Source organism: Oryzias latipes, chromosome 1 (assembly GCF_053564925.1).
Source record: "Oryzias latipes strain Hd-rR chromosome 1, Olatipes_Hd-rR_3.1".
In the NCBI taxonomy this organism is placed as follows: Eukaryota; Metazoa; Chordata; class Actinopteri; order Beloniformes; family Adrianichthyidae; genus Oryzias; species Oryzias latipes.
Window position 1 is genome coordinate 6,558,543 of NC_136237.1, and position 122,246 is coordinate 6,680,788.

General features: G+C 41.0%; 4 protein-coding genes and 2 long non-coding RNA genes across 8 annotated transcripts; 4 read left to right on the forward strand and 2 right to left on the reverse strand.

Annotated features, from left to right (window-relative positions):
• The first annotated feature begins 3,375 nt into the window (after positions 1-3,375).
• On the forward strand, positions 3,376-9,339 carry LOC101163877 (uncharacterized). The gene is made up of 11 exons (XM_011480315.4): positions 3,376-3,791; positions 4,052-4,093; positions 4,473-4,523; positions 4,939-4,998; positions 5,110-5,175; positions 5,988-6,050; positions 7,271-7,333; positions 7,534-7,581; positions 8,465-8,589; positions 8,792-8,886; positions 8,978-9,339. Exons 1-11 carry the CDS (start codon positions 3,743-3,745, stop codon positions 9,120-9,122), a joined length of 807 nt encoding a protein of 268 aa, XP_011478617.1. The 5' UTR covers positions 3,376-3,742; the 3' UTR covers positions 9,123-9,339.
• Positions 9,340-22,016: 12,677 nt separating this feature from the next.
• Positions 22,017-26,999, reverse strand: LOC105354925 (uncharacterized). Of its 2 annotated transcripts, none has more exons than XR_013659386.1 (6): positions 24,492-26,999; positions 24,084-24,138; positions 23,859-23,903; positions 22,771-22,913; positions 22,477-22,571; positions 22,017-22,385 (listed from the first exon to the last, which is right to left on the reverse strand). It is a non-coding gene; the product is annotated as an uncharacterized LOC105354925 (long non-coding RNA). The 2 variants fall into 2 exon arrangements; XR_909441.4 differs by having other exon boundaries at positions 26,158-26,923.
• Positions 27,000-28,048: 1,049 nt separating this feature from the next.
• Positions 28,049-30,981, reverse strand: LOC111948308 (uncharacterized). Its single transcript, XR_002874276.2, has 3 exons — positions 30,943-30,981; positions 28,656-28,712; positions 28,049-28,267 (listed from the first exon to the last, which is right to left on the reverse strand). It is a non-coding gene; the product is annotated as an uncharacterized LOC111948308 (long non-coding RNA).
• Positions 30,982-40,675: 9,694 nt separating this feature from the next.
• LOC111946297 (uncharacterized) lies at positions 40,676-48,039 on the forward strand. The gene is made up of 13 exons (XM_023960635.2): positions 40,676-40,806; positions 41,042-41,086; positions 41,710-41,766; positions 42,202-42,261; positions 42,370-42,435; positions 43,422-43,484; positions 43,797-43,859; positions 44,050-44,112; positions 44,682-44,744; positions 46,200-46,247; positions 47,139-47,281; positions 47,489-47,583; positions 47,675-48,039. Exons 1-13 carry the CDS (start codon positions 40,758-40,760, stop codon positions 47,820-47,822), a joined length of 963 nt encoding a protein of 320 aa, XP_023816403.1. The 5' UTR covers positions 40,676-40,757; the 3' UTR covers positions 47,823-48,039.
• Positions 48,040-55,533: 7,494 nt separating this feature from the next.
• On the forward strand, positions 55,534-61,581 carry LOC111948304 (uncharacterized). Of its 2 annotated transcripts, XM_023960649.2 has the most exons (13): positions 55,534-55,666; positions 55,925-55,969; positions 56,770-56,814; positions 57,207-57,263; positions 57,703-57,762; positions 57,871-57,936; positions 58,948-59,010; positions 59,323-59,385; positions 59,579-59,641; positions 59,904-59,951; positions 60,687-60,829; positions 61,033-61,127; positions 61,219-61,581. In XM_023960649.2, exons 1-13 carry the CDS (start codon positions 55,618-55,620, stop codon positions 61,364-61,366), a joined length of 945 nt encoding a protein of 314 aa, XP_023816417.1. In that variant the 5' UTR covers positions 55,534-55,617; the 3' UTR covers positions 61,367-61,581. The 2 variants fall into 2 exon arrangements, with proteins under 2 accessions (XP_023816417.1, XP_078811579.1); XM_078955453.1 differs by lacking the exon at positions 56,770-56,814.
• Positions 61,582-102,452: 40,871 nt separating this feature from the next.
• LOC101163639 (uncharacterized) lies at positions 102,453-107,749 on the forward strand. Its single transcript, XM_004066270.5, has 12 exons — positions 102,453-102,612; positions 102,871-102,915; positions 103,344-103,388; positions 103,781-103,837; positions 104,262-104,321; positions 104,411-104,476; positions 105,296-105,358; positions 105,650-105,712; positions 105,909-105,971; positions 106,875-107,017; positions 107,212-107,306; positions 107,391-107,749. Exons 1-12 carry the CDS (start codon positions 102,564-102,566, stop codon positions 107,530-107,532), a joined length of 891 nt encoding a protein of 296 aa, XP_004066318.1. The 5' UTR covers positions 102,453-102,563; the 3' UTR covers positions 107,533-107,749.
• The last annotated feature ends 14,497 nt before the right edge of the window (positions 107,750-122,246 follow it).

Here is a 122,246-nt window from a genome sequence, read left to right on the forward strand (position 1 = left end):
CCATCTTTTTCTACCACAATTATCACAAAAATGCATGTGAGATTGTGGAGGGGCTGCAGATCATACAGACAGGATTTTTGTCAAGGTTAAAGTGTGCCGTGGCTCAAAAAGGTTGAAAAACACTGATCTGATGATATCTACTAGAATCTATAGTAGTATCTACTAAAAGTTAATGTTCTACAAAGTATCAGTAGGCATTTAACTTTCTGTTGGTTTTCTAAAGGTTGTTTTACTACGTTTAGTACAATGAATTTTAAAAATATGGGTCAGGGTTTTTGTTTGCCACCCCAAGATTTAATGTGGCCCCCTACCGGCCACCCCCATGAACAATTTCTGGAGGCGCCACTGCAAGTTGGAAAAAAAAAAAAAAACGAAAAAAAAAAAAACAGATTCCTGTCGATTTTTGAAAAAAAAAAAATTTCAGAATAGAAGATCGTTCAAATTTAGTCGTTTTTCCTCCCCTTACCAAACTTTATAACTCAAGTGATCATAGGTGCAACTGAGAGAATCCATCCAACCATCCATTCATCCATCCATCCATCCATCCGCAGCCGTTTAAAAAAAGATGTCCAGACTTCCATCTCTGGGGCTAAAAAGACCTTTTAAATAAAAGATTATTGAAACTTAAAAGAAATGAAAAATAACCAGGTATAATTAATTTTTTCTTCTGCGACCTGGTGCCAATTGATCCATGGGCCGGTACCGGTCCACAGCCCGGGGGTTGGACACCACTGCCCTAAGTGACTGTTAAAACATCTCAGCTACAAGTCATAATGGGTATACATGGGTATCCATGGGTTCCGGGTTATAGCACAGAGGCTGACGGCGGCTATACAACTATATTCAAATGACTTAAAACGTTGATTTTACTCCAAAAAAGAGAGCTGACCATGGCCCTGAAGAAAAACAAGGACTACGGAGACCTTAAAAAGATTCTTGATAGAGTTGAATCTTGTTGTCAATGCATTAAATTGGAAGGTCATTAATGAAAATTATAAATAAATGGGTACCAAGTGAGGAACCTTGTGTGTGGTGGAACGAGCAGTAGAAGGCAAGGACAGCAAACAATTTTATCAAAAATATTTACATTTATTTTTCAAAATGTGTAAATGGGCAAAAATGGGCCCTTAAAAGAGGTCAAAGTAACAAAATTAACTCAAGCTTTAAATGTGACAGAAGACAACTGAACAGACAAACCAACATAATTGAACTGACCTCCCTAATTGCAAACACAAGGGAACATATATAGTGGCTGATCAAACCAACTAGACACACAAGGGGGAACTAAAAAAGACTAAGACAAAATACAGAGAACAAACTAAACTAATGTCCAACATGGGATAAATTAACATACACAATGAATGAAACTGAGGACCAACAAAATTGGAACTAAAGTAAAGAAACACAAAAAGAGATCCTTGTCCACTGGGTGATGGTTCAGACCAATTAGCTGCCTGCTGAATATAAGGCCTCTGCTGACTGGCATGCGTTGTTGTGTCAGGCCTGACTTGATGGTTCCAGCAGCAGATGTCAGCAGCAGCAACAATGGTTCCCTTTAGCACTGGTAACTCAAAGCATAACATCAAATTAATAAAGCAAATTTTAATAAAGTAAACTGAAACATGTTAATAAATTTTATGATCAAATGTGTATTATTTTTGAAAAAGAAATGTTAAGTATATGCAAAAAAATAAAGTGAACAGATATATGTAGGGTGTGGTGCAGGAAGTTACTGCCCTGATGGTGTGGCAGCGTAGGCAGCGATTACATTGTGGAACAGATTTGTCTATCCTTGTAAAATTGGAATAGCTGCCTTTAAAAAACCCACACTGCTGAAGATAAAAAATGTATGAGTAGAACCAAAAGAGAGAGGATCTATCAAAGCGAATAGAATGAGGTTTTTCCAATAACAGATCAATCTACCATGTCAAAAGCTTTGGTAAGGTCAATAAATAAGACACCAGTAAACATGTCATCTAAATGAGAGAAAATATCAGACACTTTAACAAGGCTAAAGTAGTAGAAAAATGCTTTTTAAAACCACATTGGAATGGAGATAAAATATTAATTGACATCATAGACATCATAGAACTCATCATCACATAATAACCAGGTATAATTAATTATTTCTTCTGCGACCCGGTGCCAATTGATCCACGGGCCCGTACCGGTCCGCAGCTCGGGGGTTGGACACCATTACCCTAAATGACAGTTGAAACATCTAAGCTACAAGTCATAATGGGTATGCATGGGTATGCATGGGTTCCGGTTCCAGGTTACAGCATGGACCAGTTGGGCTGATGGCGGCTATACAACTATATTCAAATGACTTAAAAAGTTGATTTTTCTCCAAAAAAGACAGCTGACCATGGCCCCTAAGAAAAACCAGGACTACGAAGACCTTAAAAAGATTCTTGATGATATCAAAGCTACGTTGTATCCCTTTATGGAACAAGTGACCGCCAAGCTAACTGAGTGTGTTACTCAACACAATGCAAAGTCAATAAAAACGGAGACGATTCAGTTTGTTCTAATGTGTTACTAAATATTTGCTTCTGCTAGACAGAAGAACACGTGTGTGTTTGTTGAGTTTTTTGTTGCATCTCCTGACTTCTAGAATATTATGAGTTGGGAACTCGCAGTTAGAGAAAAGCAGCTGATAATTGTGGGTTAAATTTAACATTTCATTCTATTTAAATTTTTTAGAGCATAAAAATAAAAATATCTAAATATTTACCATAAATACATTACAGGTTTTTATTAAATATTTATTTAGATTTTTTTTTAAAGGAATTAAAATCTTACATTTCCTGCTCTTGTGGCAAAGACTTCTTATTACAGTGGAGAAACACCGAAGCAGAAGAAAACCTGCAGTTAGAAGTGGAAAAGCCCCAGAAAATGACAGCAGAGAATCATGGAGGACCCAAAAGAGACGGATATCTCCAGCTTGGACCTGGAACCGTGTTGTCAGAGACTGAAGAAAAAAGATCCCAAAAGCTAAATGTCAAGCAAGAAAGAAAATAAACCTGACCAAAGTCAAAATGTGGAACTCTCAAAGCTTCTAACCTGCTCACAGATGTCTGTTTAAGTTTGTTTGTTTCTTGTTCTCTCATTGCTGCAGTGATAAACTCATCTCTATGGTTGGATAACAGCTGTTAGACGATTTTAAATGTCTTATTTTCCTTTCAAAAGATGATTCCAGTACAAAGATTCAGGGCAGATCTGAAGACAAAAAGGGTCAACCTGGTATTACAACAGTGTTTGTAATAAAATGATAGATGAATGTCTTTAATACAAAATGTGTCTTTATTGCAGCATTAGTCTGCAATTTTTACTTTCTTAATCCAGAGTCATGACTAATATTTAATCATTTGTGTGCTTCCTTGTGGAGTTTTGTGTCAGAATACTTGAGGATATTTCTGTTTTATGTACTTAGGTTGTGTGTTTTTCCATTTAAAACGGTAATATGATCATCAGAATGTCCTGTAATATAAACTGGCTTCCATGACTTGAGGTCATTTTAATTTCTTCTGCTTTATTTGCTTCATTTGAGGATCCGGGTTCTGTCTTTTGGAAGAAAGCCAAAACTAAACCAAGGGGTTAGACACATGTTTATGCATATGCTGATGATGCCATCCTGTTTGTTCAGGTTTTGCATAAATAAGGCCCCATGATGAGCTCCTTCTGCACTTCTTCTTCTTGGTGTTTGTTGCTTTGCAGCATCAGGTGAACATCTGGGACCATGATTAAACCACGATGGATGATCCTCGTCTGCTTTTCCCTGATCTCAGGTACCACACAGCTGTTCATGGAGTCATTGATTCTCCTGAGTTAAAGAAAATAATTTAACTATTGATGAATATTTACAGTTGGAATGTATTTAACTTCTAACTATTGAAACATGCATTTAGGTTGAATTCCATGATTCTATTTTAAGTTATTTTTAAAGATATTCAGTTTCCTTGTTTATGTATTAATAATGTTAAATCTGCTAAATCTGTTCAATCACTTTCCTTCAAAGTTCACTAACTTGTTGTTTTTTGCTTCTTAGTCTTTGGGACAGGAGAGAGTTTGACAATTAAATCATCTAACAGTGAGTGTAACTGAATTCATGCTGGTCTAAATCTTCACTGCATCAACAGATGTCATAAATGATGTTTCTATTGATGATTCTATAGCTAGAAGGTTCAAATCTGGCAAAAGCAATAACTGAAGGACTTTTCTGAAGAACCAAACTGTCTCCACTAAGAAGGTTAACACACAGAGTCTGGTTCTCTAGTTTATATGTATAAAATTGTAAAACTACAAATGAAAAAAAATACTTTTATTGGTTGTTTTACTGTTTTCTGAGCTTTAGTTTAAGAAAATTCCTAAATTCTAGTTTGTAATAACTACGTTCAACAAACAAATAATTTCTTTAAGCTGTGAATGATGCTGTGCTTTAGAACTTATTCATATTTTATTTTCTACAGTTTTGGCACCAAGTTCTGCAGCAATTGCTGAGATGAACAAAGCGATCGCCAGTAAGTTGGAAGATTTTTTATTGTTTTTTTTTAATTGTTCACGTGATTCTCAATTGATCCTTTTTTTAATTTTGTCACTGCACACCAAATAAATATTATAGTTTTAAATGTGCTTAGTTTTAAAACTATCAATTCTTTGTAATCAATAAAACAGCTTTTTCCATTTTTATCACGAATTTCATGTAAAATAATTTATATATATTTATATTTTAGATTTTTAATTGTATTATTATATTACATATTTTCCAAAATAAAGTGAAAAAGCAAAGAATGTTAATATCGTTCAAGCAGGAATCATATCAGGGTTTTTTTCTTGATAATTGCTGCAGATGAAATAAAGAATGATGAAGAAAATCTGACTAAAAAGAAAAAATGAACACTTCATTGTTGTAATTATTATTATTTTTTTTTTCAGATCTGAATGCCACCTTTAAAAAGATCGTAGCTCAAAGAGGGAGAATCTCATGTCCCTGCAGTGAGTAGAAATAAGAAACTTAATTTAAATGTTATCAATTCCGCAATAAGAATAAGATCTGCTTTATTAAAGAAAAATAAAAAAATAAACAACTGACTGGTCTTTTTTCAGATGCGTATACCCTCCAAGCTTGTAACAACCAAAAAGATATTCTAAACCGAGGACTGATTTCATGTGGTAAGTATTAAACCATAACAATTTGTTAATTTAGTCAAAGTTTTGATGTTGATGGTTTGCTTTAATGAGCAAATGAGAACAATCCGAAGAGCCATGCTGCAAAAAAAATACGAAATACACATAATTTTATGTTAATTAGTTTTTGATCAAAAAAAAAAGTCCAGTGATTTTTTTTTTGGGTTATTCTTAACAAATTAATTGATCGGAATGCAACATTAGGTTATAACAAATAAAAGGCGGGTAAAGGCGGAGTTTAGCCTTGAGAGGTTGCAGCTCTGCTGTTGGGGAAAAATTAAATATTCCTTTTTTAGAATTCTATTTTGTGTCTTAACAGGAGCTTAAATTAAACAAAAACTGTAACACATGTCAACACTTGGAACACTTAAACTGCTAAACCAAATATTGGAGCATATTGAAAAAAACATGACTGGAAAAACATTGATTATGTAATACTCATCCAAAGCAAGAAGCAAAAGAAGCAAAACTGTCATTGCTTTTTACTATTCTACTATTGTATTGATATGATCAAAAGAAAAGGCAAAAATGTGTGCAGGCATCAGGAAAATGAAATAAATGATTCTTGAATGAACTGGGGATTCAACATTTCTCTGTAAATGAAAGTTAAAAAATATGAACGAACTGCTGCAGCCAAGAAAGAAAGGCTGTTTATTACAGCTTTTGGCAGAGCAAACATCTCTAGTGACCAGTTTTGTAGAAGTCTTCTTTTACTCTTTATTGTTCCTGAAACTCTTCCTTCAGATCAAAAACTATATTTACCTTTGTTAATAAAAATATTTTTCTTTTTCCCAAAGGTTCACAGCTGAGCTCAGCGAATGCCCAGAGAAGCTCACTGCAGCAACAAGTGAATGACCTCAGTAAGTATGAGAAAGTCAGGATCCTGTGTTCAGTGAATTGATAGATTTAGGCACAAACAGTAAAATGACTCTTTAATGAACTGCTATTTCAACATTTCCATGTAAATGCAGTTCAAAAATATGTGGGCCAACTGTTGCAGTTTTTTTTTTAAACTTATCCTGTCCAACAGCTGGGTAAACAGATGAGAGCTGAAGGCCTCTTGTGTTGGACATATTTTACTTTTACAACAGAGGTTATAAATATTCTGACAAATTAGAGGTATGTCTGAATAAACCCCTTTTGTAATCGAGGCCAAACTTTATTTATTAGAAAATCTTTGGTGTTGGACCGGACGGAAAAGGAAAGAAGGGAAGAAGAGAGAGGGGATGTTAGAGAGAGGGGGGGTAGGAGGGTGATTATAGAAGGGGGGGGGGGGTAAAACCATGAAGCAGCATAAAGCAACAAGTTTCTGGATGGTTATACTCATTTCGAGGAGGTGCAGATGTCATACAAGACTGAAAGGGGCTGGGCCTGTCCACACACACACTCAAATGTTATAAACGCACCTGTTGGCTCCACAGATGTTCACATGTCAGCATGTACACAATACAAATAATGTTCACACATGCATAACTATGCCTTCAAACCAACTAGTGTGAAATATTTCATTCAATCACGTAAAAAATTAGTGCAAAGGTGAGCTAACACCTGTGCTCTAGTGAGTGATGGAATGTAAAAAAGAAGGAGGGAGAGTGCCCAGTCATCCCCACAACAAGACCCCCGCCGCAGCGGCAGCCAGAACCCCCCCAATACCCGCAAGGCAGCAGATGGAGAACAACAGCCCCCAGGTGATCACATCCGCCACCCAGGCCAGGGCTAGCAGGGGGCCCCAGAAGTCAGGGAGACATGGGGGGGACAGAGAGTGCAAGCTAGGACCCCCTAAGGGTGACCCGCCCCACGCTCCAGGCAGCCACCCGTCTGGCCCCTGGTTGGTCCAGGAAGGAGCCAGGCAGGTGCCAGCCACCCCCGCCCAGGAGGAGGACACCCAGGGGAAGAGGGGGTCCACAAGAGGTGTTGTAAATGTGGCCCGACCAAGCAGCTTTTAGCAGAACAAACATCTCATGACCAGTTTTGGACAACAAAAAAACTCTTCTTTTACTCTTTATTGTTCTTAAAACTCTTCCTTCAGATCAAAAACGTATTTACTATTGTAATTGAAAATCTTTCAATTTTCCCACAGACTCACAGCTGAGGTCAGAGATTGCCCAGAGAAGCTCACTGCAGCATGAAGTGAATGTCCTCAGTAAGTGTGAGAAAGTCAGGATGAGTTCATATAATTGTATAGATTTTGGCAAAAACAGTAAAATAAATGAACAAATAATTGATTTGGTTAATGCATGGATTATTTAAAAACCTTGAAAAATGTTGTCATCTACAAACTTTAAATAAAAAAAAAGAATATCTTTGATCATCTAGACAAAACGTTTTTTTTTAACTCCACAGGGTCCCAGTGTCGTAGATCATGGGACGGGGGTCCACATTATCCTATTGGTAAGTGGGAGACAGTCGTTGAATAAAGCCATTGAAAATATTCAACTCTTTCAGTATAGCTTTTTAAACATTTTACTTTGAAAATAATTAAAAAAATATTACAATTGTTTATAGTCGTGAATATCATTAGATGTAAGCATTAAAGGAAAAATTAATATTCAAAATGATGATTTGGACTGTATCATGTCTCATAAGCTGTTAATAAAAATTCAGACAATCTGATTTAATTTCATTCAATTATTTAAAATGGAAGCGATCTCTAGATGTTTTCGTCTGGAATTGTGTTGTTCAAGTAAAGAGCTTGAACTGTCGTTAGTTCATTGATCATTTCCTGACTGATGTAGAATCAATATTTTCATAGGGAGACATTCATCCCAGCTGTCCTGCATGTTTTCCATGCTCTCCCTCCTTATGCACACCTGATGCATAATTTTTGCCTCATAAGCAGACGCCTGACAATGACAGTCATCAAAGGAAGTTGTATTTGATCAGGGTTGGATTAAAAAAAGCAGGACATGATGATGAATAGGGATTGGTGTTTTCTGCAGTATTGTTTGTTTTCATGTACAGCACCTCGAGCTGTTTTTTTTGTTTTTGTTTTTTTTTTACATGAAAGGTGCTATATAAATAAGATTTATTTGAATTTGATCCCGAGGACCAGGGTTGGAAAATATTGTTTTAGAGGAAATAAAGAAAACTACAGTAGAATCAAGAAGAAGTGGAGGATCTCATGATATGAAACTGACTGAGTGTTTTAAGATCTACAAGAAACTGTCCTAAAAGCTGGTAAATCTGACTTTTACTGTTGTTACTTTCTTGTTTGTTTTAATTCTTTTTTTGGCATAATTTGAGATTCTTTTTGAACTTGAAATCTTTCCTCCAGGATGGACATATTTCCGTGGAAGTATTTATTACGTCTCTACAACCACTGCTAACTGGCCGGCCAGCAGAAACTACTGTTTGTCAAAGGGAGCAGACCTGGTGGTCATCAATGATGCTGATGAAAACGTGAGAACACAAATGTTTGAGTTAGAACTCTGCTCACCATTTCCCTCTGATTTATATGGAAATACTTGATTACAAAATGCTTTTAATAAATGGAAGAAAACGAGATCCAACAAAAAACAGTAGTTTATAATGAAACACTGAAACTGAAACAACTCTGAAACTTTATTTCTAAACTAATAACTCAAATGTCTTCATAACAAAGAATTTCGTCAGAGGATTTAACCGCAAGGCCTGGATTGGTCTGTACAAATCAGGATACGCCTGGAGATGGGTGGATGGAAGTATCCTATCTCCTAGGTATATGCATTTTGATTATTTAAAATTGATCATTAAATACAAGAAATCAGTGTTTAAAAGAATCATATTTTGTTTGTGATTGTGTTTTCAGTGTCAGCTATTGGGCTCCAAGAGAACCTAACAATCTTAGAAACCGGGAAGATCGTGTGGAACTGAAGTTCTACAACCAAGTCAGGAGCTGGAATGATGAACCGTGGACCACTAGTAACTTCTGGATCTGTGAAAAGAAAGTTTAGTGGAAACACTGGAAACTTTCTGATCATTCAGTAACTATAGCTTGATGTTTGCTGAGGTTTAAACCTTGATGCAGATCATCTGCTGTCCTTTCTGCTTTACTTTTCAGACATAATGAAAACATATTAATCTGTGGGTATAATGGGGTTGATTAAGGAATTTAATCTTTTACTGCTACTGCATACTTTTCTGTGGCTCAATAAAGCATCGCAAAATGAATTCAGTGTGTTCTGAATATCTAATGTAATTATTACCTAATGAGCAGATTGTTAGAATCAGGGTCTATTGAGAGAACATCATCCAAAAACTCCCCGTCAGAATGGAAACTTGAATGAAAACAAAGTGGGTGTCAGAGATGAGATAGATGGAGTCTGCTTGTTGTCATCTTCAGTCACATGAAATCCTCTGTGACCCCAATGACCTTCATGTCAGCTCTTTAAGGCCATTTCACACTGCTGCTACGTACAATTTTAATATTTTCCACGTACAAAATTTCGGTCTTTTGTGATACATGCATGAAATACGTCATGAGTGTCAAACTCGATTTGGTTCAGGAGCCGCATTCAATCAGTCTGACCTCAACTGGGCTGTACCAGCAATGTAAAAGCAAAATAACCTATGGTTAGCTTTTTCTCTGTGGCTTTGATTTGTTTTGTTTTTCTCAATTGGAAAAATCGCCTCAACCAACATGGTAGCCTAGTCACTTATTATTACACATTCATTCACAGAGGCCAATGGATCGAGAGAAAAAAATTGGTTTATTCAATTTCATACAGACTGATTATTTTACATCTGACACTGAAGCAATCCTTATAACAGACTCAAGAGGGGCTACAGAAAAAAAATGGGTAACGCTTTCTTTTACAGTACAGTACTTACAGTGTACTTAAGTGGTATTTACATGGTACTTATAGTGTAACTACTGGGTACTTTCAGGGTACTTACATGGTACTTTTTGTGTCTACTCTGTACTTACATGGTACTTACTGTGTATTTATATGGTACTATTTGGTTCATACCTATGTGGTACATACTGGGTATTGATAATATTCTTACTGGGTATTTACATGTTGTGCAAAGGTGTCTTTTATGGTACTTACCACATGTAAGAACAAGGTAAGTACAAATAAAGTACCTTGACCTTTAGGTCTGCACTCACTGCATGTTTCATGGTATTTACCATGATTTACCACAGAAACTACCCCTTAAGTACACTGAAACTGTAACTGTAAAATAAAGTCAGCCCTATTTCCACTCAACTACATGGTACTTTCATTACTAAATACCGGGTATGTTCACTTGAATATTACTTGGTACTTACCCCTTAAGTACAATGAAACTGTAACTGTAAAAGAAAGTCAGCCCTATTTCCACTCTATTACATGGTACTTTCAGTAGTAAATGCTGGGTATGTACACGTATTACCTTCCCGTACAGTGTACATGAACACACTTGGTCTTCTGACCTCACCACATGAAACAATGCTAACTTGTTGGTAAGGGTAAAGTAACTACATTGTAAAAACATATTCTGGCCTGATTACTTCTTGTAACATGAGACAAGTTTAAAGAGAAACAAGACAGCAGTGAAAACAACAATCTTTAATATGATACGTGTCTGCAGCATACATAGTGTCATCACAATAAAATATGTTTTAAGTACAAAACAGTACAAAGGAGAATTCTAAAAAACACATTATTACCGTTATTATATTATAACGGTGCAGGACTTCTTCAGGGTTTGTAACTGCAAGAAAATTCACAATATGAGCTCAAATGAACATAAAAAGCATAACAACTTTAATGAAATACAAAATATATTTTACTTATTTAATCATTTCTGTAATGAGTTTGATAAATCTCTATGAATTTTGTATCGCTTTGACTGTAATGCTTGAAATTAATCAAGTATCCTCATTTAAAAACATGATAATAAATTATTCAAAACTTAACTTTTTTTAAATATTGTTCTAAAAATGAACTTGTTTTAATATATATTATACAATGTCAGGAAAATATGTAAAACAACAAGGCAAAATATTTACTTTTAATACTAAAAACACCCCAAGTATGTGTTTTTGTTAAGTAGGTCGGGGCAGGTAAAGTTGCAAATTCCCAGCGCACTTGAATGCAGCACAACTACCCCCAAAGTGAACGTGCAGATTAATCCAGAGAGCCTCGAGGCGCGCGCAACAGTTTGAATTTCTCTTCATCTGGCAGGTAAGCCAGTGTTTTTGTTTTTTTAAAATATTGGATAAATTACATGTAAATATTTAAACTGATCAAACTTTATAAAGAAGCTAACCTCGTGATTTCAAGCCACTATCTCTGTGTTTGAAACGTGACGTAAGAGCATGTCTACCTTACTGCAATAATTTCAGTTATTTCATGTATACATTTTCAAAGTTTGTAATGAAAATCTACTAATATTGTTGTTACTTACCAGGAGAGTGGCACCTGTAAAACAAGCACGTAGCCTAAATGATAAAGTCTGTGGTTCTGTGCTCGTTTGACTGAGAGCACGTCTTTCTGGGAAAATCAAAGAAAGGCGTTTATTTAAAATAATGATGACGTACTTCCATATTTTTACCGCTTTAGATCAGCTATGGTGAAGAAGACATCCCAGACGAATCCGTGAAGCCACAGGAGGGTAAGCAAAAGTAAGTTAAATCCTACAGGTGGACATATTATTTACATTAATGAAGAGTTTAACTGCCTTTTCCCCATTTTCTTTTCTTTCTGCGTTTTTATTTTATTTTTATTTATTTATTTATTATCAAATATGATAGAGACAACAATAACACCCAACAGTAAATGTAACTGTTTGCAAATTAAAACATATTTTTGTGAGTAACTGTGTTGAATTTGAAATTGCCTATTTATTTCTTTTTCCTTTTCTTTTACACTGCCATGTTTTTCATGCTAATGCAAATTGTAGGTGCGAATAATATTTATAAAGAAGAAATACACACAGCAATTGCCAATTAAAACATTGCTTTTGTCATTCTTTGTCTAAACAAATTAGATTTTCTTATGGCAATTTTGATTTTTTTTCTTTGATTTCTTTTTTGTTGTTCTTGTTTATGTAACTAAAATATAAAGTTGTGAATAATTTATTGTCATGTTCATAAATGAGGATAATTGATTAATTTCAAGCATTACAGTCAAAGTGATAAAGAATTCACAGAAATGTATCAAACTCATTACAGAAATGATTAAATAAGTAAAATATATTTTGTATTTCATCAAAGTCGTTATGCTTTTTATGTTCATTTGAGCTCATATTGTGAATTTTCTTGCAGTTACAAACCCTGAAGAAGTCCTGCACCGTTACCAAACTCTATGGAAGCGATTATGTAGCATAAATAAAAAGCAAAGTCAAAACCAGAAATGCTTTTTCATTTTCAAAATGAAAAAGCATTTTTTGACTCAAAAATATAATGAAAAAGCAATCCACCAAAATGCTTTTTCATTTCCTTCCTCAACACAGCTTATTCTATCACTTAATTAAAATTAAAATGAAAATGGTATTTGACATTTCATTTTCAAGACGTTCTCTGGTAAATGTGTAGCATAATTCATGTAGAAATGTCTAATTTGACATTCAAAATGGATTAATAGAAATGCTTTTTAATTTTCAAAATGAAGCTGCATTTTTTGACTCAATATTAAAAAGAAAAAGCAATACTTCAAAATGCTTTATCATTTTATACTTCAACCCAGCTTTTTCTGTCACTTAATTAAAATGATAAATAAAATGGTATTTGACATTTCATTTTCAAGACGTTCTCTGGTAAATGTGTACCAAAATTCATTTAGAAATGTCTAATTTGACAATTAAAATGGATTAACAGAAATGTTTTTTAATTTTCAAAATGTAGCTGCATTTTTTGACTCAAAATTAAAAAGAAAAAGCAATATTTCAAAATGCTTTTTCATTTTATACTTAAAACTGCTTATTCTGTGTCATAATTAAAACGAAAATGCAAAGAGGGGATTGCATTTGCATTTTAACATCCACCCCGCGCACCTTGTCGCAATATTCATTTCTTAAATGCAATAGCAGAGGGGAGGCGGGGCGATGACGTCACTGCTCTCTCCGTGTGTCCGGCTGCTGACCGACGCACACACACGCACCAGGAGCAGACTGTGTTAGCGGCAGAGAAGACGGCTTTGAGTTGGTTGTGAACTTCTGATGAGTTTCCACAGCTTCTCAGGACTAAGTAGCTTCATGTCCGCCTTCTGCGGTCCTCCTCCGGACGCACCGCGGACAAGCTTTGTTCTGCGGACCGCCAGCTGCCTTCGCACAGCGGAGCGCGAAGCTCCCGACATCGCTGAAGGCGGAAATGCTGCTGCGATCTGAGAAACCATCATATGAATTTGTGTTTCCAGTGGTGTCCAGAACAAAATAAAGACTCATGTAATTCCCACATATTTACACATTTATCTGCAACTTCGCGGTGAATTTACTGTTTGATGACAGCTGGAGCTCCATCAATAGACAGCAGATTTCTCCATGCTAAACGTTGCTGGTTGGACAAAAAACACTAACTCAGCGCGAAGCTGCAGGAGACTATCTTGATAATGTGCTTTTATTATTGTCATGATTATTATTAAGGGCCTGCTCTGTTCGATCATATGTTTTTAAATCCGTGCGGTCAGACGACGCTGAAGAAGTTGGGTTGCGATTCACAGCTTGAGCTTCTGATTCGCGAGGGAGATAAAGGAACATTCTGCTGCATTTTTCACATTAAGATTACGTAAAACCGGGTCCTGTTCAAAAACCGCTGGACCTGGCCTGCTCAAACCTGGATTCCTGGATCTTAATAAATCAAACAGCAAATTCACCGCGAAGCTGCAAATAAATGTGTAAATATGTGGGAATTACATGAGTCTTTATTTTGTTCTGGACACCACTGGAAACACAAATTCATATGATGGTTTCTCAGATCGCAGCAGCATTTCCGCCTTCAGCGATGTCGGGAGCTTAGCGCTCCGCTGTGCGAAGGCAGCTGGCGGTCTGCAGAACAAAGCTTGTCCGCGGTGCGTCCGGAGGAGGACCGCAGAAGGCAGACATGCAGCTATGTATTCCTGAGAAGCTGTGGAAACTCATCAGAAGTTCACAACCATCACAAAACTCTCGTCTCTGCCGCTAACACAGTATGCTCTTGGTGCGTGTGTGTGCGTCGGTCAGCAGCCGGACACACGGAGAAAGCAGTGACGTCATCGCCCCGCCTCCCCTCTGCTAATGCTTTTTCGAAATGAATATTGTGACTAGGTGCGCGGGGTGGATGTTAAAATGCAAATGCAATCCCCTCTTTGCATTTTCGTTTTAATTATGACACAGAATAAGCGGTTTTAGGTATAAAATGAAAAAGCATTTTGAAATATTGCTTTTTCTTTTTAATTTTGAGTCAAAAGATGCAGCTACATTTTGAAAATTAAAAAGCATTTCTGTTAATCCATTTTAATTGTCAAATTAGACATTTCTAAATGAATTTTGGTACACATTTACCATGGACCTTTTTGAAAATGAAATGTCAAATACCATTTTATTTATCATTTTAATTAAGTGACAGAATAAGCTGTGTTGAAGTATAAAATGATAAAGCATTTTGAAGTATTGCTTTTTCTTTTTAATTTTGAGTCAAAAAATGCAGCTTCATTTTGAAAATTAAAAAGCATTTCTATTAATCAATTTTAATTGTCAAATCAGACATTTCTAAATGAATTATGCTACATATTTACCAGAGAACGTCTTGAAAATGAAATGTCAAATACCATTTTCTTTTTAATTTTAATTAAGTGATAGAATAAGCTGTGTTGAGGAAGGAAATGAAAAAGCATTTTGGTGGATTGCTTTTTCATTATATTTTTGAGTCAAAAAATGCTTTTTCATTTTGAAAATGAAAAAGCATTTCTGGTTTTGACTTTGCTTTTTATTTATGCTACAGAATCGCTTCCATAAAACTCTGCTGAAAGAATTTTGATGGACAAAAAGCACGACCCTCAGGCCAATAGTGTGTTTTTTTAGAATTCTCCTTTGTACTGTTTTGTACTTAAAACCTATTTCATTGTGATGACACTTTTTATGCTGCAGACATGTTTCATATTAAAGATTGTTGTTTTCACTGCTGTCTTGTTTCTCTTTAAACTTGCCTCATGTTACAAGAAGTAATCAGGCCAGAATATGTTTTTACAATGTAGTTACTTTACCCTTACCAACAGGTTAGCATTGTCTCATTTGGTGAGGTCAGAAAGACCAAGTGTGTTCATGTACACTGTATAGGAAGGTAATACGTGTACATACCCAGCATTTACTACTGAAAGTACCATGTAATAGAGTGGAAATAGGGCTGACTTTCTTTTACAGTCCAGTTTCAGTGTACTTAAGGGGTAAGTACCAAGTAATATTCAAGTGAACATACCCAGTATTTAGTAATGAAAGTACCATGTACTTGAGTGGAAATAGGGCTGACTTTCTTTTACAGTACAGTTTCAGTGTACTTAAGGGGTAGTTTCTGTGGTAAATCATGGTAAATACCATGAAACGTGCAGCGAGTGCAGACCTAAAGGTCAAGGTACTTTATTTGTACTTACCTTGTTCTTACATGTGGTAAGTACCATAAAAGACACCTTTGCACAACATGTAAGTACCCAGTAAGAATATTATAAATACCCAGTATGTACCACATAGGTATGAACCAAATAGTACCATATAAATACACAGTAAGTACCATGTAAGTACAGAGTAGACACAAAAAGTACCATGTAAGTACCCAGTAAAGTCCCATAGAAAGTACCATGTAAACACACTGTAAGTACCCAGTAAATTCCATAAAAAGTACCATGTAAGTACCCTGAAAGTACCCAGTAGTTACACTATAAGTACTATGTAAATACCACTTAAGTACATTGTAAGTATTGTACTGTAAAAGAAAGTGTTACCTATTTTGGTTAAAGTCCTCAATAATGAGAAAAATGTTTGATCTTAAAAACATGATTTCCATTTATTAAAACTTTGTTGATAACGGTAGGATGAATAAATGTGGTCAGCCAAATCAGCCATAATTGTTTAGACCAGGGGTCTGCACCCTGAGGCTCCACAGCCACATGTGGCTCCTTGCCCCCTCCTCTGTGGTTCTCCGACAAAAAATAAAAATGTTTTCAATTCAAACAAATATCCTATTTTTGACGAATTTTTTTAAACCTGACAACGTACCACAAAAAATCAATTTGAGGTCAGTACTCACAATTTAGAGGTCCTATTTCATGACATCAACCTAGAGTCTGCAGCGTTTCTGCGTTTCTCCCATCCAAACTTTTGCAAAGATAGATGTGCATATTGTGCAATGAAAGCATTTTGCTGATCACCACTAGCTCCATTGAGAAAGTGGGCGTGTCTGTTAGCCTGGAGGCGGTTTTAGCTGCACAGGCTTTTCCTGGAAGACGCTGCTCCTCACTTATTATGACGTCACAATGTGAGGACCCTCTTATTGTGAATTGGGAGGGGCTGGTGCTCAGAGGGTTTCAGAGGAATGCTGAGAGATGCGTGAATGGATCAAAATACCGCTGTGGATTCGTTTTTTGTGAGGAATTAACATTATAATACACTTTAAAATTTTAAACCGTTAATATTGCATGATGTAGGCCCTTAAAGAAATACTGGCTGAGATGTACTTATATCGAACTACATAAATGCCAAAAATTGAAAGGGCGTAAAGACAACTAAGCGGGCGTATTTAGAAACTGAGTCAGTGAACCTTAAAGCCGTGATGGCGCAATTCTAACCAAGCGACCCCGTATTTTACAACTGAACGGCTGAAATCCTAACTGAGCGGTGTTCCTGCTCGGTCAATTCTCTTTTGCGCCCTCACCTGGATTTACGCTCAGTGTTAAGGGGGCGATTTTGTCACTTGGGGGCAGGAACCTTTCTGGTTGATCTGATTGGCTGAAATTTGCATGCCAAGCAGCGGGGCGGGACTTTAATTTTGGGGCTTTAATAGAAAAGGAACGGCGGCTGTAACGTGGATTAAAAGCATTAAAACGGTTAAAAAAATGCAGTTAATTTCACATGAGAAAACTTACAGCACAAAAAACCTGCTGCACTTCCTTACCTTAGTTTTGGGTCGTTGGTTAATGTTTTAATCCATGTTACATCAGCGGTTTTTTTTCTATGATTGCCTCCAACAGGGGGAGGCAAGTTTGACACAAAGAGCCGACATATCTAACTGTGATAGTCAACCACACCACACACTGACCTGCCAGACACACACAATTAAAGCCATGTTATTTCTCATAATCCTCTCCTCTCCTTACAAAACAACAGCACTGGATTAAACAGGGCCGTTTCAGTTTAGTGTTTTTTCTGTGTTTAACGTTAACACACATACCGGTGAAACGTGCATGCTGGTGTGTGTTTAAAAAAGGCAGCGAGCGCAAAACTGAGTTGGTTGTGATTTATTTTTTCAGTCAACCTTCAGCATTTATAATCCATCAAAGTCTTCATCTTCTGCATCTGGAACAGCTGGACTACATCTCTATCAGACACGCCGGCTTCCCTTTCCTCATCATCAGAGTCTGTCTCTTTGCTATGCGGCTCCTAAGAACAGTGACAGCAGACACCTCAGGCCAAGTTTAAGTCCTGCAGTCCCAAAGTGTGGCGTAACTCGCCGGTGCTGCATCCCGGTAAGGGGGGTGGATGGACAGCGTTTCATTGTCATCTGCTGGAAGTAGCAGCGCTGAGCCTCGAGTCGTTCTTCCAACAGGCCTTTCCTTTACCGCGGAAACACAGCAGCTGCTGCGTCTTCTTGTCGGAGTTGGTTTTCCAGCGTCCTCACTTCCGAACCATGGATTCATTATTTTAAATTCTCTGGCAGCTGAGGTTCGATAAGTTAGTAAGATCTCCACAGATTCAGACTTCCTGCTTCAAAAACTCTTCTGATCAACGTTCAAATATGTCAGCAAGTATCTAAACCCTTTCGTATTAACACAGAGAGTGAACCACAAATGCATTTCTGAAGAAAAAAGATCGTTTTTTGCCTTTTAATCAGAATTGTTCGCTTTAAGCTGTGAATGCAGACATACAGCAGCCAGCTGTCAAGGGACCGTCAACAAAGTGCAACCTCTGTGAACTGTGAAACACCACTGTGTAAAAATCAATAATCTTACAAAAAAAAAACATAAAATTATTATAAAGCATATTCTTGTTACAATACATATTTTGTAGGAAATTCCATCTTGATTTTATCTTGTTTCATATACTTTTTCAAATTTTAATAGATATGAATCATGACTAAAGTTATCAGTAACTTGACATGACCTTATTGTCATACTAAAATAAAGAATGTCAATAGTTCACTTTGTTTATTTAAAGGAATTTTTCATATTTACAAATGGATCAGATTTGGTCATAAATCCTGAATAGCTCTGAAGGTGCCAGAATTTTCTTTTGCATAATCTTTATTTTAGTAGGAAAATAAGGTCATGATTAGTCAGTACAGGAAGTTTTGTGTCAGTAACTACAGTATCTTCAAAGCTATTGAGCATTTTTGACCATATCTGATCAATATTTAAATATAAAAAATTCCTAACAATAAACAACATGAATTATGACATAATCTTTATTGCAGTAGGACAATAAGGTCATGATTAATCAGTACAGGAGGTTTGGTGACAGAAGCTTTAGTATCTTCAGAGCTATTGAGCATTTATTTTATGATTCATGTCTCTATTACATTTTTAAAACTATAGGCAATAAAATGGAGGTTTCTAACAAAATCTAGTATAATAAATAATAATGTAGCATGACTATGCTGACGAGTCTTCATTACCAGTTCATATAAATATAGACATTTATTCGCTTTTTGAAAGTTCACTGATTTTTACAGAATGGTGTTTCACAGAGGTGGCACGTTGTTGACGGTCCCTTGGCAGCCGGCTCGCTGCATGTGTGCATTTACACCTTGAGACGAACAATTCTGATTAAAAGGGAAAAAAAACGATCTTTTTTCTTCAGAAATTCGAAATGCGCACTTCATGTCAATTGGGGCAAATTGAAGGCTTAAAAGCCTGTTTACTTTAGATAATATATCCTATTTAAAACTGTATTGAGAATTACTACAGGAAACAGTGATGAAACGTTTTTAACAGATAAATTAGAGCACTTCATTGTAATACTATAATATATGAGATACGTCAAAAACATTGACAGTTAAAGAAAAAAAAAGAATATAATAGAGGCTGATATTTTATAAACTCCATCAAAACAATCGTTTCATCTCATTTATCATAATAGTTATAGGTTTTTTTTTATCACACACCATTAGACTTGTAGTTTAAATGAATTAAAATGCAAAAGAATATTAAATTAATAAATCTCAAAATCAATATATAGAACTCTTTGGTCCGTCCCTGAACTCAACATTTTTCCGGTTTGTTGTGTGATCGCCGCAACAGCGACACGGAACGGGAAAACCTATACACGGATCCAGAGAAATGTAAATAAAAGTAATCTAAAATCGCAACGTACCTTTTTACGAGATTTTCCACAGGAAAAAAAAGAGAAAGGCACGTCACGTGACCCACGTCAGCCCGCATATATGAATGGAAAAGATCAGACGCTTTCAGATCCTCTGAGGAAAAGTTGAACGTAACAAACAAACAAACAACTTCATGTCTGCAATATTATGAAAATAAAGGGGATATATACTGCTAGAAATGTTTTTAAAAATAAATTAGTCCCCATTCACCCATATTATAGCATTTTCTGCGGAAAAAAGAGAAACATATTAGTCACGTGACCCACGCGCACGTCTGCAGATATGAATGAAAGTTAACGTTATTCTCCAATGTAACAGAGCCTTTGAGAGAAAAAGTTAAACAAAACAAGCAAACTACAAACTGTATGTCCAAAGTGAAAGCATATTTTAAAAGAAAATTGTATATTTCTCACTAGAAATGTTGTCAAAATAAAAATTAGTCCTCAAAATATCTTGTTTTATGGGATATTCCACTGAAAAATGAACGAGCATCCGCCATGTTTTTTGTTCACGGCAGGCAAGACCTCCAAAGTCACGTGATCCCAAGAAGCCTCGTAGAAAATGAATAGGAAAATGAAACGTATCCGCCTCACAGTTTAGGGGGCGTTTTTGTAAAACTCTCACGCATTTCCATGTGGACAAATGTAGCTACTACACATTTTAGGATGTGACTGGGTTGGATTTAACATAATCAATAAATATACATACAGTATAAACTGAATATCTTTAGAAAGAACTTATAATACATTCATGGAATTCAACCCAAATTCAGGTTTCAATAGTTCAGGTTTACAAAAATTACAACACTTCCTAACTGTAAATGTTCAACAATAGTTTCATGATTTTCTTCAACTAAGGAGAAACAATGACTCCATGAACAGCTGTGTGGTACCTGAGATCAGGGAAAAGCAGAGGAGGATCATCCATCGTGGTGAAATCATGGTCCCAGATGTTCACCTGATGCTACAAAGCAACAAACACCAAGAAGAAGAAGTGCAGAAGGAGCTCATCATGGGGCCTTATTTATGCAAAACCTGAACAAACAGGATGGCATCATCAGCATGTGCATAAACATGTGTCTAACCCCTTTGTTTAGCTTTGGCTTTCTTCCAAAAGACAGAACCCGGATCCTAAAATGAATCAAATAAAGGAAAATCAATTATAATGACCTCAAGTCATGGAAGCCAGTTTATATCAGTACATCCTTATGATCATATTACCATTTTAGATAGAAAAACGCCCAATGTAAGTACATAAAAAAGAATTATCCTTAAATATTCTAACAGAAAACTCCACAAGGAAGCACACAAATGATTAAATATTAGTTATGTCTCTGGATTAGGAAAGTAAAAAGTGTAGACCAATGTTGCGCTAAAGACACGTGTTGTGATAACCCTCCCACGTCTCTTAGGCTGATTTGAGGATCAGGTAACTTTGCATGGGAAGTCTGCTGCTGCTCTCGGCCGCCGATTCTGCCGAGGACCATTTCAGCGAGGTAGATTCTCAGTCCTAAACCGGAGCCATTTTACCTCTTTATTTCATAAATGACTTTTTTTTTTTTTCCCCTCGCTGCCATTTTAGTTTTTCAAAAATCCAGTAAAATGACAGAAACCCAACTCGTCCCTCGCTCTCAGGCTGGAGAGATCGTGTAGGGGGGTGGGGGGGAGTTTGGGGTAGAGAAGAACGCAGAGCGTGGCGAGAGGGAACTCCCGGACTGCCTCGTCAACCTCTCAAAGTGGAAGTCGGAGCCTGATGTTCAGTCACTATCTGGACAGGTTGGTATCTGGCCGGACCCCCTCCCTACATGATCTCACAGCTGCAGCTTTGGGAGTGAGATTTCATCGGCTGTCTTCTCTACATTTTACGAATAGAGCTCCTGCATAGAGAGGATTTAGTTTTTTTTTCTTCTTCTTTTTTTTTCTCACCTAAGGAAATCGAAGAGCAATGCGAAGTCGGTGAACAGTGGCTGCCTCGCGGTTCTCACCAACCAGATAGCAAATTCAGCGGCAGCGGAGACGGTGGCGTGCTGCAGCTGCAGCATTTCAACAGTTTGCCTCCAGCACGAGGCCTTCAGCACAAGCCTTCTCTACAGAATCAACTTCTATTGTCTTTATTTTATTGTGAAGCCCTTTGGCTAATGAAATAGTCTCTTCAATTAAAAAAAACATCTTCAAAAGCTTCAAGAAGTTTAGGGGCAGGGATTTCCAGTTTAGCTTAGTCTGTTTAGTTTAGTTTTAGTCAGTCTGAGAAAAGTCCTGCGATAAACAAGGACCACTATAGTCTAAGTTCAACAGACCAATGAACTGCATTACTCTGTGAAAAGTAAACGGCTACTGCAGTAATGAAACACACTGAATTCATTTTGCGATGCTTTATTGAGACACAGAAAAGTATGCAGCAGCAGTAAAAGATTAAATTCCTTAATCAACCCCATTATACCCACAGATTAATATGTTTTCATTATGTCTGAAAAGTGAAGCAGAAAGGACAGCAGATGAATCGCCATCAAGGTTTTAACCTCAGCAAACATCAAGCTAATGTTATTCAATGATCAGAAAGTTCCCAGTGTTTCCACTAAACAGCTTTCTTTTCACAGATCCAGTAGTTAATAGTGGTCCCTGGTGTATCATTCCAGCTGTTGACACTGTTAGCAAAGAACCCTATTTCTGCTCGATCTTCCAGGTTTAATAGATTGTTAGGTTCTCCTGGACCCCAATAGCTGACACTGAAAACACAATCACAAACAAAATGTGATTCTTTTAAATTTTCATTTTTCATAACTAATGATCAATTTTAAACAGATAAACTGCTTATACTTAGGTGATATGATGCTTCCAGCCACCCATGTCCAGGTGGATCCTGATTTCTTCAGCCCCATCCAGGCTTGGCGGTTAAATCCTCTGGCAAAATTCTTTGTTATGAAGACATTTGAGTTATTAGTTTAGAAATAAACCACAGAGTTTTAGTTGTTTAGTTGTTTCAATTTCAGTGTTTTAAAATATACTACAGTTTTTTGTTGGATCTATTTTTTTATAATTTATTAAAAACATTTTGTTAGTATTTCCATTTAAATCAGAGGGAAATGGTTAGTAGATTAAAATTTGTCACACGTTTTCTTCATTGTCATTGATGACCACCAGGTCTGCTCCTTTGACAAACAGTCGTCTCTACTGGTCTGCCAGTCTGCAGTGGTTGTTGAGAGGTAATAAAAGGTGTCCATTGAAAGATTGCCATCTCTCATTTTGAGGCCCAGCTGTTGGAGGAAAGATTTCAAGTTCAAAAGATTCTCAAATTATGACTAAACAAGAATTGAAACAAACAAGAAAATAACAACAGTAAAAGTCAGATTTATCAGCTATTAGGACAGTTTCTTGTAGATCTTAAGACACTCAGTCAGTCTCATATCCACATTTATTCCACTTTCCTCTTGATTCTAGTTTTCTTTCTTTCCTCTAAAACAATGTTTCCCAACCCTGGTCCTTGGGGATCATTGTTCTGCTTTTTTAAATCCAACCCTTATCAAATACAACTTCCTTAGATGACTGTCATTGTCAGGCTTCTGCTAATGAGCTGCATATGGCGTGCATAAGGAGGGCAACATGGAAAACATGCAGGACAGTGTTCCACGAGGACCAGGATTAGGAAACACTGCTCTAAAGACAGATGTTCAGAAAGTCACTTTTAATTTAACCTGCCAAACCAATAAGGTGGCGAATTGATGAGGCCAAAACATGGTAAATAAAACAACAATGGGGAACTAGGTAAGCGGCCATGTTATTGTATTTTAGACTTTCTCTCCTTGTAGGAAGACTTTTTGAAAACATAACAGCTGGGATTAATGTCTCCCAAGAAAATCTTGATTCTACATTATTCAGGAAAGGCTCATTGAACTAATGATAGATAAGCAGAAGTTTCAGATGTTGAGATCAGATATCGTAATTGTTTCATTTATAATTCTGTGCACACATAAACCTTCTGAACCAAAACAAATGAAAAGTGTTTGCATGTCAGTGATCAAACTTTGTGAACTATAAACTTTGTGAGACGGTCTTTGCTCTTTGCTATAAACCATTGGAACATTTTTCTGCAAATTATTTTCAAATTAAAATGTTTAAAAAGCAAAACTGAAAAGGAGTTAAACATTTTCAATGGCTTTTTTCACCGACTGTCTTCCACTTACTAAAAACATTTATCTTACTCTGTAATGCGTCTCTCTGTTTAGTCACAGAAGTCAACTGGGAACCTGTGGAGTTAAAAAAATAAAATAAATAAAGTTTTTTAAGACAATCGAAGAAACAACATTTTTCACAGCTTTTAAATAATCCGTGCATTACCTAGATCAATTATTTGTTAATTTATTTTACTGTTTGTGCCAAAATCTAAAAATTCAATCAACAAAGGATCCTGACTTTCTTACACTTACTGAGGTCAGTCACTTGTTGCTGCAGTGAGCTTCTCTGAGCATTTGCTGAGCTAAGCTGTGGGAAAAATAGAAAGATTTGTTTTTTTACAAGAACCAGGACAAAACTGAAATTTTAGTTATTGATCCTGAAGCTAAGAGAGAGAAACAGTTTTTGAAACTAAAAGAACTTTCATTAAGGCATTCAGAAACAGTCACAAAACCTGGACGTTATTTTCTACTCTAAACTAACTTTTATCACCTTTGAAAAAGGTGGTTAGAAATGTTTTTTATAATCTTAGATATTTAGCTGGTGTCCACCCACTACTCTCTCTTGCTAATATGGAGATATGAATGCATGCTTTTATCTTGATTGAAATTGATTATTGTAACGCCCTGCTTGCTAGTCTTCCAAAAACTAACATTAAGAACCTTCAGCTCCTCCAGAACTCTGCTGCACCAGTTCTCACCAAGACCAATCCCTGCATTGTGTCAGGACTAGCTAGCCCTATGGCTGTCACTTCCTGTTTTATTCTGTAGTCCTGTCTTCTCCCTGTCTTCATTTCCAGTTCCTGCTGTGTGATCTGCCTCCTCCCTAATGTGTTCCAGCTGTGCCTCATTGTCTTCTCTATATAAGCAGTGGCTTCTTTTCGAGCCGCTGCCAGATTGTCTTTCTTTCACTGTGAGCAATCGCCTTCTCTCCAGAGTTCTTAGAGCTTTTGTTCCTGATTTATTCCTTTTTTTTTTTTTGGATGGCCTCCTGAACTTATATTAAAGACTCTGATTCTGCCACTCCCTGACTCCACCATTGTGTACGCCTGAGCTGCACCTGATACATTGGCCCCTCTGATATGCTTCAGGATTGATTTTAAGATACTTTTAACCATTTTTAAATGTCTTAACGGTCTGGCGCCTTCTTATTTATCAGATCTTTTATTAAAATATGAACCCCTATCGGAACCTGTGATCCTCTGGCTGTGGTCTACTGTATTAACCATTAAACCGGTAGAAACCAAAACCTACAGAGAGGCTGCTTTTTAACATTATGGCCCCGTTTGTGGAACAGACGGCATAGTGCTGCGGATAGCATTAATACTTTTGAGAAAAAGCTCAGAACACATATTTTTAACCTGACTTTTAGCTATTTTGACTACTTTTATTATTGAATTTATGCATTTTATCTTGTTTTGTGAAATTTAGGTAATCAATGATTTATTTTAATTGACCTTATTTCAATGTTTTATTGTTTATTGGTTTATTCCCTTTATCTGTATGTTTACTCTTTAATTCTCATTTTTATTTTCATTTTTATCTCCAGTGCTTCCTCAGCTGGAACCTCTACCTCTGGGCAGCTCTACATGGGGGCCTGCATCACCACTTAGCTGTGGTGGAGCGGTCCTCGCATGTGATGCTGCAATTGGCTGCAGCTGTTCACAGAGAGGGAGGTTCCAACTATTATTAGCATTTCCAATAACAAACATTCTGTTTTCGTGCTCAGACTATTTTCTCATTGTCTTTCCCCACCAGTTAGGAGTAGGGAGGTGTGAGAAGTGGGGGGTTGTGTGTAGGGAGGGGGCTCTTTTAATATTCGTTCTTATATTATTTATTTTATTTTTGTTTTAATCTAAATCCCTTTGTGTTATGCTTTTGTAGCCCCATCACTCAGCAATACTTTAACAAAATGGTAACCTACGGAGTCGTGATGGGGGGATTGGGTTCGTTGAGCTATGGTAGCTCCCAATCGGGTTACCTATTTAAATCTAAAGAGTTACAACGTCACAGAACTCACAGTAGACAAGTACGTCTTCCGAAAAAGTATGACACCAGACAACCATTTAAACTGAACACAGTTTCAGGTTTAATAAAATAAAGAGTTGACCCTCAAAACAAACAAAAATATTGGTCAATATATCTGGTTTTTATACTCTTCCTCTTAAACGGGAAAAAAATATATGAACCTTGAGTAAATGTAAATTTCACAACTTAACTGAACATTCATAAACTGGTTTTAAAAGTTCGTTTCAAAAGTTTGTTTCAAACACAGATATTGCAATACTTCACCACGTCATGAAAAATAACAAACTGGGCCCATACTCACTCACTCATTCACACAGTCAGTTATTACCCCCGGGGGAAAAAACCTTGTTGCAGGCCTGAAAAAAAAATCACCGACTTCCTTAGCCTTCCGTGCAAAGCCTTCCTGCGTTCTCCGTGCAGCTTTAGCCGTTGCTCCGCCCTTCCACAGCACCTGTCGTCCGTCGCGGGGAAAATCCAACGTCCTCAGCGCTGCAGCTCCGCTCCGTGGACTCCGGTTCACGCTCAAGTGAGAAACTCCAAAACGGGAAACTTTCCGTCACCTTTTCTGTCACGGGAAACCACTCTCAAGTTTTCCTACTGACTTTGGCCTGCAGAAAGTTTCTTTTTTCCCGTCTTCTTCTCCACCTCCCCGCGTGCTTCCACGTCCAGACCTTTTTTCTTTTTTCTCTCTTTTTTCTTCGATCCTCTCCTCAGCCAATCAGCTTAGTCCAATCAAAACCAAAGAACACTCCACAGAACACTCCGCATTTCTTCAAAATAAGATATAGTCCTGTGAACTGACGCTGATGAGGTTACATAATCCAAAACAAATCAATAAACAACAATAACATTGTTATTTACAGTAAACCCATAATCAACATCATTCAATAAACAACAATAACCTTGTTATTTACACTTAACCCATTTCCTTCTGGTTAAATCTGTGTCATCTTCTAGACTTATTCAAACATATTCCTTTTAGTAACTTTGTAATATCAATATTAATAATAATATTGATCATTTATGGGATTAATTTGTTTAATCCTCCTCTACACTTTCATAAGAAAAATGGTATATAAATAACGTTTTATTTGATTTGATTTGATTTAAAGCAACAGAGGATCCTGACTTTCTCACACTTACTGAGGACAGTCACTTCTTGCTGCAGTGAGCTTCTCTGGGCATTCGCTGAGCTCAGCTGTAAATCTGTAGGAAAAATAAAAAGTTTTCTTTTACAATTATAAATAAAGTTTTTATTCTGAAAGAAGACCTTTAAGAACAACAAAGGGTAAATGAAGAATTGTACAAAAACTGGTCATAAGAGATGTTTGCTCTGCCAAAATCTGCAATAAACAGCCTTTCTTTCTTGGCTGTAGTAGTTGGTCCACATGTTTGAACTGCATTTACAGGGAAATGTTGAATCAGCAGTTCTTTAAAGAATCATTTATTTCACTTCCCTGATGCCTGCAACGCAATTTTGCCTTTTCTTTTTATCACATCAATACAGCGTAAAAAGCAATGACAGTTTTGCTTCTTTTGCTTCTTGTTTGGATAAGTAACACACTATAAATGTTTTTTTCAATATGCTATTTGGTTTAGTAGTTTAAGTGTTTAAAGTGGTGACATGTTTTACAGTTGTTGCATGATTTAAGCTCCTGCTAAGACACAAAACAAAAATCTAAAAAAGGAATATTTAGTTTTGGCCCAGCAGCAGAGCGGCGACCTCTCAAGGCGGGACTCTGCCTTTACCCAACAGTATCCGGGATCACCTCTGTGACCCCGTGACCTCGAAAGACCTACAGCTGGTTAAGAAAATGAATGAATAGATGGAACGTTTATTTCTTTTAGTTTTTGATAGGAGGATGTTTTGTGTGAAAGCAAAATGAAAAAGATTTATTCTTCTTTTGTTTGTATGAAAATGGTCTAAAATAAAAAGTCTTGTCTTTCGTTAGTAATAACCAAATGTTACATTAGAATAAGTGTTTTTTTGGGTTATTCTTAAAAAATTAATCTGACATGTTTGTTTGATCATTAACTAATCAACATAAATTTATGTGTATTTCTTATTTTTTTTACAGCTTGGATCTGAAGATTGTTCTTATTTGTTCAGTAAAGCAAACCATCAACATCAATAACTTGGCTAAATTAAAAAGTAGTTATTTTTTCTTACTTACCACATGAAATCAGTCGTCGTTTCAGAAGATTTCTTTGGTTGTTACAAGCTTGGATCAAAGAAGCGTCTGAAAAAAGACCAGCCAGTTGTTTTTTTCTTTCTTTTTTTTTTAATAAAGCAGATCTTATTCTTACAGTAAAATTGATCACATTTAATTAAAATTTCTTATTTGTACTCACTGCAGGGACATGAGATCCCCTTTTTTGAGCCAAGAGTTTGTTGTAGCTGGCATTCAGATCTGAAAAAAAATTACATTATTAATAATAACAATGAAGTCTTCATTTTCTTTTTAGTCAGATTTTCTGCTTCATTCTTTCTGTATTAACATTTCCAGCTTTTTCACTTTATGTTGAAATATTTATTTCAAAACAATTTAATATTGTGTTAAAAATATGAAATGAAAAATATAGAAACTATTACGACTTACCATGAAATTCACACAAAAAATATGGAAAAAGCTGTATCATTTATTACAAACAATGAATAGTTTTAAAACAAAGCACACTTAAAACTAAAATAATTATGGGATCATAATGATTTGGTGTTTTGTGACTTAATAAAAAAGGATTTAATAATAATCACGTAAACAATTATAGAAAGCCAAATACAAAAATCTTCTAACTTACCAGCAATTGGTTTGCTCATCCCAGCAATGATTGCAGCCAGAGAACTTGGTGCCACAGCTGTAGAAAATAAAATATGAATAAGCTCTAAAGCACAGCGTCATTCTTCATCTAAACTACAGCTAACATAACAGCTTAAAGAAATGATTTGTTTGTTGAACGTAGTTATAACAAACTAGAATTTAGGGATTTTCTTAAACTAAAGCTCAGAAAACAGGAAAACAATCTTTAAAAGTCATTTTTTGTGAGTTGTAGTTTTGCAAATTCATACATATAAACTATAAAGCCAGACTCTGTGTGTAACCTTCTTAGTGGAGACAGTTTGGTTCTTCAGAAAAGTGCTTCAGTTATTGCTTTTGCCAGATTTGAACCTTCTAGCTATAGAATCATCAATAAAACATCATTTATGACATCTGTGGATGCGGTGAAAAAAAAGAAACTGGGAGATGTTCTTCTTACTGGTGCTGCACCAGCACACTGCTGCATAGAGGAGGGCACTCGCTACCACAGACTGATAAAACATGTTCAGCAGTTTGGAGCAGATGTTAAATGAGCACAGCCTACAGAGGAAGTGCAGCCTGGACTGGCTCTTCTTGTAAAGGTGGTCTGTATTGGTGGTCCAGTCCAGCTTGTTATTTTTTTTTATTTTTTTTTTTTTTATTTTTTTTTTTTTTTAACCTTGTCCTGTCCAACAGCTGGGCAAACAGATGAGAGCTGAGGGCCTCTTGTGTTGGACATATTTTACTTTAACAAGAGGGGTTATTAATCTTCAGACAAACCAAAGGTATGTCTGAATAAACCCCTTTTGTAATTGAGGCCAAACTTTATTAATTTCAAACATGTTTGAAGATCTTTGGTGTTGGACCGGACGGAAAAGGAAAGAGGGGAAGAAGAGAGAGGGACGTTAGAGAGAGGGGGGGAAGGAGGGTGATAGTAGGAGGGGAAGGGGGATAAGACCATGAAGCAGCATAAAGCAACAAGTTTACTGGTTGTTAATCACCATGGTAAGGCTCAAATGCAGTGCAAAAAGGGCGGAGCCTGTCCACACACACACCCAAGTGTCAAACACACCTGCTAGCTGCAAAAATGTCCATCTGTCGACATGTACACAAAACAGATAGTGCTCACACGCATACTTATGCCTTAAAACCAACTAGTGTGAAACATTTCAGTCATTCAGTCACGCAAACCGCCAGTGCAAAGGTGAGCCAACACCCGTGCTCAGGTGAGTGCTCATGTTCTTCTAAAATGGATGGTGGAATGTGTAAAGAAGGAGGGAGAGCGCCCAGCCATCCCCACCCCAAGACCCCCACCGCAGCAGCAGCGGCAGCCGGAATCCCCCCCACGCCACACGGAAACCGGCAGGAAACAACCGCCGCCCGGGCGACCAAGCCCGCCACCCAGGCCAGGGCCAGCAGGACCGCCGCAAGGCCCCCAGAGCCAGAGAGCAGGGAGGCACGGAGGGAAAGAGAGGGCCGCCCCAGCCCAACCAGGAGAACAGCCCCCCCGCCGCGCCGGGAGAACCCAACGCAGGGCCCCACCGGAGAGGGACGCCCACAGCCCCAGACGAGCACCCCACCACCACCCAGGAGTTCTGGGCATCCCCCCGCCCCAACCCCAGGTACGAGCCAGGACCCCCCAAGGGAGACCCGCTCCGCACTCCAGGCAGCCATCCGCCCGGTCCACGGTTGGTCCAGGGAGGAGCAAGGCAGGGGCCCGCCGCCCCCGCCCAGGAGGGGGGAACCCCGGGGAAAAAAGAGGGCCCACAAGGGGTGTTGTAAATATGGCCCGACCAGGCTCGGCCACAGTTGGAAATTTGGCGGGGCCCAGCGCTCAGGAGCAAGGACCAGAACCCACCCCCCAGGGACACCAACACCCCCCGGCTCAGATGTAATGTGAACCCCCCCACCGCGCGGAGAGAGCACCGCCGGGCCCAGGAAGCCGGCACCCCGGGGACACGGCCGCCGTTGCAAAGGGGCCCGTACCCCCCACCAGGGAAGAGGCAGGGGACAGATGGTCCTAGGTCCCACCTTCCTTGCAAAATGTGTGTGCGTGTATGTGTGTTTAAGAGGGTGTGTGTGTGCATGTGTGTGTGTTTATGTTGGGATGTATATATTGAGGGGGGAGGGGTGTGTGTACTAAGGGGGGTGCAGTTAAAATTGGCGGGTAGGGCATTAAGGGGACATCTCCTGATTACTCACAGTGATGTCCCCTAGTCCAGCTTGTTATTAAACACAACCCCCCAGTTATTTGTAGGGATTCAGACCAGCATTATTTCAGGTACACTCACTTATGGATGGTTTAGTTGTTGTCAAACTCTCTCCTGTCCCAAAAAATAAGAAGCCAAAACAAGAAGTTAGTGAACTCTAAAGGAAGGTGATTGCAGATGTAACATCATTAATACATAAACAAAGAAACTTAATATCTTTAAAAAGAACTTATAATAGAATCATGGAAATCAACCTAAATTCAGGTTTCAATAGTTCACGTTTACAAAAGTTACAACACCTCCCAACTGTAAATGTTCATCAATATTTTCATTATTTTCTTCAACTAAGGAGAAACAATGACTCCATGAACAGCTGTGTGGTACCTGAGATCAGGGAAAAGCAGACGAGGATCATCCATCGTGGTGAAGTCATGGTCCCAGATGTTCACCTGCTGCTACATACAAAGCAACAAACACCAAGAAAGAGTGCAGAGGGAGCTCATCATGGGGCCTTATTTATGCAAAACCTGAACAAAAAGGATGGCATCATCAGCATACGCACAAACATGTGTCTAACCCCTTTGTTTAGCTTCGGCTTTCTTCCAAAAGACTGAACCCGGATCCTAAAATGAAGCAAAAAGCAGAACAAATTATAATGACCTCAAGTCATAGAAGCCAGTTTATAATACAGTACATCCTGATGATCATATTACCGTTTATGGTGGAAAAACGCCCAACCTAAGTACATAAAACAGAAATATCCTCAAGTATTCTGACACAAAACTCCACAAGGAAGCACACAAATGATTAAATATTAGTTATGACTCTGGATTAAGAAAGTAAACAGTGCAGACCAATGCTGCAATAAAGACACATGTTGTGTTAAAGACACTCATCTATCACTTTATTACAAACACCGTTGTAATACCAGGTTGACCCTTTTTATCTTCAGATCTGCCCTGAATCGTAGTGGAATCATCTATTGAAATGAAAATAAGAAAAATGTAAAATCCTCTAACAGCTGTTATCAAATCAAAGAGTTAAGTTTATCAGGGCAGCAATTAGAGAACAAGAAGCAAGCAAACTCAAAAAGACATTTGTGGCCTGAACAGTTAAAAAGCTTTGAGAGTTCCACTTTTTGACTTTAGTCAGGTTTATTTTCTTTCCTGCTTGACATTTAGCTTTTGGGATCTTTTCTCTTCAGTCTCTGACAACACGGTTCCAGGTCCAAGCTGGAGATCTCCGTTTCTTTTGGTTCCTCCATGATTCTCTGCTGTCATCTTCTGGGGCTTTTCAATTGACTTCTAATGTTTTCTTCTGCTTCTGGTCAAAGCAATGGGTCCCTCCAGTGTCATGATAAGTCTTTGCCAGAAGAAGAGGAAATTTAAGATTTAAATTCCTTTTTAAAAAAAATCTAAATAAATACTTAATAGAACCTGTCATGTATTTATGGTAAATGTTTAGATATTTTTATGCTTTAAAAATATAAAATTGAAGGAAATGTTAGACTTCTCTAAAAAATGATCCGCTGCTTTTCTCTAACTGTGAGTTACCGACTCATAATTTCCTAGAAGTCAGGAGATGTAACAGAAAACTCAACAAACACACACGTGTTCTTCTTTCTGGCACAGGCAAATATTTAGTAACACATTAGAACAAACAGAATCATCACCGTTTTTATTGACTTTGCATTGTGTTTCTTTAATTTATGTGTGTCCGTTCTTCATTATGACTTGTAGCTGAGATGTTTTAACAATCATTTAGGGAATTTGCTCCTGAGCTTGAATCACAGTCATCAGGAATCACACTACTTACATAAACTTATGGATGTTGTTATTTACATCAGTGCTGTTCCTATTTGGACTGACATCTGAGGAAATATGTAAAAGTTCCCTTTGATATCACTAATAATAAATGAAAAGAAAACTACATTCATTATTTTAATATTTATTCCTTCAAAAATTAAGACAATAAAAAAGGTAGCACCAAAAAATAGAAAGGCCTTTTCAATTGATGACAATTAATTACCTCCTCTTGAACCCAGAAAAAACTGAGGTCATTATACTTGGTCCTAAAAACCTCAGAGATGCTCTGTCTGCTCAGATAGTCTCCATAGATGGCATAAGTATAGCCCCTAATTCCACAGTTAGAAACCTTGGGGTTTTATTGACCAGGATTCATCATTTAAGGCTCACATATCTCAGGCGTGTAGAACTGCCTTTTTTCACCTGCGGAATATTGCTAAGATCAGAAATATGCTTTCTAGGAGTGATGCTGAAAAACTCATCCATGCATTTGTTACGTCTAGACTGGATTACTGTAACTCCTTGTTAGCAGCGTGTCCTAAGAGTTCCTTAAGAAGTCTCCAGCTTGTTCAGATTGTTAGCAGGAACTAGCAGAAGAGATCACATCACTCCTGTGTTAGTTTTGCTCCATTCTTCTCTATGAGTTCTGGTAAATCGCCTGTCCGTCCTGGGGGAGGATCCCTCCTTCATGTGGACACCCCTGAGGTTTCTTCGTTTTTTCTGGAATCCGTTTTTTTTAGGAGTTTTTCCTTACTGCGAAGAGGGGTCTAAGGGCAGGGATGCCAGTATAGCTTAGTCAGTTTGTTAGTTCAATTTAACATTTTCCTATTGAATTCTATGTATTCATGATCCTTTTGATTTTATGTTTAACATTTTCAATCACCGATACGAAAGCCCATTGAGACTACTGTTGTTGTGAATTTGGGCTATACAAATAAAATTGAATTGAATTGAATTGAATAGCGGGTATTTCACCCATTTGCCGCAGTAACAGCTTGACAGAAACATGTCATGCTCCTCACTAGGAATGCAGATGAAACAGCATTCCATATCAGCTAAGGACAGTGTGTCGTAAAACCCCCTCATCATAGCTGGGGATGAGAAGCAGATGAAAAAACACAGAGCTGTTTCTAAAGAGGTAAAAAGGTCAATCTCAGTTAACATTTAAATCAATACATTTAAACAATGACAATAATAAAAAACAATTTCTTTCCTATCAAAAATGAATAAAAATAAAATACAAAACAAAACAAAAAAACAGCTATTTACAACTCAACTTTTAACTATCATTATTGAGCTGTTCTTCTTAATAAATGCACCGGTAAACAGAACAGAACCCAAACAGAACACTTCGCTCCCAAAATGCAGGACTGCTTGTGGTTCCTAGTAAAAGTACAGTTTTAGGTAGAGCCTTTAGCCACTTAGCGCCTGTTTTATGGAATAAACTCCCAGTTCATTCAAGAGAGGTCCACACAGTTTCGAAATTCAAAGTTAGGCTTAAAACATTCCTCTTTGGACGGGCTTATTGTCAGACTAGCTAGTGTTCAGAGATTATTCACCTTACTGTTAATTTGTTTAAATTAAATTTAACAATAACAATAAAGTTGTTAGTAGGCTGCTAGAAGTTTGTAGCTGGGGAAACTATGGTGCACTGGGGTTATGTCCTCTATTCTCATCTACTTCTACTCTCCTTCTGTCCTCCATTCTTGATCATTTATTTATCATTTAGTTCTCCATGCATCTGTTTGTTGCAGTGTGATTCATGTACTGTCGCTCTTTCCCACTCCCCAGGAGGGGAGTGGGAAAGAGCTAAAGGGAAAGAGTAGTTTTTCCTTACTGAGAAGGAGGATCTAAGGGCAGGGAGGCCCAGTTTAGTTTAGTCTGTTTAGTTAATTCAGTTAGTATTTTCCAATTGACATCTATGCGTTTATGATCCTTTTGATTTTTTTGTTAACTTTAAAATTACCATTACAAAGCCCATTGGGATGACTGTTATCGTGATTTTGGGCTATACAGATTAAATTGAATGGGATTGAAAGAATACGTGGATCCCCTCTCATAGACAGAAAGTTCCACAGAATGGCATATAATGCTGTTCTCTCTGAAACCTCCATTCTTCATCCAAGACTCAAGAAGCTGATCATTAATGACAACAGAAGGGTTGATGAAGCGCTTCAGAGAATAACTGCAGCAGCAGCAAGATCTGGAAAATTGGACAGTTTTGATGTTGACCTGGAGTAACATTGACTTATATCGGTGTTGCCTTCATTTTTTGAGCAGTGTTTATTCAAGCGTTTAAATCATCCTTCAACTTTGTATTATTCACAAAAGAAATCTTCATGCTTTTCACAGCTATTAGTGACAAAATTCAACATAAAAAGATATTTAATCTGACATTTTGAGAACTTTACCAAACTTACTTTCTGAGTTTAAGTCAATCTCTCTCCCAACAGACTGTAAAAAAATAGATTACTTTTTAATTTTAACTAATAGTGTAGCATTCATACGTAATCATTTAAAAACTAAGGTTACTTTTGGCTCAAAAAAACTAATTATAAATGTTAAAATGTAATTGTTTTTTTTTCTTTCTTTTCTTAATTGAGAGTTCAGGTTGTGATGTGGAGTTCTTATGTTCTATCATGCTGGATATGAATAAGTCTGGCAGAAGTCCAAAAACTCAAGATGGAGCATTAAAAAAGTTTAAATTGAATGTTAACTTGGTGTTGTCTGAACTCTTTATACCACAAACAAAACAATTATTTTAATAATTCCTTAAACACAGAGCTCCTGTGATCGAATTTCATTCAAATACTTTCAATCAGCAGCTTTGGAAAGTTTTGTGATATAGGCACAATAGTTAGAGTTTTCAGACAATCAAACTCTCGGGATAAAGCCGTCCAAAAGGCCCTAAGGCTTTCAGAACCATGGACAGCAGTCTTCCGCCCCGTCCTCCACCAGAACCACCTTCCTCATGTTGGTGGAAGATTCTCCACCTGGGCCGAAGGTCGACGGATCACAAACGAATTCAACCATCCATTTTCTGGACAGTGGGAGGAAACCGGATTACCTGGAGAAAACCCACGCATGCAGAGACCAGAGAGAGAACAGTATTCAACTTTTAGTTATAATGATGAAGAAAACCTCAACCAATCAGGGCCTACTTTTGCTGGATCGTCATTGTGTTCCGTTTTTCTAACATTTTGTTAAATCAAACATCCAGATTCATGAGTTTCCTCTCTGTTATTTTCTGATGACTGTGCTTCAAACTCAGGAGAAAATCCCCTTAATTATTGTTCAAACTTCTCAGGTACACGTCAAAAACAAACACAAGTAAATTGATCCAGTGTGTTCTAATTTGTTACTAAATATTTGCTTGTGCTGAAAAGAAGAACATGTGTGTGTTTGTTGAGTTTTCTGTTACATCCCCTGACTTCTACGAAATTATGAGTCGGTAACTCACAGTTAGAGAAAAGCAGTCGATTAAAACAGCAAAGTAATGTATTCAACATTTATAACGTTTCTTTCAGTTTTTACATTTCAAAGCTTATAAGCTAGTATGAAAAAATCTAAACATAATTATATTACTTTAGTTTTATAAAATACTGTATATATTTTGATTTGTTAAAAAAGGAATTAAAATCTTAAATTTCCTGTTCTTGTGGCAAAGACTTATGACAGTGGAGGGACACATTGATTTGACCAGGAAGCAGAAGAAAACATGCAGTTAGAAGTCAGTGGAAAAGCCCCAGAAGACGACAGCAGAGAATCATGGAGAACCCAGAAAAGAGACAGAGACAGAGATCTCCAGCTTGGACCTGGAACCGTGTTGTCATTGACTGAAGACAAAATATCCTCAGAGCAACATGTCAAGCAAGAAAGAAAGTAAAAAGAGGAGTAGATAAAAATAGACAATTGTATTTAATTTATAGTTAAGTTTTATTTCTTTAAATGCTTAGGTGGATGAGGTGCAACAGTCTGCAGAAGCAACACGTGGTCCAATCACTGCACGTTGTTACCTCAGAGACATTTCACATTCATTTGTTTGGAGGATAAGCCCCTTTGAGATGTGTCATCTCAGTGTCACGAGGGTCCTCAATAGACAACAAAACAAGCAAATACCGACAGGTACAGTTGAGCAAACATTTTGTAGCCTCGCAGAATTCTTAGATTTGGATTTGTGTGGAGACAGGACACCCAGGACCACAGTTCAACAGGGAGCACAAAGAAAAGTTTATTTAAGGGGGCCAATATTTGAGGAGTCTGTTGTTCTGTCCATCCGTTGGGGCCAGGACCCTGCGTCTATAATGTAAAAACCCCAAAAGTCCATAAAAAAAAGCTAAAACATCAGGCTCAATAAAACCCACTAAAAACACACACAATTAGTAAAAAAATAAATAGCATGCACTTATTAAAATGTGGCTCTGGCGACTATACAAAAGTCTTTCTTGGGTAATCCAAAAAAACATAAAACAGCAGAGGGGTACGGTTTGGCCCCTGGCTCAACTGCTCCTCCGGTGCCGGTCAGCGCTCGTCCATCCACAGGGGCGTCTCCTTCTGGACGTCTTCCACCGCCACTTCACCCGGAGATGCCTCACTCCAAGCGCAGTATTTTGCTGTCGGCCAGGCGCTGCTCCGGTGGCTCCGCTCGTCCACGTAAACAGGTGGAAGCCACACCCCCCGACGTCTCCTCGCTGTAGAGAGCTGCTCTCTTGCGTTCCAGCTGATCCTTAAATCCAGTGTCTTATCAGCACGCCCCCAGTGCACACCTGTGTCCATTTCTAGCAGCGTGAGCTGCCGCCTTCAGGGACCCTCCGGTTTTCACAAAGAATAAAAACACAATAAAAACAGTTCACCCTGTTACATTTACATATATGAAAAACATGATGAAGAACTTAAAATACATGAGACAACAAACACACACACACAGACATCCATTACAGCTCTTGGCAGTGTGTTCAAGGGTAAGGGAATACAAAGGCAGGTAATGTTATCAAATTCAATCAAAAACAGTTACATGAGTGTTGAAGATGTTCTAAACAGGCATTTTTAAATGCCAAGAATGAGGTTGAAGAGCGAATGGTTGGAGGAAGATTGTTCTAGTCAGAGGGTGCTTTGTAATAAAATGAATGCTTTCCGATTTCTTTTTTGACTCTTGGAACAAAAACAAAATTTGATCTGCATGGCACAAATTATAAGAAGACTGAAAAAGAATTAGATATTGTTTGAGATATCCTGAGAAACTGATGTTGATACACTTGAAGATGTATAATAGCCAGTGAGGTTGACGTCGGAAGGATGGGGGAAGCCAGGACAGTTGCTGATACATTAGACAGTGGTGAGTTCTAAACGACAACGGAGAATAAACCTACACAAACTGTTAAAATAACATTCAGTGGTTGGAGATTGGTGAGAGTGGGGGTTTGACATATGTTACCGTAGTCTCAAATCGGAATAATCAGTTGTGAGATAATTTTCTTCCTGACTGAGAAACTAAAACAACATTGATAGATAAAGTTATTTTAAATGATAAGAAATTGTATGGATCATGGACTTTTTATGAGCACTAAAGGACAGTGAGGAGTCAAGCCACAAACCAAGGAATTTCAAATTTTCTATTGCTGAAATAGGTGACATGTCCATATAAGTTACATTTATTTCATTAGCAGCTACAGGATGCAATATTTTTTTGAAAGAACATAAAATAGGGTTTTGATTTGTTGATTAAGAGCTTGTTAGATTGTAATCAAAATTGAACAGCATTAAAATCATGTTGAATTGAGTGCTGAATGTCAATAATATTAGATTTAGATAACTAAATGACAGTATCATCAGTATAGAGTTGAATCTTGTTGTCAATGCATTTAGTTGGAAGGTAATGAATGAAATTGAAAACGGAAGAGGCCCAAGTGAGGAACCTTGTGGAACACCTTTGTCTATGCTTAGAAAATTGGAATGGCTTCCTTTAAAAAACACACACTGCTGATGATGATAAAGGTACGAGTTGAACCAAAGGAGAGAAGATCTATCAAGGCCAATAGAATGAAGTTTGTCCAATAACAGATAGTGATCTACTATGTCTAAACTTTTGGTAAGGTCAATAAATAAGGCACCAGTTAACATGTTACTATTAAGATCAGAGAAAATATCATTGATACATTTTAACAAGGCTGAAATAGTAGAGAAATGCTTTTTACAACTGGATTTGAATCGAGATAAAATATTATTAATTGAAATCATAGACATCATAGAATCCATCATCATCCCCCAATTCCACCAGAACACCACCAACTTTCTATTGATGGTGGATAAAGCTCCACCACATCATGCAAAATGATCACAGCACGACTTCAGGAAGTGGGAGGGCTTCATATGGTATGGCCAGCAATGAACTCTGACCATTAACAATTTTAAATATTTTTCTTTTTCATAGGGACTACAGGTGAAAATTATCCTATAACCTGTCACAATAAATTTTTTAATCTTTCACATGATCAGTGTTTTTTGTGCATTGTCCCTTTTATTAATCATTCTTAAACTCTCTTAACTTGGAACCCCATAAAGCACATCTGGGACCAGCTGAAGAAGAGACTGGAGGATCATAACCCCACTCCAAGTGACCTCACAGAACTCCATGTAGCATTTCTGGAAGAGTGGAACACCTCAAAACCGCATCTTGAGTCTAGTGAGGAGCTTGAAATGTTTCATTCAAGCTGTTACTGTGGTAAATGTTTGAAATACCCGCTATGAAAAAGGCCTGTTTTTTAGTGCTACCTTTTTTATTGTCTTAATTTTCAAAATGATAAATATTAAAATAATGACTTAAGTTTTTTTCTCATTCATTATTACTGATATCAAATTAAACTTTTACATATTTCATCAAAGGTCTGTCCAAATAAGAAACAGCACTGATGTAAATAACAATATCTTTAACTTTTTGTAAGTACTGTAATTCCTGATGACTGTGCTTCAAACTCAGGAGAAAATTCCCTTAATGATTGTTCAAACTTCTCAGGTACACGTCAAAAACAAACACAAGTAAATTGATCCAGTGTGTTCTAATTTGTTACTAATTATTTGCTTGTGCTAAAAAGCAGAACACGTGTGTGTTTGTTGAGTTTTCTGTTACATCCCCTGACTTCTACGAAATTATGAGTCGGTGTTGTCATTGACTGAAGACAAAATATCCTCAGAGCAACATGTCAAGCAAGAAAGAAAATAAAAAGAGGAGTAGATAAAAATAGAAAATTGTATTTAATTTATAGTTAAGTTTTATTTCTTTAAATGCTTAAGTGGATGAGGTGCAACAGTCTGCAGAAGCAGAGATCTCCAGCTTGGACCTGACTGAAGAGAAAAGATCCCCAGAGCAAAATGCCAAGCAGGAAAGAAAATAACCTGACCAAAGTCAAAATGTGGAACTCTCAAAGCTTCTTAACTGTTCAGGCAATAAATTTCTTTTTGAGTTTGTTTGCTTCTTGTTCTCCCATTGCTGCATTAACAAACATAACTCTTTGATTTGATAACAGCTGGATTTAATTTTATTTTTATTTTTATTTTAATTGATAATTCCAGTACAATGATTGAGGGCAGATCTGAAGACAAAAAGGGTCAACCTGGTACTACAACGCTGTTTAGTAATAAAGCTATAGATAAGTGTCTTTAACACAACATGTGTCTGCACTTTTTACTTTCTTAATCCAGAGTCATAACTAATATTCAATCATTTGTGTGCTTCCTTGTGGAGTTTTCTGTCAGAATACTTGAGGATATTTCTGTTTTATGTACTTAGGTTGGGCGTTTTTCCACCATAAACGGTAATATGATCATCAGGATGTACTGTCATATAAACTGGCTTCCATGACTTGAGGTCATATTAATTTGTTCTGCTTTTTTGCTTCATTTTAGGATCCGGGTTCTGTCTTTTGGAAGAAAGCCAACACTAAACAAAGGGGTTAGACACATGTTTATGTATATGCTGATGATGCCATCCTGTTTGTTCAGGTTTTGCATAAATAAGGCCCCATGATGAGCTCCTTCTGCACTTCTTCTTCTTTGTGTTTGTTGCTTTGTAGCAGCAGGTGAACATCTGGGACCATGACTTCACTACGATGGATGATCCTCGTCTGCTTTTCCCTGATCTCAGGTACCACACAGCTGTTCATGGAGTCATTGTTTCTCCTATTGATGAAGATGGACTATTGAGAAAGTGTTGTAACTTTTGTAAACATGAACTATTGAAACCTGAATTTAGGTTGATTTCTATAATTCTATTTTAAGTTCTTTTTAAAGATATTCATATCTTTGTTTATGTATTAATGATGGTACATCTGCAATCGTTTACCTCAAAATTTCACTAACTTCTTGTTTTTACTTCCTAGTCATTGGGACAGGAGAGAGTTTGACACCAATTGAACCATCTAAAAGTGAGTGTACCTGAAATAATGCTGGTCTAAATCCCTACAATTACTGGGGGTTGTGTTTAATAACAAGCTGGACTGGACCATCAATACAGACCACCTTTCCAAGAAGAGCCAGTCCAGGTTGCACTTCCTCTGTAGGCTGTGCTCATTTAACATCTGCTCCAAACTGCTGAACATGTTTTATCAGTCTGTGGTAGGGAGTGTCCTCCTCTATGCAGCAGTGTGCTGGTGCAGCACCAGTAAGAAGAACATCTCCCAGCTTCTTCTTCTTCTTCACTGCATCAAATGATGTTTCTATTGATGATTCTATAGCTAGAAGGTTCAAATCTGGCAGAAGCAATAACTGAAGGACTTTTCTGAAGAACCAAACTGTCTCAGCTAATAAGGTTAACACACAGAATCTGGCTCTATAGTTTATATGTATGAATTTGTAAAACTACAACTCATAAAAAATGACTAATGTTGTTTTCCTGTTTTCTGAGCTTTAGTTTAAGAAAATCCCTAAATTTAGTTTTTTATAACTAAGTTCAACAAACAAATCATTTCTTTAAGCTGTTATGTTAGCTGTAGTTTAGATGAAGAATGACGCTGTGCTTTAGAGCTTATTCATATTTTATTTTCTACAGCTGTGGCACCAAGTTCTCTGGCTGCAATCATTGCTGGGATGAGCAAACCAATTGCTGGTAAGTTAGAAGATTTTTGTATTTGGCTTTCTATAATTGTTTACGTGATTATTATTTAATCCTTTTTTATTAAGTCACTGAACACCAAATCATTATGATCTCATAATTATTTTAGTTTTAAGGATGCTTAGTTTTAAAACTATTCATTGTTTGTAATAAATGAAACAGCTTTTTCCATATTTTTACTGTGAATTTCATGTTAAGTCGTAAGAGTTTCTATATATTTCATTTCAGATTTTTAACTTTCTTACACAATATTAAATTGTTTTGAAAAAAATGTTTCAAAATAAAGTGAAAAAGCTGGAAATGTTAATACAGTTCACGCAGGAATCATATCAGTTTTTTTCCTGATATTCGTTGCAGCTGAAAGAAAGAATGAAGCAGAAAATCTGACTAAAACACTTCATTGTTGTAATAATTTCTTTTTTTTTTCAGATCTGAATGCCAGCTACAACAAACTCTTGGCTCAAAAAAAGGGGATCTCATGTCCCTGCAGTGAGTAGAAATAAGAAACTTTATCTAAATTTGTTCAAATTCTGCACTAAAAATAAAATCCGAAATATTAAAGAAAATAAAAGAAACAACTGGCTGGTCTTTTTTCAGGCGCCTCTGTAATCCAAGCTTGTAACAACCAAAGAAATCTTCTGAACAGAGGACTGATTTCATGTGGTAAGTAGGAAATCATAACTACTTTTTAATTTAGTCACGTATTTGATGTTGATGGTTTGCTTTACTGAGCAAATAAGAACAATCTTAAGAGTCAAGCTCCAAAAAAAAAAAAAAAAACAGAAATACACATAATTTTATGTTAGTTACTTTTTGATCAAACAAAAATGTCAGATAAATTTGTTAAGAAAAACCCCAAAAAATCACTAATATTAATGCAACATTTGGTTATTAGAAATAAAGACAAGACTTTTTTTAGACCATTTTTACACAAACAAAAGAAGAATAAATCTTTTTCATTTTGCTTTCACACAAAACATCTCACTATCAAAAACTAAAAGAAATAAACGTTCCATCTATTCATTCATTTTTTTAACCAGCTGTATCTCTTTCGAGGTCACGGGGTCACAGAGGTGATCCCGGCTACTGTTGGGTAAAGGCAGAGTCCCGCCTTAAGAGGTCGCCGCTCTGCTGCTGGGCCAAAACTAAATATTCCTTTTTTAGATTTTTGTTTTGTGTCTCGACAAGAGCTTAAATCATGCAAAAACTGTAAAACATGTCACCACTTTGAAAACTTAAACTGCTAAACAAAATATTGGAGCATATTGAAAATGTATTGTGAAAATGTATTGTGTGTTACTCATCCAAAGCAAGAAGCAAAAGAAGCAAAACTGTCATTGCTTTATACTCTGTATTGATATGATAAAAAGAAAAGGCAAAAATGTGTGCAGGCATCAGGGAAATGAAATAAATTATTCTTGAATGAACTGCTGATTTAACATTTCCCTGTAAATGCAGTTCAAACATGTGGACCAACTGTCACAGACAAGAAAGAAAGGCTGTTTATTGCAGATTTTTGCAGAGCAAACATCTCGTATGACCACATTTTTACAATTCTTCATTTACCCTTTATTGTTCTTAAAGGTCGTCCTTCACAATAAAAACTTTATTTATTATTTTAAAAGAAAATCTTTCTTTTTTTCCCACAGGTTCACAGCTGAGCTCAGCGAATGCCCAGAGAAGCTCACTGCAGCAACAAGTGAATGTCCTCAGTAAGTGTGAGAAAGTCAGGATGCTGTGTTGATTTAATTGATAGATTTAGGTACAAACAGTAAAATGACATAAATGATTCTTTAATGAACTGCTGATTCAACATTTCCGTGTAAATGCAGTTCAAAAATGTGGACCAACTGTTACAGTCAAGAAAGAAAAGCTGTTTATTGCAGCTTTTAGCAGAGCAAACATCTCTTATGACCAGTTTTATACAAGTTTTCTTTTACTCTTTATTGTTCTTAAAACTCTTCCTTCAGATTTAGAAACCTTATTTACTATTCAAAGAGAAAATCTTTCTATTTTTCCCACAGATTCACAGCTGATTTCAGCGAATGTCCAGAGAAGCTCACTGCAGCAACAAGTGAATGTCCTCAGTAAGTGTGAGAAAGTCAGGATCCTGTGTTGATTAAATCAAATCAAACGTTATTTATATACCACTATAGATCTTTTATGACCAGTTTTGTGCAAGTCTTCTTTTTCCTCTTTATTGCACTTAAAAACTCTTCCTTCAGATCAAAAACTTTTGTATTCGTGTTAAAGAAAATCTTTCAATTTCTCCCACAGATTCACAGCTGAGGTCAGAGATTGCCCAGAAAACCTCACTGCAGCAACAAGTGAATGTCCTCAGTAAGTGTGAGAAAGTCAGGATCCTTTGTACTTAATTCTATCAATTAATACAAACAGTAAAAGGAAATAAATGATTCTTGAATAAACTGCTGATTCAACATTTCCTTGTAAATGCAGTTCAAACATATAGACCAATTGTTACAACCAAGAAAGAAATGCTGTTTATTGCAGCTTTTTGTAGAACAAACAGCTCTTATGACCAGTTTTATATAAACCTTCTTTGAATCTTTATTGTACTTAAAAGTCTTCCTTCAGATCGAAAACTTTTTTACTCTTGTTACGGATGGTCATGGAAGATAAACCCAGGAGCAGGAAGACTCAAACACGTCAGTCAGGTTTCCCAAAATTTTCTTGAGACATTTGTCCAGACAAATAACCCAGAACAGAAGATGCTCCAACACAAAACACAGAAAGGAGAGAAGCTAAATAGTAAACTAGATAATTGCAGGCAGCTGTGATCAATCAGGAAGAGACCACAGCCAACCTGTCAAAAAAAAGTAACTGGAATGAACACTAGAGGGCACCCATAACAACTCTTGTGAAAGAAAATCTTTCTATTTTTCCCACAGATTCCCAGCTGAGTTCAGCCAATGCCCAGATAAAGTCATTGCAGCAAGAAGTGACTGTCCTCAGTAAGTGTCAGAACGTCAGGATCCTGTGTTTATTTAATTGATTTAATTGAAGCACTAAAATGAATCAACAAATAATTGATTAGGGTAATGCATTAATTATTTAAAAACCTAGACAAATGTTGTTGTCTACAAACTTTGACTTTTAAATAAAGAAATTATTTGATCATCTAGATCGGGCATCGTCAAATGGCGGACCGCGGTCCGAGTCCGGACCGAGTGACGAGTCTGCCCGGACCGGATTTGATATTAAAAAAAATATTAATCATTTGTTCATGCGCAGCTAATCTAGTAATTGTGACAGGAGCGTCATCAATAGCAAAGCCAATCAAATCGATTGTTTACCTTTCAGTAACAGCGAGTTTGAGAGAGACATAGAGAGGAGATGAGAGAAAATGGTTTGCTCAAAAATGAGAAAAGTAAATGCTGAAAACCGAACTTTTAAAGATGAATGGACGGACAAATACATGTTTATTCTGCCTGCAGCCAGTTCTAAACCTTTGTGTCTCATCATATGCTTTGAAAATATAGCGTTAATCAAAGTGGCAACGTTAAGCGTCTATGAGACCAAACACGGGTGGTTTGAGGAAATGTACCCCGCAGAAGTCCATAGTGAGTGAGGGCAAGTAAAATCATCAAATTGAAAGCACAGTATGACAGGTCTACTCGTGTCATCACGCATGCATTTACCGCGCAGCAACGTGCAAATGAGTGTTCGTTAAAGATCGCGTGGATTTTGGCGCAACACAAGAAAGCATTCAGCGATGTGACAGTTGTAAAGGAGTGCTTTAATGCGGCTGCAGAAACTGCTGGCAGGACAGTTACATGGCCATTTCTCTCACTAGGAAAGAAAGATTGAAAGGGAGTAAGGAAAGTTTGAAAGGAGAGATGAAAAAGGGAGCTGCTCAAAGTTCTGCACTTTTTTTATTCAGTAAATTCTGCCCTGTTCTATTTTACTTAAAAAGTTTCCTGTGTTATTTTATTTAAAAAGTAGTTCATGTTTTTAAAAGGTGGGAGCTCAAATGTCTTTTTTAATTTTTTTCTTGAAGATTAAAAGCACTTTTATTTTATCCAAAAGATTCTGAATGTTTTACATTACTTGAAATAGGCCCTAAGTTCAGGCTGCTAAAAGCTGTGTTTGCACTTTTTATTTATTTTATTCAGAATAATTTCAGTGTTGTTTACCATTCAGTATTGTTTTCCATTCAAGTGCCATACAAGTTCAGACTTTTCGGTATGTTAAAAGCATATTACTTTGAAAACAGCTGAAATGTAACAATAAATTATATAGAAATGTATGTGCATTATTGATGTTATTAACATGAGGGTACATTATGTTAAGTGACAACATAAGATCCGGACCTTTGCTGGGAGAAAATTTTAGTAACTGGACCTTTTTGAATTTTAATTGAATACCCCTGATCTAGATAAAACGTTTTTTTTTTTTTAACTCCACAGGGTCCCAGTTGAGTAGCGGGAGAAAGTTACCACAGAACCCAATAATTGGTAAGTGGAAGACAGTCGGTGAAGAAAGCCATTAATAATGTTCAACTCTTTTTCACTTTTGCTTTTTAAACATTTTACTTTGAAAATTATTTGGAAAACAAATATTCCAATTGTTTATAATCGTGATTATCATTAAATGTAAGCATTAAAGGAAAAATTAATATTCAAAATGACGATTTGGACAATATCATGTCTCATAAGCTGTTAATAAAAAATCAGACAATCTCATTTAATTTCATTCAATGATTTGTAATGGAAATTATTTTCTAGATGTTTTTTTCTGGAATTGTGTTGTTCAAGTGAAGAGCTTGAACTGTCATTAGTTCAATGATCATTTCCTGACTGATGTAGAATCAATATTTTCATAGGGAGACATTCATCCCAGCTGTCCTGCATGTTTTCCATGCTCTCCCTCCTTATGCACACCTGATGCATAATTTTTGCCTCATAAGCAGACGCCTGACAATGACAGTCATCAAAGGAAGTTGTATTTGATCAGGGTTGGATAAAAAAAGCAGGACATGATGATGAATAGGGATTGGTGTTTTCTGCAGTATTGTTTGTTTTTATGTACAGCACCTCGAGCTGTTTTTTTTTTTTTTTTTACATGAAAGGTGCTATATAAATAAAATTTATTTGAATTTGATCCGAGGATCTGGGTTGGGAAATATTGTTTTAGAGGAAATAAAGAAAACTACAGTAGAATCAAGAAGAAAGTGGAATGTGGAGGATCTTATGAAATGAGACAGACTGAGTGTCTTAAGATCTATAAGAAACTGTCCTAATAGCTGATATATCTGACTTTTACTGTTGTTACTTTCTTGTTTGTTTCAACTCTTGTTTAGTCATAATTTGAGATTCTTTTTGAACGTGAAATCTTTCCTCCTACAGCTAAGTATCAAAATTTGGGATGGCCATATTTCCGTGGAAGTCTTTATTACGTCTCTACAACCACTGCAAACTGGCAGAACAGTAGAGATGACTGTTTGTCAAAGGGAGCAGACCTGGTGGTCATCAATGACGCTGCTGAAAACGTGAGTCAAATGTTTGAGTTAGAACCCTGCTAACCATTAACCTCTGATTTATATGGAAATACTTGATTAAAAAAATGATTTTAATAAATGGTAGAAAACGAGATCCAACAAAAAACAGTCGTTTATATTGAAACACTGAAACTGAAACAACTCTGAAACTCTGTGGTTTATTTCTAAACTAATAACTCAAATGTCTTCACAACAAAGAATTTCGTCAGAGGATTTCAACGCAAAGCCTGGGTCGGTCTGTACAAATCAGGATCCACCTGGATATGGGTGGATGGACGTATCCTATCACCTAGGTATAAGCAGTTTGATTATTTAAAATTGATCATTAATTATGAGAAATGAGTGTTTAAAAGAATCACGTTTTGTTTGTGATTGTGTTTTCAGTGTCAGCTATTGGGCTCCAAGAGAACCTAACAATGTTGGGAACCGGGAAGATCGTGTGGAACTACAGCGCTACAACGAATTCAACAGCTGGAATGATGAACCGTGGACCACTAATAACTACTGGATCTGTGAAAAGAAAGTTGTTTAGTGGAAACACTGGAAACTTTCTGATCATTCATTAACTATAGCTTGATATTTGCTGAGGTTAAAAACTTCATGCAGATCATCTGCTGTCCTTTCTGCTTTACTTTTCAGACATAATGAAAACATATTAATCTGTGGGTATAATGGGGTTGATTAAGGAATTTAATCTTTTACTGCTACTGCATACTTTTCTGTGGCTCAATAAAGCATCGCAAAATGAATTCAGTGTGTTCTGAATATCTAATCTAATCAATACCTATCAAGCAGATTGTTAAAATCAGGTCCTGTTCAGACAACATCATCCAAAAACTCCCCGTCAGAATGGAAACTTGAATGAAAACAAAGTGGGTGTCAGAGATGAGATAGATGGAGTCTGCTTGTTGTCATCTTCAGTCACATGAAATCCCCTGTGACCCCGATGACCTTCATGTCACCTCTTTAAGGCCGTGTCACACTGATGCTACGTACAATTTGCACATTTTCCACGTGAGAACTTTCGGTCTTTTGAGATACATGCATGAAATACATCAGGGTTGTCAAACTCATTTTGGTGTAGGAGCCAAATTTAATCCGTTTGATCTCAAGTGGGCCAGACCAGTAACTTAAAAGCAAAATAACCTATGGTCAGCTTGTTTTCCATTGCTTTGTTTTGTTTTGTTTTTCTCAATTGGAAAAATTGCCTCAACAAACATGCTAGCCTAATCACTTATTATTACACATTCATTCACAGAGGCCAATGGATCTCAACAAATAATCATTTTACTTTTTAAAAATATTTGGTTTATTCAATTTTATACAGACTGAATATTTTACATCTGACATTGAAGCAATCTCAATAATAAACTAAAGAGGGGCTATGGAGAAAAAATGGAACACCCTGTTTACAATGTAAGTGTGCAAATCAATGAGAAAAATTAAAATAAGTTAAACTTTCAAACTTTTGTGAACATAAGAGTTTGGAGTTAACCTCCATTCTCTCCTGAAAATTCAGGCAGCCATCGATTCAAATCCTGGGCAGCAGCACATTTTACTGTCATTCGAGTGTATAAGACACAATGAAATGTCCAATCATCTGTTCCTGGTTGCTGACTGAATTTTGTGGCATCACCTGCCTTCTTCCTGACCTTTGATGGGGCGCCATCAGTGACCAGACTGACATCACGTGACCAACATCATCCAGCGCATTACTAGGGAACTGACTATGTCATCAGCTGTTGTTCTGTCCATTAACTCCAGAAACTCCGCTGTGACGGTCTCTTCAGCACCTCTAATTAATATGTACAGCTGTCAAAAATCTGTGATATCAGTGCTTTTATCAATAGCAACCAAAAATGCAATAAATGACTGGATTCCTTCATTTGTCGTCCAAGTCTCCTCAGAGATGTTCTATCTGCAATAGTAATCCTTGACAGACTTGTGTAGGCAAAGGTCAACTGCTTTTTGGGGAGAAAGACTTCTGCAGCTTTCAGCATTTTTTCATGAGTTCACCATCCTCAAAGGGTTTGGATGTTTGCTCCAACTTTTTTGCAATAAGGTAGCTGTCACTGCTGTATCACTGACGTCACGCTGCAGTTAATGCTGATGGTTGTTTTTTCAGTTCAGCTAATAGCTGGTAAATCTTCTTTTCTCTTAACTGCAAATGGTGAAACTGTTTTTATGGTGAGTCTCATATGTGCTGAATGTTATATTCTATGAGCACTGCGACCTGATAACATTCCAAGCACGCAGTTTTTGCACTCAGCTGCGTGTTCATTTTTCCTGGAAAGCTCGGCACTCCACTTCAACCTTTTCTTCTTTTTGACAACATTTTGGTAATAAGTGTGTCACTACTGATCATTCTTATAGCAACATAACAGCAGTGAGGCTTGTGGGGAACCAAACTGCATCTTACTCAGATGCAGAGCTGTTAGGTATGGAAGCATTTGTGTAGCATAATTAAAAACAAAAGTCAAAACCAGAAATTCCGAAGGAGGCTGTGGTCCCAGAAGACGGAAATGTTGCTACGTAGTCCTGAGAAGCTGTGTACAATTATCAGGAGAGCACAGCCGTCACAAAGTCCTCTAAAAAGGTCGCTTACACAAAGCTCCACTGCTCCTAGCATGTCTGTGTCTCTTAGCAGCCGGACACACGGATATAGGACTGACGTCATCGCCCCACCTCCCCTCTGGAAATACTAAGTAGAATTGAACAGTGTTTGCAGGGTGGATGTAAAAATGAAAATGCAATCCCCTCTTTGCAGTTTCATTTTAATTATGACACAGAATAAGCGGTTATTAAGTAGAAAATAAAAAATCATTTTGAAGTATTGATTTTTCATTTTAATTTTGAGTCATTTGATGTAGCTTCATTTTGACAATAAAAAAGCATTTCTGTTAATCCATTTTAATTTTCAAATTAGACATTTCTAAATGAATTTTGCTACACATTTACCATTTTCTTTATTATTTGAATTAAATGACCGAATAAGCTGTGTTGGAGAAGAAAATGAAAAAGCATTTTGGCGGATTGTCTTTTGTTTTTAATTATGCTACACAAACGCTGCCATAGTTCCCATAGTTAGGTTTCACTTTTGGCATGTGCATATATGCCATTTCACTGCTTTTGCTTTTTCTTTGCTCCCCCTAGTGGCGGAATTGCATATTTTGGTTATTTCTTTAAAAAAATAATAAATTGTCCCAGGAATGGACTAGAAATCTGCTTTTTTTTAAACATCCTTAAATTTTATTCCTTATGAGAGGGCTGGATTATTTGCCATCCTGATGTGCGTAATTTGAATTACTTTAATTACCAATCAAACAATAAAGTAAAAATATTGAATTTACATGCAATAAGCACGATCACAGCATAAACTTAACCCTTGTGTTATCCTCAAATATTACTAACACATTTTACCCTTAGGGTCAATCTCTCCCCAGAGATATTTTCCTCCTGAAAATGATTTACATATAATTGTAAGTTTTTGTGTCGGGCACATTGTTTATTTTTTGACACATAAATAACCCCTTGATAATGAAACAGATCAGTGGTTTGACCTCTTCTCTAGCGCCACCATCAGGCCAAACTTTAAAAATAGACTGAATGTATCTTGAAAAGTTTTCATAAAAATCCTCTTAAATTTACTGACAAAATTGATGACCACCATAGTTTGAACCCTATTGGTTTTGGTGATGATATGTCCTTTGCTGTAGTGCCACCATCAGGTCAAACTTTCAGTTTTAGAGTTAGTGTGTCTTGAATATCTTTCATCTAAATCTTTTCTAATTTGGGGTGCACATTATGACTCCCACAGAATGAAGCATATTGACTGATGTTGGTGACCCCCCCCCCCTTTCCCCCTGTCCCCCTGGCCACTGTAAGTGGCTAAAATGCGTGGAGGGGGAGGGGCCTAGAGATAATCGAGCGCACGTAAACATCTGTGAGAAGGAAACGGACACATATCACAACCTGATATGCACGTGCGTCTTGAGCCATGAGCAAGCGAACTATTGATTCGTTCTTCCGACCTGCGGCTAGTGTACCAGTGCCAGAGTCTACAGCAGGGTTCTCAAACTCGCGGCACGTGGGCTATTTGATATTTTGCGGCCCCTGCCTTAATATGAAAGTTTAATGTTAATGTGTCCCGCCAGTTTGTATGAATAACACTTTTACATTGTCGTGCGCGGAGCTGACAAAGCAACCAATCACAGTGGGGTATATGACTATTGGGGGCCTGACATTGACCGGGCTTGAAAGCAGGAAAACATTTAAGGCAAGAAACCTCACAGCCCCCTCCCCGGACCACATTAAGGAGTTCCTTACTTTCCTTTTTAGAACGTATTTATTTGCTCGTAATTTTCTAAATACTTACAGTCCGAGCTGAACTTTTCTCTGGGCCACACAGACCTGGATGAGGGCGGCGGTTTAACCCCGACCAAATGGTTTTCATGCACGGCTGTCACTGCAGCACACCGCTCCCGCGGGAGATGGTCAGCTGAGGAGAATAAATGTCCCACACCCACATGCGTGACAGCTGACGGGGCTTGAACATTAAACATGTGCGAGCAACAAAATTTAGTCTTAGACGCACTTAAAACGTGTGGAAAATGCAACGATAGACGTGTTAAAGATGAACCAGGGCCTCGCCTGGATCGTTGGGGTGACAAGGGGGGGGATGAAGGCGAAGCTGTAGCGAGACTGAAGGAGAACAGGAAGTTGTTGTCCTTAACATTCAATTTAGTTTTAATATGCCTCTCCCCTTTAGTATGATCTGTGATATTATCTTTTATAATTATTTTAGTGTTTTGTAATGGATGTAGCCTTTTTTTAATCAATTGGTATTTTAAATTGTTTAATTGATCACTGAACTACAAAAACCCATCAGGACACATGTCCCATAATGCATTGTTTTATAATCATATGGGCAGCTTTCAGTCAGTGCAGTGCTAAATTTCCAGCTGTGTTCGCGTAGGTTGGGCCTTGCCCCCGCCCCTTTCTTGTGATATTATTGTTTTGATTGACAGGTGATGTTGAACCAAAAACAAAAATATACTTCTCACACCAGGTGATCTGTGCAGCGTTGCGTCCATCTGGGTGATCTTAAATTATTGTGCATATTGGCTGCACCTATTTGGTGTCACCAACATGAATTTCCATCCCCTAATGTTTACATACATTTAAGTTTTGTTTGAAACTGTGAAATGACCGAAAGGTTACTACGGTAATCACTTTGTTACTAAAAACTTTTTATTCTAAATGTATGGTATTTTCTTTACTGTGTGTACTGTCATGACAGCAATGGTGCTGTCAGTTTACCTTGTTGTTGCATCTTCAAAAGTGCAGAATAAAATGTGACACTGAATTTGAAACAGCACATTGTAATTTCTGCATCTATTATTAAAGTATTTATTAGTGATACAGTGGAAATTAGTAGATTTGGTTATCATGTTGATTTACGGTATGCAAACCTAAATTTTCTGGTTGTGCCCCTAAAATTTTTAATTGGGGGCCACAGTGTTCCGCGTTAAAAAAGCCCTGTAATCCCTCTGCCACTTTCAGGATGAAGATGCTTCACTAAAGAAGATGCATTCTGAATCCATTTCAGAAGCTACTATTTAAGCTAGGGCTGTTGAACACATACAGACATAGTTTTTCTCTGCATGCTTTCAGTCTCTGATAGATTATTTAGGTAACCACAGATGCTCCTTCAAATACAATATAATATTGTATTTATTACAAAATTTTAGGAGATGGGATGTCCAGGATTTTTTTTTTAGTGTCATTTCTATCTTTTCACTTTCATTCTATTTTCTTTGTAGGGGAAGGTGACATGACAACTAGCGGTGGGAAAGGAAGGACTGTATGGATCCTTTTGAACTCACCATTTGTTGCCATCTCCAGTATCTACTCTAACAATGACCCTTGTTTCTTTGCAGGAAGAAGTTGCCTTACTACTCGGCACCATTGAGGCAGCCAAATGGTGCAAATTGCAGTCCTTTAACCCTTGTGCTATCCTATGACCCCCCCCCCCCCCCTCCCTTGGCGTGTTCTCCCTACCATGACAAAGGTGGATAAAGGTGGAAAGATTTCATGTAATCCATGGACACCAGTGAAGATCACAAATCATTGAAGAAAAAAGGTTCAGAGCACTGTCTAGTCTAGATCAGTGGTCCCCAACCACCGGGCGGGACACTTGGCACCGGGCCACGGATAATTTTGGCACCGGGACGCACAGAAAGAAAAAATAATTTCCATTTTATTATTTTTTTCGACAAAAACGTTTTATTTTGAAAAGTGACCGGATTCTCTCTGTTACATCCGTCACACTTAACGCACGTCAAAGTCGCGACACTAAACATCACGTGATACACACCTTGCGTTGCACCTCAACCCCCCCCCCCACATTTTAATAATAATAATGACAACAGAAAACACTAATCTCTGCCACTGAATGTTGTGAGTAGTATGTAAACAGGCTCTGTGTGGGAAATCACCTGTTGCAAAAAATCCATATTTTAAGCAGGACTCTTGGTGGCCTAGAGTTAGTTTTTTTTGTCTTGAAGTCGGAGCCCGTTCTCCCGTCTGTTCGTTCCTGCACTAATCCCTTATTCATTTGCAAGGAAACGTTCCACATTCAACTTTTTTCGTGTAGCACGCCGTTGAACCATTTTTAGCCCTCAAGTGATTGAAATGTAACCGACAGATTTCTGTCGATTTTTGAAAAACAATTTTGTTTTCAGTATAAAAGATCGATGAACGACATGTCCTCTGGGGGGGGATCCCCAGACATTCCCCGACACGTAGTCTCTCCAGCATGTCCTGGGTCTTCCCCTGGGCCTCCCACAAGAATCCGGTTATTTTTCAAAATAAAAGATCTTCTAAAATAAATGATCATTGAAACTGAAAAGAAAAAAAAAAGAACCAGGTGTAATTAATTAATTCTTCTGCGACCCGGTGCCAATTGATCCACGCGCCGCTACTGGTCTCCAGCCCTGGGACCACTGCCCTAAATGACTGTTGAAACATTTCATCTATAAGTCATAATGAAGAATGGACACACCTAAATTAAAGAAACACAATGCAAAGTCAATAAAAACTGAGACGATTCAGTTTGTTTTAATGTGTTACTAATTTTTTGCCTGTGCTGAAAAGAAGAACACGTGTGTGTTTGTTGAGTTTTCTGTTACATCTCCTGACTTCTAGGAAATTATGAGTCGGTAACTCACAGTTAGAGAAAAGCAGCGGATCATTTTTTAGAGAAGTCTAACATTTCCTTCAATTTTATATTTTTAAAGCATAAGCATAAAAATATCTAAGCATTCACTATAAATACATTACAGGTTTTATTAAATATTTATTTTGATTTGTTAAAAAAGGAATTAAAATCTTAAATTTCCTGTTCTTGTGGCAAAGACTTATCATGACAGTGGAGGGACTCATTGATTTGACCAGAAGCAGAAGAAAACATGCAGTTAGAAGTCATTGGAAAAGCCCCATAAGATGACAGCAGAGAATCATGGAGGACCCAAAAGAGACGGAGATCTCCATCTTGGACCTGGAACCGTGTTGTCAGTGACTGAGGACAAAATATCCCAAAAGCTAAATGTCAAGCAAGAAAGAAAACAAAACTGACCAAAGTCAAAATGTGGAACTTTCAAAGCTTATTAACTGTTCAGGCCACAAATGTCTTTTTGAGTTTGTTTGCTTCTTGTTCTTATATTGCTGAATTGATAAACTTAACTCTTTGGTTTCATAACAGCTGTTAGAGGATTTTACATTTTATTATTTTTTTTATTTCAATTGATGATTACAGTACAATGATTGAGGGCAGATCTGAAGACAAAAACTGTCAACCTGGTACTACAAGGCTGTTTGTAATAAACCTATTGATAAGTGTCTTTAACACAACATGTGTCTTCATTGCAGCATTGGTCAGCACTTTTTACTTTCTTAATCCAGAGTCATAACTAATATTTAATCATTTGTGTGCTTCCTTGTGGAGTTTTGTGTCAGAATGCTTGAGGATATTTCTGTTTTATGTACTTAGGTTGGGCGTTTTTTCACCATAAACGGTAATATGATCATCAGGATGTACTGTAACATAAACTGGCTTCCAGGACTTGAGGTCATATTAATTTCTTCTGCTTTATTTGCTTCATTTTAGGATCCGGGTTCTGTCTTTTGGACTGAATGTTTGTGCATATGCTGATGATGCCATCCTGTTTGATCAGGTTTTGCATAAATAAGGCCCCATGATGAGCTCCTTCTGCACTTCTTCTTCTTGGTGTTTGTTGCTTTGTAGCATCAGGTGAACATCTGGGACCATGATTTCACCACGATGGATGATCCTCGTCTGCTTTTCCCTGATCTCAGGTACCACACAGCTGTTCATGGAGTCATTGTTTCTCCTTAGTTGAAGAAAATAATGAAACTATTGATGAACATTTACAGTTCAAAAGTTTTGAAACTTTTGTAAACATGAACTATTGAAACCTGAATTTAGATTGAATTCCATGATTCTATTATAAATTATTTCTAAACATATTCAGTTTCTTTGTTTATGTATTAATGAAGGTAAATCTGCAATCATCCACCTTTAAAGTTCACTAACTTCTTCTTTTTACTTCTTAGTCTTTGGGACAGGAGAGAGTTTGACAACAACTAAACCATCCATAAGTGAGTGTACCTGAAATAATGCTGGTCTGAATCCCTACAAATAACTGGGGGTTGTGTATAATAACAAGCTGGACTGGACCACCAATACAGACCACCTTTACAAGAAGAGCCAGTCCAGGTTGCACTTCCTCTGTAGGCTGTGCCCGCCCATTTAACATAATAATAATAATAATAATAATAATAATGGATTAGATTTTTCTGCGCTTTTCAAGACACCCAAAGCGCTTACATTGTGTCCATTATTCATTCACTCCTCACTCATACTTGGTGATGGTAAGCTACTGTTGTAGCCACAGCTGCCCTGGGGCAGACTGAGAGAGGCGTGGCTGCCATTTCACCCCTACGGCCCCTCTGACCATCACCGGGACATTCATGCACCAGTGGAGCCACACTGGAGGCAAGGAGGGTGAAGTGTCTTGCCCAAGGACACAACGACATTTGGCTGGTGGGAGCGGGGAATCAAACAGCCGATCATTGGTCGACCCGCTCATCCACCTGATCCACTGTCGCCCCGACATCTGCTCCAAACTGCTGAACATGTTTTATCAGTCTGTGGTAGCGAGTGTCCTCCTCTATGCAGCGGTGTGCTGGTGCAGCACCAGTAAGAAGAACATCTCCCAGCTTCTTCATCATTCATACATCAACAGATGTCATAAATGATGTTTCTATTGATGATTTTTCCTAAATAGCTATAAGAAGCTACTTATAAATCTGGCAAATTATTCATGTTTTAATGATGGTAAATCTGCAATCACCTTCCTTTGGTCAAAGTTCACTAACTTGTTGTTTTTGCTTCTTAGTCTTTGGGACGGGAAAAAGTTTCACGACAATTAAACCATCTAATAGTGAGTGTAACTGAATTCATGCTGGTCTAAATCCTCACTGCATCAACAATAATCATAAATGATGTTTCTATTGATGATTCTATAGCTAGAAGGTTCAAATCTGGCAAAAGCAATAACTGAAGGACTTTTCTGAAGAACCAAACTGTCTCAGCTAATAAGGTTAACACACAGAGTCTAGTTTATATGTATGAATTTGCAAAACTACAACTCATAAAAAATGACTTTTAAAGGTTGTTTTCCTGTTTTCTGAGCTTTAGTTTAAGAAAATCCCTAAATTCTAGTTTGTTATAAGTACGTTCAACAAATCATTTCTTTAAGCTGTTATGTTAGCTGTAGTTTAGATGAAGAATGACGCTGTGCTTTAGAGCTTATTCATATTTTATTTTCTACAGCTGTGGCACCAAGTTCTCTGGCTGCAATCATTGCTGGGATGAACAAAGCGATCGCTGGTAAGTCAGAAGATTTTTTTGGCTTTCTATAATTGTTTATGTGATTATTATTAAATCCTTTTTTTATTAAGTTACTGAACACCAAATCATTATGATCTCATAGTTATTTTAGTTTTAAGTGTGCTTAGTTTTAAAACTATTCATTGTTTGTAATAAATGAAACAGCTTTTTCCATATTTTTACTATGAATTTCATGTTAAGTCGTAAGAGTTTCTATATTTTTCATTTCAGATTTTTAACTTTCTTACACAATATTTAATGGTTTTGAAATACATTTTTCAAAATAAAATGAAAAAGCTGGAAATGTTAATACAGTTCAAGCAGGAATCATATCAGGTTTTTTCCTGATATTTGTTGCAGCTGAAAGAAAGAATGAAGCAGAAAATCTGACTAAAACGAAAATGAAGACTTCATTGTTATTAAAAATATTTTTTTTCAGATCTGAATGCCAGCTATAAAAAGCTCTTAGCTCAAAAAAAGGGGATCTCATGTCCATGCAGTGAGTAGAAATATAAAAAACTTTATTTAAATGTGATCAATTCTACAATAAGAATAAGATCTGCTTTATTAAAGAAAAAAAAGAAACAACTGACTGGTCTTTTTTCAGACGCCTCTGTGATCCAAGCTTGTAACAACCAACGAAATATTCTGAACAGAGGACTGATTTCATGTGGTAAGTAGGAAACCATAACTACTTTTTTATTTAGTCAAGTTATTGATTTCTATTGTTTGCTTTGCTGAGAAAATAAGAAGAATCTTAAGAGCCATCCGCGAAAAATAAAAAGAACACATAATTTTATGTTCATTAGTTTTTGATCAAACAAAAATGTTGGATTGATTTGTTAAGAATAACCCAAAAAACACTAATTCTGATGTAACATTTGGTTATTATAAAGACAAGACTTTTTATTTGAGACCATTTTCATACAAAGAAAAGAAGAATAAATCATTTTCATTTTGCTTTCACACCAAACATCCCATTATCAAAAAAAAAAACAAAAAACAAAAGACATCCCACTATCAAAAACTAAAAGAAAGAAACGTTCCTTCTATTCATTCATTTTCTTAACCAGCTGTATCTCTTTCGAGGTCACGGGGTCACAGAGGTGATCCCGGCTACTGTTGGGTAAAGGTGGAGTCCAGCCTTAAGAGGTCGCCGCTCTGCTGCTGGGCCAAAATTAAATATTCCTTTTTTAGAATTCTGTTTTGTATCTCGACAGGAGCTTAAATCATGCAAAAACTGTAAAACATGTCACCACTTTGAAAACTTAAACTGCTAAACAAAATATTGGAGCATATTGAAAAAAATGTGTCTGTTCAAATATTTATTGTGTGTTACTCATCCAGAGCAAGGAGCAAAAGAAGCAAAACTGTCATTGCTTTTTACTCTGTATTGATTGATAAATAGAAAAGGCAAAAATGTGTGCAGGCATCAGGGAAATGAAATAAATGATTCTTGAATGAACTGCTGATTTAACATTTCCCTGTAAATGCAGTTCAAACATGTGGACCAACTACTACAGCCAAGAAAGAAAAGCTGTTTATTGCAGCTTTTTGCAGAGCAAACATCTCTTGTGACCAGTTTTGTACAATTCTTCATTTACCCTTTATTGTTCTTAAAGGTCTTTTTTCAGAATAAAAACTTTTCTTTATTATTGTAAGAAAATCTTGCTTTTTTCCTCAGATTCACAGCTGAAGTCACTGATTGCCCAGAGAACCTCACTGCAGCAACAAGTGAATGCCCTCAGTAAGTGTGAGAAAGTCAGGATCCTTTGTTGATTTAATTGATAGATTTAGGTACAAACAGTAAAATGACATAAATGATTCTTGAATGAACTGCTGATTTAACATTTCCCTGGAAATGCAGTTCAAAAATGTGGACCAACTGTTGCAACCAAGAAAGAAAGGTTGTTTATTGCAGCTTTTGGCAGAGCAAACATCTCTTATGACCAGTTTTATACAAGTTTCCTTTTACTCTTTATTGTTCTTAAAACCCTTCCTTCAGATTTAGAAACCTTTTTTACTATTCAAAGAGAAAATCTTTCTATTTTTCCCACAGATTCACAGCTGATTTCAGCGAATGTCCAGAGAAGCTCACAGCAGCAACAAGTTAACGTCCTCAGTAAGTGTGAGAAAGTCAGGATCCTGTGTTGATTAAATCAAATCAAATCAAACGTTATTTATATAGCACTATAGATCTCTAATGACCAGTTTTGTACAAGTCTTCTTTTACTCTTTATTGTTCTTAAAACTCTTCCTTCAGATCAAAAACTTTTTTACTTTTGTAAAAGAAAATCTTTTTATTTTTCCCACAGATTCACAGCTGAGGTCAGCGAATGCCAAGATAAACTCACTGCAGCAAGAAGTAAAATTCCTTAGTAAGTGTGAGAAAGTCAGGATCCTTTGTTGATTGAATTGATAGATTAAAAAAGAAATAAATTAACAAATACTTGATTAGGGTAATGAATGGATTATTTAAAAACCTAGAAACTTTTTTTTTAATTTCCTCTTGGATTATTAAAGAACTATTCTATTCAATTCTATTCTAAAAATGTTGTCTACAAACTTTGACTTTTGAACAAAGAAATTCTTTGATCAGTTAAAATGTGTTTTTTTTTTTTTTTCTTTTTAACTTCACAGGGTCCCAGTTGGATAAACCGAGAAGCTTACCACAGAACCCGATAATTAGTAAGTAGAAGACAGTCGGTCAAGAAAGCCATTGAAAATATTCAACTCTTTTTCAGTTTTGCTTTTTAAACAGTTTATTATTTGTAATGGAAGTGATCTCTAGATGTTTTTGTCTGGAATTGTGTTGTTCAGGTGATGAGCTTGAACTGTCTTTAGTTCAATGATCATTTCCTGACTGATGTAGAATCAATATTTTCATAGGGAGACATTCATCCCAGCTGTCCTGCATGTTTTCCATGCTCTCCCTCCTTATGCACACCTGATAATAATTTTTGCCTCATAAGCAGACGCCTGACAATGACAGCCATCAAAGGAAGTTGTATTCGATCATGGTTGGATTAAAAAAATGCAGGACATGATGATGAATAGGGATTGGTGTTTTCTGCAGTATTGTTTGTTTTTATACAAAGCTTGAGCTGTTTTTTTTTTTTGTTTTGTTTTTTTTACATGAAAGGTGCTATGTAAATACAATTAATTTGAATTTGATCCCCGAGGATCACGGTTGGGAAATATTGTTTTAGAGTACATAAAGAAAACTAGAATCAAGAAAAAAGGATGATAATTGTGGATGACCTAATGATATGAGACAGACTGAGTGTCTTAAGATCTACAAGAAACTGTTCTAATAGTTGATAAATCTGACTTTTACTGTTGTTACTTTCTTGTTTGTTGTTTTAGTTCTTGTTTAGTCATAATTTGAGATTATTTTTGAACTTGAAATCTTTCCTCCTACAGCTAAGTATCAGAATTTGGGTTGGCGATATGTCCGTGGAAGTTTTTATTACGTCTCTACAACCACTGCAAACTGGCAGAACAGCAGAAACTACTGTTTGTCAAAGGGAGCAGACCTGGTGGTCATCAATGATGCTGCTGAAAACGTGAGAACACAAATGTTTCAGTTAGAACCCTGCTAACCATTAACCTCTGATTTATATGGAAATACTTGATTACAAAATGCTTTTAATAAATGATAGAAAACGAGATCCAACAAAAAACAGTAATTTAATTCTGAAACACTGAAACTGAAACAACTCTGAAACTTTATATCTAAATTAATAACTCAAATGTCTTCATAACAAAGAATTTCGTCAGAGAATTTAAACGCAAGGCCTGGATTGGACTGTACAAATCAGGATCCACCTGGATATGGGTGGATGGAAGTATCCTGTCACCTAGGTATAAGCAGTTTGATTATTTAAAATTGATCATTAATTATGAGAAATAAGTGTTAAAAAAATTCACGTTTTGTTTGTGATTGTGTTTTCAGTGTCAGGTATTGGGCTTCAGGAGAACCTAACAATCGGTGGAACCGGGAAGATCGTGTGGAAATACGGATCTACAACAACTTCAACAGCTGGAATGATGAACCTGGGGCCACTAGAAACTACTGGATCTGTGAAAAGAAAGTTGTTTAGTGAAAACACTGGGAACTTTCTGATCATTGAATAACATTAGCTTGATATTTTCTGAGCTTAAAAACTTCATGCAGATCATCTGCTGTCCTTTCTGCTTCACTTTTCAGACATAATGAAAACATTAATTTGTGGGTATGATGGGGTTGATTAAGGAATTTAATCTTTTACTGCTACTGCATTCTTTTCCTTGGCTCAATAAAGCATCGCAAAATGAATTCAGTGTGTCCTGAATATCTAATCTAATGAATACCTATCAAGCAGATTGTTAAAATCAGGTCCTGTTCAGAGAACATCATCCAAAAACTCCCCATCAGAATGGAAACTTGAATAAAAACAAAGTGGGTGTCAGAGATGAGATAGATGGAGTCTGCTTGTTGTCATCTTCAGTCACATGAAATCCACTGTGACCCCGATGACCTTCATGTCAGCTCTTTAAGGCTGTGTCACACTGCTGCTATGTACAATTTGCACATTTTTCACGTATGACGTATCTGCCTTTTATGATACATGCATGAAATACGTCAGGGGTGTCAACTCATTTTGGTCTAGGAGCCAAAATTTAATCTGCTTGGTTTCATGTGGGCCAGACCAGTAACATAAAAGCAAAGTAACTTATGGTCAGCTTGTTTTCCTTAGCTTTGTTTTTGTTTTTGTTTTTCTTAATTGGAAAAAATGCCTCAACCAACATGGTAGCCTAATACTTATTATTACACATTCATTCACAGAGGCCAATGGATCTAAAATAAAATGCATTTCACTTAAAATAAATGGTTTATCCAATTCTATACAGACTTAATATCTGACACTGAAGCAAACTCAATAATAAACTCAAGAGGGGCTACAGAAAAAAATGAAACACCCTGCCTAAAATGTAAATGTGAAAATCAATGAAAATTTTACCTAAATTAAACTTGCAAACATTTGTGAACACAAGAATTTGGAGTTGACCTCCTTACTCTCTTGAAACTTCACCTGGCCGTCAATATCAGGATTCAAATTCTGGACAGCAGCACATTTTACTGTCATTCAAGTGTTTAAAACACAATGTAATGTCCAATCATCTGTTCCTGGTTACTGACTGAATCTTGTGGAAACACCTGCTTTCTTCCTGACCTTTGATGGGGCGCCATCAGTGACCAGACTGACATCATGTGACCAATTCACTCAGACATCGTCCAGCGCAGTAACTTAGGAGCAGACAATGTCATCAGCTGTTGTTGTGTCCATCAACTCAAAAAAACTCTGCTGTGACGGTCTCTTCATCACCTCAAATTAATATGCACCGTTGTGCAACTTGTGTGATGTTGTTGCTTTAATTAATACAGACTGAAAATGCAATAAATGACTGGATTCTGTCTTTCAATTGGTGTCCAAGTCTCCTCAGAGATGTTGTATCTGCATACGTAATCCTTGACAGACATATGTTGGCAAAGATCGACTACTTTTTTGGCCACAAGACTTCTGCAGCCTTCAGCATTTTTTCACAAGTTAACCATCTTAAAATGGTTTGGATGTTTGCACCAACTTATAGGCAATAAGGTGTCTGTCACTGCTCCATCACTGACGTCACGGCTGCAGTAATTGCTGATGGTGTGTTTTTTTCAGTCCAGCTAATAGTTAGTAATTTCTTTTCTTATTAACTGCAAATGGTGAAACTTTTCTTTATGGTGAATCTCAACGTGGTGCTGAATGTTATATTCTTTGAGCGCTGTGACATCCTTATAATTTTACTCTTCATGAGTGGGACAGATTAAACCATCTGGCGGGCCGGATACGCCCATCAGGCAGTATGTTTGCCATTCTGATATGTGTAATTTGTGTTACTTTAATTACCAAATGAAAAAGTTCAAATTTTGAATTATACATGCAATAACTATCACAGAATAAAATTAAAAGAAGTTACTCAGGCCGTAGGTCGTAGCGTCGCTCCCTCTTGAAGACAGCTTAAATTATGATAAGGTTCAACCGGCGGTAGGCTTTGATAGTGAGGGAGGCTGAAGGGCGGTTTTCCTCGTTCTAGCCTCTCAGTGCTCTCTAGCACGGGAGATGTCTCCAGGTGCACACGGTCCCCCATGCTCGGGACGCAGTTGTCACGATCGCGGCCATCTCTCCCCGAGGCACCGTCTGCGGACAACACAGGCACCTCAGTGACAGGCAGAGAAACCACAGCCATTCTCATCAGATCATCCACCAAGAGATCCGTAAGACTACGCTTGTTAATAGGTCTTGAAAATCAAACGCCAAAAAGAATCACAATTTGCACCAAATCGCATTTGCAGCACGTATCTCACAGAGATAAGGATGGGTGAGCAATAAAATGCTCCAGACTAATTCCAGTCGCCATGGTTTTCACCCCTTTACAGCTATGCGTGCGTGGCACGCCAGATACACAAACTGCAGAGCAGACAGCCACGTAAACCCAATAAAAATCCTGAACAAGCTCCCACTTATGTTACATGCTACCCCAAGGACGGGAGAAGATAGGTAACATAAAGAAAAAATATTTTAAATGTAGGAATTAAAGACTGCCAGTGCAGCTGTTTATTTGAGTGACAGATGCAAAGGTGAAAGAAGGTAACAGACTTAAATGCTAAGACACTATTGCAATAAATAACAAAACTAAAATGTAACTTAAACTAGAGGGACATCACCAAAACACAAAACATAACCGAAAACAAAGATCACATGCGAGAGGGAAAACCAGGCCATTTCCACTGGCTTCTAATGCCAAGTTCAACAACAGGGGCAAGCTGACAAAACTGATTCCTCCCAGGATTCAGCTGCCACTGGAAGAGGGGATGCTTGAGGCTTTCATGCTTCCTGCCCAGCCTGATGATTGGAGGAGGGAAGGAGGCTGCAATCATCATCTGCAGGAGGCGAAGTCAGACGGTGTGGTAGAGCTTCTGTAAAGGGGACACACGCACACACCCACACCCACACACACACACACACACACACCCACACACACACACTCCTATGCACACACACACACTCGCACGCACACACACACACACACACATCCACAGTAAAAGGCCTGGGGCCGTAACAAACCTATTTGAACTGCTGTTTCAACCCAGTCTCATCCTAAAATGTGTAGTGGCTACGTTTGTCCACATGTAAATACGTGAGAGTTTCACAAAAACGCCCCCTAAAATGTGAAAGGGATACACTTTGTGTTCCTATTCATTCTCTATGAGCCTTCTCAGGATCACGTGACTTTGGAGGTTTTGCCTGGCGTTACCAAAAAACATGACGGATGCTCGTTCGTTTTTCGGTGGAATATCCCATAAAACAAGATGAGGACAAATTTTTATTTTGACAACATTTCTAGTGAGGAATTTACAATTTTCTTTTAAAACATGCTTTCATTTTGGACATACAGTTTGTAGTTTGCTTGTTTCGTTCAACCTTTTCTCCCAAAGGCTCTGTTACGTTAACTTTCTGCAGACGTGCAGATGGGTCACGTGACTAATGTTTCTCTTTTTTTTCCGCAGAAAATGTTTGTTACATTCAAATTTTCCTCAAGGATCTGAAAGCGTTTGATTTTTTCCATTCATATATGCGTGTCACGTTGCTGCGGTCAGTCTCCTCCCCCCTCGCAGCACTCCTGCTCCTGCTGATTGGAACCAGCTAATCTGCATCACCTCATCTCCTGCCTACCTTCTTAAGGACTCGACTCTTCAGTATCCAGTGCCAGTTCGTTTTACTCACTCCGGTGCTTACGTCTGGTCTTTTAGTTCTTGTATTCCAAGTTAAGCTTCTTGACTCACCTTGCTCTGTATTTGCCTTCAGGTTCCTGCTCCACTGGTCTCGCTGGTTTCCTCATCCTGAGCTCCCCACTGTTCTCCACGCTGATCCCGCCGTCCTCGACGTCCACGCCTTGCCTCAAGCCGCTCCGCCGTCCTCAGCGTCCACGCCTTGCCTCAAGCCGCTCCGCCGTCCTCAGCGCTCACGTCCTGCCTCAAACTGGTTCCGCCGACCTCGGCGCTCACATCTTGCCTCTAGCCGGTTCCACCGTCCTCGGTGCGCTCGCCTCATCTCCAGCCGAAGAAGATTCCTACCACGCCCCCCCCCCACCCCACCCCCCAAGGAAACTCTGTAAAAATAAATCTCTTCTAAAACTACTTCTCGGATTGTGAGTTACTTCCGTGTTTCAGCGTCTGGGTCAGTCACGTCTACGACGTCACCATGACAGAACGAACTGGCCATTACTCAGACCCAGCTGACCCGGAAGGACTCCGCCTCGCCGTCTCCCAACAAGGCTAGCCCTCGGACGTCAAGCTGAATCGCTCAACTAGATGGCCACGGCGCAGCAAGACCTTTTTCGCTGTTTGGACAGCATCTCCCAAACTCTGGTTGAGCTAACTAGCCAACAAACTGCTAACGCCAGCCCTATCTCCACAGCTTCCGCTGCCGGAAGCTCTAACCAAGCCACCACCTCATGGACTCAGGACAACTTTCGTTTACAACCAGAACCGTTCCAAGGAGACGTGAGTTCATGTGGTGGTTTTTTGCTACAATGTCAACTAATTTTCCAGCAGGCCCCACGGTATTACCACGCAGACCACTGTAAAATTACCCTCATTGTTAACTCTCTACGAGGTAAAGCCCTCCAATGCGCCCAGGCGTATCTATCAGCTAACCCCATCTTCCAAGAACCTTTTGAACGCTTCATTGGGGAGTTTCGTCTGGTCTTCGACCAACCCCGCAGAGCTGAGGAAGCTACTCGTCGACGTATGGGCTTAAAACAACGCAACAGATCTGTAAGTGAACATCTGATCGACTTTCGCATTTTAGCTGTAGAGGCTGGTTGGCCGGACATCGCCCTAAAAGGCGTTTTCTACCAGTCGTTAAGCGATCAAATTAAAGATCATCTATGTTCACAGCCCAAAGCTACCACTTTTGAGCAGCTTGTCTCCGCCGCCCTACGCTCGGATGTGCGGCTCAGAACGTCAATTTTAACGCACACGTTCTGAAAGACAGACCACCGCTAACTCTGTTCCTCAGTTTCCCATGTCAGGGTCACCATCCTCCCATCCGTGAGAGAACCTCAGTCGCTCCCTGGAGGAACCGATGCAGATCGGCCATTCCAAACTCACTCCTGAGGAACGGCGCAGACGTAAAGAGGAGGGTACCTGCTTTTACTGGGGACAATCAGGTCACCACGTACAACAATGTTCCCTATGTTTAAACTTAAGAGCCCCCCGCTAGAAAACAGGCCGCGGGAGGCTACCCCTACGTTTAATCAGGGAATTTATTTCCTGTATGTTCCTGTCAAAATTAGTCATCACTCTCGTAACTATGATTGTCGGGCTCTTATCGATTCCAGAGCCGAACAGAGCTTCATAGACTGTAATTTGGTATCCAAGCTCAACCTTCCTATTGAACCGCTAGAATCATTCTGTTAAAGCTGCTGGTCTGGGTGGTCAACTTCTCACGCGTACTACCCATCGTACCAAACCCGTGCATCTTATCACCTCTGGCAACCACCATGAAATCTCTCAATTTTACATCACTAAATCTCTCCAGTCTCCTGTCATTTTAGGATTTCCCTGGCTGCACAGCCACAATCCTCAATTCGACTGGGTTAATCTCCAAATCACTAACTGGACCTCCCACTATCTCGCTAACTGCCTCCACTCTGCCATTCCCACAGATTCCCCCGATCTCGATCCCACTCCGGAAGTAATCGACCTTTCTAAGGTTACCCCCTTGTTATCACGACCTTAAGGCCGTTTTCAGTAAACGTAAGGCTGGCGCGCTACCCTCTCACCGCCCCTACAACTGTTCCATTGATTTACTAAACGGTGCCACTCTTCCCAAGGGCCGATTATTTAACCTGTCCGGTCGTGAAAAGCTTGCTATGAAGGAGTACATTCACGAGTCTCTCGCTTCCGGTCACATTCGCCCCTCCTCGTCTCCCGTGGGGGCCGGATTTTTCTTCGTCCAAAAGAAAGACAAATCATTACACCCCTGCATCGAATACCGTGAATTGAATCATATCACTGTTAAAACAAATACTCTCTGCCACTTATCAGCTCCGCCTTAGTCTCGGTGCAGGAAGCACACATGTTTTTGAAATTAGACCTCCGGAATGCGTATCACTTGGTTCGCATGAAAGAGGGGGACGAATGGAAGACTGCATTCAATACACCCTTGGGGCATTTCGAGTACTTGGTGATGCCCTTTGGGCTCAATAACGCCCCAGCAGTCTTTCAGCATCTCATAAACGACGTCCTCCGTGACTTTCTAAATAGATTTGTTTTTGGCTACCTGGATGACATTCTCATTTACTCGCCCAATCCAGAAATCAATACTTTTCATGTACGTCAGGTTCTCGAACGCCTCCTTGAGAACCAGCTCTTTGTTAAAGCCGAGAAATGTCAGTTTCATGTTACTTCCGTCTCCTTCCTCGGTTTCATTATCGAAGCTGGCAATATCTGACCCTATCCTGCCAAGGTCTCCGCAAATGCTAACTGGGAGACTCCCAGCTCTCGTAAACAGTTAGAGCGTTTTCTTGGTTTCACCAATTTCTACCGCAGGTTCATAAGGAACTAGAGTAGTCTCGCCGCCCCTCTCACCTGACTCACTTCTGTTAATCAACCGTTTTTGTGGAGCCCCGAAGCTCAAACTGCTTTTGATAAACGTAAAACTATGTTCGTCACCGCACCTATCCTGATATAACCCGACCCGCAACGCCAATTCATAGTGGAAGTCGATGCCTCAGACTCTGCGGTTGGAGCCGTCCTCTCCCAACGCGAAGAACACTCCGGTAAACTCAAGCCATGCGCCTTCTTCTCTCGGAAACTGTCTCCCGCAGAACAAAATTATGACATTGGTAACCGGGAACTCCTCGCCATTAAACTCGCTTTAGAGGAGTGGCGTCACTGGCTAGAAGGCTCTGAACATCCATTTATCATATGGACCGACCATAAAAACCTCGCTTATCTCAAAACTGCAAAACGCCTTAACTCCCGTGAGGCCCGTTGGTGCCTTTTCTTTGATCACTTCTCCTTCACTATTACTTATCAACCCGGTAGTCGTAATGTTAAGCCGGATGCATTCTCTTGTATATTCAGTACCCACGACCAACAGGAGGCAGCTCCTATCATTTCCCCCACATGCATTATTGGCAATCTCACTTGGGACATTGAGACTCGTGTCCAGCAGGCCCAACACGAGGAACCTGACCATCCACCTCCCCCCGATAACACTCTTTACGTTCCCTCCTCTCTCCGTTCCAACGTCCTGGTGTGGGGGCACACGTCCCAAGTTTCCTGCCATGGGGGGGATCCACCGTACTCTCAATCTTCTAAGACGCAGGTTTTTCTGGCCCAGCATGGAATCTGACGTCAAGGAGTTTGTCGCCGCCTGTACGGTGTGTGCCAGATCCAAATCCTCTAACTCACCTCCAGCCGGCCTCCTTCATCCCCTGCCCATCGCCGAACGTCCCTGGTCACACCTGGCCCTAGACTTCGTCACTGGGTTACCACGATCTCAGGGTAACACAGTCATACTAACCATTGTGGATCGGTTTTCCAAGGCTGTTCAGTTTGTTCCCCTGCCCAAGCTCCCCACAGCCTCTGAGATGGCTGTGGTCCTAGTCCATCAAGTCTTCTGACACCATGGGATACCCAAGGACATTGTCTCTGACCGGGGTCCCCAGTTTGTCTCCCAGGTCTGGTGGTCATTCTGCTCTGCTCTAGGCGCCACCGTTAGTCTGACCTCTGGTTACCACCCCCAGTCGATTGGTCAGGCTGAGCGAGCAAATCAGGAGTTAGAGGCTGCTCTCCGTTGTCTCACAGCCCAAAATCCATCCAGTTGGTCCAAGTTTCTCGTCTGGATAGAATACGCCCATAACAACCATCCTTCTGCTGCCACTGGTATGTCCCCTTTTGAAGCTTCTCTTGGATATTCTCCCCCTCTGTTTCCCTCTCATTACTTGGATTTAGCCGTACCCTCTGTTCAACACCACCTGCAACGTGTCCAACGAGTTTGGCGACAGGCCAAGGCCTCTCTCCTACGCTCTCAGGACAGTAACTGTCGGATGGCCAACCAGCGCAGGAGAGTGGGTCCTGTTTACCAACCTGGACAAAAAGTTTGGCTCTCGTCCAAAAACATACCCCTGCAGTCTACCTCCTGCAAACTGGCGCCCCACTATATTGGTCCGTACACTATTGACCATATAATCAATCCTACCTCCGTCAGACTGCGGCTCCCGGCAACATTGAATGGACATCCCTCATTCCACATCTCTAACATCAAGCCCTTCCAGAAAAAAGTCCTATTTGCCCGCCGTCCGCTTCCCCACCACCCGCCCAGGTTATTGACGGCGCTCCTGCCTGCCAGTATTTGGTGGACTGGGAGGGTTACGATCCGGAGGAGCGTTCATGGATCTGCCGCTCCATGATTTTGGACCGTTCCCTCCTGGACGACTTTTTCTGGCCCACCTGGATCGCCATCCCGGACCGCCTGGAGGCGGTCGTTGAGGGGGGAGGGGTACTGACACGTTGCTGCGGTCAGTCTCCTCCACCCTCGCAGCACTCCTGCTCCTGCTGATTGGAACCAGCTAATCTGCATCACCTCATCTCCTGCCTACCTTCTTAAGGACTCCACTCTTCAGTATCCAGGGCCAGTTCGTTTTACTCACTCCGGTGCTTACGTCTAGTCTTTTAGTACTTGTATTCCAAGTTAAGCTTCTTGACTCACCTCGCTCTGTATTTGCCTTCAGGTTCCTGCTCCACTGGTCTCACTGGTTTCCTCATCCTGAGCTCCCCGCTGTTTTCCACGCTGATCCCGCCGTCCTCGGCCTCAACGCCTTGCCTCAAGCCGCTGCGCCGTCCTCAGCGTCCACGCCTTGCCTCAAGCTGCTCCGACGTCCTCGCCGCTCACGTCCTTCCTCAAACTGGTTCCGCTGTCCTCGGCGCGCACGTCTCGCCTCAAGCCACTCCACCGTCCACGGCGCTCACATCTTGCCTCAAGCCAGTTCCACCGTCCTCGATGCACTCGCCTTATCTCCAGCCGAAGAGGATTCCTACCACGCTCCCCCCCCCCAAGGAAACTCTGTAAAAATAAATCTCTTCTGAAACTACTTCTCAGATCGTGAGTTACTTCTGGGTTTGAGCGTCTGGGTCAGTCACGACTACGACGTCACCATGAAAATGCGGGCTGACGTGGGTCACGTGACGTGACTTTTTTTTTTTTTCCTGCCGAAAATATCGTAAAAAGGTACATTGCGATTTATTAATTACTTTTATTTACATTTCTAGGGACCCGTGTATAGGTTTTCTCGTTCTGTGTTGCGGCGATTACTGGAACAGGCTTTGATTGACATGTAACAACAAACCGGAAGAATGTTAAGTTCAGGGAAGGACCAAAGAGTTCTTTAAACTGTTTTTTGCGATTTATTAATTTAATATTCTTTTCATTTCAATTCATTTTAATTTATTTACTACGAGTCTAAATGGTGTGTGATAAAAAAAAACAATAAATATGATAAATGAGATAAAACAGTTATTTTGATGGAGTTTATAAAATATTAGCATCTATTATTCTTTTTTTCTTTAACTGTCAATGTTTTTTGACGTATCTCATAGTGTAGCGACCTGGGGGTTAGCCCTGCCTTCAGCCCCAAAGGCTCATGGGAAGTGGGGAGCTTTAGGGTGAAACCTTGAGTCAGAGGGTTGTGAACTTAAAGCGGGCAAAATAAGTATTGAACACGTCAACATTTCTCTCCAAAAACATTTCTAATCGAGCTATTGACATGAATTTTTACCAGATGTCGGCATCAACCCAAGTAATGCACACATAGAAATTCAAACATTTATGTCCATAAATGAAGTTATGTGTAATAAAGTGAAATGGCACAGGGAATAAGTATTGAACACGCTTACTGAAATTTATTTAATACTTAGTGCAAAAACCTTTCTTGGTGATTACAGCCTTAAGACGCCTCCTGTATGGAGAAACCAGTCGAATACATTGCTCAGGTGTGATTTTGGCCCATTCATCCACACAAACTGCCTTCAAATCTTCAAGGTTCCGGGGGTCTCTTCTGTGAACCCGGATCTTCAGTTCTTTCCAAAGATTTTCAATTGAATTCAAGTTTGGTGATTGACTGGGCCATTCTAGAAGCTTTGTTTTCTTTTTCTTCAACCAGTTGAGTTTGACCTTGGCTGTGTGCTTGGGATCGTTGTTTTGCTGAAAGATCCACCCTCTTTTCATCTTCGGCAGCCTGGCAGATGACAGCAGATTCTGATCAAGAATGTCTCGATACTTATCTCCAGTCATTATTCCTTCAATGATATGAAGTCTACCAGTACCACATGCTGAAAAACAGACCCACGCCATGATGCTCCCACCTCCAAACTTGACTGTTGGTATGGTGTTTTGGGGGTGATGTGCGGTGCCATTTTCCCTCCAAACATGTTGTGTCTTATGACATCCGAAGAGTTCAATTTTGGTCTCATCTGACCAGAGTATCTTCTCCCAGAATGTCATGGGTTTATCCAAATGTTGTGTCGCAAACTCCAAACGAGCTTCAACATGCTTCTTCTTCAAAAATGGAGTCTTGCGTGGTGTGCCTGCATGGAGGCCATGGCGGTTGAGTGCATTACTTATTGTTTTCTTTGAAACAACGGTACCTGCTGATTCCAGGTCTTTCTGAAGCTCTCCACGAGTGGTCCTGGGCTGTCAGAGAACCCTTTTCATGATTGTTCTGACTCCTCTGTCTGAAATCTTGCGAGGAGCACCTGGCTGTGGCAGGTTTATGGTAATGCCGTGTTCTTTCCACGGCCCCAATGGTACTCACTGGAACTTTGAGAAGTTTAGAAATGCGCCTGTAACCAATGCCTTCAGTGTGTTTTGCAACAATAAGGTTGCGTAGGTCTTTGGACAGCTCTTTGCTTTTACCCACCATGCAATGCTTCTTGTCTAACACCTTGCTGGTGAGAAACCTTTTTAAAAGGCATCAATCAGGACTATACCAGCTGATATTACTTTGCACTAATAAGGGGCAGGTTAACCTTTTGAATACTGACAAACTCCAGCTGCTTTCTTGGCTTGCCAGACCTTTTTACCCCTCCTTTTCTTCACGTGTTCAATACTCATTCCCTGTGCCATTTCACTTTATCACACATAACTTCATTTATGAACATAAATGTTTGGATTTCTTTCTATGTGTGCATTACTTGGGTTGATGCCGACATCTGGTGAAAATTTTGTGTCAATAGAAATATGTTTTTTGAGAGAAATATAGAAATATTGATCAATACTTATTTTCCCCGCTGTATATATATATATAAAAAAAAATATACACACCATAATTTCCGGGTTATAAAGTGCACCCGATTACAAGCCGCATCGACCCATTTTTGCGTGTTTAACTTCTTTTATACATACACAAGCCACGTCAGAGTACAGGCCACGTGTACTAGGCAACGTGGTCAGCCTGACAAGCACGACCTGACTCTCAGATTGTGCGCAAGTTTCTTTTATTTTTTTTAATTATTGACAATCTAAGTATCATCTATATAATTACAAACAGTAACCACATAATCAACATTATATCCCTCAGTTATGATGAGGAAATTTACATCCCCGATTCCACATTTCCCATGAGTCTTAGGGGCTAAAGGCGGGTCTAATCCCCGGCTCGCCACACTGTTGTATGTCTTTAAGAATGAGCAAGTAGCAGCAGTGGATGGAGGGGCGAACGTAAGTGTGTCGCAGCAGCATTATGCTAGTAACGGGGCTGGTTAAAAAAACACACCAGTAAAATAAAGCAGCGGCGACTGAAAAGCGCGCGCCTAAGCGCGATACGCGCGTGCGTCAGAAGTTTCCTTCCACAACAAACTGTTGCTCCGCGGACGCCACTGGGCTCCGCGCTCGCCCCGCGCGCTCCTTGTCTCCCCTTCCTATCTTCTCCGACACCCCTGCAGGGCGGCTCCTGGGAAGAACGCTTCGTCCCCATTCTGCGCTGGACAGAGCGAATCGTGTCTGTGCAGAGCAATCGGACTTATACTGAACGTTTTGTGGATGAGGGGCGGATGCATTGTTACGTGTGGGAGCCATCAGACTTCCATCTGCCCCGCAGCTCTATGTGATCGAGCAGCAGGAGAACATGTCTCCAGCTCACACGGAGGCTGTGAGCTTTTCAATGCAAAATTCCGCTCAGTCCTTAGAAACCGTTTAAACGACCACGTCGATTTGTGTTTCCAGTCGTGTCCCGACAAAATAAAGGCTGATGTTATTCCCACATGTTTACGTGCAGCCCAGCTGCAGATTGCAGCTTTTTCTGCATCGACTCATGTTCATCCAGGCTGAATGTTGTTAGTGCATGTTAACCTTCACCTAACCGTACGTTCTGCCAGAAAAAAGCACTAAACACACAGATTAAAAATAAAATGATGAGCGAACAGGTGCTTCATAATAACCATAACATGACAATAATAAACGTACGTTTAAAAGAGCATCTCGAATTACGGAGCTGCTAATAGATGGACTAGTGTCACTGTGACTCTGAGGTAAATTCACTTCTGAGCATGCGCTGTTCTCTCCGTCACGCAGCTGACCGGCTTTTCCAAACCCATTGGTGATGGTGGATTTTTTCACGCTGCTTTTAACGATTGCTTTTAACTTGAAAGCTGCATCATATTGTAGTGGTGATCACGTGCAGGTTGGGTCTAATGGGACCAAAGGATTCTGGGATGCAGCCGGGCATGCGTGTTTCTTTTTGTTGAACCATGACTGAAGTGTCTGGCTGCTTAGAGGTGTGTTGAAAAACAAATGACTTGTTGCGTGGAGTTGGATAGCATATTCAACTCATGCTCTGAGTACGAAAATACGGTCATGGCGGCCGCCAATTAAATCTATAATTTTTTTTTTTTAACTTGTCCTGTCCAACAGCTGAACAGACAGATGAGAGCTGAGGGCCTCTTGTGTTGGACATATTTTACTTTAACAAGAAGGGTTATTAATCTTGAGACACACCAAAGGTATGACTGAATAAACCCCTTTTGTAATTGAGGCCAAACTTTATTAATTTCAATCATGTTTGAAAATCTTTGGTGTTGGACCGGACGGAAAAAGAAAGGAGGGAAGAACAAAGAGGGATGTTAGAGAGGGGGTGGGGGGTGATAGTGGGAGGGGGGGGGATAAGACCATGAAGCAGCATAGAGCAGACAGGTTTACTATTTGTTTATCATTACGGTAAGGTTCAAATGTAGTACAAAAAGGGCGGGGCCTGTCCACACACACACTGAAATGTTATCAACACACCTGCTAGCTGCAAAAATGTCCACATGTCAACATGTACACAAAACAGATAGTCATCACACACGCATACCTATGCCTTTAAACCAACTAGTGTGAAATCTTTCATTCATTCAATCATGCAAACTATTAGTGCAAAGGTGAGCTAACACCTGTGCTCAGGTGAGTGTTTATGTTCTTCTAATGATCTATAAATATCTATAAATTAGCCGCGTCACTGAATAAGCCGCAGGGCTGTGAGCGCAGGAAAAAAGTAGCGGCTTGTAGTCTGGATTTTACGGTATATATATATATATATATATATATATAGAGAGAGAGAGAGAGAGAGAGAGAGATATATATATTGTCCTGCTGTGGTTTCCCGGTGATGGCGATTGCGCAACTCTTCAGGACGTGCGTGGGGAGGGAAATCACTGCACACGACAAGCACTCTTTCTGCTCGGAAACTTTTACTCGTCCTGAGCAGGTAAGTACAGATGGGGTTTTTTTTTTTTTTACAGCAACAGGGTTGCAATATTTGCTCAGGCTCTTGCTCGGTCACAGAACAGCGGAGAGACCTGTGTTGAAGTAGCCGCCTTACACAATATATATTAAAAAAAACGCCCCTCTCACCCTCCGCGGGTGGTTTCTCCTCCAAGCTCGGGTCCTCTACCAGAGGCCTGGGAGCTTGAGGTTTCTGCGCAGTATCTTAGCTGTTCCTAGCACTGCGCTTTTCTGGACTGAGAGGTCTGAGGTCTTTCCAGGTATCTGTTGTAGCCACTCCTCCAGCTTGGGGGTTACTGCCCCGAGTGCTCCAATTACCACAGGCACCACTGTCACCTTCACTTTCCATGCTTTCTCCAGTTCTTCTCTGAGTCCCTGGTATTTCTCCAGTTTCTCATGTTCCTTCTTCCTGATGTTCCCATCGCTTGGCACTGCCACATCCACCACAACGGCTTTACTCTGTTCTTTATCCACCACTACAATGTCTGTTTGGTTCGCCATTACCATCCTATCAGTCTGGATCTGGAAGTCCCACAGGATCTTTGCCCTCTCATTCTCTACCACCTTCGGAGGTGTTTCCCATTTTGATCTTGGGGTTTCCAGTTCATATTCTGCACAAATGTTCCTGTATATTATTCCAGCCACTTGATTGTGGCGCTCCATGTATGCTTAACCTGCCAGCATCTTACACCCTGCAATTATGTGCTGGATTGTTTCAGGTGCCTCTTTGCACAGCCTACACCTTGGGTCTTGTCTGGTGTGGTAGATCTGAGCCTCTATTGCTCTGGTGCTCAGGGCTTGTTCCTGAGCTGCCAGGATGAGCGCTTCGGTGCTGTCCTGTAGGCCAGCCCTTTCTAGCCATTGGTAGGACTTCTTGATATCAGCCACTTCAGTTATGGTCCGGTGGTACATCCCATGCAGGGGTTTGTCCTCCCATGAAAAAAAAAACTTCAAACAGGAATCAGAAGACGTCAGGGAAGCAGAAGGTGACAGAGAAGACATCCAAGAAACACAAGTGTTAGGAGAAAATTACTACAAGGAGGTCACCAGAAAGTTAAAGTTAAGGTTTGAAAACTTCTGCAGCTCCAAAATGGAACAATTCAAACTTTCCTATAAGTATTTATTAACCATTTAACACCAGAGCTTCAGCTCCAGTGTTGACAGTCTTTTGAATACCATAACCAGCCTCCAGCCTTCAGGCCACACCAGCCTTCAGGCCACACCAGCTCTCCAGCCTTCAGGCCACGCCAGCCTTCAGGCCACACCAGCTCTCCAGCCTTCAGGCCACGCCAGCCTTCAGGCCACACCAGCTCTCGAGCCTTCAGGCCACACCAGCTCTCCAGCCACCAGGCTACACCAGCCTCCAGCCTTAAGGCCACACCAGCTCTCCAGCCTCAGGCCACACCAACTCTCCAGCTACCAGGCTACACCAGCTCTCCAGCTACCAGGCTACACCAGCCTCCAGCCTTCAGGCCACACCAGCTCTCCAGCCTTCAGGCCACACCAGCCTTCAGGCCACACCAGCTCTCCAGCCTCAGGCCACACCAGCTCTCCAGCCTCAGGCCACACCAGCTCTCCAGCCACCAGGCTACACCAGCTCTCCAGCCTCAGGCCACACCAGCTCTCCAGCCTCAGGCCACACCAGCTCTCCAGCCACCAGGCCACACCAGCTCTCCAGCCTCAGGCCACACCAGCTCTCCAGCCTCAGGCCACACCAGTTCTCCAGCCACCAGGCTACACCAGCTCTCCAGCCTCAGGCCACACCAGCTCTCCAGCCTCAGGCCACACCAGCTCTCCAGCCACCAGGCCACACCAGCTCTCCAGCCTCAGGCCACACCAGCTCTCCAGCCTCAGGCCACACCAGCTCTCCAGCCACCAGGCCACACCAGCTCTCCAGCTACCAGGCTACACCAGCCTCCAGCCTTCAGGCCACACCAGCTCTCCAGCCTCAGGCCACACCAGCTCTCCAGCCACCAGGCTACACCAGCCTCCAGCCTTCAGGCCACACCAGCCTTCAGGCCACACCAGCTCTCGAGCCTTCAGGCCACACCAGCTCTCCAGCCTCAGGCCACACCAGCTCTCCAGCCTCAGGCCACACCAGCTCTCCAGCCACCAGGCTACACCAGCTCTCCAGCTACCAGGCTACACCAGCCTCCAGCCTTCAGGCCACACCAGCTCTCCAGCCTCAGGCCACACCAGCTCTCCAGCCACCAGGCTACACCAGCCTCCAGCCTTCAGGCCACACCAGCCTTCAGGCCACACCAGCTCTCGAGCCTTCAGGCCACACGAGCTCTCCAGCTACCAGGCTACACCAGCCTCCAGCCTCAGGCCACACCAGCTCTCCAGCCACCAGGCTACACCAGCTCTCCAGCTACCAGGCTACACCAGCCTCCAGCCTTCAGGCCACACCAGCTCTCCAGCCACCAGGCTACACCAGCTCTCCAGCTACCAGGCTACACCAGCCTCCAGCCTTCAGGCCACACCAGCTCTCCAGCCTTCAGGCCACACCAGCTCTCCAGCCTCAGGCCACACCAGCTCTCCAGCTACCAGGCTACACCAGCCTCCAGCCTTCAGGCCACACCAGCTCTCCAGCCTTCAGGCCACACCAGCTCTCCAGCCTTCAGGCCACACCAGCCTTCAGGCCACACCAGCTCTCGAGCCTTCAGGCCACACCAGCTCTCCAGCTACCAGGCTACACCAGCCTCCAGCCTTCATGCCACACCAGCTCTCCAGCCTCAGGCCACACCAGCTCTCCAGCCTCAGGCCACACCAGCTCTCCAGCCACCAGGCTACACCAGCTCTCCAGCTACCAGGCTACACCAGCCTCCAGCCTTCAGGCCACACCAGCCTTCAGGCCACACCAGCTCTCGAGCCTTCAGGCCACACGAGCTCTCCAGCTACCAGGCCACACCAGCTCTCCAGCCACCAGGCTACACCAGCTCTCCAGCTACCAGGCTACACCAGCCTCCAGCCTTCAGGCCACACCAGCTCTCCAGCCACCAGGCTACACCAGCTCTCCAGCTACCAGGCTACACCAGCCTCCAGCCTTCAGGCCACACCAGCTCTCCAGCCTTCAGGCCACACCAGCTCTCCAGCCTCAGGCCACACCAGCTCTCCAGCTACCAGGCTACACCAGCCTCCAGCCTTCATGCCACACCAGCTCTCCAGCCTCAGGCCACACCAGCCTCCAGACTTCAGGCCTCTCCAGCCTTCAGGCCACACCAACTCTGCAGCTACAATCAGGCCTAAGCAGCTCTCCAGTAACAACTGGACTAGGCTATTTTTCCTCCTGGTCCTGACTGCTTCTTCATCTCCCTGTCTCTTGTTTCTGGAGGTATTTACTTAAAATGTTTTCCTTGTGTTATACGTTATGGATTCTATGTCTCCTTGGACCCACAGAGATTTCATTGAATCTTGCCTCTGAGAGTATAATTTCTCCAACTGTTTTACAATATTCTTCAACTAAAGTCTATGAAGAAGAAAAACATCAGATCTGTCTAATTCCATATCTCATCCCCAAAGCAACAATTCAATGTGTTGCACATCAGAATGGGTCAAATTTTATCTCTAACGGAACAAATACTAATATGAACAAACGCATTCATAGATTAAAATGTATTATATCATTACTGCTTTTGCTCTCTGGTAATGTGCAACTTAATCCGGGGCCTTTTCAAGACATTACACCTGAACACTTTAAATGTAGAACTGGACTTGGATTTCTGCACTTCAATGTAAGAAGTTTGTTGCCAAAACTGGACTTGATCAAGTTATGGGTTCTTATCCTGATATAATTGTTCTCTCAGAGACCAGGTTAAAAAGTCTGTTACTGACAATGATATTGCTATTCAAGGCTATAATGTGTATAGAGCCGATAGAGCTGCTAAGGGTGGTGGAGTAGCTATCTATGTCAGCTCTAAATTTTGTTGTTCAGTAACTGTATCAATCACTAAACCTAAGCAATTTGAGCTATTAGCTATCCGAGTGAATCTGACAGAAGTTTTTTATTTTACTTTAGTTGGTTGTTACAGACCACCTTTATCCAAACCAGAAACTCTGTCCTCTCTCTCTAAAGTGCTCCACAGCCTCTGTGATTCCGAAATATTAATAATGGGGGATTTCAACTGGAATTGGCTTTCTCCTGTTTCGGATCACTTTAAGGAACTGTGTGATTCACTAAGCTTGACACAACTCATTAATAATGTCACCCGATTAAACTTAGTTGATTCAAATAAATCCACTCTGTTGGATATTGTACTAACGAATAAACCCCATAAATTTAGTACCTCTGCTGTATTCTGCAATGATGTTAGTGATCATTGCACAATTGCAGTAATAAGGGATGACAAAATGGTAAAATCTAAACCCCGCTTTATTTTTAAAAGACATTTTAAAAATTTTGAGCCTCAAGCTTTCTTTCATGATCTTTACAACTGTGATATTCATCGCATTAAGTTAATTCAAGATGTAGAATGCGCCTGGGAATATTTTCATAAGACTTTTTTAAAAATCTGTAACAAACATGCCCCTGTCAAAAAATGTAGGATTTCTGGGCGAAATAATCCATGGATCACAAAAGAACTTTTACACATGCTCAGAGAAAGAAATGCTGCCTGGACCAAAGCAAGATTTACTAATTCAAATTCTGACTGGATCACCTTCAGAGCCCTGAGAAACAAATGCACCTCTTTGACTCGGAAAACTAAATCTGACTTCTACATAAATTCTATTTCAACAAATCTTAAAAATACCACTAAATTCTGGAAACAAATCAAAATGCTAACTGGACAAAATGTGAAATCAACTACACCTGCAAACCTTGTAGTGAACTCTGTTGCCATACAACAGAAAGAGGAAGTTGCAAAACAATTTAACAAACATTTTACTTCAGTGGGCTTAGCTCCTCTTTTATCGTCACCAGTGTCTGGTCATTCAGATCCTCTACCCGCTTCCTCTATTACAGCATCTTCTGCATCTTCTCATGCAATCAAATTTGTCATCCAACCAATTTCCAATTCAGAGTTGTTAAAGTCTCTGAAAGCCATTGACCCAAAAAAAAAATCTCCTGGTCCAGATGATCTAGACCCCTACTTCTTAAGACTTGCAGCTGATTTTATTGTTGAACCCATCGCCCATATTTTTAATGACGATTTATCGTATTTCGGGCAGATACTCGCTGCAGTGTTTTTTCAGGTAAATACCCTAGGGCGGTTCAGTTAATTAACTCACCTGCTCAGCGTCCTATTTAAGCCAGGTGCGCAGTTGTTCATTCTTTCTTACCTTCAGCGCTCATTCTTCGCCGGTCTCCGAGCCCGCGGGTCTCCTTCTCTTTCGGCGTCTTGCCGTGTTCCCCCGTCCTTGGGAAGGATGATCCCCATCTTTCTGATGTGGGGTTTTGGTTTCGCCGCGTCTGCTCTCCTTAATTTCTCCTCCGATCCGCGGGCGGCTGTCGATCCGCGGGCGGCTGCCGGCGCACAGCGCGTTCGTTTCGCCGCGGTCGCGTGCATCTGCAGGGGGTGTGCTTTCCGCAATGTTCGGGATGTCCGTGCCCCCCGATCAGGAGTAGTCGGGTCTTCTCGTCTGCCGTGGTCGCCCCAATTATCCACGGTGAGCGTCACGCGGTACTTTTCCCGTGTAGTTTTCTATGGCTGCGTCTCACTTCCTGTTTACTTCGGTGACGTCACGCCCCTAAGGACCCTGGGAATTGTAGTTTTTTTTTCCCGGGTCCTTCATGATGCACTTCTGATTCTTTTTCTGCTGCGTAGTTCTGCGTCGTCCGGTTGTTTTATTTTATTTTATTTTTTTTCAGGGGTTGTGGGGTCCTTTCTGTGGTTGTGAAGGCTGGCAGGTCTCGTTTGGACAGGTTTCTCATGCTGGCTGAATTTATCGTGGCTTTTAGCATTTGTTTTCTATTGCTGTTTTGTTCTTTGGGAGCTGTGTGTAAATCTTGATTGTCTTTAATTTGATGCTGGCTTTATTATTATGGCGGTTCTTCTGTTTGTTTTCTTCGTTGTTGTAGCTGCTGGTTAGTTGGAATATGAATCTGTGTCTCTTGGACCCATCTCTGCTCTATGGACATTTTCCCTTATGATTGGTCTCTCTTATGCAGCGTCTATGGCTCATTTTATTCACTCTGCGATCCTCATTCATTGCCCCCGCACGTTCTGCTCCACCTGTTTTTCCCCGCTCTGTGTACCCCAGTGGGTCATGCCCTGGCTTCAGGGACTTGCGTCGGCCGCATTAGTGAGTGTGTCAGTCTCGTCGCGGCCTCGTTTTCTCGGCTGGACAGTTAATTTGTTATTCTCTCTCTAGTTTGGTTGGAGGTTTGTGGGGGCTATGTGATGGATTCTTCCGGGGCATCGTTTTCAAGCTGCCACTAAGGGTGGCCCCTAGGAAGTGTTCAGGTTGATGTGACTTGATCTGGACCTGCTAGCGCCTCGCAGTTAATCTTCTGGGCATCAGTGGCCTGGTTCCCCATGCGCCTTCAGGATTGGTATATATTTTCTTCAGCTCCCCATGCTGTCTCCACGAATTTCCTCCGAACGCGATGTAAGGCTGAGGATGACTGTCACTGATGGTCTCACTGTTCTGCCTCTATGCCTCTCAGTGGCGTCTCTTGGCCTTCAGTTGGCGCTCGAGGTGTTTGTCGGTTTACCTTTCCGTTGTCGTGGCAGTCCTCATAAAATCGACTTTATCGCCCTGTACTGGATATTTGTAGGCGATGGGTGCCCTTCATTTTGCATGTTATTGATTATTTCTTGGTGGCCAACTTTACTCTGTATCCCTGGTCTTTTGAATCTCTGTGAAAAAACTTTATTTTCAAAATTGGGTTTCCACGTTATCTATAATGTATGGTCCTCCGCCCGTCCGGATTTATTTTTATTCTATAGATTTGGGTGGTTCATTGATGCTTGTCTCTCCCCATTATGTCATCTCTAGCTTGTGCAGCATGTCGTTTCTTCGAATTTTGGTTGGATATGATTCGTCAATGATTGGGCCACCTGACGTTTGCTGTAGCTTTGGTCCTATGGTCATCCGTTCATCTTGTGTTCTTGTTCTGGGTAGTTCGATCCTGGGCCACGTGTTCCTGTTCTGGATTTTCGTGTTTTGCGTTTGATCTTTCCCTCTCTATGCCTGAAGTGGTTTTGTGATACCTGTTGTGTCTTCAGGCTCCCTCCACTTGTTCTCCTGAGTCTGCGCCTTCTGGTTTGGGGGAAAAGGATTTAAGAAGAGTGGTTTGTGTTTGTCCGGCCGCCGGAATCTACAGCTCTGTTGGTTTTTAAGGGTTGTCCGGTTATTTCATCCTTGGAGATTATATTAAAGCTGATTCAATATTGAATGATAGTATTGTCATCGGTTGACTTGGTTAATGTTTAAATAACACCTTGAGCAACTTCTACCCTGACCGTAGGAAATATATCACTTGCGCTCTCAAGCTTAGTTCAAGAGTTAAATCTTGTGTCCACAAGTCAGTCTTCCATCTGCCTTGTTTAAGCAGATGACTCTCTGCTAGATGCATCCCCATTTAGAGGCTTGTTATACTCCGCCTCTAAATGCTTAAGGTTCAGTCTAGCAAAAAAAAAATACTATCAAAACCTATGATCCCTCATGGCTCTCAAGTTCTCTTTTGCAGTATCCAGACGCCATTGGCTAATTAAAAAATTTGAGAATCACTAATATCAAATCAAAGCATCAAATCCAGCCGAGCTGTAATCCTTTGCTACGTGGGATGTTGACCTTCCTCATCTACAAATCTCCTTGGCTACTCTTCCCATCACCTGCTCCTCGATGGCCTCCTGAAGGTGCGTCCCTCTGAAACTGTCAAAGGTTACTTTTCTCATCATTGGAGTATATAAAAATTGGTGTTAAGATTTCGTGCAGGTTATATATTTCACTATCATTTCACTGTTGGAATTTGTGATTATGGGGGTTTCTAGGGTGCGATAAATCCACAATGGGTCTTTACCTTTACTATCTACTAAATTTCACTTTCTCAGATTTGTTGTTTGTTTTTAAAAGCATTGTTATTTAATTTATCTCAATCATTTTTGAAACTGATCAGTTTCTGGGTTATTTATATATTCTTGTCAAGACTAATACTGCTTTGTTTTTATCTATGCATCGCATCCTGAGCCTGCGAACCCCTACGCCCCGATCAGCTTCTCCGTTTCCAGGAAATGATGTCACCCATGCATTCCTTGATCTGGTGCTGCAACGATGACTGCTCGACGTACCTATTGCTGCACTGAAAGTGACGGGGCGTTGGACCTCCTCTGCATTCCAATGACACTTCTGACTGAATTAATTAATCAATGTCAACCGCAGAATGAATGTAAATTCTTCGATTATAGATGTTAAAAGAAAATTATAGCCAGGTGGAAGCCTCAAAAATTTAGGTTGCTCTAAGTTGTATCATAGTTTGCGCGGTGCTCGGATCTGGTTCTTAAGCTCATTTGTTTGTAGTATGCCAATGAAGCATAGTAAATATGGGCGTTGAACTCGTTCTTAATATTGGGATGGAACCTCATTTATATGGATGTTCCTTGAGCGCTTATAATTGGTATGCCAAATGGAGAAAATTATGGCTATTAAGCTCGTTCGTGGTACTGTCGTTGGGAGCTTCGAAATAACGGATGTTACTTAAGCGCGTGTATATATAGTTGCCAAAATGGTAGAGTTTATGGTCATCAAACTTGTTCTTAGTTTAATAGAAGTTTGAATAATGGCTGTTAAGCATGTCATACGCCATCGGAAGCTTTGGATTGGATGTTAAGTTGGTGTATCATACGGGTTGTTTGGCGGTTTAAATTATAGTTTAGCACAGCGTTTTGCGGAAGTGAGCTTACGTTCTAAGATCAGTTTATGTTGGCTCCCCTTTTATTTCTTTCCCTCTCTCTTTCAGATAGTATGTTCCTCTAGTGGTTTCCACGAACAGGAGCGACCCTACGGTCAATGGTGCCGGGTCACACATAGCAGATCCACTAGATAGCATGTCCCCTTCGTGGCGCTGTACTCGAACGGGGCGGCCCAACGGTCAATGGTGCCGGGTCACACATAGCAGATCCACTAGATAGCATGTCCCCTTCGTGGCGCTGTACTCGAACGGGGGCGGCCCAACGGTCAATGGTGCCGGGTCACACATAGCAAATCCACTAGATAGCATGTTCCCTTCGTGGCGCTGTACTCGAATGGGGGCGGCCCAACGGTCAATGGTGCCGGGTCACACATAGTAGATCCACTAGTTAGCATGTTCCCTTCGTGGCGCTGTACTCGAATGGGGGCGGCCCAAACGGTCAATGGTGCCGGGTCACACATAGCAGATCCACTAGATAGCATGTTCCCTTCGTGGCGCTGTACTCGAACGGGGGCGGCCCAAACGGTCAATGGTGCCGGGTCACACATAGCAGTCATACTGGGAAATGAAATGAAAATGGAATGCTGCCGAAAACACACCCCATTTTATTACACACTGATTTTACATTCACATTTTCTCTTCTTCTGGATGATTTTAGTGTTGGGGGTTTTGTTACCCGAAAGTTTTATGGAATTTTATGGAAGTTTTATGGAATTGAACGGAGCCTTATGCAAAACGGAAATATGTGAATGCCAACTTAAAGAATGTGGAAAAATGTCAAATAAATATTTCTTACTGCAAGAGTTGTCTGACTGAAATGACGATTTATCGCATTTCGGGCAGATACTCGCTGCAGTGTTTTTTCAGGTAAATACCCTAGGGCGGTTCAGTTAATTAACTCACCTGCTCAGCGTCCTATTTAAGCCAGGTGCGCAGTTGTTCATTCTTTCTTACCTTCAGCGCTCATTCTTCGCCCCACCCTCCTCCCCGGCTTCCACCTGTGGGCTCCGTAAAGGGGGGTTTTGTTACCCGAAAGTTTTATGGAATTTTATGGAAGTTTTATGGAATTGAACGGAGCCTTATGCCAAACGGAAATATGTGAATGCCAACTTAAAGAATGTGGAAAAATGTCAAATAAATATTTCTTACTGCAAGAGTTGTCTGACTGAAATCTAAGTATTCAGTCAAACATAATTCCCAAAGTCTGGAAGGCAGCTCATGTTCTCCCTCTCTTGAAAGGTGGAGATCAATCCGAGCTAAACAACTACAGACCCATCTCCAAACTATCAGTTCTTGCAAAAATTCTAGAATCCCATGTAAACTCTCAACTAAAACTCTTTTTAGCATCTAACTCGGTTCTATGTGAAACTCAGTCAGGTTTCAGATCAGGCCACAGTACTGTAACAGCTGCTGTATCTGTAACAAATGACATCATCAATGCCCTAGACAAGAAATTGCACTGTGCAGCCCTATTTGTGGACTTATCTAAGGCATTTGATTCTGTAAACCATCAGCTTCTACTACAAAAGCTAAGTCTTATTGGTACAGGTGATTCTGCTATTGGGTGGTTTAGAAACTATCTCTCACAGAGAACCCAGTGTGTGATTGTTGAAGATGTAAAATCAGACTTCATGAACATCAATAGTGGAGTCCCACAGGGATCCATCTTAGCTCCTATCCTGTTCACCATCTTTATAAATGACCTGGGTAGTCATTTGCCAAATGTTAAATTCCATCTCTATGCAGATGATACCATCATTTACACAGTTGCTTCTTCAGTCCATCTTGCTGTAGACGAGCTTCAGGAAGCCTTCAATAAACTTCAGTATTTTCTTCATCAATTACAGTTGACCCTAAATGCTAAAAAGACACAATTCATGATATTTTCCAGGTCTCGTTCACATGATGTACTGAAGGCTGATATTCATACTTTGGAAGGGGTGGAAATTGAAAAAGTGTCCTCATATAAATATCTGGGTGTGTGGATTGATGACAAACTATCTTTTACCTCTCACACTGACCACTTGCTAAAAAAGCTAAAAGCACTTCTGGGTTTTTACTACAGAAATAAATCTTGTCTAAGCCCAGGTGTGAGGAAAAGACTTGTTCAGAGCACTTTCCTCCCAATTTTGGATTATGGGGACATTCTGTATATGAATGCTGCCTCGTCAACTCTCCGTAGTCTGGACACAGTTTACCACAGTGCCCTACGTTTTATCACAAACTCTGCATACAGAACCCACCATTGTGAACTGTACTCTCTGCTCTCTTGGTCTTCACTCAAAGTCAGGCGACAGAAACACTGGCTAATATTCACCTATAAGGCCATTCTCGGCAAACTACCTCAATATCTGTGCCGTCTTCTTTCTCCTGTTAACAACATATATAACTCTCGTTCCTCACTCAAATTGCTTCTTTATGTCCCTAGATTCCTCAGTGAATTAGGAAAAACAGCCTTTTCCATTGCTGCTCCGCTTTCCTGGAATAATATTCAAAACTCTCTGCATTTAAGTGACCTTATTCCCTTGAATTGTTTTAAAGCAAAACTTTCTGAGCTTTTAAAAGAAACATGCACATGTCACCTTTGACCTTTCTGTACCACTTTTAATTAACCTATTAGTCATTGTCCTACTGTTCATCTCAATTTTAATTGCATTTTATTGTATTTTGTAATGTATTTTTATATTTCAGTTGTTTTAACTGTATTTTATTTTGTATTGATGCCTTTTGGCCCAGGTCTTCCTTGAAAAAGAGATGCAGTCTCAATGGAACTTCCTGGTAAAATAAAATAAAATAAAATAAAATGAGGATCTGTCCTCCAGCACTGTATCCTCTGCTCTCCATTGCCTGAGACATTCACTGAGCACACTGTCAGTTGGGGCCTTGAGCTTGATGTACTCATGGATCTTGGATGTTTCATCCTGGATAGTGGCTTCTACGCTCACTAGTCCTCGCCCTCTTTCTTTGCGGCTAGCATACAGTCTCAGGGTGCTGGATTTGGGGTGGAACCCTCCATGCATGGTGGGGAGCTTTCGTATTTTAACATCCGTGGTCTGTATCTCTTTTTTTTTTTTTTTTTTTTTTTTTTTTCTTTTTTTTTTTCTAACTTGTCCTGTCCAACAGCTAGGCAAACAGATGAGAGCTGAGGGCCTCTTGTGTTGGACATATTTTATTTTAACAAGAGGGGTTATTCATCTTCAGACAAACCAAAGGTATGTCTGAATAAACCCCTTTTGTAATTGAGGCCAAACTTTATTAATTTCAATCATGTTTGAAAATCTTTGGTGTTGGACCGGACGGAAAAGGAAAGAGGGGAAGAAGAGAGAGGGACGTTAGAGAGAGGGGGGGGTAGGAGGGTGATAATAGGAGGGGAAGGGGGGTAAGACCATGAAGCAGCATAGAGCAGGCAGGTTTACTGGTTGTTTATCGTTACGGTACGGTTCAAATGTAGTACAAAAAGGGCGGGGCCTGTTCACACACACTCAAATATTATCAACACACCTGCTAGCCGCAAAAATGTCCACATGTCAACATGCACACAAAACAGATAGTGTTCACGAACGCATACCTATGCCTTTAAACCAACTAGTGTGAAATCTTTCATTCAATCATGCAAACTATTAGTGCAAAGGTGAGCTAACACCTGTGCTCAGGTGAGTGTTTATGTTCTTCTAAAATGGATGGTGGAATGTGAAAAGAAGGAGGAGGAGCGCCCAGCCACCCCCACACCCATACCCCCGCCGCAGCAGCAGCGGCAGCCGGAGCCCCCCCAACGCCACACGGGAACAGGCAGGGAACAACCGCCCCCCGGGCGACCAAGACCGCCACCCAGGCCAGGGCCAGCAGGACCGCCGCGAGGCCCCCAGAGCCAGAGAGCAGGGAGGCGCAGAGGGAAAGAGAGCGCCGCCCCAGCCCAGCCAGGAAAGCAGCCCCCCGCCGCGCCGGAAGAGCCCAACGCAGGGCCCCACCGGAGAGGGACGCCCACAGCCCCAGACGAGCACCCCACCACCACCCAGGAGTTCCGGGCATCCCCCCGCCCCGACCCCAGGTACGAGCCAGGACCCCCCAAGGGAGACCCGCTCCGCACTCCAGGCAGCCACCCACCCGGCCCACGGTTGGTCCAGGTAGGAGCAAGGCAGGGGCCCGCCGCCCCCGCCCAGGAGGGGGGAACCCCGGGGAAAAAAGGGCGGCCCACAAGGGATGTTATAAATATGGCCCGACCAGGCTCGGCCATGTTGGAAGTTTGGCGGGGCCCAGCGTCCAGGGGCAAGGACCAGGACCCACCCCCCAGGGACACGAACACCCCCGGCTCAGGTGTAATATGAACCCCCCCACCGCGCGGAGAGAGCACCGCCGGGCCCAGGGAGCCGGCACCCAAGGGACACGGCCGCCATCGCCAAGAGGCCCGCACCCCCCACCAGGGAAGGGGTAGGGGACAGATGGACCCAGGTCCCACCTTCCTTGTAAAATGTGTGTGCGTGTATGGGTGTTTGAGAGGGTGTTTGTGTGCATGTGTGTGTGTTTATGTTTGAATGTATATATTGAAGGGGGAGGGGTGTGTGTACTAAGGGGGGTGCAGTTAAAATTGGCGAGTAGGGCACTAAGGGGACATCTCCTGATTACTCACAGTGATGTCCCCTCACCCTCCACACCAAGGGGCCCTAAATGTCTAAGGTGCGGTTAAAATTGGCGGGTAGGGTGCCAGGAGGACATCTGCTGCTTGCTTGCAGTGATGTCCAAGCACCCCCCCTACCAAGGACCCTACATGTCTAAGGTGCAAATAAAACCGAAAGAGGGGGGGCCCACTCCATACGGCAACCATAGGAGGGGGGCCACTCCCAAGTAGCCCCCCCCCCAAGGCGCATCGCAGGCTAGACCCCCCACCCCCTCACCCTAATATGAGGTTATATAAGGAAGGGGGTAAGTTGGGGACAGCTGGTAGACTGTCCCCCGGTGGTCAAACAGCCGTCCCCCAGCCCACCCCCAGCAAAGGGGCCAGGGCCACCCAGCCCAGGGGCCCACCCCCGGAGGCGCCGACACCCCAGGCCCGGCACCACCCACCCCACACAGAGAGAGAGGAGCCAGAAAGCGTCGCCCCCCCCCGGAGCAAGCCCAGGCCCCCACCCCCAGACGCCGGCCCTAGAAGAGCTCTGGTCAGGCCTCGACGGGACCGAGGAGGCCAACCGGCCGAGGCAACCACTGATTGCCTCAGCGGAGACCCTGACCCGCTAGCCCCCCCCGACCCGTACTAATAATGGGCCCCCCCTCCCCCCCAGAACGCCCCCCCACAGGACAGGGCCGACAAGCCCCCCACCCCACCCCAGACCCCGCAGCCGAAGCGGGTGACACCCAGAGCGACCGGGGGCCCCGAGAGGGTTGTCCCGTCCCGTCCCAGAGCCAGGGAAGGGCTGATCCCAGCCCCAGGTGCAGATGGGCAGCCCATCCGGCGCCGCTGGGCCCCCCCCACCCGAGCAGGGCCCCCCGCCAACCCCCCCCAGCACAGGCAAAGGGACCACCCCCCCAAGCCAAGCCAGACCACCACCCCACCCCCCCACCACGCACCCCCACACCCAAGCCCAGAGGACCACGCAGCGCCCCAGCCCGCCCCACCCAGGCACCGGACCCGACCCCCCGACCAACGGAGCCCCCCACCGCCCCCGCCAGGCACCGGAAGCCCCGACCCCCACCCCAAACCACGGCAGAAGGGCAAGGAGCAGCGACGACCAAACCCTCCACCCCCTAAGTCATGGAGTCAACCACAGGAGACCAGAGAGACTGAATTCTTTCAAAGTTACTTGAGCTTTGGGCTGACATTTTTTCCAAGCTGATATGATCAAACAGCAGATTTCTGTGTTGACTTATGTTTATATTTTTCTTGTTTTTCCAATTTATTAAAATAGTTTTTTTGGCAATACAAAGAGTTATGAAAATGATAGATGCTAATCCTTCTTCTATATCGATGGCACTCATGTCACCAAGCACACAAAGTGACGGTGAGGCAGTGATTGAAACCTTAAGCCAGACTGATAAATCGGCACATACCTGCTGCCAGAGAGCCTGGACAGGCGTGCAGAACCACAGTGCGTGCATGTAGCTGTCGGGTAGATTATTATCACAGTGCTCGCAAATGTCTGAGTTACTGAGACCCATCTTGAACATCCTCTGTCCAGTGTAGTAAATTCTGTGAAGAGTTTTGAGATGGATTAGCTGCAGATTTGGACTTTTTGTCAGTTTAAAGGTGTTTAGACAAAGTTCTGACCAGAAGCTTTCATCTGTGCTGATGCTCAAGTCTGCATCCCATTTTTTTGTTGGAAGGGCAATATTGTTATCTAAATTACATAAAAGTTTGTAAATTTTGGAGAGAGTTCTATTCATTGAAAAATTAATCAGAGTGGTAACTACATCTGGTAGCTTTAAATCGTCGTCTTTAATTGGTGGTCTGTATCTCTTCCTTTGGCCATCTTATTATTCCTGCAGGGTATCTGATAGCTGTTAATTGCCCGGGTCTTATTTTTGCCATTGAGCTGGCTTCTCAGGACTTGCCTTACTCGTTGGAGGTATTTAGCTGTTGCAGCTTTCCTTGTTGCCTGCTCCAGGTTGCCATTTGCCTGTGGAATTCCAAGGTACTTGTAACTGTCCTCGATGTCTGCTATTGTTCCTTCTGGGAGTGAGACCCCCCCTGTGTGGACTACCTTGCCTCTCTTTGTCACCATCCGGCTGCATTTCTCGAGCCCGAATGACATCCCAATGTCAGTACTGTAGATCCTGGTGGTGTGGATCAGGGAGTCAATGTCACGCTCGCTCTTAGCATATAGCTTGATGTCATCCATGTAGAGGAGGTGACTGCTGTTGGCCCCATTTCTGAGTTGGTATCCATAGCCAGCCTTGTTGATTATTGGACTGAGGGGGTTGAGACCTATGCAGAACAGCAGTGGGGACAGAGCATCACCTTGGTATATCCCACATTTGATGGACACTTGTGCAAGTGGCTTCCCATTGGCTTCAAGGGTGGTTTTCCACAGCTTCATTGAGTTTCCTATGAAGGCTCTTAGAGTCCTGTTGATGTTGTACAGCTCCAAGCATTCAGTGATCCATGTGTGTGGCATCGAGTCATAGGCCTTCTTGTAATCAATCCAGGCTGTGCACAGGTTGGTGTGTCGTGGCTTGCAGTCTTGAGCGACTGTTCTGTCGACCAGGAGTTGGTGTTTGGCTCCTCTGGAGTCTCTACCAATGCCCTTCTGTGTGTTACTCATGAACTGATCCATGTGCCTATTTATCTTGGTTGCAATGATGCCTGACATGAGCTTCCATGTTGTGGACAGACAGGTTATTGGCCGGTAGTTGGATGGGAGTGCACCCTTTGAGGGATCCTTCTGGATCAGGATCGTTCGCCCTTCCGTTAGCCATTCGGGGTGAGTCCCATCTCTTAGCAGCTGGTTCATTTGTGCTGCCAGGCGCTCGTGGAGTGCGGTAAGCTTCTTTAGCCAGTAGGCATGTATCATGTCAGGGCCCGGTGCTGTCCAGTTCTTCATACCTGAGACTCTTTCTTGGATGTCTGCCACTGTGATGGTTACTGGATTCTGTTCAGGGAGGTTGCTATGTTCTTTTCTTAGAGAGACCAGCCACTGGGCATTGCTGTTATGTGCTGTCTGTTTCTCCCATATACTTTTCCAGTACTCTTCAGTTTCTAGCCTTGGTGGGTCTGCTCGGCTGTTTTGACCCTGCCACTGAGCGTACACTTTTGCAGGTTGAGTTGCGAAGAGCCTGTTTATTCGTCTGGCTTCATTGTCTCTTGTGTATCTCTTTAGGCGGCTGCTCAAGGCTAGGAGCCTTTGCTTGGCAGTTTCCAATGCCTGCAGGTATGAGCATCTGGCTGTATCTCTTAGGTACTTGCTTTCTCATTGTACCTCTTTGAGCCTCTGTCAGCTTACTCACATCCTTCCGAGTTGCCTTGATTTTGGCCTCTAACCGTTGCTTCCATGGTGGGTACTGTTTTCTTCCATGGTTGCTCTTGTAGCCAAGCATCTCAAGGATCACTGCTGCTGAAGTGTAAACCAGTTCATTGGTTTCTGAGATGGTTGTGGTAGGAATTGCCCTCAATGCTTCATTCACAGTTTCCAGTAGACTTTCAGGTACGTCACTTAACCGTTGTAGTTGGTGTCGGGGTTGCCTAGTGTTCATTGTAGACATGATCTTGTCTTTCAGGTCAGTTGCTGCCTTGCTCAGCGTAATTGTGGTTGTTGGGGCTGTGTACCCAATCTCAGGGTGGGAGTGTGGCATAATCTCCTCTCTGACCTGTTGTTCTGGCTCTCCCGTGGCATTGTATTGTATCGCTTCAATTTCAAGTTGTGATAGGAGTTGCCGTTTGTGGATGTTAGAGCACTGAGCTACCAGTTGTTTGGCAGTTAGCCTTGATTGTGGGTTTCGAAGCATCCATTCATTCCACATTCTCTGCATGTAACCCCTCTGGGTGGGATTACTTGAGTAGTAGCATTCTAACAGAACCTTGTTCTCACATCTAGTCCATTTCCATCTTGTTCCAGTAGCCCACTTTCCATCAGGGTGCTCTGGTTCCTCAGCACCTGACGCAGACCTTGTTTGGCCGGGCGACGTCTGAGCATGACATGTTTCCTAAAATTTCCTAAAATATTGTGCATCACCGCTTGATAGATTATTGAAGCATTGGGAAGGACGTGCAACAGATAAGGGTGATTAAGGACAGAGATGGAAAGGTGCTAACAACCCAGGAGAGTGTACAGAAAAGATGGAAGGAGTATTTTGAGGAGCTGATGAACAAGGAAAATGACAGGGAAAGAAGGGAGGAAGATGTGGTTGTTGTGGAGCAGGAAGTAGCAGAGATTGGAATGGATGAGGTTAGGAAGGCTCTGAAAAGGATGAAGAGCGGAAAGGCCGTTGGTCCTGATGACGTACCTGTGGAGGTATGGAAGTGCTTAGGAGAGACAGCAGTGGAATTTCTAACAAGGTTGTTCAATAGGATTTTAGAGAGTGAGAAGATGCCTGAGGAATGGAGGAGAAGCGTTCTGGTCCCGACTGAATTTTACATCCAGTCGCACATGCCTCCCCCACCCTTCGTATTTTTTTATACATTAAACGTGGAAGGGGCACGTCAATGATCAATGAAATAATCAAAGCGAGTGCACACACACGCAGGCAGACACACACTGTGAGATGGGGGGGGCTGTGAGATGAAGGCGAATCTGCGCGAATCTGCAGCAAGACTGAAGGACAACAGGAAGTTGGAGTTGTCCTTAACATTCAATTTAGTTTTAATATTCCTCTCCCTCTTAGTGTGATCTGTGTTATTATGTACTTATTTTGAAATGAGAGGAAAAAATCGGAATTGGGTCACTTGAACCATGCAGTGTAAAGGCGGCCTAAATGACAATGAGTTATCTTAAATTAGGGGTAAATGAGATGAGAAATTAAGAATATTAGAAGTGTGGAGTGAAATGTGTGTTAATCAGTATGTTAGCTGCAGGAAGGGTGCTGTCCTTGACACGTTCCTTTACTCAGACAGGATGACAGGTAGGGAAGGGGGTAGCCAATGATCTGCTCTGGTAACTTTAGCACTGAAGCTTCGGCTGCTCTTCTGCAGTTTCATCAGAGAACCAGACCGTGATGCAGTTTGACTGGTTAAGCGGTAGGTTGCCAGCAGCTTCAGACGTGCTGATGTGCCTTGTTGATAACGTCCTGGATGTTAGGGAACCAAGTTAGGTCAGCTAAGATGGGGATGCCCAGGAAAGGGAAGCTGTGAACCCTCCTCTGAGCCTTCTATAGTCCAAGATGACTTTCATGGTCTTTTATTTGCCGATCAACCTTATACTATACAGTTTCCGCACTTGTCTACAAAGTTCACCTCAGTGACCTTTAATAAGTCTTGTTATGTTGTTTGTGCGTGGTGGGTCCAGTATGAGCAGGATTTGGGAAATGACAGTTGCCAAGAACTTTCATGAAGTTTCAAGGTTTTTCCCTTTATGTGGAGGGAAAAAAGTTTTTGTCCCTTGTTTGTTCTGCAGAATTGCAAACCTAGAAAGAAATCAACTTAAAAGAATTTATATAAATGTATTTGACCTTATTTGAACCCTTCTACATCATGAATATTTGGTGGCTGTTGCTTGGCGACTCTAAGCTTCAGCTCTCTCCATAGGATGGACATGGGCCGGGCCTCTCCACGAACTTGATATGATTTTTCTTCAGCCATTCCTTGGTTGTCTTGGCTGTAGGTTCTAGGTCACTAACCTGTTGGAAGACCCATCCATGACTGATTTGAAGGGTCCTGGCTTAAGGAGGGTAGAAAGTTCTCACTCAGGATTTTCCATTAATGGCTCCATCAACGTGGTGACGTAGCTCTGTGCAGAAAATAGCCCCAAAGCATAATGCTTCCACCTCCATGTTTGACAGTGGTTAAGCTGTTCTTGGGGTCATAGGTAGCAATTCTCTTCCTCCAAACCAATGGTTGAGTTGATGCCAAAGAGCTCAGTTTTTACCCAAAGATGCCATTATGCAGAATAAACTGATAAAGCAAACCCCATTTTTCAGTGTGTGATTTTCATATTTTTATAAATCTCAGGGAATTTAGATGATAAAAGTAATAAATATAGGAATATAGTATAATACAGTAAATATGTAAATATTTGATGTGATGAACAATGCTTATCTGATTTAGAGCCAACATGGAATATTTGTTGACAGGCACACATCAAGTTGTGTTATCTAATGCTCGTAATTTAGACACAAATGATAGTAATGTTAGGTTTATATGCCAAACAGGCCATGTGAAAATTTAAGTGCAAATACGCATGCGTGCGCGCCGTGCACACAAAGCCACCTCACCCCCACGTATCCGCGTGCCGGTTGGTGGGTGTTGGGCGTCAATAAAGGTAATCTGGTTGTCATGCTTTCTGAATCTCTGCACGAGCTAAAGAAACCTCAAAGGTAAGAAATCCAATCCAATCCAATCCACTTTATTTATATAGCACATTTCTCAAACAGCCAGTTTCCAAAGTGCTGTACAGTGACCAAAAACCGGACAAAAGATTGTCAACAAAATAAAAACAAAGTACACCAGTAAAATGGATAAGATAAAATAAAAATAAAAACAAGGTAAAAACAAGATAAAAGCACAAATAAATACAGATTAAAAAATACAGATAAAAACATGGATAAATACAGATAAAAACACAGAGGACCACACAACTCATGCGGTGTTAAAAGCTAGAGAGTAAAAATGTGTTTTAAGACGGGATTTAAGACAGAGGGCGCTGTTCTGACATGCAATGGCAGAGCGTTCCACAGCTTAGGGCCGACAACAGAGAACGCTCTGTCTCCCCTAGTTTTGAGCCTCGTCATGGGCTCCACAAGCTGGAGCTGGCCCTCTGACCTCAGAGCACGTGCTGGTTTATAGATCTGAATGAATGTGGGGCTTATTTACATTTTCTAAAACCAAGCTGGATAAATACTTTGTTTTTTCTGCCTTAACGGTATCCTGGTATTTCCTCCAACTGTCTTTAAGAATATCATGCGAGACCTGCAGGTGATCCTGTTTCCATTTGCGCTCCGCTCTACGGCACAGACGCCGAGCGTCCCGCGTGATTTCATTGAGCCAAGGCTCCTGCTCCTGCTGAGAAATGTAAACACACGAGGTAGAAATGAAAATACTTTATGATCATCTGAAAGTATTTTCATCTGACAGATGAATGCAGCTGTTGTTATTACTGTGACGGAAGAGCGGTGCTGAAAAATACGGCCTCCATCGAGAGACTGTATAGTTATTGTGGTGGAGCAGAGGAGGGGGAGGGTTGTGTGAATCGAGCTCACATCAGGTTTAGCTAATGGCTCGTGCCACCGCTGGTTTCCCGGCAAAAAAAGCAACAGTAATTTACTGATATATTAAAGTGTTATGATTGACCATTTAGGGTTTTTCTTCATTTTTACATAAAAAACGTTGTAAAAACGATCATCTGGACTTGGTTTTGTATTTTGAAACTGTCTCCTGAAAACAGACTGTCTCAAGACCAGGACTGACTGACTCCTCCCCCTCACGTTCCAAACAGGAAGTACCCGCTGGCTCCAAGGAGCCAAAATCCTATAGGCTTCTAAAGAGAAACAAACAGCTGTTAGTCAGTCATTCTATGGGTCTGAATAACCATTCTTGTTGTGATACCCTTTTAAACATTTTTTTGCTAATTCCAGTTATTTGTTTTACAAAAATGTTTCTTTATCACAAGTTATTCAAATTATAGACTGACCAACAGATGCCTCAGTAATAGCATGTGCCACCTTGAATGTTTGTTTGACAAATTCCACCAATCTCACTTTCAGTGGAAGCAGTGTGGACTTTCGACAAGCTTACTCCTGATTGGCGACAGTAGTTGCCATAGAAACGTTGACTCAGATCGATCACTGTCAACTGGCTCCAATGTGGTGACGTCTGTATCACAGAGAAACAACGACAGAATTTACTTTTTCATGATGGATCTGGAAGTAAATGGGTGACGTCACACTCGCTCAGACCTTTTCTCTGATCCAGTCAAACTCCTTTCTTACCAGTATTATTCCAGAAATCATTTTGGATAAGAGGAAAGACATCTTCAGCTCAAAAACAAGTCTTCATGAACTTTTTTATAACTTTTCTTTTTAAAATTCAGAGCTAATAACCTGCACATACTTACAAAACAGTTAGACTTCAATTGCTACCTTAATTTAATTGTAAAATTAACAACCATTGTCATTAATATTATGGCAATATTTTCCCCAAATCTTATCAGAATGGGGAACTGGAAACATAAAAGTTCTGCTTTTCCTATTTTCAGCTGAATCTGCCATGAGGCTCGACAACTTCTTGCATCAACTGTGATCGCTGTGACCGCCAAAACGTCCAAATGTAAGGCGGGCTACAAAGATTTCAGGCCAAGAGAAAGCCTCACATGTGATGAAGTGTCTGTATTGGTATGTATTTACCATCTTTGACTCAGAGTCATTAACCAATTGTTGATCTGTTCACAGTGTTCTATGAAAATCGAAATTTTGATGATGACGATACAAAAATTGCTGCCAAACCTGCCCCGCCTCTTATCACACACATGTTGTGCCCCCTAAGTTGCCCTAAGTTCCCTGATCAAGCACAAACGTGCTTTGCCTGGATGAAGGCCTTATATCAGATACTATTACTAATAGTTTTACATTCCCCTCTGTCTGTTGTTGTAACTCATCATTCATGGAAGCTTGATGACACGACATCTTCAATATGTATGAACTCTAGTTTGATTAGAAACTTTCGTTTGTGAACCATCAGCAGATTGGTCATGTCTCACCAAAACAACCACACTAATTCTACATCAATGAGCAACCAATTCCAACAATCCTGGAGAAACCCATCAAGAGCCTGGGGCGATGGTATAATGCAGATCTGAAGGACAACAAGCAAGTCGAGCAACTCCGGCAAAACACAGCCAGCTGCCTGAAGAAAATTGACAACACGTCACTCCCAGGAAAACTGAAGCTCTGGTGCTACGAGTTTGGGCTACTACCCAGATTTCTGTGGCCCTTAACTATGTATGAGGTCTCAATTAGCCATGTCCACCGTCTGGAAAGGCTTGTGAACTCTTACCTGAGGAAGTGGCTTGGAGTTCCCAACTGCCTCAGCAGTGTTGGACTCTACAATGATGGAGTCCTGTCACTACCAGTCTCTAGCCTAGTGGAAGAATTTAAATGCGCCAAGGTGAGGCTTGACATGTCACTCTCTGTTCCCGAGACCTGATGGTGAGAAGTGCAGCTCCAGTCCTAGCAACAGGGCCACGTCCAACAAGGCAGAGGAGGCTTTGGGTTGGGGGTGGTAAAACCTGTCTGGCAAAAAGCATCTGCAGCAGAAAGTCGAACATTGGTGGTGGAGGAGGTACGCCCACTGGAAGAAGTGGGTAGACGATCCACGGCTGTCGCTCAAGCAAAACAGGGCCGATGGGTATGGTGGGAGGGAGTAGAAAGGAGGAAACTCACATGGAGTGAACTTTGGATCATGGAATCCAATAGGCTAAGCTTCCATGTACCAGCCACCTACGATGTGCTGCCCTCCCCCACAAACCTGCAGCTTTGGCTTGGGAAAGATCCATCCTGCCCCCTTTGCTCTGCAACTGCGGCTGGGTAGCTCGGTTGGGAAGGTGGGAAGCTACCATGCAGGAAACCAGGGTTCGATTGAGCAATGGTACTGGGGGCAATTACCATACCAATGGTACCAATTAACATCACCGCTCCCCAAGGGGATGGGTCAAATGCGGAGAAAGAATTTCCCTTCGTGTATAAAAAAGTGTATGCGAGTCGACCTTAACCAGAGGCTTATCTTCCCCTCAGAGATTGCGGCAACTACTCTGCGTCCAGACCTTGTCCTCTGGTCTAATTCGTGCGACTTGCCTATATCATAGAGCTGACAGTCCCCTGGGAGGACTCCCTTGACGAAGCTTATGAGCGTAAGAAACTTTGTTATTCCAATTTAGCTGCTGAGGCAGAGGATAGAGTCAGAAACATCAGGGTGCGCCCAGTGGAGGTGGGATGCAGGGGCTTTGTCGCCAGTACGACTAATAATCTCCTAAGGGAAGTTGGAGTCAGAGGGCGGGCACACAGACAGGCTTTAAAAGAACTGACCAACACCGCTGAGAGGGCGAGCCATTGGCTGTGGCTGAGGAGAAGTGACATCACATGGACAAAAATGACCAACTAGCAGTGAGACACACACCCAGGCTTGATCAACCTGTGGTGGGCCTACCTCAGGGGAGGGTGTATTGTGATAAATGGCCAAAACACCTTAAGATGTTGGGGTGCACAACTGATGATGTGTCTCGCTCCCAATAAATGGAAGTCCAAGAACTTCAAGAGCTCCTGAAATTGAAAGTGGTAATGTTAGGGATTGTAACACCTAGTCCTTTCTGCAACAACATTCATCATTTTCATCCATTAAGGTTGGGAAAAACCAGCAGCCCTCCAGTGCTTCAGCCGTCCAACCATCAACCGTTTCAGACATCCATCCTCCCACCACTTCAGCCCCACTGCTATCCACCAGTATGCCAACTTCTGACATTTTACTATCCTGGTACATTCTTATTTTTCTGTAGCAACAATGATATGTTTTCAGATATTCCTATATATAAAAGAGCTCCGCTGTTGACAGCACTGTTGTTGACATCTATTGCTAACGTTAGCTACTTCCACAAACAATGAGTGACGTTGTTCACCGTTAAGTACTCTTTTTCGCACGCGGGTCCCTTTTGGGTCATTTACACGGTCACACAGGAGATCACAAAAGTTCGGATTTAATTGGAAATGTGAAAGGCCTTGCAAAAAAATCGTATTTTTTCATAAAAATCAAAATTGAGCATTAAGCCCTGCAGTGTGAACGTAGCCTTAGAGAAGAAGGCGCGTGTGTGAGGAGAAGGGGAGGGCTGGTGGTTACATGCAGCTAGGAGCACAGCCGCAATTACGCTGTTAATAAAGACTAACATATTTTCTGGGGGGACAACCTCTCCTTATTACGGTTTTCCGTAATACACCCACACCCCTCTCCCGCTGCACATGCTCATCTCCCTCCTTTGCTGCATCTGCTCCCTCCTCCTCTCACACACGCATGCGCGGTCCCCAGCATATACACACCCCCACTCCACAACACAGTAAAACGGCTGCACTTTTTGAGCTCATAAATAAACAATTGATCATTTTTTCATGTCGATGATTTGTATTCTTTGAATTGTTTTAATGTTTTCTACCAAAATCAAATATAGGGATGGGTATTGTTAAGGTTATAACGGGGGCGGTTAATTGAGACACCGCGACTCCTGCTGCTTCATCAAAAATCCCACACTTTCACAGCTCTAGCTTATATCTTGTGTGACACAAACATGCAACACAAAATGTGACTTCTCCAGTACCAATAGCAGAACCGTTGAGGTCAGATCTTAACGATACTGTGGTCTTGAAGAATGTTGCCTCGGGACTCGTTCAGTACTGCGGCTCGACACCCATCCCTTATCAAATAGTCTTTTGAATGGTAAACTTGTATTTTTTCCCTCACAGATCTGGCTGAAGTGTCACCTACTACCCACCTTGTTGCAAAAATACAGCAACAAGACATAAAAAAGCTGACAGAAAAAGTTAAGAGGCAGGAGCAGCTCATCAAATAGCTGTCAGCTGAGAAAGACCAGCTAAGTATTGCAGGCAATACCTCATTCTACAAGCAGTGTTGTTGTCTTTCCTTGATAAAAGTAATAGTTTAAAATAGACCCTGTGCTTTTGGGTTTCAACAAAATATCACCCACAAGCCTCCACAAGTGACATAATGCTGCATGGAAAAAAACAAAAAACTTCCAAAGTTCAGTCAAGTTCATCTGCAAATTCATTAAGCAGTTCTTCCGACTGGAGTGACTCTTCATGCGGCGATTCTTCCTCTGACTCTTCGTCTGAGTTTTCGTCTTCAGATGAAGAGGAGAAGAAGAAGAAAAAGAAGGGAAAAAAGAAGAAAGGAACACCAAAAAAGAAGAAAAAAAGAGTCACAAAAAGAGGCAAGAGTGGAAAGAAGAGACAAAACAAAGCCCGCAAACGTGTCAGAAGAGGTAGCTTGAAATTTTGAGCTTCTCCTTTAATTTGGTGTTTAATTTTCTTGAGAAATAATTTTTCTCGTGTGTTCCCTAAGAGACGGATGGGCCATAATATTAGGAACATATATGTCTGACAATCAGAGTCAGTGAAAGTTTGTCAGCATATTGTTTAACAGGTTCAGAGAATGCACAGTTCATGCAGAGACCACATGAGTTGATAAATGTGTACATGAGTACACAATTTAAAAACATTGCTTAACCACCATTTCTATGTTTCAGCACGTGTCCCAGATGAGGTGGTGGAGCGTTACCGGATGGTGCTTAAGGCCTACAACAAAGGACGGACATTGTCCTCAGCATTTCAAAAAGCGGGAGTTGATAGGAACACAATTTTTTGCAGTGCTGCGGTGGCAGAACTTGCCATTGCAGCAGGACATTTCCCGGCATTCCCCGGCCAGCTAAGAGATGTCTCTCCAGTCTCTCCAGCAAGTCCTGGATCTTCCTCTGGGCCTCCGTCATGAATCCGGTTATTTTTCAAAAGAAGATCTTTTAAATAAAACATTATTGAAACCCAAAAACAGATAAAGAACCAGGTATAATTAATTATTTCTTCTGCGACCCAGTGCCAATTGATTCCACGAGCCGGTAATGGTCTCCAGCCCTGGGGTTGGAGACCACTGCCCTAAATGACTGTTGAAACATCTCAGCTACAAGTCATAATGAAGAATGGACACACCTAAATTAAAGAAACACAATGCAAAGTCAATAAAAACTGAGACAATTCTGTTTGTTCTAACGTGTTCCTAATTATTTGCTTGTGCTAAAAAGAAGAACACGTGTGTGTTTGTTGAGTTTTCTGTTACATCTCCTGACTTCAGGGAAATTATGAGTTGGGAACTCACAGTTAGAGAAGAGCAGCGGATCATTTTTGGTTCGGTCTAACATTTTGTTCTGTTTTAATTTTTTAAGGCTTAAGCATAGAAATATCTAAGCATTTACTATAAATACATTACAGGTTTTATTAAATATTTATTTTGATTTTTCATAAAATGAAGTAAAAGCTTAAATTTCCTGCTCTTGTGGCAAAGTTTTATCATGACATTTGACCAGAAGCAGAAGAAAACATGCAGTTAGAAGTCAATGGAAAAGCCCCAGAAGACGACAGCAGAGAATCATGGAGAACCCAAAAGAAACGGAGATCTCCATCTTGGACCTGGAACCCTGTTGTCAGAGACTGAAGACAAAAGATCCCCAGAGCAAAATTTCAAGAAAGAAAGAAAATAAACCTGACCAAAGTTCAAAAGTGGAACTTTCAAAGCTTCTTAACTGTTCAGGCCACAAATGTCTTTGTGAGTTTGTTTGCTTCTTGTTCTCTCTTTGCTGCATTGATAAACTTGACTCTTTGATTTGATAACAGCTGTTAGAGGATTTTACATTTTTTATATTAATTTCAATTGATGATTACAGTACAATGATTGAGGGCAGAACTGAAAACAAAAAGAGTCAACCTGGTACTAAAACGGTGTTTGTAATAGTGATAGATAAGTGTCTTTAACATAACATGTGTCAGCACTTTTTACTTTCTGAATCCAGAGTCATAACTAATATTTAATCATTTGTGTGCTTCCTTGTGGAGTTTTGTGTCAGAATGCTTGAGGATATTTCTGTTTTATGTACTTAGGTTGGGCGTTTTTTCACCATAAACGGTAATATGATCATCAGGATGTACTGTAACATAAACTGGCCTCCAGGACTTGAGGTAATTTTAATTTCTACTGCTTTATTTGCTTCATTTTAGGATCCGGGTTCTGTCTTTTGGAAGAAAGCCAAAGCTAAACAAAGGGGTTAGACACATGTTTATGCATATGCTGATGATGCCATCCTGTTTGTTCAGGTTTTGCATAAATAAGGCCCCATGATGAGCCCCTTCTGAACTTCTTCTTCTTGGTGTTTGTTGCTTTGTAGCATCAGGTGAACATCTGGGACCATGATTTCACCACGATGGATGATCCTCGTCTGCTTTTCCCTGATCTCAGGTAACACACAGCTGTTCATGGAGTCATTGATTCTCCTGAGTTAAAGAAAATAATTTAACTATTGATGAATATTTACAGTTGTAAAGTATTGTAACTTTTGTAACCCTGATCGCCTGAAACCTGAATTTGGGTTGAATTCCATGATTCTATTATAAATTCTTACTAAATATATTCAATTTCTTTGTTTATGTATTAATGATGGTAAATCTGCAATCATCCACCTTAAAAGTTCACTAACTTCTTTTTTTTACTTCTTAGTCTTTGGGACAGGAGAGAGTTTGACAACAATTAAACCATCCATAAGTGAGTGTACCTGAAATAATGCTGGTCTGAATCCCTACAAATAACTGGGGGGTTGTGTTTAATAACAAGCTGGACTGGACCACCAATACAGACCACCTTTACAAGAAGAGCCAGTCCAGGCTGTACTTCCTCTGTAGGCTGTGCTCATTTAACATCTGCTCCAAACTGCTGAACATGTTTTATCAGTCTGTGTTAGCGAGTGTCCTCCTCTATGCAGCGGTGTGCTGGTGCAGCACCAGACAGAACATCTCCCAGCTTCTTCTTCATTGCATCAACAGATGTCATAAATGACGTTTCTATTGATGATTCTACATAAATATCTAGAAGAAGCAACTTATACATCTGGCAAATTATTTATCTATTAATGATGTTATATCTGCAATCACCTTCCTTTGGTCAAAGTTCACTAACTTGTTTTTGCTTCTTAGTCTTTGGGACGGGAAAGAGTTTCACGACAATTAAACCATCTAAAAGTGAGTGTAACTGAATTCATGCTGGTCTAAATACTCACTGCAGTAACAAATGTCAGAAATGATGTTTCTATTGATGATTCTATAGCTAGAAGGTTCAAATCTGGCAAAAGCAATAACTGAAGGACTTTCTGAAGAACCAAACTGTCTCCACTAATAAGGTTAACACACAGAGTCTGGCTCTATAGTTTATTTGTATGAATTTGCAAAACTATAAAAAATGACTTTTAAAGGTTGTTTTAATGTTTTCTGAGCTTTATTTTAAGAAAATCCCTAAATTCTAGTTTGTTATAAGTACGTTCAGCAAATCATTTCTTTAAGCTGTTATGTTAGCTGTAGTTTAGATGAAGAATGACACTGTGCTTTAGAGCTTATTCATATTTTATTTTCTACAGCTGTGGCACCAAGTTCTCTGGCTGCAGTAATTGCTGGGATGAACAAAGCGATCGCTGGTAAGTCAGAAGATTTTTTTGGCTTTCTATAATTGTTTATGTGATTATTATTAAATCCTTTTTTTATTAAGTTACTGAACACCAAATCATTATGATCTCATAGTTATTTTAGTTTTAAGTGTGCTTAGTTTTAAAACTATTCATTGTTTGTAATAAATGAAACAGCTTTTTCCATATTTTTACTATGAATTTCATGTTAAGTCGTAAGAGTTTCTATATTTTTCATTTCAGATTTTTAAATTTCTTACACAATATTTAATGGTTTTGAAATACATTTTTCAAAATAAAATGAAAAAGCTGGAAATTTTAATACAGTTCAAGCTGATAGTTGTTGCAGCTGAAAGAAAGAATGAAGCAGAAAATCTGACTAAAAAGAAAATGAACACTTCATTGTCGTAATTAAAAATATCTTTTTTTTTTTCAGATCTGAATGCCAGCAATAAAAAGCTCTTAGCTTTTAAAAAGGGGATCTCATGCTCCTGCAGTGAGTAGAAATAAGAAACATTATGCAATAAGAATAAGATCTGCTTTATTAAAGAAAATAAAAGAAACAACTGGCTGTTCTTTTTTCAGACGCCTCTGTGATCCAAGCTTGTAACAACCAAACAAATCTTCTGAACAGAGGACTGATTTCATGTGGTAAGTAGGAAATCATAACTACTTTTTAATTTAGTCATGTTTTTGATGTCGATGGTTTGCTTTTCTGAGCAAATGAGAACAATCTTAAGATCCAAGCTGCAAAAAAAGAAGATCTACACATATCTTTATGTTAATAAGTTTTTGTTTAAACAAAAATATCAGATTATTTTTTCAAGAATAACCCCAAAAAAATCACTGAATCATCTAATGCAACGTTTGATTATTACAGAAAAAGACAACACTTTTTATCATATATCATTTTCATACAAACAAAAGAAAAAATCTTTTTCATTTTGCTTTCGCCCAAGTGGCTAGGCTCCGGCAACCCCGTGACCCCGAAAGGGAATAAATGGTAAAGAAGATGAATGAACAAAACATCCTCCTATCAAAAACTAATAAAATAAATAAACGTTCCATCTATTCATTCATTTTCTTAACCAGCTGTATCTCTTTCGAGGTCACGGGGTCACAGAGGTGATCCCGGCTACTGTTGGGTAAAGGCAGAGTCCCGCCTTAAGAGGTCGCCGCTCTGCTGCTTTGCCAAAACTAAATATTCCTTTTTTAGATTTTTGTTTTGTGTCTCGACAGGAGCTTAAATCATGCAAAAACTGTTAAACATGTCACCACTTTTAACACTTAAACTAAATATTGGAGCATATTGAAAAAAATATGTCTGGAAAAACATTTATTGTGTGTTACTCATCCAAAGCAAGAAGCAAAAGAAGCAAAACTGTCATTGATTTTTACCCTGTATTGATATGATAATGATGATGATTTTAAACTTAAAAGAAATGATGATTATGATGATTTTTCCCACAGATTCACAGCTGAAGTCTGAGATTGCCCAGAGAACCTCACTGCAGCAACAAGTGACTGTCCTCAGTAAGTGTGAAAAAGTCTGCGTTGAGTTAATTGATAGGTTTAGACACAAACAGTAAAACGACGTAAATGATTCTGATTTAACATTTCCCTAGAAATGCAGTTCAAAAATGTGGACCAACTGTTACGGCCAAGAAAGAAATGCAGCTTTTTGCAGCTTTTAGCAGAGCAAACATATCTAATGATCAGTGCTGTACAAGTCTTCTTTTACTCTTTATTGTTCTTAAAACTCTCTTTTTCAGATCAAAACCTATATTTACTATTGTAATAGAAAATCTTTCTTTTTTCCCACAGATTCACAGCTGAGGTCAGAAATTGCCCAGAGAAGCTCAGTGGAGCAACAAGTGAATGCCCTCAGTAAGTGTGAGAAAGTCAGGATCCTGTGTTGATTTAATTGATAGATTTTGGTACAAACAGTAAAATAAATTAACAATTTATTAATTTGGGTAATGCATGACTTATTTAAAAGCCTAGAAAAACAATAGTTGTCTTTAAAGTTTGACTTTTCAGTAAAGAATTTAATGAAAAAAACACATTTTTTTTATCTCCACAGGATCCCAGTTGACGTCTGTGATTCAACAGAGAGACGCATTACAGAACAAGATAAATGTCTTTGGTAAGAGGAAGACAGTCGGTGAAAAAGCCATTAAAAATGTTTAACTCCTTTTTAGTTTTGCTTTTTAAACATTTTACTTTGAAAATAATTTGCAGAAAAATGTCCCAATGGTTTATAGTTGTGTTTATCATTAGATGTAAGCATTAAATGAAAAATTATATTCATATTAATGATGTGGGCAATATTGCATTTCATAAACTGTTAATAAAAATTCAGAATCTTTAAGTTAATTTAAGTCAATTATATATACGGAAGCGATTTCTAGATTTTTTTTTGGAATTGTTCTGTTAAAGTGAATATCAAAGACCGTCTCACAAAGTTTATAGTTCACAAAGTTTGATCACTGACATGCAAACACTTTTCATTTGTTTTGGTTCAGAAGGTTAATGTGTACACAGAATTATGAATGAAACAATTACGATATCTGATCTCAACACCTGGAACTTCTGCTTGTCTGTCATTAGTTCAATGATCCTTTCCTGAATAATGTAGAATCAAGATTTTCTTGGGAGACATTAATCCAAGCTATTTTTTTTTTTCAAAAAGTCTTCCTACAAGGAGAGAAAGTCTAAAATTCAATAACATGGTCGCTTACTGAGTTCCCCATTGTTGTTTTATTTGTGACAATGACAGTCATCTAAGGAAGTTTTGTTTGATCAGGGTTGGATAAAAAAAAGCAGGACAATGATCCCCAAGGACCAGGGTTAGTAAATATTGTTTTAGAGGAAAGAAAGAATCAAGAAGAAAGGATAATAACTGTTGGGGACCTTATGATATGAGACTGAGAACTGTCCTAATAGCTGATAAGTCTGACTTTTACTGTTGTTGATTTCTTGTTTTTTTTAATTCTTATTTAGTCATAATTTGAGATTCTTTTTGAACTTGAAATCTTTCCTCCAACAGAGAGGTATCAAAATGAGGGATGGACATATTTCCGTGGAAGTCTTTATTACGTCTCTACATCCACTGCAAACTGGCAGAACAGTAGAGACTACTGTACTTCAAGGGGAGCAGACCTGGTGGTCATCAATGATGCTGATGAAAACGTGAGAACATGAATGTTTCAGTTAGAACTCTGCTCACCATTTCCCTCTGATTTATATGGAAATACTTGATAACAAAATGCTTTTAATAAATGGAAGAAAATGAGATCCAACACAAAACAGTAGTTTATATTGAAACACTAAAACTGAAACAACTCTGAAAACTCTATTTTCCATCTCTACAATTTCTAACTAAGAACTTTACGAGAGGATTTGGACGGAGGTTCTGGATTGGGCTGTTCAGGCAGGGGTCCAACTGGATGTGGGTGGATGGAAGTTACCTATCATCTGGGTAAATGCACTTGCATTAGTTACTGGACATATGTGATGAAAAGAGTTACATGTTGTTTGTAATTGTTTGTCTTTCCGGTGTCAGCTATTGGGCTCCAGGAGAACCTAACAATCAGGGGAACCGGGAAGATCGTGTGGAAATACGGATCTACAACAACTTCAACAGCTGGAATGATGAACCTGGGTCCACTAGTAACTGCTGGATCTGTGAAAAGAAAGTGGTTTAGTGGAAACAATGAGAACTTTCTGATCATTCAGTAACTATAGCTTGATGTTTGCTGAGGTTAAAACCTTGATGCAGATCATCTGCTGTCCTTTCTGCTTCACTTTTCAGACATAATGAAAACATATTAATCTGTTGGTATAATGGGGTTGATTAAGGAATTTAATCTTTTACTGTTACTGCATACTTTTCTGTGGCTCAATAAAGCATCGCAAAATGAACTCAGTGTGTTTCATTACTTCAGCAGCCGTTTAACTTTTCACAGACTGAGGCAGTAGATTGGTCTGTTAGACTTAGACTACAGCGGTCCTTGTTTATCGCAGGATTTTTCTCAGACTGACTTGAACATTTTTAAACTCTTTTTATAAAAACTCTCAAAGTTGAAAACTTCATGGAAAACCCAGTCAACAGTCAGTAACGCAAGACCTTTTGAAGCTATTGAAGCTGTTCTTTTTATTGAAGGACTGTTTTATTATCCTGAATAGATTGAGTCTGCTTATTTCCAAATAGATTGACAGAAATACCCTGTGACCCAGTTCACCTCCAAATCAGTTCTTAGCAGCTGTGACGGTGTGGCACCATCAGATGGCGAGGGAGCCCACACTGTTTTTATTTTATGTGTATTTGTGTATATTTTATGTTTAAACATATTTCCTGTGACCTTCCTGTGGCCCAATGGAGAGCACCGCCCCTCCTATGTTATAAGGAAGTGTCACAGGAAGTGAGAATGAATGAGTGACGGAGGTGTCTATGTTGATACGGCCCTGCGTGGAGCTAGTGGAGAGCTCACTGTTCTTGAATAAAGAAAGAACCCATTCACCCTGGCTCCTCTGCATCCTTTGTCGGCGGGACCCCGCGACAGCAGCACATTCAAGTCAAATTCAGTGTTTGGTCTAATAGTTGGAGACACTGTTTCCATGGGCTTTTACACACAGCTGTTTTAGAACCAGTCTTAACTGTTTCTCACAGCAAAAAATAATTAATAAATTGATCGAAATCAGACATTTTCAAACGTCATTTAGAGCTGTTCTCTCTCTCTCTGCATTTTTGCTCTCTGGACCTGGATCTACTCCACCTCAACCTTTTGTTCTTTTTGACAACATTTTGGTCATTGGGGTGTCACTACTGATCATTCTTATAGCATGCTTTCAACCTATATGATAGTTGCCCAAAGCGCTTTACAGCCACAGTCCCATTCACCCATGCACACACACAATCACACACTGATGGCTACGTTGCCGAACACTGGCGCCAACCTCCCACAATAGACAAGGTGGGGTTCAGCGTCTTGCCCAAGGACACTTCGACACATGGGCGTGCAAGGCGGGAATCGAACATGCAATCTTATAATCATGGGTCGACCGCCCTACCGCAGCACCACGGCCGCCCCCGTGGATGAATTCAAACAGGAATAACCATCAGCCTTTATTTTGTCTGTAGCCAACTGGTAACACAAATTCACTTGATTTTTTTGCACGATTTTTGGGACTGTTTATTCAAAAGCCGCCTCCGCCCGTCCCACAGCCTGTCCTCTGTCTGGAGTTAAAAATCTCCTGGGAGACATGGAATATCAGTCCAACAGCCCTCTAATGAAGAACAGGCGAACTGACTGCGGTCCGAAGTCTCCTCCATCGCACACACTGTAACAAAGCACCCTCCCCTGCCTGCAAACAGAAGCTACGAGTGCGGTTGCTCTGCTCAGAGAGCTGTACATGCAATGCGTGTGTGCGGACGATTGCACTAAAGTACAAGCACAATTGATTCAACTGTGCGCACGGTTGATCAGATTTTTTTTCTTAATAACCACTGGTCCCCGGGAGGGGGCTCCGTACTACATAAATAAAATTGAATGGAATTGTTTTTGCTCCCCCTAGTGGCGGATTGCTTATTTCAAGAAAACACAACTCGCCACAGGTATGGACTAGGAATGTGTTTTCTTTTAAACATCCCTATAGGTTTTACTCTTCATAAGTGGGCCGGATAAAACCATCTGGGACCGATACGGCCCGTGGGTCAAATGTTTGACACACTTAATTCATAATTTTCCATGTGTTAATTAAGACTCATTCGTCTATGAGTCTTAATTAAGACTCATTCGTCTATGAGTCTTAATTAATGGCAATTTTTTTTTTTTTTTTAACTTGTCCTGTCCAACAGCTGGGCAGACAGACGAGAGCTGAGGGCCTCTTGTGTTGGACATATTTTGCTTTAACAAGAGGGGTTATTAATCTTCTGACAAACCAAAGGTATGTCTGAATAAACCCCTTTTGTAATTGAGGCCAAACTTTATTAATTTCAATCCTGTCTGAAAATCTTTGGTGTTGGACCGGACGGAAAAGGAAAGAGGGGAAGAAGAGAGAGGGACGCTAGAGAGAGGGGGGGGTAGGGGGTGATAATAGGAGGGGAAGGGGGATAAGACCATGAAGCAGCATACAGCAACAAGTTTACTGGTTGTTAATCATTATGGTAAGGTTCAAATGCAGTACAAAAAGGGCGGGGCCCGTCCACACACACACTCAAATGTTATAAACACACCTGCTAGCTGCAAAAATGTCCACCTGTCGACATGTACACAAAACAGATAGTGTTCACACACGCATACTTATGCCTTAAAACCAACTAGTGTGAAATATTTCAGTCATTCAGTCATGCAAGCTATTAGTGCAAAGGTGAGCTAACACCAGTGCTCAGGTGAGGTTTTATGTTCTTCTAAAAATGGATGGTGGAACGTGAAAGGAGGAGGGAGAGTGCCCAGCCATCCCCGCCCCAAGACCCCCACCGCAGCAGCAGCGGCAGCCGGAATCCCCCCAACGCCACATGGGAACCGGCAGGGAACAACCGCCGCCCGGGCGACCAAGCCCGCCACCCAGGCCAGGGCCAGCAGGGCCGCCGCAAGGCCCCCAGAGCCAGAGGCCAGGGAAGCACGGAGGGAAAGAGAGCGCCGCCCCAGCCCAACCAGGAGAGCAGCCCCCCCGCCGCGCCGGGAGAACCCAACGCAGAGCCCCACCGGAGAAGGACGCCCACAGCCCCAAACGAGCACCCCACCACCACCCAGGAGTTCCGGGCATCCCCCCGCCCCAACCCCAGGTACGAGCCAGGACCCCCCAAGGGAGACCCGCTCCGCACTCCAGGCAGCCATCCGCCCGGCCCACGGTTGGTCCAGGGAGGAGCGAGGCAGGGGGCCCGCCGCCCCCGCCCAGGAGGGGGGAACCCCGGGGAAAAAAAGAGGGCCAACAAGGGGTGTTATAAATATGGCCCGACCAGGCTCGGCCACAGTTGGAAATTTGGCGGGGCCCAGCACTCAGGAGCAAGGACCCACCCCCCAGGGACCAGACACCCCCGGCTCAGATGTAATGTGAACTCCCCCACCGCGCGGAGAGAGCACCGCCGGGCCCAGGAAGCCGGCACCCCGGGGACACGGCCGCCGTTGCAAAGGGGCCCGCACCCCCCACCACGGAAGAGGCAGGGGACAGATGGACCCAGGTCCCACCTTCCTTGCAAAATGTGTGTGCGTGTATGTGTGTTTGAGATGGTGTGTGTGTGCATGTGTGTGTGTTTATGTTGGGATGTATATATTGAGGGGGGAGGGGTGTGTGTACTAAGGGGGGTGCAGTTAAAATTGGCGGGTAGGGCACTAAGGGGACATCTCCTGATTACTCACAGTGACGTCCCCTCACCCTCCCCAAATGTCTAAGGTGCGGTTAAAATTGGCGGGTAGGGTGCTAGGAGGACATCCGCTGCTTGCTGGCAGTGATGTCCAAGCACCCCCCCTACCAAGGGCCCTACATGTCTAAGGTGCAAATAAAACCAAAAGAGGGGGGGCCCACTCCATACGGCAACCATAGGAGGGGGGCCACTGCCTAGTAAACCCCCCCCCCCCAAGGCTCATCGCAGGCTAAGCCCCCCACCCCCTCACTCTATTATGAGGTTATATGAGGAAGGGGGTAAGTTGGGGACAGCTGATAGACTGTCCCCCGGTGGTCAAACAGCTGTCCCCCGCCCCCCCCCAGCAAGGGGGCCAGGCCCAACCAGCCCAGGGGCCCCATCCCCGGAGGCGCCGACACCCCAGGCCCAGCACCCCCCCCCCCCACACACAGAGAGAGAGGAGCCAGAAAGCGCCGGCCCCCCCCGGAGCAAGCCCAGGCCCCCACCCCCAAACGCCGACCCTAGAAGAGCTCTGGTCAGGCCTCGACGGGACCGAGGCAGCCAACCGGCCGGGGAAACCGCCGATGGCCTCAGCGGAGACCCCGACCCGTCAACCCCCCCTGCCCCGTACCAATAGTGGACCCCCCCCCCTCCCCCAGAATGCCCCCCCACAGGTCAGGGCCGACAAGACCCCCCACCCCACCCCACCCCCAGACCCCGCAGCCGAAGCGGAGGACACCCAGAGCGACCGGAGGCCCCAAGAGGGTTGTCCCGTCCCGCCCCGGCCCCAGAGCCAGGGAAGGGCCGATCCCAGCCCCAGGCGTAGATGTGAAGCCCATCCAGCGCCGCTGCCCCCCCCCCCCCCCCCGAGCAGCGCCCCCCGCCAACCCCCCCCAGCACAGGCAAAGGGACCACCCCCCCAAGCCAGGCCAGACCACCACCCCACCCCCCCACCACGCACCCCCACACCCAAGCCCAAAGGACCACGCAGCACCCCAGCCCGCCCCACCCAGGCGCCGGACCCGATCCCCCGACCAACGGAGCCCCCAACAACCCCCGCCAGGCACCGGAGGCCCCGACCCCCACCCCGGCCCACGGCAGAAGGGCAAGGAGCAGCGACGACCAGGCCCCCCCCACCCCCTAAGTCACGGAGTTAGCTATGGGAGACCAGAGAGACCGAATTCTTTCGAAGTTACTTGAACTTCGGGCTGACATTTTTTCCAAGCTGATATGATCAAGCAGCAGATTTCTGTGTTGACTTACATTTTTATTTTTTTTGCTTTTCCAATTTATTAAAATTGTTTTTTTAGCAATGCAAAGAGTTATGAAAATGATAGAGCCTAATCCTCCTTCTACATCGATGGCACTCATGTCACCAAGCACACAAAGTGACGGTGAAGCTGTGATTGAAACCTTAAGCCAGACTGATAGATCGGCACATACCTGCCGCCAGAGAGCCTGGACAGGCGTGCAGAACCATAGTGCATGCATGTAATTGTCGGGTAGATTACTGTCACAGTGCTGACAAATGTCTGAGTTACTGAGACCCATCTTGAACATCCTCTGTCCAGTGTAGTAAATTCTGTGAAGAGTTTTGAAATGGATTAGCTGCAGATTTGGGATTTTTGTTATTTTAAAGGTGTTTAGACAAAGTTCTGACCAAAAACTTTCATCTGTGCTGATGCTCAAATTCGCATCCCATTTTGTTGTCGGAAGTGAAATATTGTTATCTAAATTGCATAAAAGTTTGTATATTTTGGAAAGAGTTTTATTCATTGAGAAATTGATCAGAGTGGTAACTACATCTGGTAGCTTTAAATCGTTGTCTCTGTATTTAAACTTTTTAGTAATAATTGATTTAAGTTGCTGATATTCCAAGCAGTTATATATTCCATGTTTGTCTTGAAGTTCCTGGGGAGTTATGAATCTTCTATCAATAATTATGTGCTCTAGTTGTTTTATGCCCCCTGCTTGCCAAGCTGGGAAGTGGATAATTTTTTTGTTTATGAGGATGTCTGGGTTGTTCCAGATGGGTGTCATTTTGCACGGTTGAATTGATGATTTTGATATTTTGAGAAATTCCCACCAGGCTGTTAAAGTGGCATTTATATTAATACTTTTGAAACAATCCTGTTTTTTAACTATTTGGCTAATAAATGGAAGATCTGACAGGTTGATCTTTCCACATAACGCCTGTTCCAAGTCTAACCATGAGTTAGTTTCTGGATTATTTTTTAACCATTTTAAGATATATTGTAATCTATTTGCAAGAAAGTAATTGTGGAAGTTAGGTAATTCTAATCCTCCACAGCTTTTTGCAGATTTTAAAGTTTTTAGACTAATTCTTGCAGGTTTGTTGTTCCATAGAAAGCTTGATATGGATGAGTCTAATGTTTTGAACCATTTTAATGGCGGTTGTGTGGGAATCATTGAGAAGAGATAATTAACTTTGGGTAAGATTTTCATTTTTACCGTGGCTACCTTGCCCATAAGGGACAGAGGCAGGTTGGTCCAGCGTGTTAGATCGCCCTGTATGTTTTTCAGTAATGGGGTGTAGTTTAGCTGCACCAGTTCTGAAATTTTGGGGGAAAAATAAATACCTAGATATTTTATATTGCCTGATTTGACTGGTATTGTGAGTCCTTGCTCCGCATTACTGTTCAGTGGTAATAAAACAGATTTATTCCAATTAATGGAATAGTCTGATATAGAAGAGAATTCATTAATGATTGTTGCCGTTTCATTTACAGAATGTATATTACTTAAAAACAGTAATATGTCATCTGCATAGAGACTAATTTTATGATGGCTGTGTTTGGTTTTAATTCCTTTAATACTCTCATTCTGTCTTATTGCTGCAGCTAGAGGCTCGATAAATATTGCAAAAAGAGAGGGGGAGAGTGGGCAACCCTGTCTAGTTCCTCTTCCAAGAAAAAACCTGTTGGAAGTCTGTTTATTAGTTCTAACTGATGCATTGGGGTTGTGATATAATATTTTGATCCAATTGATGAATGATTCTCCAAACCCAAACTTATGGAGGGCAGCAATGAGGAACTTCCAGTTTACTCTATCAAAGGCTTTTTCAGCATCCAGTGATAGTATAGTCATTTCCTGGTTTTTGATGGTGGCAAAGTCTATTATGTTAACGAGTCTGCGGACATTATCATCCGAGTGTCTGCCTTTGATGAATCCAGTTTGATCAAAGTCAATTATGTGAGGAGTGACTTTTTCTATTCTCTGTGCTAGTGCTTTGCAGATAATTTTTACATCTGCATTAATTAAAGAAATGGGGCGATAGCTTGAAGGACTCGTGGGGTCTTTGTCTGGTTTTAGAAGAAGGATAATGTTGGCAGAGTTCATGTTAGGTGGTAGAGATTGGCTTTCATTGATAAATTTTACCGTTTTATAAAACGTTGGTGCCAGTTGTTCCCAGAATTCCTTATAAAACTCTGCAGGAAAGCCGTCAGGCCCTGGTGCTTTACCATTAGGCATAAGTGACAGAGCTTCATGAAGCTCAGACAATGAGAGCGGAGAGTCTAAATTTGTGATTTGATCTTCGTTTAACTTGGGCAGGTTTATATTGTTGAGAAATGAGTTGATGCTTTGTTCTGATGGATTGATCTGTGGAGTGTATAAGTTTTGATAAAAGTCTTTAAACGCATTATTAATTTTTACCGGGTCATGGGTGACATTCCCTGTTTGGTCCATAATAGAAGTGATTGTTGATTTTTCTTTATTAATTTTAAGCTGATTAGCTAGAAATTTGCCAGATTTATTTGAGTTTTCATATCTTTCCAGTCGAAGCCTTTGTATCTGGAATTGTGTTTGTTTATTGATGATGTCATTTAACTGCAGCTTTAAATTTTTCATGTCGCCCAGTATGTGTTCCTGTGCAGAAGCAGCATAAGCAGTCTCCAGAGTTTTTATTTTATTTTCTAATTCTAATAAATCTGCTTTCTCTTTGCGTTTTTTATGCGTTGAATAAGAGATGATTTTCCCTCTCATGACTGCTTTTGCTGCTTCCCAAAGAATACTTGGTGATATTTCAGAAGTATCGTTGAATTCTAAGAAGGTTGCCCACTCTTTTTTAAAGAATTCAATAAATTCCTGGTCTTTTAACAGAGATGTATTAAACCTCCAGGTTGAACCCGAGGGTCTGGGTACTTCCCTTGAAATAGTAACAGAAACTGGTGCATGGTCACTGATAATAATTGGATGAATGTTGGAACTTTTAATTTCTTTCAAAAGGGAGTTACTGACTAATAAATAATCTAAACGAGAGTGTGAATGGTGAACTGGAGAAAAAAAGGTGAACCCCTTAGTGTTTGGATGACATGAGCGCCACGCGTCGCAGAGACCCAGATCATTCATGTACTGCTTTAGAATACTTGCAGACTGCCATGTACGCTGATTTGCTGCTGTGCTGAGTCTGTCAAGTTCAGGGTCCAAAACCAGGTTGACGTCTCCTCCTATAATGATTGTGGAGTCAGAGTGAGCTGAGAGTGAGGTGAAGAATCTGTGAAAGAAGGAAGAGTCGTCAACATTAGGGCCATAGTTACTGGCGATGCAAAAGTCCTTATTCTGAATGGATATATTAATGATTACAAATCTGCCTTCTGGGTCAGTAACTGTATCCTTATGAGTAAATGTAACATTTTTATTAATCAAAACTGCAACCCCTCTTTGTTTGGAGTTGAAACTGGCAGAATACATAACTGGATACTGGGAACAGCACAGGAGATGACCAGCTGATAAAGATAAATGGGTCTCCTGCAGCAGAGCTATATCTGCTTTAAGATCATTCAGGTGGGTTAACACTTTCAATCTCTTTGGCCCAGAACCAAGTCCACGCACATTCCAGCTAACGATGTTAAGACTGTTCATAGCTGTTCTAACCGGGAGAGTGCAAGGCTAAATAGTGCGTGTGCCCGTCCATGTGCGCGTGCCCGCTGTGCGTTCCTGCTACACTGACAAGCGCTGTGCGTTGTGGGTGAACGTGTCTTGGCTATGAGCTGCATGTTACGTGCGTCCTGTGTGAGCCTAAGTGAGGTTTTTGCAGTTTATCAACGTGTGTGTGCGGGATCGCGTGTGCATGCTCTTATGCACGCTAGTATGCGCGCGCGCCCGTTCCGTGCATAAATAAATACTCACCGTGGTTGCGTTGACTTTACCTGATTCACATATGAGAACATGGGAAGGGGGGGGGGACAAGAGAAAAGAGAGAGGGAAAGAGAAAGAGCAAAAAACAAAAACAACGAAACAACAACAGAAACATGAATGTGAGAGAAAGAAAAAACACTTTTCCTGAGAGGTGTGGATTATTGATGATCCGATTATTTCCTATTCAATTAAATAAGTTTGCGGGTTTCTTCTGGGCAGCGCAGATGTCAGTGCGCCTCTGAAAGCCTTCAGCACAGCCAGGGTGTTACCTCTGGGTCCCGGAACAGCTTGCCATTCACAAAAAGTTTATCAACGGCAACCACCGCACGGGCTCCAGCAGACAGGTGCTTCCTCCTCAGCGGGAAGAGGATTTTCCGCCGGCGAAGGATCTCACCTGGAAACTGATCATTCACGCTGTAATGTGTGCCTTTTAGCTCTCGCCCTCTGCTTTTTACCTGCTCCTTTTGTTTATAATGTTCAAATTTAGCAACAATAGGACGGGGACGCTGATTGTCCGGCCTCTTTACTCCGAGCCGGTGAACCCTGTGGAAGGAGATCTTCTGGACTTCTTCCTTGGGGAGTTTCAGGTGGACCTCTATGAAGGACTTAACAATGTTCTCCGGGACTGCTCCTGCCTCTTCTGGAATCCCTGCGAACACTAGATTGTCCCTCATGCTCCTCGCCTGAAGATCCAGGAGGGTTTCCTTGATGGATCGGTTTTCCTCAGAGAGACGGGCGGTGTCGTGGCCCAAGGTCTTGACGGTCTCTCTCTGAATTAATGGCAATTTTAACAGCACCTCAGATATTTTAGGCCCTCTTGATATAATGCCCCCCCCCCCCCCCCGCTAATTTTACCCACACCCTTTAGTACACACACACCCTTTACCTCACACATACACACTTCGACACACACATCCATACACGCACACACTCACTAACACAGATACATCACTCAAGGAAGAGGGACTTCTGATCTTCTGTCCCCCGCCCTATCCCTGGCGGAGGGAACCAAGGCCCTCTGTCATGGCGGACCTGTCCTTGGGGTGCTGGCTTCCTGGGCCTGGCGGTCCTCGGTCCTCTTTCAACGCAGGGAGAGGGATCCCTGAGCTCTCTGGCAAGACCAGGAGCCGGGGATCAAATCACATCTGAGCCGGGGGTGTCTGTGTCTTGGTGGTGTAGGTTCTGGTCCTGGCCCCTGGGTGCCGGCCTTCTCCATATTTTCCAGCTGCGGGGGAGCCTGGTCGGGCCATATTTATAATACCCCTTGGGGACCCTCGCTCCTCTTGGGCATCCTTCCTGCCTTGATCTCTCCTGGACTAACCTTGGCCTGGGGGGGCTGCTTGGAGCGTGGGGGGGGTCTTCCCTGGGGGGCCCTGACTCGTGTATGGGGTGATGGGATGCTCAGGAATGCTCAGAAAAACATAAACACTCACTCCAGCACAGGTGCTAGAGTAGGCGTGTGTGAATTTTAGTGGTAGTATGTTCAGGGGCCTGTTTCAGAAAGGAGGTTAAGTGTAAACTCTGAGTGCGTTAACCCTGAAATCAGGGAAACCCTGGGTTTTCTGTTTCAGAATGGGAGGTTTGTTAAACCAGAGAAAGCAGAGTAAGTCAAACCTGTTTCTGAAAGAGAGGTAACTTATACTCGGAGTCAGTGTCCATGGTTACTTATGCTGTGAACCTAACCTAGTCGGGAGCAGGTTTTATTCTCTAAACTCAAGGTTTCTGCCGGTCCCCTCCCCTTTTTAAAGACGAAGCGGTATTTTTCGCTTTAACCTTCATTGCCCAAATTTCCGTCATACAGAGACGGTCTAAGTGACAAGAATGGCTTGTCCTTTTCTGGAGGACCCAATAGACGAGGAGGCTGCATTCATTCATAGAGAATTACATTTACCTCGTGCGAGGATTTTGAGACCTAGACACCATTTTTTGTCATTTCCCCATATGTTTTTGTTTGAGCGTTATCGTTTTTCGTTGCAGTCAATTACATATACAAAATGAAAACAACATTAGATATGCATTGCTATGTAGATGTTTCATATGTCAAATATTGTCAACAAAGCCTACATCCATGACATGCTCAAATTTGACCTAATTGAATTATGTTTTTCTACTTCATTTTTAGCTGCTGCCATGTTCTTTTAATTTCTGCAGGATTGCATCTACATGAAAATGAAATCAGGGACATTGAATTAGATTAATGTAACAATTACTTTTTGGAAACACAATTTGCTAGTACTGCTTACTTACTTAATCCCATATAGACCTATACCACTCGATCAATACAAGGGTAGACAAAAGCTTACTTTTAAAAACACAATTCTGTAGCAGCCCATGCATTGTCTCATGTTCATGCATTTACTACTGCAGTTACGGTAGTGGGACTGTAGGGGGCATGTGTTCTGCTGTGCAAGATTTATAATAAAGAGACCTTTGGAGTGAACAGACGTGTGTGTCTGAGCGCCATAATTTCATTCACATCTACCGACACAGGTAGACTTGTTTATGTGTGAACACTTTTGGAGACAACAGGGGCCTGTTTCAGAAAGGAGGTTCAACCAACTCTGAGGTTAAACTTGAACTCTGAGTTGGTCAATCGAGAGATTAACAACTCTGAGTTTTCTGTTTCAGAGAAGCTGATCGGAGTTAGGTCAATCAATTCTGAGTGGACTGATTCGGAGGTGAGCGTGCGCACCCCGACTATAAGAAGCCATTATCAATGGAGCACAGATATCACGAGTCACCATGGCAACCGTGAAAACAAAGAGGTCTGCGTATTTTTCGCCAGCTGAACTTGACGTGCTGCTGCAGAGTTACAGTGAACATGAGCACATATTCCAGAAGAAAAGCAACACCGCTGCATCTGCAAAACAGAGACAGTTAGCGAGGGAAAACATAGCTGCTCAAGTTAATGCGTAAGTTTGCATTTAAATCATTGTTATAAAATATTGGCTGTAATAACTTTTTAAATAGCGTAAGGTGTGAAATAAAAAATGGCGATATTTAGGTGTACTTTTGAAGTGTTATTCCTGGTGTAATTTTATGAAATGCTGCATAGTGTACAGAACCAATCTGGGGGAAAATGCATTTAACGTCGGTAATGTTTAGAGGACTTTTTTGTTAACCTTCCCCTCTTGTAAACGTTAGTCAGTTTAATATTAATACATGCAATTGTGTCTTTAAAAGTGAACCTTTGTCTACTGTTGAACCTTTCGCTGCGCGAAGACTTCTCCTTTCTTTTCTCTCGTCCTGCCGACCGACCGTGGTCAGAAGCGCAGGGGAGATTTCCTTCAGGGCATAAGGGGATTCTCCTTCGGGGTTCACTTCCCGTTCGAAACCCTCAACCTCCAGAGCGGATTAAGAATGACTCCAAAACAGTTATTCTGGGAATGACACCTTCTCTTTATTTAACTAAGTGCTTCGTCCTCCGAACACACAATATATACCACGCACACACCTCCGCTCCGTGCTCACCCCCCCCCCCCCCCCCCCCCATCTGCACTCGCCCCTCCCCTTGTCTCTCGTGGATCGCACCCCGCTCAGCACACACACACTGCAACACTACCCTTGTATTGATCAAGTGGTATAGGTTTATATGGGATTAAGAAAGTAAGCAGTGCTAGCAAATTGTGTTTCCAAAAAGTAATTGTTACATTAATCTAATTCAATGTCCCTGATTTCATTTTCATGTAGATGCAATCCTGCAGGAATTAAAAGAACATGGCAGCAGCTAAAAATGAAGTAGAAAAACATAATTCAATCAGGTCAAATGTGAGCATGTCATGGATGTAGGCTTTGTTGACAATATTTGACATATGAAACATCTACATAGCAATACATATCTAATGTTGTTTTCATTGTATATATGTAATTGACTGCAACGAAAAACGGTAACGCTCAAACAAAAACGTATGGGGAAATGACAAAAAATCGAGTCTTCTCAAAATCCTCGTACGACGTAAATATAATTTTCTACGAATTAATGCAGCCTCCTCGTCTACTGGGTCCTCCAAAAAAGGACAAGCCATTCTTGTCACTTAGACCGTCTCTGTGTGACGGACATTTGGGCAATGAAGGTTAAAGCGAAACATACCGCTTCGTCTTTAAAAAGGGGAGGGGACCGGCAGAAACTTTGAGTTTGGAGAATAAAACCTGCTCCCGACCAGGTTAGGTTCACAGCATAAGTAACCATGGATACTGACTCCGAGTAAAAGTTACCTCTCTTTCAGAAACGGGTTTGACTTACTCTGCTTTCTCTGGTTTAACAAACCTCCCATTCTGAAACGGAAAACCCAGGGCAGGGGTGGGCAATTCCAGGCCTCGAGGGCCGGTGTGTCTGCATGATTTCAAGATAGCCTTTCCCTACTCATGGCTGATTACCTGGTTCAGGTGTGTCCAGCCAATTAGAACATGCCAGAGCAGGGTATGCTGGAAAACATGCAGGAATGCGGCCCTCAGTGCCCACCTCTGACCCAGGGTTTCCCTGATTTCAGGGTTAACCCACTCAGAGTTTACACTTAACCTCCTTTCTGAAACAGGCCCCAGGTGTATCATAAGATACATAACCCCTGTTGTAAAAGTAAAATATGTCCAACACAAAAGGCTTTCAGCTCTCATCTGTTTGCTTGGCTAATGGACAGGACAAGTTAAAAAAAATCTCCCTAATTATTTCCAAAGTGAGACAAGCTCCCATTCACCAAATATTTATTGAATAAAGAAATTAAGATGTAGGGTAGTGACACGGCAGAACACAGGACTGGACTCAGATGCAGAGTTTTAGGTTGTTTTAATCACTAGACTTGATAATATCAGGCTTAGCTTTGTCAAGGAGAAGACAAACAGGCACTGGACACAGGGAAAACCAGGCTATAAATACATGAGGAGGGGAAGCACAGGTGGAGACAATCAGGGATGATGAGGCAGGCTCAGCTGTGGGGAAACATACACGGGCAGGGAGAGGAAGGTCTGAAACGAGAGGTGGGTTAAACCCTCAAAATAAAACAGGAAGTTAAACACGAGACAACACAAGAGAAGGACAGGAACTTGACGAGACATGACAGGTACTGTATACAATAGTTTTATGCATCACAGTATACAGGCCACCAAAACCACGTTCTGTTTTTTTGAGGAGTTTTCTGAGTTTCTAGCATCTGTCCACACTTCCTTTAACATGATTTTAATAACTGGTGATTTTAACCTGCATTAATATGACTTGATCTTACCTGAGGAAGCACTGGACAGTTTTGACCTGGTTGAAGCTGCAAGCTGGTTTTCTCCCAAGTTTTCCCCAATGACTTTGGACTTTTAGATCCCATTCCTACATCACTTTTTTTGTTTTTCTGAGGTTCATGAAATTAAATAAATTATGCCTCAAGGTTCCATCCTTAGCTCCTTGCTTTTTAAAATTTTCATGCTTCCTCTGGGGAATATCATCAGAACCCACAACATCAGTTTTCATAGCTATGCTGATGATACACAGCTGTACATAGCTATGTATCCTGATGACACAAGACTAAGCAAGCACTTTTAAACTGTACTTTAGATGTGAAATTGGATAGCAAATAATTTTATGCAGCTCAACCAGGAAAAAACTGTATTTTTTAATTATTGGTCCTGAAGCCTAGAGAGAGAAAAAGTTTCTGAAGCTAGAGGAACTTTCATTAAGCCATTCAGAAACCTAGGCGTTATTTTTGACTCTAAGCTAACTTAATCCCACGTATAAAACAGGTGGTTAAAACTGTTTTTGTTCATGTTATCGTTATTTATGGTCTTCCGTGGCAAAGGTGGCGTTTTTTTTTCCGGGGAAGGAGAAGCCGGCGGTGGAGATGTGCAGGAACTCTTTCTAGAAAAGGCGCCAGGGGTTTTTGACCACAAAAATGTTGTGAGTCGAGACTTGTGCTTGAGGAAACCAAGATG

Excerpts from the sequence above, each read along its gene's own strand:
- LOC101163877 (XM_011480315.4), top strand. The coding sequence starts at position 3,743 with ATGATTAAACCACGATGGATGATCCTCGTCTGCTTTTCCCTGATCTCA. Across the intron at positions 4,524-4,938 it reads GATGAACAAAGCGATCGCCA|ATCTGAATGCCACCTTTAAA; the intron begins GTAAGTTGGAAG and ends TTTTTTTTTCAG. Across the intron at positions 4,999-5,109 it reads GAGAATCTCATGTCCCTGCA|ATGCGTATACCCTCCAAGCT; the intron begins GTGAGTAGAAAT and ends GTCTTTTTTCAG.
- LOC111946297 (XM_023960635.2), top strand. The coding sequence starts at position 40,758 with ATGACTTCACTACGATGGATGATCCTCGTCTGCTTTTCCCTGATCTCA. Across the intron at positions 46,248-47,138 it reads ACCACAGAACCCAATAATTG|CTAAGTATCAAAATTTGGGA; the intron begins GTAAGTGGAAGA and ends TTCCTCCTACAG. Across the intron at positions 47,584-47,674 it reads GGACGTATCCTATCACCTAG|TGTCAGCTATTGGGCTCCAA; the intron begins GTATAAGCAGTT and ends TTGTGTTTTCAG.
- LOC111948304 (XM_023960649.2), top strand. The coding sequence starts at position 55,618 with ATGATTTCACCACGATGGATGATCCTCGTCTGCTTTTCCCTGATCTCA. Across the intron at positions 55,667-55,924 it reads CTGCTTTTCCCTGATCTCAG|TCTTTGGGACAGGAGAGAGT; the intron begins GTACCACACAGC and ends TTTACTTCTTAG. Across the intron at positions 61,128-61,218 it reads GGAAGTATCCTGTCACCTAG|TGTCAGGTATTGGGCTTCAG; the intron begins GTATAAGCAGTT and ends TTGTGTTTTCAG.
- LOC101163639 (XM_004066270.5), top strand. The coding sequence starts at position 102,564 with ATGATTTCACCACGATGGATGATCCTCGTCTGCTTTTCCCTGATCTCA. Across the intron at positions 104,322-104,410 it reads GGGGATCTCATGCTCCTGCA|ACGCCTCTGTGATCCAAGCT; the intron begins GTGAGTAGAAAT and ends TTCTTTTTTCAG. Across the intron at positions 105,972-106,874 it reads GAACAAGATAAATGTCTTTG|AGAGGTATCAAAATGAGGGA; the intron begins GTAAGAGGAAGA and ends TTCCTCCAACAG.